This window comes from Podarcis pityusensis, assembly GCF_964106645.2.
Source record: "Podarcis pityusensis genome assembly, chromosome: 6".
NCBI lineage: Eukaryota > Metazoa > Chordata > Lepidosauria > Squamata > Lacertidae > Podarcis > Podarcis pityusensis.
In genome coordinates, this window is record NC_138030.1 from 36,117,423 (window position 1) to 36,261,601 (window position 144,179).

A 144,179-nucleotide genomic window follows, 5' to 3' on the forward strand; every position below is an offset into this window, starting at 1 on the left:
GGTGGGACATACAGCTGTTCTCCCCCCCCCCCAAGTTCTGGCACCTCTCAGGTGAGCACCATTGCCATTCTAAGAGAACAAGGGAGGTGTTCATGGTGAGTTCCGGCACCTCTTTCTCTAGAAAAATAGCACTGGTCAAAAGCCATGCATTTGAGCCATGGGGGACCATCAACAGAGATCCCTCCTAAGATCTCAGTGGTTGGGCAGGGAGATAAAAGATCAGATGGTCTTTAAGGTATCTTGAGTTCACATGGCCTTGTAAATTAATACAAGAGCCTTGTCTGTGACCATTGCCTATGCCAGCATGGGCTAATGGGAGCTGTAGTCCAAAACAACTGGAAGGCACTGTGTTGGCTACCCCTGCTCTAATCACTGCACCAACCTGTCTGCAACTTGTCCAGATGGAACACAAAAGACACTTTCCCAAAAGTGTTAAGACCATGGAGCACTGCTGCCAGTTAGCATGCACAGTGCTAGGCTGGATGGAGTGATGATATAAGCCACTTTATTAGTTGAGGTTACAGGCAAATAAGTTTAGTTGAAGTTAGGGAGAATTGGGCTTGTGGGCACTGCATTCCTTCAAGTCCAAGGATTGATTTTGTCATTATTCCTTATTGGACAGTGCTACTACCAAGCCACAGCCCTTGGGCTGCAGTAGGTTGAGCCAAAGTGCTCATTATAGATTAGCCCCATCATCCTCTTAAACTCAGATCTGTCATCTGAGACAGCCAGTAGTTCACAACTGGGATTGAATCCTTCTACCAATAAACATCCCACACTGTGCCAATTGACTGTAAGACAAATAACTTCCAAACCGCCCATCTGACTCCTGCAGAGAGGGAGCCAAGAACTATGAAGGGAGTTTGGGACATCTTCACTTTATTAATCGGCGTTGTTAAATTCTATTTTTAAAGGAAAACCAATGCAACCCTGCCGGCAGCAGCCAGTCCTTTTATTGAATGCAAAATCAATATGGCGCCAAGTGGTTTGGGATGTCATTAATCAGAAAACTGGCATGTGGGCATTGAGAGGTAATAACAGTGCCATGAGCCCACCGTGCACCTGTGGAGCTGTGAAGCAGGACTCTGGCTAGTCCTAATTACTCCTTGGGACAGTGTTTACTTTTGGGCTGCTTTATAGGCCAAATCCCCAGCTGTTCCTAGCTGTTTCCATGTCACAGGTATTGCAGTCTGTGCTCAAATGGTAAAGTAATTTTGCCCAGTGTCTAAAGAACAGAAAAATTTACTCCTTGGTGCCCACAGCTTCAGTCGGCAGCTCCGAGAGCCCACCTCTGCTTCCCTGTGCTGGAACCTCTCTTGTTTCCCTCTGGGTTGTTCTTGAGTTCATTTCATTATTTCTAGTGAATCCAAAGTAAAAAGAATATGTGGACATATATAGGAATGTAAATAAAAGCCCAATGGCATAAATTGTACATCTTATAAATTGGGGGTTGGGGGAGCTCATTACAAGGGGGGGAGAGCACATTGTATTTTTTATCTGCTGGTTGTTTTGCATGTTTTTTCCTTGTTTATTTAATATACTTACTTAAGTGTTTGTGAATAGGTTTGAATTCTTGGATAACGATCCTTAAGTCCCTATCAACTCTCAAGGTTCTCTGCTGTGTTGCACTGGTCGATCATACCACTTATTTTCAAAATTGACATTCTTTAACATATGTGGGAAATAATAATGGTCCTGTAACCATCACACTTTGCCTAATAGGTTATTATTGTGTTGGTCATCTAGTGCCGCCTGATCATCATCAACCATAAAAATAAACAACTAAAATAATTGTGAAATTTTGTTTTAGCCAAAGTGGAGGAGAAGGAGAATAAATCCAATTTCTGAAATAATTAAATGCAAGGAGCACCTCCTGTGCCCATGTCAATGGAAAAGTCTACTTACAAAAAATAAATAACAAACATAATTCAGGAAGGGGAAGTAGGAGAGTAGAATAAAAATACCATTTCCAGAAAGCTTTGTTGCCAGTGAAGTGATCTGTTTTGCTTCCCACCAGATATCACGAGGAGCAAAATGCTCCTGAAGTTTGCTTTGAAATTATGGTCATGGAGGATTCCAAAACAGCCCACATTTCCCAAAATGCAGTTTCCATAGGTAAACCAGTTTTTTCCCCCTCATTGAAAATCATCTTAGAATAGTTTATTTATTAGGGGAGAATTGGGGTGAAGCTAAAAGCAGTTTGTTAAAGATTTAATGAGGCTTTACAATTGAGAAACATAATTGCTGCAGAAGCTCAGGTTTTCATAGATTAAAAATTAAAGACCAAGCAGCTTGTCATAAATTGCTTGTTCTGCAGTAAATTTTTATTGGAGCAGCTAATTTTATTTGGAATGCCCTCCTCTGGAGCCCTTTGTACCTTTGGATGCATGAATCTTTAAATACAAATATGATTGAATAATTTGCTGAATCAGGTAGAAGGGGCTGGAGCAGAAAACAAACTCTGGCAGCAGGTGGTATTTTAGCTTATGTCCCATCCCAGTCTGTTAACTGAGAGTGATTTCTCATGACAGAAACCTGAGCTAAAAATACATACACAACATGCTACATGAGTTGGGAAATCTGCATGCACATAATTTTTAAGGCCCCTTTCAAAAGGACACAAGCCAAGCCAAGCAGATTTTGTTGTATTTTTAGCAACCAGTCATCATGCATGGATGGTGACATATTTCAGAGGCAACTGGGTGGGAAAGGATCAGGTCCTCTCCCTTCTTGATGCATCGCAAGGCATACAATTACTGTATTGTATGGGGAAACATTTAGTAGGATTCAGACTAAGTTAGTTGCACTCAGTTCCCAATTAGATCAATGGGACCTAGGCTGTCATCATGACTAACTTTTCACACAGATTTCAATGGGATCTAAGTTGGATACACCATTAATTCAATGGGGTTTCATTTTTCATTGGGTTTTTAAGAAAACACATGTTTGTTGCATGCTCTGTTAACTGCAGCTGAGGATCTGAGAAGATTTTCTTTGTGTTTTAGCAATGGCAAATTTCAGTGTGTCTCCAGCCAATTCAAAAGTCTGCCAAGGTAGCTTCATTTTGTTTAACAGTATCTGTTTTTAATTATAGGTGTTCGATTGAAAGACACAATGAATCAGTGTACTGTGAAGAGATAGATCCATTTAAAGTGAGATCACAGCAACCTTCCATCTGCATCAAAGCCTTCATATATAGGGTGATATGTAACAGCCTGCCTGTCTGCAAACCTCTACGGAATAAAAGCAAATGGTTTCCATGAAGCCAATTGTGAAGTCAGAAAGGGGGAATTTGACTTCAGACTGCGAATTACAGCAGATGCAAATGACACTTTTTCCAGGTAAAAAAAGAGGGAGTTTATTTCAAACTAAACATCTTCAGAATATAATTTTAAAATGTTGATATAATGAATGAGAAACTAGGAAGTATCATTTCCGAATGAAGTATCTTTTTCATAAACAGTGGTAGGTTTCAGGGGCTGATCTACTAAACAAATTAGGTGCAGCAAATGTGTGCACAACTGCAGACACCTACAGTCAGTAGAACCACAGCTGTTATTCATACACAGTTTTTATTGCCAGAAAAGATGAACAAACAGGATGAGGTGGGAGATTTGAGTTCATCTTCGGCAAACAGCTCATCACAAAGTCTGTCTCTCACAGTGCTCAATTCAAATCCCCCTTTGCTTCAGTTGTTTGTAGAAGGAGCTACGTAACTGTATGTGTTGGATCTCAATATTTATAGTTAGAAACACACAAAAGTGAAGCTTTGAAAACATGTCTGCCATTTGCAATAGATTAACAAAGCCTAACCTACTTAATGAATAAAGCCATGAATCAGCTTTTGCTGTTATATATTATTGACTCACACACCCTCGTCTCTCATTGCATTACCTGAAAGTACAAGATGAGGATGCTTCATAAACAATGACATTGTAAAAATAAAATAAAATAAATCTTATGTGGTTAAACATGTATCTGCAACTCAACTTGGTTTTAGAGTTGAGTCTTGAAATTGATTCTGACTTCCTAATCTACTCAGAAAGCATATTTGGATTTTCCAAATAAGGGCACAAGAAGAGCCTGCAGAATAAGGCCCATAGCCCTTATAGACTGGCATTCTGTTGGCACAGTGGCCAACTTGAGGTGGTTTGGGCATGCTAAGATATTACAAGCCCATGAATGGAGTTCAGAGCATGATGATTCTAGATCGTAGGGTTACTCATTTAATATTTTGATTCAGTAATGCTTCCCAGCTTATTCAGAAATGTAAAATATACTTTTATGTCACCCTCAAAATAGGTATTATCTGTAAAGCTAAATGATTGTTCTCCTTATAATTTGTCTAAACTAACTATGGTCACTTATCTGCCACATACCACTTGTGAGTCACAGTGTTATTTTATCCATGCTTCAATGACTCCAAGAGGGAATAAAACACTAGGTTATGTTTCCACCCCCACCTCTTTCTCTGGTACATGCGCTCAATCTATAATGAAGAGCAAAGTTATTACCTTCTAATTTACTTTAACTTGGTGTCTGAGGCAGGTGTCCCTCACAGTCAAATCAATAAGACTTATCTAAACTTTAAGGCTTATTCAAACTTCATGGGGTAATGTATTATTATTAATTTTTTGCCTTTACACAGTTATTCATATATTAATATATTGCTGATCATAGGCTTGTTCCTAGATCCCCACCAGAATTACCTGATTATAGGCATATCCACGACCAGGCTAACCTGTGACCCTCCATATGTTGATGGACTCCTATCAGCCCCAGCCATTGCAACAAATGGTCAGGGATTATTGGAGTTGTAGTTCAGCAACATATGGAGGGATTCAGGTTAGCAAGCCCTAGACAGTGAATCTCAGGTCTTCTCTTGGGTCAATCTGTAAGGAAGAACTAGAAAGTATTTCTGTGTGTCGCTGGATACATTAAAACTGCCTTATCTTCCCTTGTTGGCTTTTGAAAGGCTCAGTCCTTGATGTCCATTGTTCTCCAGTGCATAGAAAAACACACTGTGGAATTAGTGTGTGCAGTTGTGCAGCATAAAAGTGATAGTTTTTTGGGGGTTTTTAACATCAACCTACTACCACAATTAAGATGTTGCAGTATATGAGAAAGATGGAAAAGAGGCAAACAAGAGGTTGGTAAACCTAAACATCTGGCAGTTACTTGCTCAATTTGTTTATATAAAACTACTAAAGAGTTCCCTCTAAGATTTCCTTAACATATCTCGGTACTCAGGCATATCCTCTAACCATTTAGGAGATGTAGAGCACATGATTTCCATGCATACATTCCAGTCTTAATCCATCATGGCTTCTCAAGTGTCAGGATACCAGATAGCAGTGATAGAAGAGATCCCTACCCCAAATCCCAGCAAGCCACTCTCCTCCATCAAAAACTTGTTTGTTTTGTCTTTCTTCCTAATGTTCTTTTCAGCTGCAGTCTTCCACTGTTTCTTATTTTACCTTCTATGGCTGTCAGAAATCTTAGCATTATAAAGGGCAGTTTTTTGCAGTCTCAGGCATGCATTCCACTCTCCAGTCAAATTGCAGTTTCTAATGATTAGAAGATAAAGTGGTAGATTTGGGGAAATCTGTGTGAATCCATGAATTATTTCATATGAAGCTGAGTTTCGAGGAATACTGAATTCAGGGAGCAAAGACAAAACTGTGTGCATGACAAAATAAACTTTTATTACATCCGAGGAGATCTTTACTGAATCAATGTAGACTTTTATTAAATAATTAGGGGGACATATGTGCTAAACTACAGTGATTAACCATTGTGTGAGAGGAATAATGGGATCGTGTCCACTGGCTCTGTCTGCCACCAGCCATGCATTTGGGGAGCTTGTTCTAGGCACATAGGCTTGCCCCTGAGTGCACAGAGTTTCACATCACCAGGGGATTCTACAAGCACAAAAGCACACTCTCCTCTACAGATGTGGTTCCTAATTCATGGACAGTGAGGTGGAACATTTGAATAGGACTTACATATCTACTGCATTAGTAAACTAGCCAGATTGCATGTGGTGGACCCAATATTGACTGATGTGTTTAATAATGTTTTGTGCATGCTTTTCTTATCTTATTCTTATATGTTGTATACCATTTATCATCTATCTATCTCTATCTATCTATCTATCTATCTATCTATCTATCTATCTATCATCTATCTTTCATATCTATCTATCAACTATCTATCTATCTATCATCTATCCATCTATCTATATCAGATTATAAATGGATAAATAAAATAAATAAATACATTCAAAAATAAATTGTAAGCTGCTTACCATAGTCACCTAACAGAGTTCATGTAACACCCACTTCGCACTGAAAGAACTCGTGAGGGGATGTGGTCACATGGGCTAGTCCACTCACTCACCAACCATGCATTTGGTCAGCAACTGAAAGGGCTGTACACACATGGAGTTATTTCACTAGAGAAGACTCCCTAACTCAATTAGTCCACGCACAGAGCAACTGCATACCTTAGGTCAGGGGTGGGGAACCCATTTCAGCCCAAGGGTTGAAATCTCAAATGTACAAAATTCTAGGGAGTGCATGCCAGAGCCTTAAGTGTGCCAGAGACTCTCCTCCCTGGAAGAGAGGGGAGTGGTTGTGGGCGGGAGCCCGAGCACCGCCCCTAGCAGGGGGCGGTTGCCCCCTGCCTCCACCTCACCTGGCTGGCGCCCATGCCCCCTCTACAGGCATCCAACCAGGTGCCTCGGAGGGGGCGTGTTCAGCAGCCTTATGCAACAGATGTGACTTACCTTTGCACTGTGGGGGTGCATTTAGTCAGAGGTCTTCTATGCACACCCACCCACAAATACATTTCTCCATCTTCCATTCAGGTGAGGCATTATCACAGTTGAAACACACATTCCAGTCAAGTTAAAGCCCATGGAATGAGACGTGTGGTCTCAGCAGAGAGCCAATGATACAAGTAAGAGAGAAAATCCGGGTGAGTCCCAGGTCTCAGCTTTCCCACCCCTGCCTTAGATGAAGGCACTGATGGGGGGATGTAGTCACAGTGCTGATGACAGGGCTAGTCTGCATGACCCTATGACCTCTATAATGCATGTGTTTCATCTAAGCCCCTATTGGTTCAGGAAGTAACCACCACAAAGCTGCTACAGTGGGTCACTGTTGCTTATCAGAAGTGAGAATAGGAGGGATGATGCAGAGAGGAGGTCAATGCAGTGCTGGATTAGTCCCACTGGTGTATTTAGAGTATACCTACCTCCCCACCACCTGATCTTTCCCAACTCATTCCTGATACGCAACAGTGACTCACCTTTCCTAAGAAGAGCCACAGCTGTTCAGAGCTCCCCTTCAAAAATTCTTTCTGATGTTTTAATTTTTAAATAATACTCTTTAAAAATAGTTTTAAAATCTGTAAAAAAAAACCCACACCAAATGAAATAAATATTATTCATCAGAAATGAATCTAAACAGATTGAGTTACTTCTGCACATTAAGTTAGAGCTAGGATTTGGTACTGGAAGTATGCATATATTGAACAGCACCTGCATGCATGAGGGCATATAAATAAATGTTTTGTGAACCTGAAGTTATTTTACTGAAATGCTGTTTTTACAGTTTTGGTGTCATTTGTATCTTCAACTTCTTGAGAGAGAACAGAGTCACTGACACGGCAGGGAACTTGAATTTGCATTGTATATTCATTATCATGAAAGACCTTGGTGCCAGATTGACAGTTCTGAAAACTGAATGCCACTGTTTATCTCTTGAAGAGAGATCTACAGGCATTTAAAACTCGGGGTTCAAATGGAGCCTTTAACTTTGTTCTTGCTGATGCTGTGCTTATGCATATTATGCTCAGGAGGAAATGTACACTGTCTGTAGTCCTTATTTAGATTCTGCATATACCTCTCTTTTTCTGGTCTTTAACATCAGTTTTAAATCATGATTTTAAGGACTAAGTGACCTTTCGCGAGTCTCTACAACAATACCCTGGCTCCTCTTTTTAACTTTCCCCTCATCCCTACAATATAAGCCTACCTTCATGTTTGAGTTAACAGCTTATTACCTTTCTCATTCAAATGAACCATTGTACAGCTGGCCTGAGCTCAGAAGGGCTCTTGGATTTTTTGTTGGTTTTTTTGACAGCTTATAATGGCAGCTCTGACAAGCTTCAGTGAAACTAGGAATGTATCGCAAAAGGAGGACATGCTGATGGAAAAGTTGCAACCAGCTCTCCAACAAAGTTGTTGCCTTTTTCTTCCCTTTCGTTAGTCTTCTCTTCCCAGCCTTGCAGAATGGAGGCTAGTCATTCATTCCTCCCCCACTTCTTGCACAATAGGAATCTACTTTCTGGAGTGAAAAGGTCCAGTATTTTTAATCAGCAGACCAAGCAGACAAAGTGATACCTTCTAATCCTCTAGTTCTCATTTAAATAATTGCACTTCTAATCAGTAGGTAATTCTATACAATCTTTAAAGTGTGCACTTTTCTTTCTTTTCATCAACAAGAAAGCCTTTTAAATGCTAAAATAAAACAAAAATGAGCCACACTATAGCAAGAAAGAGAGCGGAAATAATTTGGAGGTAGAGAAGGAGGTGGACACAATAAGCCTTTGCAAGCAAGTTACATGACAATATACTCAGTTGCCACTTTCCTACTGGCAATCTTTTATGTTGATGGTGACTCTAAACATTCATGGCTAAACAGCATTCAAGAGTCAGATCTGAAATGTGGGCTGTATGTGAGTGGTGTAGAAAGTTTGGGTTCAAATGAGGTCAAACTGTTCAGCCTCACTGCTCATACCTAATCCCATACCTTGCTGTTCACACGACAACTTGTCATCAAACCATCACTCCTTTGCGTTATCATCAGCATATTCTGTAATCAGTGTACTCAAATATGCTCTGGGCTGCAAGATCAGCCTTAGAAGATAATGGGCTGTTTCCAACAAAGTTGTCCCATTAATGAAAGGACACCCACCTGCATGATGGATCTTCCTTTTCCTCTCCTCTCTGTGCACCCCCCTGTGCCCCCATACATTTCTTCTGGGGGTTCCCCAACCCTCTGGAGCTGATTTGGGAGAGGAGAGGGACAGGAAGTCCCATTGCACAAGCAGAAGGAAATCCTTGTGCTAACATGATGACATTGTTGGCTACAACCTCACAAGTTGGGCAGAGATACCAAAGCAGACAGCCTACACCTCTCAGATCCATGAATTACAATGGGATCATATTTGTTAGTTTCTTGGAAATGGTTCTCAAAGTGAGATGTTAAGTCTGACAGTCAGACTGAGCACCCCACACCCCAAAGTTATCAGGAGAATGGGAACCCAAGGAAATGCATCCATAAGGTTTATTCTGATGCATCAGGCACTAATTCTGTGGCCATCCAGTGAAAGGCTGTTTGTGAAACTGTCCAGGAAGGATGGAGGATCCTGTTTAAAAGCTCTGCAGGCTGGGGCAGCCTGAAGCTGCTTTGGTTCTTTCTTATTACGCCTGCAGCACAAAACAGACTGGAGAGAAGGCCCAGAGACAAGCTCTCAGTTCAAGACATTTTGCTGCTTGAAGTAAAGGACAGCATAGCATTCTCCTGCTCCATGTGCAGAAGCTGACAGTTGACTCTTCCAGATAGTTGACTCTTACTTCCGAGCTGGCAAAGAGACCGCATCTGCCACTGCAATCAAGAGCAGCAGGGCCAGAGTTAAGGGCCCAGGACAGGACACTTGGTGGGCAAAGGCTGTCTATTCCTTCAACATCTGTTGCCTGAAGTGGCTGCCTCTTGCCTGGAGGTCTGATTCAAAACATCAGTTACCTGGCACAATGAATTTGGAAATGGACTTCCCTCTGCTGCCCTGGAAGCATTTTCACCCTATTATGACACTGGTTTGCTCACAGTAAGCAAATTTGAATTGAGACTTAGGGGTGGGGGGACTCATCAACAATGATTTATTTTAATTTTAAAAAATCACATGATCAAGTGGCATAAACAATGCTTCAGATTTGTTTCTATCACTGGAATGTGGCTTCCTCTGTGCTACCACTTTTTATATGCTTTTCATATTGCCTCCAGGAGACATGGGGATGCAATGCCATCAGGATTACTTATAGCTTTATTTACTAACCCATGAAGAAGTACAAAGTTTCTGCTCATTTGGGGTGGGGTGGGTGAGATACGAAAGGTTTAAGATTTCCATCTAGAATGCAAAGCAACTTTTTAGCATAAATGCACAGCTCATCAATGGAGGCAGGCTAAAGACTGCCTCCATTACAGGCAAAGGAAGTCGATAAACCAATATAAAAGATAGGAACATAGGAATTGGTCCATTCAGCTCAGTACTGCTTATACTGACTGGTGTGGCTATTCAGGGTTATAGACAAAGGACATTCTCAACACCACCTGGAGTTTCTGGAGATTAAAGCAGGGACCTTCTGCATGCTCCCCAAATATCATTGCACTCATGTTTTTAAACCTACAGTGGTCAACATGGGTATTTGGCTTGTGTTCAAAGACAATGGTTTGGCTGAACTAAGATGACAATTATGCAACAGTCCAAGAAAGTACAAGATTACGCAAAATACTACAGTGTACTAGAGAAGCACCACTAAAATCAAGACAACCTTAAGAATGACCTCAAGAAGCTTTAAGCAACCTTGAATGTTGAGGCTGTCCACTAATTTAATCCAAAGCATTATAAGGGATTAATCACAAACATGAAGTAGTTTGCAGCCAATATGCATCTTTGGGCTCATAGAAGGTCCTGGAGAATGGCTATATTAGGGCTATGCACAGTGCCCACCCCATTTTCCCACCTTCTTCTTCTTTGGTGATCACTCGTAGCTGAGTTTATGTCTTCCATAAACACAGTTTTAACAATGAGTCCGTAAGTGACTGTGGAGGCCAATTCTGGATCCACACGCCCTTCCACAGTGGGGACATAGGTTTCTGGGCAGGAGTTGATCATGGTGAGGGTTTGCCAAGCATGCCTTCCTCTTAGCACATTTCTCCCTTTCATCCTGAGTTCGAGCATCTTTTAGGCAGTGGCTTCTGTGTTACAGAGTACAGGGGAAGAACTAGTAAATTGGGGGTGCTGTTTTGTTGGTAAACTTGCTTCTAGAACAACCACATGATAGGACTGGGATTTGGATTTCAAGCCACCACTCCCCATTTATGAATTCAGCTGTACTTCTCACAATGCCACCATGTTAGAGTTGTGTCTGCAGCTTATCTTAATTCATCCATTTTTTCTTCCCATTCACATTCATGTAATGCTTAAAAATTCCATTTGTATTCATGTAATTCCTGTTTGCTGCTTACTTCCTATTTATTTAATTCATATATTCTAGTCAATAATCTACAAATTGTATACATATGACTATATAATGCTGAATTCATAAACTATAAATGATGCAATTGAAATGCATTAATGGCAAACACCACCAGCAGTGCAATTCATGAATTGCAAATGCTTGAATTTGGACTCTGAAAGCAACTCAAAGAAATTATCTTGAGCATTTTAACGACTAAATTTGAAAATTATTAACCTAGAAATGTGAACGCATTAGAAAGGACTTTAATTCTATTCATCAGTTTCAAATAGATTTGGAGATTATCTATTCCAAGCTCTTTGTCTAAAATAGAATACTTCATTTGTGAGGCTTTATAATACTACTCATAATGTTTGATATCTATATTGCATAGTTTAAGTTATATATTATATCATATTACTATTGCTGGGACGCAGGTGGCACTGTGGTCTAAATCACTGAGCCTAGGGCTTGCTGATCAGAAGGTTGGCAGTTCGAATCCCCATGACGGGGTGAGCTCCCATTGCTCGGTCCCAGCTCCTGCCCACCTAGTAGTTTGAGGCACGTTAAAGTGCAAGTAGATAAATAGGTACTGCTCTAGCGGGAAGGTAAGTGGCGTTTCCGTGCGTTGCTCTGGTTTGCCAGAAGCAGCTTAGTAATGCTGGCCACATGACCCGGAAGCTGTCTGCAGACAAACGCCAGCTCCCTCGGCCTATAGAGCGAGATGAGCGCCGCAACCCCAGAGTTGTCTGTGACTGGATCTAATGGTCAGGGGTACCTTTACCTTTACCTATACCATTGCTAGGTAACATACTGGAGAGAATATCCTATCATTGAGTACACATTTCATGGAGAAGAAACTGCCCACCTAAGATTGTGGAGTTTTAACTAGCTCCACCCCTGCACTCTATGTGCATATGTATTGGGGGAAGGGGGAGTCTCTACCCCAGTCTGTGCCTGTTCATTAGAACAGTCATCATGAGCAGGGCTGGATTTAGGGTTGATATGGCCCTAAGCTACTGAAGGTATATGTCCAGCTGTCCTTTGTCAACAACAAATTGTCACTGTTTTTTTTTTGAGTGTGTTGAATATATACTATATGGTAATTTATCTAATAGGTATCTAAAGCCATTTGCACATAACAAAATACGTATTTTATCAAAGTAATTGTTGAACTTATCTTATATTTTGGAAATGTACAACCAGTTTTTTTTCTTTTAAATTTTTTTGGGGCCCCCCAAGAGAGTGGGGCCTTAAGCTATAGCTTGTTTAGCTTATATGTAAATCTGGCACTGATCATGAGCCCCCACATTTGTACATGTGGATTCTACTGCAAAGATTCCTAACAAACATATTTAAGCTAGAGATGGAGTTTGCTGCTGTGCTGCCATCTCACCCCACAAGACTGCACACTTGTAAAGGGTTTGTATGTCGGTAACTAGGTCAAGAATGTATATAAACACAATGAACATTAGTGGGAGGGAAACATTACAGTCCCAGGCTCTGTCCATTGTGTTACTTAAAGCATCTTTAACATGTGGCTGCTACTCAAATAGAATCTGTATTTGCCTATCAGAATCTGAAACTTAAAATTCATTGAAGCTGGATTTTGATGTTTAGGGCCCTACATTTTTTTAAAACAAGCAAGCAAACAAATTATTTTAAGCTTTAAAGTATCCAAATATTTGAATGTGTTTTTAAAAAAATGAAAATGCACCAAATGAAAAAAACCAAAAAAACCTTTCACTCCTACAAATGTCCCCTTCATTTTGATTTTCAATCTGACTAATCCAAACCAGTGTTTTTGAACAGACTTTGACATTTTAAAAACTGGAAATTTATCCCAGCCCTGGATGTGAACTGGCAAAATATCAGCCACAGACTGGCACCAGTGCAGTTGGGAAACAGAAGCAGAGAGCAAGAACCTGATTCAATTCTGATGAATCCAAAACTTGGCTCGGTGAGGGGGGGGGAAAAATCTTCCAATTTTGTTTGAAATGTGACAATGTTCCTTCCCACACAGCTTTTATACAGACCTGGCTGTAAGGCGGGAATGTTGGCACCCTGTCATTAGGTGAACTGATGCCTGTTATGAATATTCAGCTGCTCACATTGCTGTGACCATTTTCTGAGTTTGCAAACTATTGAGGCTGCAGCAGGCTGGAACCGGGTTATTTCCCTATGGTCTTTTTGGCACTGAACACATGGAAGCCATCAGTAGGAAAACACTGGCATCTAAAAGGTTTATGGGCAATGCAATTTATTTTATGATCAAATTACACCAGAGTAATGCTGCCACTTGCATTACAAAATTCAGTTCCGGTAATTGCTACCCTGGGGGTCTCCTCTCCATATATACCTCTCATTTATAATGCTAATGGCAGTAATGTGTGAGGAGAAGCAGGAAAATAGACCTTAAATATAGCAACAACATCTTGCTTGGGGGGAAATGGCAATGTGCCTTGATATTTCCAAGTGTTGTTGAGAAGTATGAGATGTGTGCATCACTCTGTGCCAAATGTAAATGTATGCAAACTAAGGACATGACGTGTCCTTGGCACACTGGGTGCCATTCATACCCATTTTCTGTATCATTCCTAAGTAAATGTTGCTTGCTATGCCAAGGCATCAGTCCACTGTATTAACTGACTAACATGCTCACCATAAGTTGGGCATGTGTGTGCAAAGCTATCCAGCTGGTAGGACAAGGGGATATACTATGAAAATACTTTCAATTATCTGTGATTAAAGAATGTTGTGATAGGATGTGGCCTTGAAGCCTGGTTGCCATTGTCTTACATGTCATGCTATTCCATTGACCAAATGGGCATGTTTAACTTGGGTTGCCCCATCACAATTCCATGGGGGTGTCTGCCATCTGACTTCCCATAATGCCACAGTTATGTGCAGAAAGAGAACTTCCCTTTAATCTCTTGTGGGCTCCCTCAGTCCACATAAGCCCCGTGGTCTTTGCTTTTGAGATTTATGTCTGCTCCTCTTAGCATCTGTCAGGAAACTCATTTATACTGCATATAGGAAGCATCTTCTCACTCAATAGGATGGCCTCCTGACACACATTTCCCCCCTGGTGCCATCCTGTAAAACTGTATACTTGTGTTTTTTTCAGAGTGGACTCTGGATGCTGAATCCAGAAGCAAAGAACTTCTTATAACCATGTGAATACAGTCCAGCATGATTCATGGATTTTATCATTGCACTAGATGGAAAAAGTATAGCAAGTTCCCTCTTCTAAAACAGCTAATATTATTCCAAAGTGCCCAGGTACAACCCTGCCCTCCAACTTTCCAACCTTCTTTGCTGCTCTGCCTGCGACCAATTTGTAATAGGATTTCCCCCACTGCCAGCATTTTTGCCCCTTTGAAAAATGAGTTTAAAAGGCAGTAGGGCCACAATTTAAATGAGCCAAAGAAGACCCGCAATCCACTTTCTGGCTATAATAGATTTACGAAAACACACAGTATAAATCAAGCATCTGCGGGCAACAAAACGGCAGAATATAGCTGAGCATTTCTCTTAATTTTGCAGTTTCACAAAGAAGTGGACAGGAGCCATTATTTAGAAGAGGTATGTGAAGACCTATGCCTGAGAAAGAGATAGATCATGCTGGTATTTGGGGCCTGGACCAAAGACCCTGAAGTGATCCTGTGCAAAAGAAAAGACTTTCCGCCACAGTTCTGTTGGCATTTATGGTTTTTTATAGCCAGTCTGCAGCTGTGTGCTCAAGGAATGCTGCATAAGTTACACAGCAGGAGGACCAGCTATCAGCTGGGAACAGTGGCAGCCATGGGCTAAAGCTGTTGATGATATACCTCGAGGAAGCCTTCATGGCTTTAAATTATGCTAGTGCTTGCCTCCCTCTATTTTGCCCTCATGTCAAATTTCTCAGGGATGACAGATAACCCCAAACTGAAGCTGAGTCAAAAGGCAAGGTGAGGGGACATTTTTAATTCATTGCATCATCTGATCTTCAAGTATCTGAAGCGTGGGTGGTTACTGAATTATTAGAAGCCCTTGCAAATATTTCTAAGCAAAACCAGTTAATTTCCAATTAATTGTGGGTGAACTGCCTCAAACCCTTTTTCTTTCTTTTGAAATAATGCATTATTTTCTCTCATGGGGTGGGACATGCAATGAAAGAAGCGGCTTATGAAAAATTCAACATATTTTCTGTCTGGGTGTGACTTTGAACTGGCTTCAGTATGAGGATGCTAGATCAAAAGACAGAGGAAGGAGATCTGGACATCTCATAGGCTCTATCTATCAAGATAAAATTCTCAGAAAGAAATACTACCATGACTGGGTCAAATCTTTCGTCTATCTATGCACCGAAGAACTGATGCTTTTGAATTATGGTGCTGGAAGAGACTCTTGAGAATCCCATGGACTGCAAGAAGATTAAACCTATCCATTCTGAAGGAAATCAGCCCTGAGTGCTCACTGGAAGGACAGATCCTGAAGCTGAGGCTCCAATACTTTGGCCACCTCAAGAGAAGAAAAGACTCCCTGGAAAAGACCCTGATGTTGGGAAAGATTGAGGGCACAAGGAGAAGGGCACGGCAGAGGATGAGATGGTTGGACAGTGTTCTCGAAGCTACCAGCATGAGTTTGACGGAACTGCAGGAGGCAGTGGAAGACAGGAGTGCCTGGCGTGCTCTGGTCCATAAGGTCATGAAGAGTCAGACACGACTGAGCGACTAAATGACAACAAAAATGCACCAGAGGTGTTGGCCTTGGGGGGCACCTCAACTGTCATGTAGAATGAAAGGTAAGAGGGAGGGGGTACCAAACTTTGGCATCATACAGGGTGCAGCTGAAATTTGAGACCCCAGGTCTGCCACTGTATGTACTCATATTGATCACCAACCTACCCTGGTATGAGTTCTTTCTCTGGGGTGGCACCATCCTATCAAGCACTAAGGAGTATTTTGTCACTTATAAAATTCCAAGGTGTACTAAAATGTGTGGTAGAATGGTAATCTGTACTTAAATCTATATTTCGTCTCCATTAGTGGCACTATCAGACACTTCAAATAGAGTGAATGCCTTCTGTAGAAGGGAAGTGAAGGAAAACAGATGATCTGGTCTTTCCCTCATAAGAGTAGGCAACCTAACATTTCAGTGTTAACTGTGGGTAGCATCCAACTAAGTTTTATCCAGACTAGATCCATTGAAATTAGGGAACCTAACAAGGTCTGATTCCGCTAAATAGTTGCACTAGTGGGAGCCAGTGCAGTGAGTCCCACTAGTGCAATGAGGCTTTCCCCCTTCCCTCCCCCAATGTGCCCATCTATTCCACTCCCAAAATCAGCTCTGGGAGGTGACTGGGAGAACCTTGGAACAGTGAGGGTGGGAAGGAAAAGGGAGATCTTGGAGAATGAAGAACCCTCTGGGAAGAGAGGGAACTTTCTTCTCTGAGGCTAAAATGATATGGACAAGAATTGACCAAATCTGGGTAACTAGGGGACTGGCCCCGAAGATTAGTAAAGTGGAGATCTGCCCTAAAACTTGTTCGGATCACAATGCGGTGAAGACGGAAATGAAACTAATGCCAAGTGGCTCCTTCAGATGGAGGATGAATGATACTCTGTTTAGGAATGAAGAGGTGATTAAGAAGGCCCAAAAAACTCTAAGAAATTATTTTGAGATAAATATGAATACTACAATAGAAAAAAGAGTAATTTGGGACGCAAGCAAAGCGGTTATGAGAGGATTCCTAATACAACAGAAAGCAATTAAGAAGAGAATTCAGAATGAAAAAAAGGATAAAATCCTGGGAAAGATAGGAGAAGGAGAGAAGAAATTGAGAGCAAAACCAAAGTCACAGGAGATTTTGAAAGAAATAAAGTTATACCAGGTACAATATGCGAAGTTGATGAACCAGGAAATAGAATGGAAGATTAAACAGATGAGGCAAAAGACATTTGAATCGGCAAATAAATGTGGGAAACTGTTGGCCTGGCAACTGAAAAAAAGACAAAAACTCAATACCATCACGAATTTGGAAGTGGAAGGAAAAAATATACAGAATCCAGTGGAAATTAGGAAGTGTTTCCAGAGGTATTTTAAACAACTCTATACACAGGAGAAGCAGAAAGAAATGGACATTGATCAATTTTTGAAAATAAATGGACTACATAAAATCTCACAGGAAAAACAACTAATGTTGAATCATAAAATAACAAACCAGGAGGTGGAAGGGGCTATTCAGAACATGCAATTAGGTAAATCTGAAGGACCAGATGGTTGAAACTTCCTTTGTTTCCTTTTTCTTAAAGCCACTAAGCCATTAATAGCCGCTAAGCCGCTAAGCCGTTAATAGCCGCTAAGCCGCTAATAGCCGTGCTTCGCAAGACGAAAAAACCGCAAGAGGAAGAGACTCACGGAACGGATTAATTTCGTCTTGCGAGGCACCACTGTACAACCATTGAAGGAAGTCTGTAATGAAATACTGGAAGGAAGAAAGGCACCAGAGTCATGGAAGGAAGCTTATATTACACTTATACCGAAAACAGAGACTGAAAAGACGCAGCTTAAAAACTACCGCCCCATATCGCTGTTAAATGTGGATTATAAAATTTTTGCAGACATTTTGGCTAAAAGACTAAAAAAGGTGTTAGTAGAAGAAATCCATAAAGATCAAGCGGGCTTTCTACCGGGCAGACATATGTCTGACAATATGAGGAATATAATTAATATTTTAGAAAAACTTCAAGTGAATATTAATACTAAGGCGGTTTTGATATTTGTGGACGCAGAGAAAGCCTTTGACGACGTTTCTTGGAGCTTTATGAAGAAGAATCTACAGGGGATGGGGGTAGGCCAAGGTTTTGAAAAAGGTATAGGTGCAATTTACTCAGAACAAAAGGCAAAATTAATTGTGAATAATGTAGTGACAGAAGAGTTCAAGATTGAGAAAGGGACACGACAAGGTTGCCCAATCTCCCCACTGCTTTTTATATCGGTCCTTGAGGTTTTGCTAAATATGATAAGAAAGGATCAAGAGATTAAAGGTATACAAGTGGGAGTTAAACAGTATAAATTGAAAGCATTTGCTGATGATCTAGTATTGACTCTACAGGAACCAGAATCTAGCACAAAGAGGGTATTGGAATTGATTCAAGAATTTGGGCAAGTAGCAGGTTTTAAGCTGAACAAGATAAAAACTAAGGTCTTAGAGAAAAATTTAACTGTAAATGAGAGAGAGAAATTTCAGGAAGAGACAGGATTAACACTGGTTAAGAAAGTGAAATAATATGACTGCTAAAAATGTAAATTTATTTAAGGATAATTATGAAAAATGTTGGATTGAAGTGAAAAAAGATTTAGCAATATGGTCAAATTTGAAGTTATCATTATTAGGCCGAATTGCAGTGATAAAAATGAATGTGCTGCCAAGGATGTTGTTCTTGTTTCAAACATTACAAATTTTGGATAAGATGGATTGTTTTAAGAAGTGGCAGAAAGATATTTCCAGATTTGTCTGGCAGGGCAAGAAACCTCGAATAAAATTTAAGATATTAACTGATGCTAAAGAAAGAGGTGGATTCTATTATTCTATTCTAAACTCTATTCTATTCTATTCTATTATTCTATTCTAAACTCTATTATGAATCAGCTGCTTTTTGCTGGCTGAGAGAATGGCTGCTACTTGAAGACACTGATGTGTTGGACCTAGAAGGTTTTAACAACATATTCGGTTGGCATGCATATCTGTGGTATGATAAGGTGAAAGCACATAAAGCGTTTAAAAACCATATTGTTAGAAAAGCATTGTTTAATGTATGGATAAGATATAAAGATTTGTTAGAAAAGAAAACCCCAAGATGGTTGTCACCAATGGAAGCAAAGGCACAGAAAAAACTCAATATGGAGGCCAAATGGCCGAAATATTGGGAAATTCTGGAACAAGAGAGAGACAGACTAAAATTGCAGAGCTTTGAAAAATTGAAAAATAAAGTGCGAGATTGGCTCCATTATTATCAAATAATGGAGGCATACAATTTGGACAAAAAAGTTGGTTTCCAGGTGGAAAAATCAAAATTGGAAACAGAACTGTTAGATTCTAAAATCAAGAATTTGTCAAAAATGTATAACTTGCTGTTGAAATGGAACACCCAAGATGAAACGGTGAAATCTGCTATGATTAAATGGGCACAAGATGTCGGACATAATATAATGATGGCTGACTGGGAACAGTTATGGACCACAGGTATGAAATTTACGGCATGTAATGCTCTAAGAGAAAACTTAATGAAAATGATTTATAGGTGGTACATGACACCAGTCAAGCTTGCAAAAATCTATCATTTGCCCGAAAATAAATGTTGGAAATGTAATGAGACTGAAGGTACATTCTTTCACCTTTGGTGGACATGCCCAAGGATTAAGACATTCTGGGAGATGATTTATAATGAAATGAAAAAGGTATTCAAATATACCTTTCTGAAGAAACCAGAGGCCTTTCTCCTGGGCATGGTCGGCCAATTGGTGCCAAAGAAGGACAGAACTTTTTTTATGTATGCTACAACAGCAGCAAGAATACTCATTGCGAAGCATTGGAAGACTCAAGATTTACCTACCCGGGAAGAATGGCAGATGAAGTTGATGGACTACATGGAATTGGCGGAAATGACTGGCAGAACCCGAGACCAGGGAGAAGAGTCGGTGGAAGAAGATTGGAAAAAGTTTAAAGACTATTTACAGAAATATTGTAAAATTAATGAATGTTAGAAAAATGTTGGAATGAAGTTATAGGCTTCAGTAGAAATGTTATAAGGAATTAAGCATAAATAGATTAACAGAGAATTAAAGGGAAAAATAAGGTTAAAATGTGTTAAGATAAATATAGGATGGAAAGCAGAGGAAGATGGAAAGGAATTGCTGAAACAACTAAATAGAAGTGGAATACAAAAAGAGAGGTGTGAAGAGGTCACGGAAATAAGTGAATGAAAGATTGAAATTACGTGATGTGTTTTAAATTGTTTTTGTTTTGTTTTCTTAGTTTAAATTGTGTTTGTTTTGTTTTTTTTAATTTAGTTTAGTGTTAGCTATTGTTTTTGTATTGTATTGTATTGTCTATTTTCTTTCTCTATGTATGCTTAAATTGTTGGAAAGTAATAAATATCATTTAAAAAAAAAAGGAAAAGGGGGATCATTCGTTCAGGCAAGCAGAAGTTCTTGAGCTGGCAGAATGATCACCTTAGCCCAATGTTAAGCTCCACCCTCAGTTATGTCCATTACTTGTAATGGTTCTACTTTGAGTAAAGCTTAGTTTTTACCACCCCAAGTCCTGGTAACCTCCTGATTAGACTACTGCAAATGGGGCCTTTCTTTGGAGACAACTCAGAAAGTGCTGTTATTCCAAAATACAGATTCCAAGCTATTGAGAGGAACTGACCAATGAGAATTAATGTCTCACCAGTTTTAGAACAGCTGCACCAGTTGTTGGTCCATTTCTGAGCTCAGTTCAAAGAACATCAGCTTACCTTAAAAGCAGGGATTGGTAACTGTGACATTTCATGTATTGCTGGAGCCCAATTCTCAACAGCCACAGCCGGTGCAGCTAATAGTAAGATTTGGAGGCCACGGGTTCCCCATTCCATCTTTAAAGCTCTAGGGAACTCAGGACCCGGGTATCCAAAGGAACATGTTCTCCTACATGAACATATGTGGCTGTTCCCTAGGTGCCCCTGCTCATACATATGGCAACTGCAGAGTGATCCTTTTATGCCATGCTGTCCTACCTTTGGCATAGGCTCACAGGAAGGCATAGCTGTTGCCAGTTCTCAAGTCTTTGCAGCACCAGGAGAACACATTTTTCATTCCTGGGATTTTATAAACCTTGGTTGACTCAGTTTTTCTGAAGTTTTATAATTTTACTATTTTGCTTCTTCATTTGTTGATATCTGCTCTTGCTGTTTTAATTGCTGTTATGCTCTGTTAATCACCAAAGGGTAGAAAATACATTGACAGAACAAACAAATAATTTGCTTTAGTTGAGATTCCTGCATAGCAGGGGGTTGGACTAGATGACCCTTGTGGTCCCTTCCTGCTCTATGGTTCTTTGTGTGATGCTTCTGAAGCACACCAAGCCTTAAAGGTGATTGTCTCTCACAGAGGCATCCTTGGCTTCTGTGGATCTTGTTAAATCCTTGGCTTTAGCCATAGCTTGCAACAATGAGATTCACAAGAGGAATGACCTCATTGCCTTATAAAAATGGCAATTGACGTCTTAGTTTGATGAAGTCCTTTTCTGCATTAAATGAGGAAAACGGCATTTCTCACTTGCATTTTTAGTTCAACCTGTTAAACTACAATTACTAGGCTGGTATCTGTCCCTAAAGGAACAAAGACAGTTGTAACCTTTCTGGAGAAATGGATGAGTTCATTATTAGACTTGGCAGAAAAACAAGCAAAAATTGAGACTGCTCGTAGATTACAATCAAGATGTGCGGACACAGATAAAAGACCTAGAGACATTTTAATCAAACTCTATGACAATAGATTGTGAATAGATTAATTCAACAGGCTTTACGGCAAAATCCTGAAATTTCTGTTAATCAGGCAATGATTCAAGTGTTTAGAAATCTTTCTTCTGAAGGAAGGTTAGAGCACTACAATATGTACTTCAATTTTATTACAAAACCAAACCAATTATCTATGGAACTTTCAGTTTACTTCATTTCTTTTTTATTTAAATGTAGGCTAGAGGGGAAAAAAAGCCTGATCTCCAGAAGAATGTATATTCATTTTGAAACAAATTAAAATATTTGATAATATTGGGAGTAAAATTTTATGATTGTAACATATGAGCATAAGAGTATATCTTATGAAAGTTTACTGCATAGAGGGCATTTAATATATTGATATACCAATAGATTACTATATGAAAATAAGAAGGGCTAGGCTGAATCAGGCCAAAGATCTATCTAGTCCAGGCTCACTTTCTCACAATGGCCAACCAGAAGTCTACTTAGAGGAAGTCAGAATGGATACAAAAGAGAGTCATCACAGTTAGCAGCCACTGATAGCCACATTCTCCATGAATTTGGAGCTTGAAGTCACTACTGACCTGCTAATCAGTGCTGATTTCAAACCCTGCTTTAGACAGGAGTTCATCTACAGAGCTCCACATAAGAAAGCCTGAAGTGCACTCAATCCCAGCGGGTTCAAAGAGCGGGCATGAGTTGATTGGTGCTGACTTTAAAATGTGATTTTGGCAAAGGTTGGCTATGCTGTGGCGCTCCGCTGCAGAAACTCTTTAGTGCAGCTGATCCCAAAGTCAGTGCCTATCAGCAGATTGGCACTGACTTCAAACGATCCTTTCTGCAGAAGTTGGCTGCACTATGCAGTTCCTGATGGGGAACTTTGTAGCCCAAAGTGGGCTTCTTATCTCTGATGATCAGCTTGTCAACAGTGACTTTAGGCATCACTTGGCAAAGAACAGTTGGGAGTATACTTTAAGGCTGCTGGTAGTTTGTTGGCAGCTGTGTCTCTGTGTCTCACACCTGTCTCACACCTAACATCACATGTGATGTCCAGAATGGGACAAGTCATTCTGTTTTGCAGAAAGCAAGCTCACAGAACAAACTGGGAGCCATGCTGGGCCTAATTAGGTCCATGGGCTGGAGGTTCCCCACCCATGGTTTAAAGCATCTAGAAATTTTGTGCGACTGGACCATGAATTTACTCAGTTTGTGTGAGTTTAATTGAACTCACTCTTTGCCACAACATTTTCTCCTTCGGATTACTTCTTGATTTCATACTCCATCTCAAGACCATCCTGGGTATGTGCATATATATGGGCTGTGTGTATGTGTGTGTGTATACACACACCATCGATCCAGTTTATTGTATTTGAACAGACTGCCTCATTGTCCTCCTCTCTTTCTCAAAGACTTTCTTTCAAAAATAATGCTGCATTAATAAAAGAATGACAAAGTAAGGAAAAATGATATTCAGGGTAGGACTATTTATTCTGCCTTGCACTAGTTTATCAGGGTCATAACAAAGGCCTGCTTGAGATCTGTTAATGGGAAACATCTCAGAACTTATATAATGTCCATGTACTATCACTGGGCTATTGCCCTTCCAACTGGATTTTTTTTTCTTCCTGTTGTATTTTGTGCTAAATCAATAGCTGTGCAAAAGAGATGATCAGAGAATTTCTCTTGCTTCTTAGAAAAGATGTGTGGCAACCTGACAAAGCATTGTAACACACTGCATTGCGTAGGAGAAATGGTAGAAGCAAACTGGCGCTCTGTAATGACTAACATTCTTGACAGCCAATTAAAGGCATATGGGAACTTTAGGCTGCTATTAACTGGAGAAGTTAATGCATTTAACAGTAGTGAAGTGTGTGAGCTCACCCCCATTCACCTTGTATTTTGAGCTCAGTTTTTTCAGAAATTTCTGAGTAAGAATTCTTGGGGAAAGCTCAGGGTCTTTCGAAGCAAGAGACCTCGGAGGAAAAAATACTCCTGAGTATGTCTATGGCAGGGGTCCTCAAACTTTTTCAGAAGGGGGCCGGTCCACTGTCCCTCAAACCTTGTGGGAGGGCCAGACAAGTTTTTGGGGGGTAAATGAACAAGTGACGATGAGTGGCGCATGAACGGGCTCCGGAGAAGGGCTGCTTTAAATGGCGGCTGCTCAAGAGGGGTGCTCAGTGTCTTGCAAGCGGCAGGGGCTGGCTGTGGTGGTGGTGGAGGGACAATGAGCAGAGCGCGAAAGGGCTCCAGAGAGGGGCTGGCACCAATAAAGCCAACCCCTTCCTCCTCTAGGCAGGGCAGGGAGAAGCCGGGAGGAGGGAGGGAGGAGGTGCTACCACCTCCATGTGATAGAGAGGGAGGGAGAGGGAAAGAACGTGAGTGCTGGAGATCCACACGGCGATTCCCAGACCTTCTGCAGGCTGGATTTAGAAGGCAATTGGTCCTGATCTGGCCTGTGGACCTTAGTTTGGTGACCCATGGTCCACGACCATACTACCTTGAACATGCCTGATCTTCTGAAGGAGCTTGCCTCCTTACTAATCCATCCTGTTGCAAGGCAGGAGAGAGAATCCTTGGCATCGGGAAGGATTGGAAATAAAAGAGGGCTTTGTAGGCTTCATCCTTAAGGCCTGAGTGTTCCTAAGCAATCTCAGAAATGTCACTTTATCCCTCTGAGGTGCCTGGGACTTCTGATTGAGTTCATTTAATCTATAGCAGAAACCACCAGCAGAAAATGTCTAGCATGCTCAGAAATCTGCAGTCCTTAAGGGTGAAGCATGCAAGGCCAGCCCCACAAGTGTCCCTATTTTCCAGGGACGTCTCTGAATAAAAGAAGCCATCCCAGTTTCTGATTTGATCTCAGAATCTCCCACTTTTCCTTAGGATGTCCCTATTTTCATTGAAGAAATGTTGGAGGGTATGGAGTTATCCACCCCTGAATTGCCTGCAGGCAATCCTATATAGGGAAGGGTTTTTTTTTTTTAATGTTTAATGTTTTATTATGTTTTTATATATGTTGGAAGATACCCAGAGTGACTGGGGCAACCCAGTAAGATGTGGGTTTATAAATAGTAAAATATCATTATGGAATGGGACGTCCCTATTTTCATTGGAGGCATTTCCTGTTTCCAGATAGACAGCTCCCTCCCTCCCTCCTTTAGGTACCGGTAAGTTCACTGGGGAAATTGGGATGAGAACTAGCAGGCAGGGATGACCAGTGGTGCAGAATTCTATCCTCAATTCATAATGTGACACGGTTTTCTGAATTGAGGGAGTTAATTGCTAAACTCCTCCAATTCCAAAATTTGCTGTCATTATTACTTACCACAGATGTGTCAGTGCCTCACACCTCTCTAAATAAATACTGGCAAAGCCAGGCCTTTGCTCTGGAGTAAACATTTGAAAGTGGATATCATGATGAATAAGCAGAGGTTGGATGGCCATATGTCATGGATGCTTCAGCTGAGATTCCTGCATTGCAACTCAACAGTTATGTGATTCCCTTCCAACTCGACAATTATATGGTTCTGTGATTCTACTTGTTTGTGAGTGCATATCTTTTCATTGCAGTCCCATTCCTGATTACTAGTTCCATAGGTTTAGCCTCTCTTAAGTCAACTGACTAAGAATAGAGCTTACTTTTGAGTAGGCACATGTAGGAGCACACATTTTAAACACATATAATTGAGTGCAAAATTGTAAACCTTCCCTGGCCTACAGGAAGTAGCAAACATGAATATATTAATGAACAAGAAATGTACAGCGAACATTCTCCCAAAACCTCGGTCATGACAGTGCTTTTATGTGCATCACAGCATTTAAGCAATGGCCGCCCGTCTCTCCCCAGTGAGCAGTGCCAGATATGCCTATTAATGTTAATAGATTAGTTAATGCATGTCCATTCCAAGGTCCATAAATTGTTGCCTAATTGGGCTTTTTACCATGTGCCTTGCAGACATCAATGAGCAACTCATAGCAGGCAAGCTGGAAGAACAGATACGATCCCTAGCCCCATGAGATGGCTTGTAATGGAGCCAAATATTGTCACTGGCAGACGGCACTTGCTGTGCCGTTCCTTTGTTTGAAATTCACTTTCTTCCATTGAGTTGGGTCCTAGTTTAGCTGAATTGCGCACAGCGAGTCTATCTGTGTTCCTACAGTCTCCCCTGCCTTTTATCAGCCCGCTTTTCTGCACATGCTTTCTTTCATCTGGGCACCTTTCCAAACATTTCCACTTTGATCAGACCCATTAATGTCAATGATCTATTTTAGGTCGCACCATTTCCAATGCCTTCAGATCGTTTCTCCTGTCTCTTCTGGAGCCCTCTTGAAAGAACAAGACACATCCACACACACAGCAACAAGTGTGCTGTTTTTCAGTGATTATTTGGGTGTGTTTGCACGATAAAGCACAAATAAGGCTGCTGAACACCTGATATTTTAATGGGCCCTCAGAAGAAAAGAAAGATGCAGAATTGAAAGCGTTTGGGCAGGGTTGCCATACAAAACTTTGGGCAGAACTTTAAAAAGCTCTGCAACTTTTCTGTCTGGATTTTCACTGTTTGAAATTTGGCAGCCCTAGATTTGGGTAATGCTCACTATGAATATCTCATCCCTTATCTCATTAACACCAGCCTTTAGTTTGTTTTTAAATCCTCACAAAAATTCATCACTATTTTGTTGCAAATGAGTGCTGCAAGCTCTCCACCACAGGTTCAGCTAGGATGTGGGGGCAAGGGGGTGGTACAGTCAGCAGCATCCCTTCAAAGGGATGGAGAAAGAGCCAGTTGTGAGAAGATGAGTGTGGCGATCACACAGGGTCCCCAGACGTTTCACCGTCTATTGATCCCTATGCCACCACTTTATTTCTCACTGCCACCACCCAGGCCCTACCTGGTAAAATACTGAGTCCAGTCAGGGTTAAGTTTAGAAGATTCCACCTAAACATTAGGAAGAACTTCCTGACAGTAAGAGCTGTTCGACAGTGGAATTTGCTGCCAAGGAGTGTGGTGGAGTCTCCTTCTTTGGAGGTCTTTAAGCAGAGGCTTGACAACCATATGTCAGGAGTGCTCTGATGGTGTTTCCTGCTTGGCAGGGGGTTGGACTCGATGGCCCTTGTGGTCTCTTCCAACTCTATGATTCTATGATTCTATGATTCTAAGTTGGAACATAAACTTCTGTTTATTTATTCCAGTTTAACAAGCGTGTAGTTTCATAAATGGTTTCAGTCAATTACAATCATGGGATGCCTATCCAGACCTATAACTTCCACTACCTGCTCTCACTCACTAAACCACCTCTCAGATATTTACTTGTCTTCCTAGCTCCTAACTGTTCCTGACTCAGCTTGTTTCGCTACACTAACTCAACCTACCCACAGACTCGATCCCAATTTATTCCCACTCCAACCAACCACCCAACTCCCAAGAAACTCCCCCCTTTGCCCCTCCCAGAGCTGGTTTTATAGTCCCTCTGACACCACCCCCTGGATTCTGATTGGGTAACCTGTTTAACTATTTCACCTCCAGCACTCTCATATGTTAACGTCACATAGAGGATCAACAAGGAGCATTGCCCTAAAGAGTAAATTCAGGCTTTAAGTCAGGATGGGGAAGTCAGGGAAGTTCAATCCAACTACAGAGCACAAAGCCTTTGAATCCAAACCACAGGACTTCCCAGGGAGTGATTAATGTCTCACTGCAGGAGGGGGTTGGACCATCGGCTTTAAAGAAGGGTGTAGTATGCCCTTTTCTTAAGAGGGCTTCCCTATATCCTGAAGTGAACTGTCACCTGGTCACTAATATTCCTCTTTGGGATAAGGTAATAGAGATGGGGGACAGCTTCAGGTATGTTTGGATAAAACAGACTTTCTACACCCATTGCAGCCCAGCTTTGGCCATAGTTTTGGGAATGAACCTTCTCTGGTTGCCCTCAGTGACCTATGTTGAGAGAGGGACAGGGGAACACAACTTTGTGGCTTCACCTTGACCTCTAGATGGCTTTTGATGTCACTAGCCATGGTATCCTTCTGAACCACCTCAGGAGGTTGGGGACGCTGCATTGCAGTGGTTCTGCTTCTGTTATACGGGACAGTTCCAGAGAATGGCATTGAGTGACTGTTGGTCAATCCCACAGGGTTTGATCTTGTCACCCATGCTGTTTAACAACTGCATTTAGCAATTGAGATCTCTCACCAAGATATTTGGGGCGAGGTGCCACCAATATATTTATAACACATAGCACTACCATCCGTGTGTGTGTGTGTGTGTGTGTGTGTGTGTGTGTGTGTACAAAGAGAGACAGTGTAGGTCTTGATCTACACCCTGAAGGCAGTAATGGGCTGGATGTGGGGCAATCATTTGACCCTGAATCCAGACAATGCAGAAGTGTTGTGGGTGGGTGGTTTCTATATCTAGCAGTTGGCAGAATTGCCTGTTATGGACTCCCCCCAATGGATCAGGTATGTAGTTTAGGGGTGCTCCTCAAACCCTCATTGTCACTAGAGGTCCAAATGGCTTTGGTAGCTAGAACCACCCATGTCCTGCTTTAGCTGATGCATCAACTACAGACATTTCTTGACAGGAATGGCCTGAGCATAGCCACATACACACCCCCATGCGCTGGTAACCTCTAGGCTATACTACTCTAATACACTCTAAGTTGGGCTGCCTTTGAAAATTCCAGATACTGCAAGTAGTGTGCAATTTCGTGGCCAAGATGCTGATGGGAGCAGCAGATTGAGCCCATATAATCCCCATGTTACAGCAGTTACACTGATGTTTATTCAAAACTATTTCTATCCTATTGTTACATGCCACCTCAATCTCTGAGTGGTGTGAGATTCCAGGGGTTCCAGCCATGTTTATCCAGGTTTCATGTTTCCTTTTGGAAAATGAGGCACAGCAGAGACTGTGGCGTCTTTATGATATAGGGTTTATCTACACATTTATGCAACCCTAGCCTATGATAGAGGGGTTCACAGCATAATCACCCCAAGTGGGTTTTGCTTCTCCCATAGCTGTAGTTCTAGATTCAAACAGACATCAACCATCATGTTCTCTCACTCTCTCTCCAGCTCACCACCTTACTCCTATGTTACATCTCTTCTAACCTCAACTCTTTAAGCTCCATAGCTTTATCTGAAGAAGGAAGTGGTTCAATTCACTTGCCAGCTCAGTCAGAGTCCCTTGATCTTTCATTCATCTAAATGGCCCATTCTTATGCAGGAGGCTAGTTCTAGTTAATTAGCTGTTGACACAGGAAGCACCAGCTTGGCTTAATTAGCTATTGACACTTGCTGATTACAAGATATAGAAATTTCTAACACACAGCTTAATACAAACAGGTCTGGCTTAATACACATGAGTCTTAATACACATGGGTCTGGTTCTTTCGTGGTTTTAGCACTCTAAGCCTTAATTAAATTCTAACACCTACTTGACCCAGGAATTTAGGATGTCTAACACCCACAAACTCATAACACTATATTTTTTGTAAGACCATGAGTTGTGCAGCTGTAACATCTAGTTCGCCCCTCAATCTGCTAGCCTGCTTGCAGAGTCAGGGAGTGCTTTTGCATAAAAAATAAGATTTCTTCTTGGAGCAAAGTAGCTATGTTGTTAATCACTGGGACCCTTAAATACTCAATCTAGCCATCAAAAGGACCCATTAACACAAGCCCATTTGCTAAAACAGACTGCAGTGAAAATAGCTTTTCCATATGTTCATAGGCATAGGCTTATTAATAGTTCAATATTCAGCTGCTAACAAGAGGCAGCCTCAGGCAAGGAGTCATTTTAATGACAAAAGGCTGCCATTGTGTGTCAACAGAGAATCCTTTCAATAGCCGGAGACCAGCCATGAGGATTAAACAATACAAGGCACATCCTTAATATGCCAATTTCCAGTATGTTCATGCAGAAATTGTATTCTCAGAAAACCATCAGCCTAATAAACGAAAGATTGACAGAAGGAGGCAGAAATGAAAGCCCCTGAGAATAACCTGTATTTCTCTCCCAATTGTCTGCTGGCTCAAAGCTGACTGTGGTACAATGGAAGCTACTCAGCACTAAGGAGATATGCTGACAGGAATGAAACATGAGATGATTTGGGACCACAAAGTGGGGACGAGGAGGAATTAAATGACAAAAAAATCCACTTGGCAACTGTTAGCAAAAGCCCCCAAAGTTTGAAGCTTTCCTGCACTTTGAAAAATAAATAAATAACCTGAGGAGTTCATTTGGAAAGCAAAAAAGAAGGCTGGCATGGCTGTCAGCAATGTAGATAGAAACTGTAGGCACTATAAAAATGTAACTGCATGTGAATTCATTATGCGACCGTCTAAATGAATGCAAACATTTCCAATCTCCTCTAGATTTCTGGCAGAGTGTTGTTCAAGCCCGAGAGGCTATTTGGATAAACAAGGTTACACTGAATACATGTATGCCTTTTAGATCCTAAAAGCTGACAATTCACAGCCGGGAGGCCGACCCTACCATTAGGCAGAGTGAGGTGGCCACCTCAGGCAGCCAGTCTGGAGTGTCATGAAAGGGAAGCAAAAGCAAAAATTCAGTGTATTGTCATTGTGGGTCCTTCTACTGCCAGGGAGTGGGGCAAGCGCTTGTGGGGTTTTCTGCTGCAGGTATCAAAATACCGGTAATTTGGCCTTGGGTACTATGCCCCTTTACTCAAGAGGAAGGATATATGTTGCTTTACCTCTGGCAGCAAAATGTCTGGTGCCAACCCTGGATGTAACAATATTGGGGTGAACACAGCTGTGCTGTGAGGCATCATAGCATGTCTGATTGATTTATTGAGACAGACTAATCTGTCAGTTTTTGTTTCTCATTTTTTAAGATTCCAAATTCATTTCTTTGCATTTCCACATCAGTTTGCAATTGTTTTTAAAGTCATAAATATTCATTACCTTTTATTGTTAATTTCTCCTGATTTGCACATTTACCCTATGCTACACATATCTTCAAGGAATTTCCCCTCATATAATGCATTTTCGTATGCCATTTCCCCTAATGTATGCATTTGTATCCATATTTTCCTCTTATACAGACATCTTTGTACAAATGGTTTGGTTGGAAAACTGGATTACAAAATTCAGAGAGGTGTGAATTTAGGATTGCTGTATTTTGGTTTGCATATTGTTTCAGGAAGTGTGAACCATATTTCTTTCCCACTCTTACTGCTTCATACTCTCAATTGCTTACACAAACGCTAAGCCACATATTCCCCCTGAAGCATAGGTCTTGTCTTCATCACAGCTACTCCATTCCTTCTCTGCTGGGAATCTTGGGCTTCTTTGATGGGGGTAAGAGATCACTGACATGTTCAGCAACTTCACATGTATAAAATCAATGGCGCTTTCTTGTGCAGATGGGAGACCAAGACTCTTTACCCTACTGAAATGCCACAGTTACCTCTCATGCCGTCAACTGAATTCCTCAGATGTGTGTTGCTAATCCTCATTCTCATCGTGTTGGATCGGCAGTTGTTGAGGCAGCAATCTTTTCAGGAACATTTAGCACACAGGGGCTTGTTTTCTGCTGGCCACTGTCAATGCAGGCTAGTCTGGCCTTGCTGAAAGTTTTTAAAGAACAAAATTGTTTATCTGCTGGAACAAACAAGCATTTGTTTGCCTGCAGTTTTTGAGCCTCATCCTGTGCAGTCTGTAAGCAAGTGAGGAGATGTGGGGAAAATGCTGTGATAATTTTGTCCTTCATAGGCATCTCACTCTCAATTGCAATTGTTACAGCAACAAGATTTTTACTGGAATTTGCTTGTCTTTGCACCCTGGGGAAATGTGAATTTCGGTTCCAGGTGTATTCAAGCATTCAGACCCCATCAGGGCTTAAATTTATTATTGATTCTCTTTATCTGCTTTCCAGGGCACCTGAAAGACTTTCAGGCTGAAAATTTTTCTCTACAATGTATGTTCTCAGTATGCCGCACAAAGTTTCAGCTTCCGCTTATTTCGCTATGGAAGTTGCCACGTTGAAACTTTTTACCATAAACCCAAAGTCTAGGTTGCAGAGCTCTTCTTGTGTGACAAGGCTCCTCCACTGAAAAGTGGGAAATAAATAATTGCGGTAAATAGATTTCAGGGTCTCAGGAAAAAGAGTTTTCTCCTTGAGCATTCTCCAGGTTTGCTTAAATTTGCAACCCAGATTAGGACCCTGAAGGGTGTTCACCCACTATATCTGAAAACCAGTGGTACCAGTGTGAGAGGAACAGTTTCAAATTCAGCCCTCAATGTGCAAATGAATATGAAACTCTTAGGCTTTTACCAATGAAGATAATTTAAAAATAAAATAAAATAAAAGCTGAGTAAAGAGCTGTTCTGCCTAATTTTGCCCAGTGCACTCATGTTCAGCTGACAGCAGCATGCATATCTCTGACAGTGGACAAAAGACTCCATAAATCACATGAGTTCTTAATCCTCCACAGGCTTGTCAGATTTGTTCTTGTCCCAGAAAATGAGGATTTCTTCAAGCTCTGTTGCCCTTAGTGGCACCTTCATCATCCCCTCCTCCCCTTTAAGGCAGTGATTATTTATCTGATGTGTCTGGTGTTCTGCTCCTTGTGCTAAACATTTTGTCAAGCCCAGATGGCAAGGGTTACTGCAAAAATAACTGCGGAGAGACGCCCTCCAGATGCCAGTGCCAAGACATTGAATTATATAAGGATTTGGATGCTGTGTGCTCTAGGAAGGACACACAGGCCACATACTGCAATAGCTAGCCTTCTAGCATCAGCGGGACTTCACAGCAGCCTGCTGCATCACAGGTTCCAAAGTGCATGGATTAGAGTTGCTAATTAAGGCATGTTAGTCTCCTCCTTTTCTAGCAGTCCTCAAATGTATTTGATGCTCTTACACACCACATGGAAAAGTCTAAGAAACAGAGTCAGGCATCTGCCAAAGGCCCACACCATAGCAGAGGGTGAATTGACGTGAGCCTCTTGGCCCTGCATCTCTTCTTCTCCAAGGGATGACCATCTTCACCATCTGGCTGGCCAGGTCCATAATATAGTGCTGGGAAAGTATTCAGTGGCAGACTTGGGGCTCTCAAATTTCAGCGGTTCCCAACGCAACACTAAAATTTGGCACCCCTCCCTCTCACACTCCGTTCTACAGCATTGTTTGGCACGCCCTGCAGGGCAGTGCCCAATGCGACTTCACCAGTTGCACCACCCTAAAACCACCTCTGAGGTATTGCTTGACTCACTGGAACCTGAAATATGGGTTCCTCTAGGACTTGATTTTATATCCCATGAGGTTTAATATACAGCAGTGGCTAGTAGGGCTAAGCAAGTCAGGCTGCATTACTCTGCTGGCTTCCCAATGCTGTGCATCACTGCCATTTTCTATGAGGTGGGACAAGGCAGCAAAGAGCTCAGTGTTGGGTGTGTTGGGTTGGCTGCACTGATGCATCCACGCCTTGTTGAGCTCCTTACTGCCTTGCCTTTCCTCGTCCCAGTAATAGTGACACACAAGGCTGGGAAGCTTGGATAACAATACAGCTCCACAGGACATGCTGGTTAATCTCTATATGAAACTTCTGAAGGGGGTCACCCAGAGTTTTGTAGTGTATTGCCATCTGTTTGCTGATAACATGCAACTCTATTTCTCCTTTTCATCTTGTGCAGGTGTGGTGGCTGATGTACTGAACTGGTATTTGACTGGGGTAATGGACTGGATTAGGACTATGGAAAGAGGCCCCATGGAGTGTAGCTTGCCATAGCACCCTCCAAAATCTGGAGCCAGTGCTGTTCAGAAGGCCTTAGTCTCTTTCCCAAACATTCTTCCTGCAGATAAAAGCATTGTGTAAGAACATCTCAGTGTTTGGGGAGTTACAACTACAAAGTCCTTTCCTAAAGCTTGAAAGCAGCCACATGACAAACAGGGGTCACAACATTAGCCACAGGGTTACATTTGTTTATCTCCTTTGGAAGTCAATTTACAACATGAACATGGTGGTTTTTTTATTGGTCTGGGTTTTTTGTGATGCTACCTGGCTGAAAGCCCTGTCGGGTCTCTTGGTTTCAGTGTTAGCGTTAATCAATTGATCAATACACTTTTGAAAACACTCTTTGCTGCAGGGCATTGTGTCTATCTGTTTTTTTAAACAAGCCTTATTGCCCTTAGCAGCTTTTTTCTCCACTGGGGGGTAAAATCACCTGAAATAGGCCAGAATTAGAAACAGAGAAATCTGCCATGTACTGAGTCAGACCACTGGTCCATCTAGCTCAGCAGAAACAGCCCTAGGATTAGGCATAGCGAAGCAACTGCTTCAGGCAACAAATACTAGGAAGCAGCAGCTTTTTGGAAGGCAAAGCTGGGTGTACCACAAGGTCTGTCCTGTAGCCCTAAATTGGCCTGCTGCCCTCAGGTGCAGGGAGAGATACTTCAGTGTTGAAGTAAGATTCAGCTGTCAATCCAGTTGGATTTTGTACATAGAATGTAGGTGTGGGTGGTGCCACCTTGTACTTCACCTTAGGCGGCAAAACATATTGGCCTGACCCTGTAGCTCTGTACTGTCAGCTCTCCAGGGTTTCAGATACGAGGCTTCCCTAGCCCAACCTGAATATGCTGTGGATTGGACCAGGGACCTTCTCTGCCACTGAGCTATATAACTACCATGGGAGTAAATCCCACTGAAGTATTTTCTTCTGTGTAGACATGTATAGGGTTACACCATGAAAGAAAAGGAATATGGCAGTTAGATGGGAACCACCTATCAGTAGTAGCAGGTGAGGAGGAGCGCCATTGTAGAGTTACTGCTGCTTACTGAGGGGGGAGAGAGAGCAGCAGGTACATTTCCTCCTTGCCCCCCTCCCTCAGTATGAGGCAGCAATTCCACTGCTGGGAGGTCAAGTGTTGCATTTAAAAAATAATAATTGGTGTTTTTCCTTCCTGCTGTTACTTTAAGTAAGAGTGGAAATAGTTAATTAAAGATGACATTTACACTTAGTAATCATCCTTCTCCTCGCTCTGTACAATTTGGGAGTTTCTCTGCGGCAGATAAAAGGATGGCACGGTATTATCTTTGTAAAATAGCTGTGGACTGAATGCTATTCTACTGTGCTGCTCAACAGTTCATTATGACATGAAATAATCATTGCTTTGCCAGCAGCTGTGCCAAGGGATTATCTTTGAAACAAGGCAGTCTAAAACCACCATAATGTTATGAAGTCTTCTTAAAATGGGTAAAATTGACCTCGCTGTAAATGGCAGCAAAATATCACAATTCCAGCATAATGAATGCGTAATTAGCTTGCATTTTTCAAAGCAGCACTCAGCAGTCAAAAAGTACCTATAACGGTGATGTCATTTTAAAAGTGTTTATTCACCATTCTGTCTACCTATGTACTCTTTATTAGGGATTCTAGCCTCCACCATCCTTAAAGATTGCAGTGGAATGTGTCATGAAAAAAATACACAAAAGTGTCTAAATATTTATTTAGCTCAACTAAATAAAGCCTAATTCTGCTGTGCAATAACTGTACAGTCATTGCTGCATTGTGTGACTAACACTATAGAGGACTGTAGCCTTAGTTCACTATTCAAGGCCATGGGTAAAAGGTAAAGGGACCCCTGGCCATTAGGTCCAGTCGTGACCGACTCTGGGGTTGCGGTGCTCATCTCGCTTTATTGGCTGAGGGAGCCGGTGTACAGCTTCTGGGTCATGTGGCCAGCATGACTAAGCCACTTCTGGCAAACCAGAGCAGTGCATGGAAATGCCATTTACCTTCCCGCCGGAGTGGTACCTATTTATCTACTTGCACTTTGACGTGCTTTCGAACTTCTAGGTGGGCAGGAGCTGGGACTGAGCAACGGGAGCTCACCCCGTCACGGGGATTCGAACTGCCAACCTTCTGATCAGCAAGTCCTAGGCTCTGTGGTTTAACCCTTGATGGCCATGCGTAGCAGAAATCAATTTGCATATGTTTTCCCATCTCTGAGCTCCAAGAGAATATCAGAGGATCCCTGCTGGATCAGGCCAAATGTCCATTTAGACTAGTATCCTGTTCCCACAGTGGCCAACCAGATGCCTACAGGCATCAAGCAGGACCTGAGGGCAACAGCCCTCTCCTCACTTTTGTTTCCCAGCAAATAGTATTCAGAAGTGTGCTGCTGTTGATAGTCTTATCCTCCATGAATTTCTCTAATCCCCTTTCAAAAGCATCCAAGATGATGGGCATCACTGCCTCTTGTGGCAGCAAATTCCACAGCTATGCACTATGTGAAGAAGTATTTCCTTTTGTCTGTCTCAAATCTTCCAGCATTCAGTCCATTGGATGACCTTAGGTTCTAGTATAATGAGAGAGGGAGAATCTGTCTCTATTCATGTGTGCCACACCATACATATACACCTCAGTCATGTCCCCTCCCCCATCACTTACTCAGCTTTTCCCTAAATTAAAATGCCCCAAATGTAACCTTTCATCATATGCGAGTTGATCAGTATAGCTGCCTTTTTTTTTAACCTTTTTAAGCTCCCCTCTTTTTGAGGGGAGGCAACCAGAGCTGTACACAGTATCCCAAGTGTGATTGCACCAAAGCAGTGGCGGACCTTGGGGTCTCAAATTTCAGTGTCCCCCCTCTCCCTCTTGCACAACACTCTAAATCATATTTGTGGCATCCCCCACAGTGCTTCCAAGGCACTGTGCTCAGTGTGACCAAACCAGTCACACTCTCCTAAATCTACCTCTGACTATAGAGTTGTATAAAGGCATTGTATTGACAGTATCATCGTCAGTCCTAATGAGTATTATTTGTGGACACTGGAGATATTTATCAGAGGGAAGGTCTCACTTACTTGACCATTTCACAATGAATTTAAGGCATACAGGGTAGAGAATGGTTTCTACACTTTAATTCTATGCTGTCATTCAACCAATAAAGAGTAATGATGCACAGCTTCAAAAAAAAAAAAAAAAAAAAAAAAACCCACTTCTGGAAAACTACCAGACAGAAATTGAAATACACATAACTAGTGACCTCTCACCCTACATATGTGAAGGAGGACCTGCCACCTATTCCTGTGCCGGGTTCAGCTGCAGCAAAAGGCAGCTAGTAAGTAGGCAGTTTCTTCAGGCTTTATGGAAAATTCCACAACTTTTTTTTCCATGCAAAATTTCACAGTGTTCCCACATGAAGCTAAGGAAATTTAAAGAACGGAATGAGAAACTCAGACTCTACAGGATTTCTAGTTAATCAATAGGACTTAGTCAATACTTTCTTGGATGTCATCCCATTTTTTAAATATATAATTTATTTATTTTCTGTTTTGGAAACCCTCACAGGTTCTTTCCAAGTCTTGAAGCAAGCAGTGTGTTGGGTCCTTCATTCCAGGAGCATCCAGTGCAATAGGCTACTGTGGCTTCTCAGCTGTCCTTCCAGCACCAGTCTCTCTGCAGCTTCCCTGGATGGTGCTGGGATGGGGTAGGGAGTCAGTGAGGTTGGGGTTCTGTGGATGAAGTGGCAGAGCTAATCCAGCACTCCTGTCAGTGCATCTGCACAACACCAATCTCCTTGCCTGCTTGCACCACTCCATTGCTATCCATGTACGCTGTAGCAATACTGGTGTCAGGAGAGTGGTTCCATAGCTCTGCCACACCGCACCAGTCTCCACTGCTTCCTAACATTTGACAACAATGTTATGAGAGAAAAGCACCACCATCCCGATGCCTAATGCAATATGCCCTTTAGGTTTGTGGGATCAGGTGCTACTGGCCACATTAGGGAACAAAGACCATAAAATGTGTACAGAAAATTTATTGAGCAAACAAAATGTTCATTTTGAAACCACAGTGAACTAGTTCAAAGTAATGTTAGATGCATCCAGCTGAACGATTTCTCATGCTAGTTACATTTGCTATATAAGATTTTACCACCAAGGAGGGCTGTGTACCATGATCACAAATATTTAGTTGGGCCAATAAATATTCCGTGCCTCTGTTATAATCTTCCTTGCATCAGTTCAATCACCCACTTTTGCTGCTTTACAGATCATAACTTTCATCTGCAATGTTATTTCTGTCTTTTGCATTAGTTTCTGTAGTGATACTGGACACGATGTGGATACTAAATATTCATGAGAGGGAGATGGAACTAGCTGAAACACTTGAGCTGGTTCTATTGAACCTGCCTGTCTCTCTCTTCATCCTATTCCATGCTACTTGGTCGATACATTGGCTCAGTGTGGGACTTATAATGAGGTGATCTGGGGTGATTCAGAGGTCTTTCTCCCCTCCCAAGTAAAAACAAAATGTCAGTACTCCCACTCAGTGCCACCACAAAGCTTTTTGTCACTCTGTTGTTTCTGTTCCTATTTCCTGGGATGCTCTGTTGCTGGAAAGTTGTTCATAATGACAAGCTGAGGGCCGTATATCTGGGGATGCCAGAAAATTCCATTGGAAATGGAAATGGGGGTGGAAATTGCCACAATTCACATGTCCTCCCAAGGTCTGGGATAGAAATCACATAGGTAAATATGAGCAATGTTTGCAATCATTGGCTTTTGTGTCTTTTTTTACACTGCAAGTGTTATGTAAATAAACATCTTATTTTCTGCCTTGTTTTTGACATTTCCTTTCCATCAAATTTTGCCATCACAGGAAAGTGAGATGAATAATGTGACCCTTAGAAGAAACTGAATTGCAGAAGAAGAGAAACAGAGCACTGGATTGCAATGGATGTAGGGAAGGGCAGAAATTGCTGCCTCCTGACATCCCAGTGTGTATCATAACATCCCAAAAGCCCTTATTTGTAGCCAGAAGGGAACCCAAAACTCTTACTCATATCATCTGCTACTGGTATCAGTCAGAAGCACCTCTCTGGATTAGTATTATGATCACACACACACACACACACACACACACACTCCTGCAGGCAACCACACATGTACATCCACATTCCTGCAGATGACACCATGCATAAATGAAAACTCCTGTTATCTTGATAACATGCTTTTGAAGTCAAGCTTGCTAAAGAGAAGCACATTTTAGATAGAGATAAGCAAGTCTGCTGCAGTAACAACAACAAAAATACAAAATAGGTCAGCTGCAACATCAACAAAAAAGACAAAATAATTTCATGGCCTCTTAAAGACTATCCACATCATGTGACATGAGCTTTCACAGATAAGGCCGCTCACCTTCCATTGCAGCCAAGCATCTGCGCTCACGTAGCAACCTGGCTAGGGGGTGGGAAGTTGACATCCCCTCTACACCAGCCCTGGCTGCATCACCCCCATCCGGTCAATCCATGCTGGTGGGGGGAGTGGCCGTGGATAATATAAACTGTGGTGCTGCCTCTTGAAGACTATACACATCATGTGACATGAGCTTTCACAGATAAGGACCTACTTCATCAAATGCAGAAAGTGAACTATAGACCACTCCATGTTTCTGATGAAGTGCACTCTTGTCACAATAAGGACATGCATTTCTGAGGGATTTCATCCTCAGGAAGAAAAATGAATGGTTAACCTTATTCAGAGCAAAATAGTTAGTTATAGGAATCTGACATCTGAAATGGCCTTGTGCATTGAGTTGGCCTTATGAGATCTCTCCACCCCACTCCCTTACAGGCACTGAACACTTTTGAAATTGTTTCATGGAGTAAATTATTCAGTTTTATTAAGCACATAAAGTCTCAGCCTTCTATTGCAGTTTTGTAGCTATAAACTTATATAGTTCAAATAATTGCATTTTAATGATTTTTTTTTAATCTTTGTATAATTGGTATATTTAATAATAGCACCAGTGGAAGAAATGGGTGAAATTCACTGTGGCTGCTTCTGCTGAGAGATGGGGACCCTATTCATTCATCTGCTGATGAAAGCCTCTTAATTCTCTATTATGAGTCTCTTAATTCTCTGTTATGAGCCGTTAATGGCTTGCATGAGGATAACCTACATATTGTAAAGTTCTGGTTATTTTTCTATTTAAATTCTAATCTGATCCATCTAGTGATAGCTTGATGCCATCCTACAAAGGGCAGATTCAGGGCACTTCTAGATGAACAGAGGAGAACCACTTATCCAGAACTCCATTTCTAGAATGGCATTATCCAACTGAAAGCTATAAGCTCAAAAACTCAGAGGTGATATCTAACAAAGCAGCTTCATTAGTACAAAAATGAATGTTTGAACAACAGCTCCTCTCCTCTCTCTCCTGTGTGTCTCCCATACTCTCCCCAAATCTACTCTGGGGGATTGGAGAACCCCCAGATCAGATTTAGGGAGCACAGGGGGACACAGATAGAAGAGATGGAGGGGGAAATTCAACTGTGCAGTTACAAGTCATTGCACTAATGGAACTACTTCACTGGATACCACCCCAAATTAAGATGAATACCCAATTTATTTACCCATAATTAGTGGTACCTCAGGTTACAGACGCTTCAGATTACAGACTCCACTAACCCAGAAACAGTACCTCGGGTTAAGAACTTTGCTTCAGGATGAGAACAGAAATCGTGCAACGGCAGCGCAGTGGCAGCAGGAGGCCCCATTAGCTAAAGTGGTGCTTCAGGTTAAGAACAGTTTCAAGTTAAGAACAGACCTCCAGAACGAATTAAGTTCTTAACCCAAGGTACCACTGTACATTCCAGAAACACTATAAGAGTTGCAACAAACCAATTTATGTGCACTATCAAAATCAACTAGCAATTGAGATCAAATTGCAGTATCAGTGCACACACCAGCTGGACACATTTTGACTAAAGATGGGGAAATCCCTCTTACCCCATTTCAATTCAGAATTAGGCTTGGGAACCAGATTTTTGGACACAATTCCTCTTCCTAATGCTACATACAATATGTTTGTATTTGCATCTGTCTCTTTTTGGAAGGAACAGGGAATGGGGTCATAGGAACAAGCGAGAATGGGTGGTAAAGGAGCAAGATTATGGGGAACACCTGATTAGCAATTCAGAGAGAAAGATAGCTGCAATAGAAAATTAGAAAATGGGGGTTTCATTCTAATGTCTGAGTGATACTGAGGTGACCCAAGTGAAGATAGCATCTAGACCAGGAATAGGGAACCTGACCATCCAGATGTTGTTGGACGCCAGCTCCCATCAGTCTAAGCCAGCAGGGCCAAAAGTTAGTGATAATGGGAGTTGTAGCTCAGCAACATCTGGTTCATCAGAGGTTCCCCACTCCTAATCTAGACTAAGGGTGCCTTCAGGCTGTCAGTATTTTTTTTGGGGGGGGGGGCGGTTCAACCAGCATGGTGTGAGAGCCAGCATGGTGTAGTGGTTAAGAGCAGTGGATTCGTAATCTGGTGAACCAGGTTCGCTTCCCTGCTCCTCCACATGCAGTTACTGGGTGACCTTGGGCTAGTCACACTTCTCTGAAGTCTCTCAGCCTCACTCACCTCACAGAGTATATGATGTGGGGGAGGAAGGGAAAGGACAATGTTAGGCGCTTTAAGACTCCTTAAGGGGAGTGAAAGGCGGGATATCAAGTCCAAACTCTTAAAGTGGATTAAAGCACTCTGTTACTAGTGGATAACAAAACCACATTTTAAAAAGAGGGCTTGTTGTGGTTTGGAAGGCAACAGGGAAATTGAAAGTGTGGGGTGAATGAATGACTAATAGGAAAACCTACGAAACACCCCACAAGCAAATCAGAACAAATGCTCAATAAATACCAGGTAGTCAAACCATGGTGTGAGCTTTGTGGAAGCAAATCAGGATGAATGTTCCATGAACAGGTCATCTGAAGGAGCAGTGTGCTGGCTAATCCTCCTCTATCACTGTGACAACTTATCCCATTTCTAGTACGCTACACTAGCTAATTATGAAAATGGCGTCAGGGCAGATTTTTGCCTGGGAAAACCTGGGCATATTACAAGTAGGGCAATATTTTTTAAAAGCCTAAAAACTTATTTTTTTTAGGGGGGGAGATGTTCTCCAAAAAAGCTCAACAATTTTGTCCAGATTAACCCTAACCCTAGCTCATCCAGACTTACTTTTGTGCCGCCTTTCTAGGCATAGATCAGTGCTTTGCATGCCAAGGACTCAGTTGCTCCCTATGTAATGAAATAAACAGACAAGACAGAAGGATATAGGTTTTTGGGTTCAAATAGGCCACAACTTTATTGGATATAGATGAAAAAGGTTTGGCATAGTCATTGGGTGAAGCGGTTTCATCAACTCCAGCCGGTCTACTGGGAGTGTATCTAAGGGTAAACCACAATATGGGGGTCTATGACCTACACCAAACAGGGGTACTCCCTGAGGGGTCCCCACTGGAGGAGTTCTATGGCCCTCGTCCCAGTCTGGGTATCAGACAGAAGCAACTGCTCACTGATCCCTTTAATGGGATACCCTTAACCAAGGAGGCGCAAGCGGAAGCCACAACCTCCTCTCCAGCCAAGACTAAGGCTTACCCAATGCCTAATCTTCCTCCATCACTGCAGCATCTTATCCCATCCCCAGCTTGCTACACTAGTTAATTATGACAATGCAAACTTAGGGCTCATCCAGGCTTCCTGTAGTGCCACATTTCTGGACACAGGTCAGTGCTTTAAAGCTCTGTGTCTGAGGTCCCAGCACTCTTCCTGGGAAAGAAAAAACCCATTCTTTAACACTGAATTGTTCCGATTCAGCCTTAAAAAGAATGTTCAAAAAGTGCTTGTGCCTAGAAAGCATGGGGCACAAGGTAAGTGTAGATGAGGCCTTATACATTGCTGAAGCATCATCGTTATGAAAGAATAATAACTTGGATATACACTTGTGGAAGACATTTAATAGCATAGCAATATCTTTTGCTCCTTGTTCAAAGAATTTGCACATGTTTTGGTTCCAGAATTGAAGATCCAGACTCATGACTGAGGGAAATATCCTGTTTTTCTCTGCACAATGCGGCTATCCATTCACGCATGTCACTTGAATGAGGAGAAAAATTATGGGTTGTGCCCTGGTGTTGCTTCTCTACGGTGCATGTTCATGGACAGAACAGCTTTGGTTTAGAAACATTTTATTCTGTGCCGGTAAAAGTAAGTACAACACATCCTGTTTTTGCTGGAGGGTGCCTGGAATGATTCAGAGATTGGACTGGAGAGTTTTTCTCAGTATATTATCATATATATTAAAAGAGAAGCTGTGTTGGAAATGTTCAGAATGGTTAGAAATGCTATAATGCAGTTTCCCAGAGGGTCTGATGCAACTTCTTCACTTCATGTTTACAGAGAGTTTATAGCCAGGTCCAAATGCAAACACTGAAGGTTTTAAAGGTCTTTTGTGCACTTAAAGCTCAAGCAGAGGAAGCTTCTGGTCCCCACATGCTGGCATATGCTGAAGATTCAGTTGCCATTGTGTCAACCAAACTGGCAGCCTATATGAAAGCAGAAATTGTCCATCAGGCTTACTGAAGACGAGTGGAAGACAAAGGTGTTGTAAATGAAAAGCTGCTAACAAAAAGGGGGCCAGGTCTTAAGAAGGGTGGCCTTGTAGATATAAAAAATATAAAGCAAGTTTACATTTATAAAACACAAGTGACCTATAACATCAGTTGCATTTCATCTACTTTAAAAGATGCATACACATTCAAACTGGTTCTTTGGAATCTCCTAACAAATACAAGTCAAAATTCCTAAAGAGACATTCCTATGCTTTGAGACACAAGCTCAAAGCTTCCAACATATATAAAAGCACGGTAAAATGTCAAACATTAAAAAGCTTCCCTATGCAAGGCTGCCTTCAGATGTCTTCTAAAGGTTATATAATTGCTCATCTCCTTGACATCTGATGGGAGGGTGTTCTTCAGGGTGGGTGCCACTACTGAGAAAGCCCTCTGCCTGGAATCTATATACTCAAAACCTAGACTTTATTTAGCAGTGCAGAAAATGCATTCAGCCCATGCTCTGAAACCTTGTTCTATCACCTACTTCAGGACTGAGCTCTTTTTTGTTTTTTACTTAATTTTTTATTGATTTGTCCTAGAGATAGCTTCAAACTAACACAGAGCTGAGCTCTTGATGTGAAAAAATGCATTATAGGATTGAGGTGCCACCCTTTCCCCTTGAAAATTCAGCAACACAGTGATCAGGAGAGATTCAGTAAGTTTCCTAGCATGGAGATGCACTCACCATGTTTACCTCTTCACACCTACAACTAAGCATTTTGCAGCGGAAGCATTGACTAAGCTATGCCTAATGAATTTTTGCCTGGCAATCCTCTGCCAAGAGGGTAGTCAATCTGTGATGGTTACTACTCATCATCTGAAAACAAAAATGTTAATTATTTGCTTCACAAAGTTGTTCTGACAATGGAGGAAAGAGGCATATGTGATGATAAAACCAATAATTTCAGAGGAACATGTTGCATGAAGGTACATGAAATGAAGCAGAAACTTCATGAAGCAGTCCACCTTTTTATTTGCAGCTGAACTGTCTCATTTCCACTGGGGACAATCTTATCCCTAAGGAACAGGAATTGTTTGTTTCTGCTGGCATTAGTGAAGCTTGACTGCACTAAAAGGGAAAATTATTCCTTCCCTATTCAAAGCAACCACCAGATCCCTTCTGGGTTAGTTTGTGGCGTTTACAGCTTTGGGCAGCTATGCTATACAATTCTGCTTTCTTCTGTGCCTTTGTGAATGATTTTGACTTTCTGATCTAGATTAGCTGTGTAATATCCCTGCAAGCAATGGAAATGTATAAGTTTGCTAGGATTCTCACGCCACCACCCACCACAATCAACTTGGCATTGTGCTGGAATGTGGCAGTTAGTATCCCATTGCACAAGCTCATTCTAAAGGAAGGAAGGAATCAAAAGGCATTTACTTGATTTGTCTTTCCAGTTCTTACCCCATTCTAAAAATAGGCATCCAGTCTTAGTGGTTCTCTCATTTTGATGCAACTATATGCAGCAAGATAAGGGTTAAGTAGGTCAGTTACAGATATCGAAAGATAGATTGCTGAATGAATAGGAACTCTCACTTTCTGGCTTGTTTGTCTTGAATCCATTTATTTATCTGGAAAGGGGGGGGGGGAATCCCCTATCCTTCAGTATTACTACTTCCAATGTGGGTAACAAATAATCTAAAACTATTTTTAAAAATAAGATGACATATTAAATAATTAGAGCTGTTAAAAGAAAAAAACAACACAGCAGCAGATTAAAAACCATTTTCTGCTGGATTTTCTAAAAGAGCTGGGATAATGGAATAATGCCCACTTACTGCTGAAAAGACATGAGATTAGATGCCAGGAGACTGCTTCAAAGGCAAGGTGCCACATCTCTAAAGGTCCTCTTGCATCAGAGGATGGTGGCACCTAAAGAAGGACCTCTAAAGACATCATCGTGTACTAGGAGAGTCACCTAGGAATATGCGAGACGTCAGATAAGTGGGGTGATATCCAGTTGTGTCTGCCCACTAATGAAATGGACCTCCCCTTCCTCTCATGTCCATGGTGTGTGCCTCAAATCTGGGAGACCCTCTTAAACAAATATGGGGAGGTGGGGGGCTGCACAATGGAGGAGAGAAATACACTTTTAACGTAACACAAACACAAATTCTAGACATGAAACAGTTAATTAGGCTCAGAATAGAACATTTACGGTACTAATGTATGTTTTTTGGGGAAGACTGCAACTGCTAGTTATTAAACTATGTTAACAATTAGTTTAAGTGGACATTAATCTGGGTTCAATTATAATGGGATTCCTTTTATTGCCCCCATTTTCTTCTCCAGAGACCTCCTCATGTTTAATGACACTGAAATAAAGGCAGATTAATTAGTAATATTTGCAATTTATTTAAAAATTGCCTGAGTTGGAAGGAATTAACTAGCAATTGCGGAAAAGACTAAGGTATAATTAGCCTGCCATAGAGTATCTCACTACACATAAGCCTTTAGCTCCTGCTGATATGAGGAGCTATGAGGATTCATCTGTCTTTCTAATTCTTTGTAAAGATCTCTGCTGCAGTACAGTGGTTACTAATATATAATCTAAACCCATTTGCCTGTAGTTTAAAGAATCTGAGTCTTGTCACCAGCTTTTCTTCTTCTTTTGACAGCCTTTTAAATATTTGATTTATATTTTGCCTTCCTCAATCAGGTGCCCTTCAGTTAATTTGATCATCAGCCCCCAGCCAGTAGGGGCAATAACCAGTGATTATGAGAACTGTAGTCCAAAAAGAAAAAAGGCATAGGTAAGAATGTCCTATAGGGAACCTGCGGCTCTCCAGATGTTGCTGAACTGCAAATCCCATTATCCCAAGCAAGCATGGTCAGTGGTTTTGGGAGACTTCAACATCCATGCCAAGGCAACTGGCTTTGGGGTGGCTCAGAACATAATGGCTGCCATGACAATCACGGGGTTATCCTAACATGTCTTGTGTCCAACACATGTGGCAGGCCACACTCTAGACCTTGTCTTCTCAACTGGGCAGGAAGAGGGTGATATTGACATCAGTCCCTTGTCATGGTCAAGTCACATCTTGTTTAGATTTAGATTTAAGCTTTCACCACCTTTTCTCCTCTGCAGAGGTGGGGGACCTATTAGGATAGTCCACCCTTGGAGGCTGATGGATCCAGTGGGCTTCTGGGGATTTTTCAACTGATATGACTGGCACTTCTGTCAAAGCTCTGGCTGGCCTCTGGAACATCCAAATGGCTTGGGCTGTTGACACCATCACCTGTGAGACCCTTTCCCACATTGTAGAGCCTGCTTGCCTCCCTGGTATACCATACCTCTCAACTTTTTGAGCAGGACATCCTGGAATTACAGAAGCCTTCCTGGCTTCTGATTGGATCCCAGAATACCACATTTTTTGGTCTGGTATACCATACCCCTCAACTTTTTGAGCAGGACATCCCGGAATTACAGAAGCCTTCCTGGCTTCTGATTGGATCCCAGAATACCACATTTTTGGGTCTGGTGCTCTGGCATGAGTCAAGTGTGAATCAGCTGGTTCAGGCCAGAGCGCTGGACCAAAACACATTCAGTTTTTTGGTCTTTTGCTCTCATGCATGTCATCTCGCTCGCACAAGAGAGCTGGACCAAGACACTCATTTTTTGGTGTAGCGTGAGTCAGCTAGCTTCTGCAAGACCCCAGGACCTCAGCTTTCACCTGTGGCTCCTAGAAGCTGTCAGTATGCAACAGCGGCCACACCCCAGGAATGCTTGGCTGGCTAAACCAAGTGAGGGTGGCCAATGGGTCTCAAATTTCAGTGAGTTAGGCTCTGGCAGATTCAGCAGATGAGACCAATTGTGGGTCCAGTGGTCAAGGAGGTGGTTCCTGCATGTGATGTAGAGGGAAGTGAGGAGTAGGTGGGCCTCATCAACCTATCTAGGAGAAGAAAAAAACTCTGATCCTAAACCTCCACTGCCCTGCAGGAGATCTTCAAGAGAAGAAAAGGCTATGGAGTAAACCCTACACAAATATCTAATATGGTTGGATAGTGCTTGTACACCTCCTTCTGGAAATTCCTGCAGCCAAGCTAGTGCCAAATCTATCACTCTGATATCCTTTGGAACACATCAGTGAGGCTGAGAGGGGAGTCTTGTAATCTGAGCAGCCCAGGACCTTCATCTACACTGCCTAGGCTTGTGCCCCAAAAAGGACACTATGCAAATTGACTTCATCCCTGGAGGCACACTCCATTGTTGCCCAAGATGCCAACAATAACAGGCTAATAATAATAATAATAATAATAATATGTATACAAGTTTCCTCCAAACCTTTGCTGTCAGGTTGTAGTTTGGTCAGGTACTTCACCTGCCTTGCAGTTTTGAATCTTAAAATCTCTTTAGTTAAGGCTGCTGCACCCAATTCTCTGATGATCCACTTATCAGCCATTTGGGTAACCTTGAGAAATATACTTCCTTCTCAACTAGGTTCTTATCTGACATAAGGCTCTGACTCTCTGACTATAAAGTGTGTGTGTCATGAGGCTGAGCTAACGAGGGCAAAGTGTTCTAAGAATGTGAGATGAAAGACTCTTTAGAAGTTCAAAGCATTGCCATTGCTACCCTCAATGCTACAAATACTAATAATCCAACTGCACTTTTCTCACCCCCACCTGTACCATCCCAAGTCATAACATGAAGCTGCTAAACAATATAGCATGTTAAGTGGCTCATTAGCTGCCTAAGAAGAGATTCTCCAGTGTTTGTCTTTTTGCTGTGTGTGACTGCATTTGAGAGAAGAAAAGATTGTGAAACTGGAGGTGGCAAGAAAGAAAAAGAGAGAGACTTTAGATTCAAAATTTCCCCTCCTGCCTAAAAATGATGAAACTTTGATAACTTCCAAGTCAGTGAAGTTGGGAAGTGGATGTATAAAACATCAAAAGATACAGAGAAACAGGCCATGTCTGAGAATTCCAGATTTAGCTTGCTGCAATATAATTCATTCCTAACATGTGGAAAAAACAACCAAACAACTACATATAGTACATGCACACACATGGTGGAACTAACAAATAACGCATAGCAAGTTAAATGTGAGTCAGCAATATAATTTCCTGGGGTAAAGTCCAAAGATATTTTATGTTATTTCTAAGACTCAGAAACCAATCATCTACTGAACCCTGCTAACCATGTTTGTTTCAGCAAAAACAAATGCAGAGAGAAAGAGAGAATTATGGCATGTTAAAGACAAGTGCATTATTTATTATTGCACAAGCTTTCATGGACCGTAGTCTACTTCAACAGATGTCTGAAGTGTAAGTCTCAGTTGCCTCCTCTCCCTGCCTCCTTGCCTCTTAGTCATGTCTGTTATTTTCTTTAGGGTTTAGTCAGGACCCATGCAGAAAGCAGTATCGGCCCAGTATACCTGAAGGAGCGTCTCCACCCCCATCGTTCTGCCCGGACGCTGAGGTCCAGCGCCGAGGGCCTTCTGGCGGTTCCCTCATTGCGAGAAGCAAAGCTACAGGGAACCAGGCAGAGGGTCTTCTCGGTAGTGGCGCCCGCCCTGTGGAACGCCCTCCCATCAGATGTCAAAGCGATAAATAACTACCTGACATTTAGAAGACATCTTAAGGCAGCCCTGTTCAGGGAAGTTTTTAATCTGTGATATTTTACTGTATTTTTGGTTTCAATGGAAGCCGCCCAGAGTGGCTGGGGAAACCCAGCCAGATGGGCGGGGTACAAATAATAAATGATGATGATGATGATGATGATGATTATCCCCCTCTGTTGTTGTTGTTGTTGTTGTTGAACTTTACAACAAGGGGTCTAGTGAACTAAGGCTGAGAGGCAAATTTCTTTTGAGCTACCCTCTTCTCACTTGAGCTCACAGGGTCACTGACACTTAAAGAGGAGAGGAGAAGCATTGTGTGGTGCATTGCAGCAGGAGTGTCAGATTGACTCATCCCTTCCAGTAAGCGCCAGTGACCTGCTGTTTTGGGGAAACAGGAGATTAACAATGCTCCACATGAGCTACCTCACCATCCACTACCGGCTGTCAGAAACCCCAAACTCAGCCACTCTATGGCTTTTTTCTGAATCCCACTCTTAACATGTGATCACAGGGACCACCTTCTTCAGAATTCTTCATTTTACCAACAAACCTTCTTGGGATGGCCTTTTAAACCTGAGAAGCTTTCCACATTCTGGTCCAAATATGGGTCCTAAATCCTAAGTCAATCAGTTTCCCAGCATGCAGTTAATCAAAAATCAGGCCACCAGAAATAAGATAAATTTGACAGTTTACTGATAATTTAAAGCATACAGTACTATTCACAAATATCACAATAATGATGAGTTACTTCTTCCAGTAAAAGATAATAAATGGATAAGCTTCAAAATCCTACTGATTTAAGCCAAACGTTCCTGTTACAGTAATGTAAGCAAATCTTCTTAAATGTGACCTACAAGCCAGAGCTTGAAGACTTGGAAAGTCCATTGTCTTTGCCAGTTGTTGCAGAAAATAAAGCTGCTTTGCCTTGTATTTCTCAATGTAACTATAAAGTCTCCTGTTAAAAACAGTTCTATTCTGCAAACTTGTTCTTGTGTTTTCTTCTTCTTTAATATTATGCTATGCCTCTCACATTCATTTTTTCACCCTCTCCATTCTCCCTCCCAATTGAGCTCCTTGAGTTCTCCATTCCTTGGAGAGAAGGACCCAAGCTGTGGATTTGTGATGTCTGGAAGCATGAAGTTTCTAAGCTGCACAAGCAAATACTGACTAGGGCTGGTTTCTCATTATTGCTTAATGAAGATTAGTGGTTTGATATAGCTGATCAGAAGTATTTCCAGAACATTTGATTAATGAGTCTTTTCTCTAAGAAGAAATAATATGCCTGTAGCTGAAATATGACACAGAGAGTGAACACAGTGGCTGCATTATTCTTGCTTTGTACCGAAGTTTTCACAATGCAAATAAGAACCCTGAAGGATATTAAATTATTGTTTTTCCTGAAAACTGTGTCCTGACTAGGAAATCACTGAATATCCATGAACTGGATGGGGGACGATGATAACCGTTTCCCCCTTTGTTTTCCCTCCCCTGCTGCCATCTGAATTTTAAAACATAGGCTTTCCCCCTCTCACTTGCAGTGGAAGCAGCAGCAGCAGCAGATATGGGACCAAGGGTGAAAGACTTTCTCCTCTTCATTCCTCTCACCTCCACCAGTGGCGATGGCAGGCGTATGTGTGGGAAGGCTTGCAAAGGGCACCCTGTACTGATCCTTTCAACCTTTGACATCAGCTTAGACAAGGGGGGTGGGGAGCAATAAGCAATATTTGAAAAATAACTTTTGACTCAAAGGAGCAATAACAGCACTTCTGGGAGGCCAGATCCACTGTGCTGCCCTGCCTCATGTCTGCCTACACTCAACTTGTGTATTTGTAAATAAACTCAAATATGACACAGCACCATAAGCCTCCAGCGACCTTCTTACAAAGGAAATTGAACCTGGCTGAGCACTGCACCTCTGAAACTTCTCAAAGAAGTGTGGAAAGTCAAACCATATTATTCAAGAATGCATAAACTTGCATTGCAATACTGTGCATATTTACTCTGAAGTATGTCTCAGGATGTTCAAAGGAACTTACACCCAGGGAAATGTGCATAGGCTTGCAACCCTAGTAATATTAGCTCTTTTCTTGGAATGATTCTATGGATTCTATGATCCTATGAATTAAAAGTCTCAGAAATATCAGCATGCATGTGCTCAAGAAGTGAATAGAATATTCTTACTGGCTATGACACTTTCAGTTAAGATCAACATAATAGCACAGCATAAATAGCCTTTAAAGATTTAAGCACAGAATTGCTGAAATGTAATTAAATGCTAAGTCCCTTGAAATCAATAAATATCCAGAAATGAATACCTAGTTTGCTGAGTAGAAGGCAAGTAAACTGAGGGCAATTAAGGTATTATTATATTTTAAAACTGAGAACTGGGAAATGATTGCTCCAAAGCAGGATATTCTGTGATTGATAAAATATGCGACATGTTCAGGAAAATATTATCAGTTACAATTTTAGGAGTTAATTATTTATTGCCAGTGCCACTACAGAGCCCCAGATTACAAATCTAGGCCAGTGGCTTGCAGTACAGGTAAATGTAATGAAATGGTAGTTTGTAACTTTGCTGGATTATTTCAATGAGCCAGGGGCTGGGCGGGAGAAATAGGAAACTAATCTCAAACTTTGAGACCTAGAGTTTGACATCTCTGTTAGCTGGAAGCTGAAGAGGCTGAAGTGGAAACTGTACAGTGATGCAAGAGCTGTTCATTTTTACCACTTAGCTAGTAGTGCCTGGGGAACCTGCCAGCAGCTGAAGTGTAGCAAGAGCCTCTGTTCCCATCTCGGCACTGTTCTGCCTCAGTCATGTAGCACACCAGGTACATATATACCTTGCACATATAGTAATGGAGATTAATCCTCTTTGTTATGTGCAGGAAGGAACTGGCAGGGATAACTACAGTAGAAGCTGCAAGGTTCTTTTGCGTGGAGATGTAAATAAGCTCTCCTAGTTCCCTCTTACCCATTTTTAACTACTACAGCCCAGCCAGGCTGTGCATGAGATTCCAGAGTTTGTGTTTTGGAAAATTAAGACACAGCAGAGGCTTCGTGAAATATTATTTATACAACCTAAAGCCTTCAGTAGTGCCTGGTGTGCTCTGGTCCATGGGGTCATGAAGAGTCAGACACAACTAAACAACAACAAAGCCTTCAAAGGAGGGGTGCAGAGCATTACAGCTCAAGAATGTCTATTGTTGCTTCTCCCATAACTTCAGGAAGCAGAAGCCAGCCATGCTCCCTGGTCTCACGACGCAGCCTTTCTCAGCCAGTGCACATGGAGGACTTCACACTTCCTATTTCTCTTTCCCAGAACCTATCGGCAAATGCAACTCCCTCTTCCATTTACATCATTGGCCCCGTCACCTTGGCAACCTCTGTTTCAAAAGCCTCCTGCAAAAGGCACTGTTTCGTGTGGTGGCATCAAACTCCCTGTAAACCCTGGCCACCTCCCCTACAAATTCTGCTCTTGCCTTTTGCTAACTAACACACAGCTGGGGGAGGGACTCCTCCCCCACTTCTTGTCTGAGACTGAACGTCCCATGTTCTCTGTCAGGGTAATGACTCTGCCATCACCTGTTTTTGTTCTTTGCTACTTTCAGTGATGGTAATGAGGAACAGGTGGCTGCACTGGACCCTTTCACTGCCTGCCTGCTCCAAATTGCAACCTCAGTAGCTTTTCTCCCTGTGGGAATTTAAGTGCAGGGTTGCTGTTTTTATTATTTTGCAGAGTTTAAGTGTGCTTAAATGCAAAGACTGCATTGCAGCAATATGTTCAACTTGCTATTCTGCTCAAAACCAATCTATTGAATTGTTTCACATTAGTTCCTACAGAGGTTGTCAGCAATCAGAAAATGAAGCTCGCTACAATTGATCTTGAGGTATGTTATTAGTATTGCTGGCTGTAATTACTGCAGGTAGAGGCAAGGGCGTAATTACTTATAATTGCTGTAATGGAAGAATTCATTTCAAGTTCCCCAGGGACTCAGCTATACAGCTGCAAATAAAACATTTCTGAATGTGCTGTAAAGTGCAATTTACAATTGTGGAACTAGATGGCCACTGTGAGCTATGGCAAATTCAATCCATTTTTCAAAACAATTTTTTTAAAAAAGAAAAGCATTTTCACCCAAGTGATTCCACCCAAGTGAGCTGTTTGATTGTCGATTGGAGGACTCTTGACATTTCCCAATCTGTGGATCTTGTCAAGGTCACAAGGAGAGGGTTGTTCAACACTTGCACTCAAGTGATGACCAGATGAACAAGTCAATATTTCCAGGACTGCTTAGATCCTGACAATGGCAATCTACAAATATGGGGCATGACCATCATTTCAAAGGCAGAGTTGAAGTGGGAGGCAAACATTACTTTTCATAAGTAGTGAGCATGGCTTAAACACACTTTCACTCCAGTCATTATTAATGCACTTTTCCTTGCCCTGAGTTGAACTTACGTTCAGCAGTTTCACTGCAAAAAGCACATGGGAAACAGTTTCAGCTAGGGATGGAAGGATCTGTCAAAACCTGGTTTGCATCACTTTTGCATTGTGTTCAAAATGAGGGCTACTCCATCCTCTTTCTGCATTAAATGAGCAGGCTTCATCCTCTAGCCCCCACCCCACCCCACCCCCACCATCCACATGAAATGATAATTATCTTTAAAACATACTTATGAGATCCTCCGAGGCCTGCCTTTTTATAGAGAGAGAGAGAGAGAGCGGGACACGGGTGGCACTGTGGTCTAAACCACAGAGCCTAGGGCTTGCCGATCAGAAGGTCAGTGGTTCGAATCCCTGCGATGGGGTGAGCTCCTGTTGTTCGGTCCCAGCTCCTGCCCACCTAGCAGTTCGAAAGCATGTCAACTGCAAGTAGATAAATAGGCACAACTCCGGCGGGAAGGTAAAAGGCATTTCTGTGCGCTGCTCTGGTTCGCCAGAAGCGGCTTAGTCATGCTGGCCACATGACCCAGAAGCTGTCTGGGGACAAACACCAGCTCCCTCGGCCAGTAAAGCAAGATGAGCGCCGCAAGCCCAGAGTCGTCCGTGACTGGACCTAATGGTCTGGGGTACCTTTACATCTCTCTCTCTCTCTCTCTCTCTCTCTCTCTCTCTCTCTCTCTCTCTCAGATTGCTACTCCAAGTGGCTGCTCTAACAGCTTTTCCTTGTGTGTCAAATACATCCTTAGAAGTTAACCATAGAATAAAAGAATTGTAGAGTAGGAAGGGATCCTGAGAATAATCTAACCAACCTTCTGCAATGCAGGAATCTCAACTAAAGCATCCAAGATAGATGGCCATCCAACCTCTGCTTACAAACCTCCAATGAAGGAGAGTCCACTACCTCCCTACAGAGTTCCATTGTCAAACAGCTCTTACTGTCAAAAAGTTCTTCCTGATGTTTAGTTGGAATCTCCTTTCTTGTAACTTGAATCCATTGGCTCAGGTCCCACGCTCTAAAGCAGGAGAAAACAAGCTTGCTCCATCCTCCACGTGACAGTCCCTTAGATATTTGAAGATGGCTATCATACCCCATCTAAGTCTCTTCTTTACCAGGCGAAACATGCCCAATTCCTTCAGCTGTTCCTCATAATGCTTGCTTTCTAAACTCTTGGTCATCTTGATTTCCCTCTCCTGTACACGTTCCAGCTTGTCAATAACCATCTTAAAATATGGTTCCCAGAACTGGCCACAGTATACCAGGTGTGTTCTAACCAAGGCAGAATAGAGTGCTGGTATTATTACTCTCCTTGATCAGGCACTCTAATTCTGTAGATGCAGCCTAGCATGCCATTCATTAGCTTTGTTGCTGCTTCATCACATTGTTGACTCAGGTTAAGCTTGTGGTCTACTAAGACACCTAGGTGTATTTCTTTACATTGGTAATTTGACACCTGAGGTGTGTGGTTTCAGGAACCACCCTATTCCTGTGACTGTAATTTGTTTTAACAGTTTTTAATACTGAAGATTAAATTGTTGTAACTTATCTAGAGGAACCCTACTTCTATTTCTATTTCATTGTTTTATGAAAAGGACTGTTTGATTTGATTGTTGGCATTTTTCAATCTCTGTAAATAGCTTTGAGGAAACTTTGTTCCCCTCCCCCACACTTGGAAAAAAAGGGTGGGGAAGAGAAGAAAAGTTGTGATTTTGGAAACATTACCTGCATGCATAGCCAATGGCAGTGATAGGCTTTATGATGCCCTCCAGATGTTGTGGACTATAACTTCCTTGTCAACAGTATCTATGAATGTTTATCTTTTATCCTTGTACACAGTATATCATCCACTCTTGAGGTCCTAATATGGAATAGCAGCTAAGTAAGTACGATTTGACATTCTTGATCCCTGCTGTTTAAACATTTATTTGAAATAGCATTCAAGCATGCATCCAAGTGTGGATACAAACATCTGCACTACATTACTTTTAATGGCTTGCACTTGAATGTGTTTCTGAAAGCGCCTCCCCATTAATGGTTTTGCAAACTGAGCCAGGCCCAAAGAGGAGTGGCAGGGTGTATGTGTATGGCTATAAATGGATCAGGGCAATTAACTCCCCAACATTTGTTTCCATAGAAATACATTTTAAAAATGCATTGTAAGTGTATTAAAAGCAATGTTTTAGTATTAATAATTGAAACTGTTAATTTAAATTGTATGTTGATAGAAATACTACACAATGACAAAAGGACATCACGGAGATAGTGATACCAAATCCAAACTGCAATGTTATTATTAACTTCTTCTCTCTCAACAATATTAAAGATTTCATTTAATTTCATATTATCTGGCTAGAAAGAGAGAGAGAGATTTCAGTAGTTTGTACTGTTGTTCGTGTCATGAAATCCTACTCAATATTGATCCAAAGCAGAACTCCAAAGTACAGTTAGCAGAGTAAAACTTAAACATGTTCCAGGAGTCCCAAAAACAGACCAGAGGCAATTGTATTTCATCCAGCAGAGCTTACTGCTACTGAAGGCAAATGAGCATAATGGTCACAAATCCAGTACATTCAGGATTGGCACTGTCCATAAGAAATCCACTTGCAGCAGACTTAACTTAAACTTACAATAACTTATAATAAGACTAAACCTTAACACTATACACAGAACATCACACCAGAAGGAAGAGAGAGAGGAAGTGAAACACAGGCTCCTTCCGGCCTTACTTTTATAGTCAGCATAACCTTGACAGAAGAGATAAGAGAACCAGTTTAAGCCAGCTGTACTCAGCTTCTCTGAAGGAATAACCCAAACATCTTGAACCTTCTGCTTGTTTCTTTCACACAGAGAAGCTTCCAGAACCCTTTTGAATTAAGATATCTACACATTAGATCAATACTTTCTGCACAAAGAAATGCAAACTGACAGTTTGGGCATTTTCAGTGGTCTCAAGCCTGGCTCAAAACCGTAGCAGCATAAGAACATAGGAGGAGCCCTGCTAGATTGGGCCAAAGGCCCATCTAGTCTGACATCCCATTGTCACAGTGGTCAACCAGATGCCTATGGAGAACCCGCAAGGAGGACCTGAGTGAAGCAGCATTCTCCCTACCTGCGATTCCCAGGAACTGGTATTTAGGGTAGGGTAGCAGGTAGTTAGGGGTAGGGAAGGGTGAAAGCTGACGTGGTGCAAGCTATCTGCAGGATATCACCTGTTCCATTCAAAGATATCACTGGATCCAAAACAGGGCCTGATTGGACTTGCATTTTGGCTCAGAATAAGTCAAACTATTTCCCACATTTTGAGAGAAATCGCTTGTCATTCCAAATCCAATTCTAAGCCTGAGCCCATCGTTTGCAATATCATTTCACTTGCTATTTAGAGCAGCAAGAAGTCTGTCAGGCTTTGTTTGCAGCATCCCATTATGTAGAATTTCTATACATGGTTCAGTGTGGGAAAAGTCCGAAAATGTTATCTCCTGTGACTTCTAACCATGCCTAAAGATAATAGCGTTATTCAAGTGTTCTTGAAATTTGGAAATGCAATAGTGGGAGGGAGGTGTAGGGACGAGTGTGTGTGTTGGAAGGGGCCGCCTGAAGCAGAAAGCCGTCTGTATTTATGGAGGCCCCCCACATTGGGACCTAAGAATTTGCCTTCTATCTCAGTATTGTCTATACTGACTGGTAGTGGCTCTCCAGAGTTTCAGGCAAGCTACTTTCCCAGCCAGGGGTGCCAACTTGAATAAAATAGGGGGGGGGGCAGGTAAGCCCAGCACTGCATAATCAACCACAAGATGCAGGCACACACACACAAGTTGGATGGCAAATGTCCATCAACTTGGGGGGAGTTGGCTCCTATGCTTTCAGTCCCACCTACAGATGTCAGGGGTTGAACCCGGAAAGCTACATTTCCAAGCTCTCGTGATGCCAGGAATGCTATCGTAACCCAGGTGTCAGAAAAACTGAAAACAATCCTTGAAGAGATGCCTGATCCTGCTTAAATTAAAGAGCTATTCACCGAATTTACACCCTGAAAGTTGTGTCAAACACAGCCAATTCTACCTGCCCAACAGACTTCCACTTGTGCAACAGGACATCCCTCCCACATGTTTTCATCATGTAGTGTGATCCATGAAACTGGTGGGGAAGTTACAGCAGGAAACTCACCATTTTTCAGGTTGTCAATAGATTTTTTTTCTGGAAGCAATTAACATGGAAATGAATGCTACTTTCCTGCTAGATTCCATTAGATTTCCGGAAGAGGCTTTTATGATGTGTGAAATATCACATAAAATGCAGAAATTATCAGGTAAGGAAATATCAGGAAAACGGAACAAAGTGCTGTCTGAATGCAGCCTTAGTTGGATTCACCTCCAATGAATACTTCTCACCCCAACATAAAAGATGTTGTTGTCTGGTTTTGGTCATCTCTGGGGGGAAATTGTGTCTCTGTCCCATCACATTCTTAAACTGAGGCCTGTAGTTAAGTGTTGATGATGCCAATGGGAGCTATAAATAGAAGCAGCCAGATCCAAGCATCTTCCAGAAGGGGAAAAATAATTTTTAAGCAAGCATTCTTGGTTGAGATTGCAGTTCTTAACGTTATCGTGTTCTTCATCTTTGTAGGCAGCTGGAGGTCAATGTTCAGTGCACCTTAGTGCACTGAACAATCAGAAGAACTGAAATGCTTCTTGTAAAAACACCTCCCTCTAGGAATGGAATTCTCTTACTCTGCAACATAACCCAAGCACTTTGTCTGCAAAGGTCAGAAGGTCTGTAGCTGACAGTATCCAAATTCATATGTGTACCAAGATTCCCAAAATGTGTTGGAAATAGTAGTCATTTCAAGTATAGGATGCAATTGAAAACTGCTTTTAAGGCATACCTATGAAAGAGTGGAAGAAATTAAGTGCATTTGTATGATTGTATTTATTTTAGTTATCCAGGAGGAGTTGGAAGTTCAGGATATTTGCTATAGTTTTTAAAAATCATGTAATCATTACTGTGAAGCTTTAATTCAGGGGGGTTCAGGTTGTTGATATTATTTTTTACACTAACAATTTATATTCCAAAACTTTTTGGTCCATAGTGCATTTACTCCTTCTTCAAGGAACGATAGGATTTGGATTAGACTCAAAGCATATGAGTGAGAAATTAGTGGCCATTAATTTTGAGACTGGCCTTCTGGGTTTGTGGGGCCTGTTGGCTGGGTAAGGATCACCTTTGGGGATCACCTTTGACTTCCACACAGAGTTGTGGGGCCCCACGAGGGGATGGGTCACAAAGGCCTACCTACCCACTTTTTGGTGTGAGGTTGAAATAAAACCAGTGGAACGAAGGGCTTCTTATGCAGCAGGATTGGCCTCACCTGATTTGCTAACATCTAAGTTCCCACACAGTCACAGCACAGTTAATTTCCATAAATTTAAATAAACATGAGCCAATGTTTATTCCAACACTTCTTGTGTCACTTCTCTTTATTTCATGGCTGCAGTCCAATTAAGAAAACATCTAAAAGCATTAAAAATATGTAGCAATTTCAAGGGAAGTTAAAATAAAGTTTGATGAGATTAATTAAATTTATCCAGGGAATTTAATGGATGTCTAGAAAGAACATTACACCATACAAGATAGATATTCCCAAGGCATGCCAACACAACCTTTATTTAAGGGATGGAATGCACTGGTCCAGTAAATAAAACAATTCAACTTGGATTTGAACCAATTGGCTTAAAGCTCAAATCCAGGCTCAGCAAAGGAGTCACTGGGGATGTCTACAACAAATCACTTATCTGTGAACAAGGAAATGACACAATTCCCCAAAGTGAAAAACCAATTCAATGAATAACATTTCTCTGCAAGTATGTATTATATGGGCAAAATCCAACATTTGTGTGTGTGTGTGGATTTCTACTTGCACAATGGGACTCCACCTTCTTCTCAGCTCTCTTGGCACCTTCTGCACACACACAAAATCTCCTGCAGAGATTCCACAAACACTTTGGAGCAGATTTTGTGGTTGTGCTAGGAACTGCAGCTGGGAGGAGAGGAAGGTAAAATCCCATGTTGGCTCAATTCATTTGATCCATTACACCAGGGGCCACTTCTGCTAGTGCAGTTCCTGAGAGCTCAGCATGGTGAAAGCAATCTAAAGGCAATGTAACTGAGTGAGGAGTCTGGCTCAATCAGTTTATTTCCACCCCAATAAACAGCTCAAGATAAAGTACAACTTGCAGCCCTTTAACTCTGTTTGACAACAAATTAGTTTCAGATCAAGAGCTCTTGCTCTGTCTCAAAATACATTCTTCATTTCACAAATTATTCATCTTGCCACAAGCTCTTAACTAACAGAACAACAATTTTTTTAAAAGGGAAGAGAAACCCTACTTTATACAAGTTGTCCATTTTAAGACACCATTATAGAAAAGTCCCTGTGCGGCTTCTTCATAAGGGGTAATCCATTTTGCCTCGCTAATTAAGGAGATGTCATGATCACCTATGTAGACTAGATATTGAAAAAAGCAAAGGAGTTTGCTTTTAATTAGACAGCTTTTCCCCTTGGTGCAGATCATATCTTTTACCCCCTAGATTCTAAAGGTATGTCTGCACAGCCATTTTGAGTGTGGCTCTTGTGGAATTGATGTCTTGCTGCTTCCCCAAGCTTGATAGAAAGAACGGTCTAATATAGGCCCCACATGCCACTTGAAACATTCATGGTTCCCCCCAAAAGGATCCTGGGATCTACAGTTTGTTAAGCGTACCTCAAGTTGTTGGGAGACCCCTATTTCCCTCACAAAGCTACCATTACGAGAGTGGTTTAACAACCAATCTCTCTTCCCATGGAACTCTGGGAACACACACACACACTGCACAAACCCTGAATGCTCCCCAAATCTTCTCTGGAGAGCTAGAACCCTTAGAACAAATTTGGGGGCGGGATGCAGGGAAAGGGAAGTCCCATTGCACAAGCACTGATGGGATGAGTACTTAGCACCACACTGGAAACAAGCAGCTGTCTGGATCCAATCCAAATAAATTAAATATAACCTGGGTTGGCCTTAATGAAATGAAAGAGGCAGCCAAAAGAACAATGCCCAAACCCCTGAAAACCTAAAGCACATGAAATAAATTGCTTCTGCCTCTGCCATTTTAATTGGCAAATTGGTGTCCGTTCTGTTGGCGCATTTAAAGTCCTCCTCTTCAGTTAAATAATTGATGTGGTATTGAAATGTGTCATACATCATGTCCTGAAAGAGAATTAATTGGCTTTAAGATTCCTGTGCCAGCTAACAAGGCCTCAAGGGAATTTTCTTTTCCCAAGAAAACAAGGCTTGGGGTCAGCAATCAAACCAAAAGAAGGCACAGAAATACTTGGAAGGCTGCCGTTTCATAATGAGTTTTGATTGTAAAATGCACACACAGATTCAAATGTCAGAAACCAGCAATGAAAGAGCTTTTTTTTCTAACACCCCCCCCCCCGAGTTTAAAAGTTAGAAAGTAAATTTTAATCAGCACTATTTACATGTGAATCATCTGTTCTCTTTTAAAAAACAAGAATGTAAGAACACAAGACAAGCCTGCTGGATCAAGCCAATGGGCCATCTGGATGTTGATATTCCTGGATGTTGATATTCCTGCATTGCAGGGGTTTGAACCAGGTGACCCTTGGGGTCCCTTTCAACTCTACAATTCTATGATTCTAGGATCCTGTTCTCACAGAGAATGACCAGGTGCCTGCGAGAAGCCTGTAAGCCCACCTGCCATTCCTAGCAACTGGTATTCAGATGTTCGATGCCTCTTACAATGGAGGTAGATTGTAGCCATTGTGGCTAGTGGAAATTGACAGCCCTCTCCTGCATGAGTTTGTCTAATCTTTTTTTAAAGTCCTCCAGGTTGGTAGCCATCACTGCCTCCTGTGGGAGTGAGTTCCATAGTTTAAGTACAAGCTGTGGGAAGAAGTACTTTCTTTGATCTGTTCTGAATCTTCCAACACTCAGCTTTATTTGATGTCTGTGAATTCTAGTGTTATTCCAGAGGAAGAAAAACTTCACTTTCTTCCTTCCATGGACTTCTGCCATGCCACCATTAACTTGCCTTTTCTCTAAAGTAGAGAGTCTCAAAAGCTGCCATTTTCCTCATACAGTGGTACCTCGGGTTACATACGCTTCCAGTTACATACGCTTCAGGTTACAGACTCCGGGTTAAGAACTTTGCTTCAGGATGAGAACAGAAATCGTGCTCCGGTGGCGCGGCGGCAGCAGGAGGCCCCATTAGCTAAAGTGGTGCTTCAGGTTAAGAACAGTTTCAGGTTAAGAACGGACCTCTGGAACAAATTAAGTACGTAACCAGAGGTACCACTGTATATGGGAAGTTGCTCTGTTCCCTTTATCACTTTAGCTGCCATTTTCTGAACCTTTTCCAACACAACAACATCCTTTTAAAGGTGAAGTGAGCAGAACTGTGCACAATATTCCAAATGTGGTTGCACCAGTGATTTGTATAAAACATTATGTTATCGGCAGTTTTATTTTCAATTCCTTTCCTACTAATCCCTAGCATGGAGTTTTCCTGTTTCACAGCTGCTGCCCACTAGGTTGACGTCTTCATTGAGCTATCTACTATGACTCCAAGGCCTCTTTCCTGACCTATGAGTGTATATGCCACTTGTTTATGCTGAATTGCATTTGCCATTTTACCATCCTTTCACTGTAGGGAGCACCAAAACAATGACTACAAGAGGTGGGGAGGTGCTGAAATTTAGTGTTGCTCAGGGCACTGCTGAAATTTGAGAGCCCAAAGCCCGCAATAACTCTTGCTATTTTCAGTTGTTATTCTGTACAGCACTCAGTTCTACAGGGGATTTCAGTTTGCTACTAGGATATAAGAAAGCCTCTCCTCCAAGAGGGGAGGTGTTGTGGGCGGGACGCGATTTCTGCATCACACAGGGGGCATTACGCCCCCTGCTCCACTCACCTGGCTGGTGCACCACACCCACAGGTAAGCGCCCAACCAGGCGGCTTGGAGGGGGCGTGGTTTGCAGTTTAACTTACTGCTGCACCAGCCATTCTGCCTCATTTTCTGCCTTCTAGGCATTGGAATGTGTTGATGGTGTGTGGAAGGGCTAGGTGTGGCCATCGCCTACCCCTTCAAATTTGGGTATTCCATTAAAGGAATCCGGCGGTCATGGATCCTGTCCGATGCCTGTGTGGCAGGGGGCCATGGCATGACCCTCGGTGACATCAGGGGGGAGAGCTTATAGTTGTATTAGCATCAACAGGCTCCACCTTCTGGTGAATAAACCCCCTTTGAGCTCACCCCTCTCCGAGTGGGTGGAGTCAATCTGTTGTGGTCCAATGCCTAAGCCAATACCTTCTCACTTGCTGTAATCAATAAAGTTGTGGCCTTTTATTGCCCATTAACCTTATACTCTGTGTCTGTGTGTCTTCATTCCACAAAGCAGGGATCGGGTCCTCGAACCACAAACAAGCACTCAGCAACCGGCTTTCAGAAGAACTGGAAAGAGGATGTACAATCTTTTCATTTGCCCCTCAGAAGTGCTAGGAACAGCAGATCAAGATTCTGTACAGGCAAACTGAATGTACATGTGATTTTCTCCCAAAGAATCCTGGGAACTGTAACTTCAGAGTGCTGGAAATTCTAGCTGTACAACAGTTCTCGGGATTCTATGGTGGGAAAGGATGTGCTTTAAATGTATAGTGTGTACACAGCCTTTATCAACGCATGAGACCAATTCTGCTCAGTGATAACAAAAATGTCTGTCTTTTGCATAGCTGTTGCAAAGATGTTTCTCTTTCTCATAAAGCCATGGATGAAGACACAGACACAGTGCTATTGTTGCTTCTAAATGATCATAGCAATTTCTGGGTTTCAACAGTTTTGTAAATCTGCAAAAGCAATAGGGTTTTATGCAACAAAGGGGAAGCAAAATGTTATTATCTTTGGTACAAGAAGAACTCCAGCTGTTGACTCCCAGAATGAAAGTAATTGAATAAAAGTCAATAAAGGAAATTATTTTATTATAAATGTTAAACTGATAGTAGTAGTCAGCTTACCTTGCTGAGATTTTATTAAGCAGAGCACTGAGAAAGTTTGTGTTAGCTTGGAAAACTGCTGGGTCACTCATGAGAGATGAGCCAGATGATCTGTCTGCCATCAGTGCTGGGACAGAAAAAAGATGCAGAGATCATTAGCAGAATGGTCATTTGCGCTGGTCCTCAGAGGGCTTCTCTGCCATTCATTTAAGACTATTGACCACATACATTTATAGAATCATACAATCATAGAGAAATGTAGAGTTGAAAGGAATCCCAGGGTCATCTAGTCCAACTCCCTGCTATGCAGGAATCTTAACTAAAGCATGCATGGCAGATGACCATCTGACCTCTGTTTAAAAACCTCCAATGAAGGAGAGTCCACAACCTTCCAAGGGAGTCCTTTTAAAGCACCATGAAGAGTCATGGCTTTCCCCAATGCCGTAGTTTGTTAAGGGTGCTCAGAAGACCTGAACATTTGGTGCAGAGAAATACCATGACAGATCAGGTAAGAGTAACAGGATCCTCTCAATAAAGGTCATCCATCAGGGCAAACAAGGCTGAATCAGTCCTGAAACCAATCATATCTAAGATGGAAATGGATTCAGATAATCAGTGCCATGCAGGAACACTTGTGGTTTCTCGGCCATAACCCTCTCCACCACCTTCTTCAGAAAGGGGTTTGGTACCTGGGGGGGGGGGTTCCCTTGGGGGGATTGTTATAAAATATTGTGCATAATTCTGAATATAATTAGTTGGGATTTTATATATATATATATGAAAAAAAGAAACTCTGACAATAAACAAATGGCTTGGAGATATGCTGGATTGGGTTGGAAATGCTACTGTTCCTGTATTTAAAGATTCCTCCTCCATTCCTAAATGTAGCTTGAACCTCTTTGTTGAAAATATTTATAAATGCATGCCTTGATTAACTCTAGAAATGTTGCTAGTGATGACAATTACTATGGGGAGGGGGGAGTTTCTTTTGTAAAACATGCACATTTAGTTAATAATAATTAATTGCTCCGAAAGAAAGACTGTTTCAAAGGCACAGTGATTAACATACATTGTTTCCAAATGTTATTTGCTTGTTCAAATCTGTTAACAGAAAACAGATGGTATGGATAATTCATTGTCTAGCATAGTGTGCTCAATCTATTGTCTTTGCCTATCACTGTAATCTTCAGTCAAGATATATTTATTGCAGCCCCATCAGCAGGCGAAAAATTAGTAGGAGAGACTGGGATGACCTTGGGTTAGGAGGTAATGGCACCCAAGCAGCAACAGCTCATTGGTTTTGGCCCTAAGAACTCATTGAACAACTAGTATCTTCATGCCGTCATGCTGGTAGTGTAACCTTTGCTGCCAAAGGAGTACATTATGATACAATCCTGTACCAACAGATGCTCCCTGACCTTACCACAGCACAACTCTGCCAGACAATGGTTGCTGTTCTGTTGTAGTGGGGATCTAGGAAATTTGGTGCAGAGAAATAAAGTTTGGCAGTATTCTCAGCCACCAACAACAAAAAAGTACAGCAATTGCTATTGCTTCTCTGTTGACCTTACCTGCAGCCTACTCTGAAAAGTCATTTCGGACCTAGACCAATGCTTTGGGTTGGAGGGAGGGACCCGTGGCCCTCTAGATGTTGCTGGACTCCATCAGTGCCACCCAGAATGGCCAGTGGTCAGAGGTGATGGGATTTGTAGCCCAATAATATCTGGAGAGCCACAGGTTCCCCATCCCTGTCCTAGACATAGTGTACAGGACCAAAGTAGTTAGAGGAAGAGTAGTGTAAGCCAAGTGTACAATTTGTGGAAATCCATTAAGAAATCTTCCCCAGCCAGGTGCCCTCCAGATGTTTTTGATTACAACTCCCACCATCTCTGATCACTGGTGCTGCTGACTAGGGCTGCTGGGAGTTGCAGTCCAAAAATGTGCAGGAAGGTGATGAACTTTATTCCTCTCTCTTGCTTTTCTTCTATTTATTTTCTTTAGATTAGCTGGGTTTTGATTGTATCTTATGTTGAAAACTCTCAATAACATTAACTAAAACAAAAACGTCTGCAGGACACCAAGTTGGGGAAGACTGCATTAAGGGAAATGGTGGTGTGTTGTTGTTTTTTATCATGTTTGTGTCCTGCCTTTCTTCCATTATAGAACTCAAGGGGGACATTCAAAGGATGCCCAAGCAGTCTCTCATTCAGTCACTCTTAGCTTCAGTGAGGGTGTTGCACCATCTGTCTTCAGATTGAAAGAACCAAAGGCCTGTCTTGCCCAGCATTCTGTTCTCACAGTAGCCAAACAGGAAGACCACATGAAGGACATGAGCACAATGGTACCCTGATATTCAGTTACATCCCTAAAGCAAAAAAGAAGGATCATTGGAAAAAAATGATGACAGATGAATGGGCACCACCTTTTCCTCGTTCTTTTCCATAGGAAAGAATCATTTACAACTGGTGGATTTATCGACATTGAAACCCTTTGTTATCTTAACCACGATTCCCAGTTTGGGGCACAACCCACCCACCATTGCTCTTATGCAAGTACCATAATGGATGTTCATGTTCTAGTGCTTACACAACTTCCATTTGTTATCAAAGAGGCTTGCAGCGGTGAAGGTGTTGGCATGCTGAACACTTGAAACTCTTGACATAGGAGCTGCCTAAAGGAAATTTAAATAGGGAAGATCATGTCAGAGAAGGTCCTCACTAACAACAGTGGTCTCTTCTGATTAAAAGAAAAATGCCAACACCATGTAAACTGAAAATGCAACCGTCTCTTGCTCATGGAGACAAGATATAAATAATCATTCTTGCCTTTATAGTTCTAGCAGGCACTTTCTCTGGGTCTGTCCTCAGCGTTGCATCAATTATGTAAAGCCTCTCTATAGTTTCAAGACAAAGCAGTCCTTGTTAGATATGATTGTACCTCTTATAGGCACTGATAATCAGGAGGGAGAAAAAACAAGCGGCTTAAAATCATGAGCTGTCAAAATGTCAAGGAACATGCTGAAACATGTCAACTCTCCTTTTTCTTTCCCCTCTATAAACTAGGGGGGGGGGGGACCCTAGAAGGGAAGAGCAATCTATAAACAACAGCATCTTCTTAATGCTTCACAACAAGTATCCAAACTAATAAATGCTGCTGATTTTGACTGCAGTGCAAAAGCATGCCAGAATTTCAGTGGGTTGGAAAAAATAATAATCTTAATTCAGACTCTTTGAAATTATCATGGCCTTCTATTCTATCAACTATATGAAGGTCTAGCTGAGCGACTGATTACACAATAGTGAAAATTTCATTGAAGAGGTAGCAATGTAATCCTTAAAATGTGGACTTAACCATGACCCAACCAGAGTCATCCGATAGTGGCATATGCCATGAATGTGAAACTTGTGATCCTCCAGAGGTTGTTAGACTCCCAACACTCATCAGCTCCGGCCCACATGACCAATGGTCAGGGATGGTAAAAGCAATAGTTCAGCAACATCTGAAGGGCCACAGGTTCCCTGTCTCTACAACCTAAACATATCCCTCAGCAAATATTCCATATAAACTATGACTTTTACACAGACAGGAGCAAAAAGTATAAGATAAAGGACATTGAGAGCCAGTGTGGTGTAGTGGTTAAGAGCAGTAGACTCGTAATCTGGTGAACTGGGTTTGTGTCTCCGCTCCTCCACATGCAGCTGCTGGGTGACCTTGGGCTAGTCACACTTCTCTGAAGTCTCTCAGTCTCACTCACCTCACAGAGTGTTTGTTGTGGGGGAGGAAAGGAAAGGAGAATGTTAGCTGCTTTGAGACTCCTTAGGGTAGTGATAAAGCGGGATATCAAATCCATGGTCGATCACAAACTCCTGGACCACCGCCTTGCCGATGTGGGGATCCAGGGCACAGTCCTTCAATGGCTGCGCTCGTTTCTCTCTGGTCGGGGACAGAGGGTGGCGCTTGGGGGGGAATTGTCATCGCGCCACTCCTTGGTGTGTGGAGTGCCCCAGGGTGCGATACTCTCCCTGATGCTTTTTAACATCTTTATGCGCCCCCTCGTCCAGCTTGTCCGGAGTTTTGGGCTGGGCTGCCATCAGTATGCTGATGACACCCAACTCTATCTGTTGATGGATGGCCATCCTGACTCGGCCCCAGACACACTGATCAGATGCTTGGAAGCTGTGGCTGGATGGTTACGTGGGAGCCGGTTGAAGTTAAATTCTTCGAAGACAGAGGTCCTCTGGCTGGGACGGGACGATATGGGATTGAGGGGGCAACTCCCATCTCTTGTGGGGATGCAATTAGTGCCAGCACAGTCCGTTAAGAGTTTGGGTGTAATCTTCGATACCTCCCTCTCCATGGAGGCGCAGATTGCAGCTATAACAAAGGGGGCATTTTTTCATCTCCGCCAAGCTAAGCAGTTGGCTCCTTACCTCTCTCGCCCTGACCTAGCCACTGTGATCCACGCGACGGTCACCTCCAGACTGGATTATTGTAACTCACTCTACGTGGGGCTGCCCTTGAAACTCCAGCGGGTGCAGAATGCCGTGGCGAGACTCCTTACAGGGTCTTCGCTGCGAGATCACATTCATCCGGTGCTATACCAGCTGCACTGGCTCCCGGTGGAGTACAGGATCAGGTTTAAGGTGCTGGTTTTAACCTTCAAAGCCCTATACAGCCTAGGACCCTCGTACCTACGGGACCGCCTCTCCTGGTATGCCCCACAGAGGAACTTACGGTCTTCAAATAAAAACATCTTGAAGGTCCCAGGCCACAGAGAGGTTAGGCTGGCCTCAACTAGAGCCAGGGCTTTTTCGGCTGCGGCTCCAACCTGGTGGAACGCTCTGTCACAAGAGACAAGGGCCCTGCAGGACTTGACATCTTTCCGCAGGACCTGCAAGACAGAGCTGTTCCACCAGGCCTTTGGTCAGGGCACAGCCTGACTCCCTCCTTTGGCAATCTTTACAGAACTTTAGTTTATGGTTGCCATCAATTTTGATTTTAATTAATTTTTATAATGTTTTTTATAATGTTGCACTATTTTAGTGTTGTTAGCCGCCCTGAGCCCGGCTTCGGCTGGGGAGGGCGGGATATAAATAAAATTTATTATTATTATTATTATTATTATTATTATTATTAACTCTTCTTCTCTTCTTCTTCTTTCCAATATTTATTTCAATAGATGTTTATGTAATTGCACAATTGGTTTAATTTTTGATAGCACTCATGAGACCTCTGACCAAGGTTTGGTAAACCAGTGTATGTAGGACCCAGTTCTTCCCTCAGCTAGGCCTTAACTGAGCAGCCTTATGGCAGGCTCTTCAGGCCAACCTTTCCTGGTCTGGCATCAGGGCCCTGATCCAGAGCACAAGCCTCATATGACTTCTTTCTTATGAGTAGAGGGTAGGATGTTGGCTTGCAGCCATGCTCCCACTCATATCCATAGTGTACATATGCCTTGTGTGTAATGAAAATTGTTCTGCTAAGCATTGTGCCTCTTAAGGAATATTTACCATGACTCCCCCACCTCCTGATCCCAAACGATGTCTCAGCTTCGCTACTGTACTGGACAGCATCTCTCATTTTGGCAATCCTTTATCTGGCAAGTCTTCTCCAGACAATGCAGAGGGTGCAGAGACCACTTTTAAAGAAGATAACACACGAGCCCTGACTCCACACACCCCTTTGTTTTTCCGCCAAACTCCGCTTTCTACCACGAACTTCTGCTATAAGTTAATTAGGGCCTTTTGCAAATGAATATTCCTTTTATATTTAGCACACTCTGCAAAGGGGAAGGGTATATAATTAAGACGTTCCACTGGCAAGGCTCTGCAGACTGCACGCAAGGAAAAACAGATGGCGGAGAATGGAGGGAAGTATCCCCGTTGTAGAGAGAGACAGCAAAAGAAAGCCCTGGGCCTTTTTGCAGGATCATTTTGTTGCAGAATAAAATATGGGAATCTATTTTCCGTTTCTTGAGCACAGTCCACACAACTTCCCCAGAGGGAACAATTTTGTTGTGAGGATATGACATATGCTGAGCACTCAACCTGCAATGTTTTGGACCTTGGAAAACAAAGCACACTCCAGATAGCACAACTTTAGGCTATCATGATTCGTTATGGGTGTGATGTGGTTGTGCACACTCATGGGCCCATAACAGTTTGTGACAGGATTAGTGATGAGTAATGGAAATGACTCCCAATTCTACCCAAGCCGTTTTGTGAACATTTCATTATCAAAGCCACCTACATTTCATTATTTAGAAAAAAATCTAGATCACTAAGTACAAGGTATAAATTCATTAAACACATCCTGCAAACAAAAACAGTAAAATACAGAGGCAGGGGGGAAAACAACCTTAGGGGGGCAGGAATTTCAATAGAAAATATTTTCAGGATGTACCTAAAAAAGAAAAAAGAATGATGTCTTGCAAATTGTAGAGAGAAGGTTCTAGACTACAGAAGGAACTGTGGGGAATGATTGGCAAAGTTAGATATATTTTAAGAAGATTTATTATCGAAAGGGTTTTCCCAAAATGAGTGCTAAACATCCACTAGATATCTGGAAGTGGCTTATGTCACATAAAAGCTCAAATATACTTCAGAAATTAATAGGGAAATGGCAGGGAAACAGAATAAACCACCATGTTACAAGAAAGGAGATTATAACTCAATATCAGGAAGAACTTTCTGACAGTAAGAGCTGTTCAACAGTGTAATAGACTCTCAAGTAAGGCAGTGGACTCTACTTCATTGGAGGTCCCTTCTAGCTCTAGAATTCTGAATCTATGTGAATGCAGCCATAGATATTATTAAAATAGAAAATGGAGAAAATGTTATTTTTGTAGTTGCCTTGCTAATTTTGGAACACAATGGGGTAGAGAGCCAGGGAAGAAATAATCTACAGTAGTCAAGAAAAGCACAAACTATTGTTTCTGCTACAAATGCAACAGCAATGGCTAGATCTAAGAAAGGCAGAAAAAGAAGCCGCCACACTTGTGAAAACACGGTTTTAGAAAACCATAAACATAAAGGGAAAGCACAAAGGGGAAGAAAACAACATCAGGAAAGTATTGATTCACCTGTACTGTGCCAGAGGGGTTGTTTGCAAGCAGAAAAAAAGAGAGATGTACAGATTGCACAGTCAAGGCAGTAGCTCCCCAGAGAATATAGTAGATCTCAGCCACCAATCATAATTCAAAGAGTAGATTATTAAAGAAACAATTGCTACACAGGCAGCACATTATTGTGTGAGATATAATTCATGGACAGGCAAATAACTCATTGCTGAGAACTCCTTTATACAGACTTAGCTAATATGACACATAAACAAGAAGGGGGAAATTATGGGTGTTTCAATATCACTCAGTGGCTTAAGCTCCATTCAATCAATACAGCCTGTTTCTCTCTTTTTGGGGGGAGGGGAAGCAATTTCACTCAAGCAAGTCTTCATACCTCAGGCATGTTTTAATGTTCAGTTCAGGAACATTATACACATAGAAAGGGAATGGCACAGAAACAGTGCCTGCAAGTATTTTATTAGCCACAGAGTAGCAGAGTGAAAAAGATTTAGCAAGGCTAAGCACTGCTTACCTTCCAGTTCTACAGATCATATTGTTGACTTTCTAAGGATCCAAAGGACCACTGATGAACCAACTGACTGGGAAAGAGCAAAACCAGACTGGATTTAAAAAGAAATGAGAAGAAAGCCAAATCACTGGGTTTTTTTTACCATTTTCAGCAATACCAAAGAACCCCTCCTATTTGGGTGATTTTTCAGAAATTCCTTGAAAGAATTGTTTGCTTTATATATTGACATCAACACCACCAGTTGTCCACCAGTTGTTTACTATTATTATTCAGTTCTGAACTATGCCTTCAGATTGAGAAAGCGTGGGATGTTCAGTTTGCCATTTTTCTTTTCTTGATATGTAACTTAAAGTACAATTTTTGCAAGTATAAAACTGAAGAGAGAGAGAGAGAGAGAGAGAAAATGTTGCTATTTCATACATGTTGGTCTAACTCTGGCAATCTAAATTACTGGAAAAGTTTGCATGTAGTCTCTTAAAACTGTATTCATGACACCCCATCAAACAACAGATTCTCTGTCAAATTCGCCACACTCCAGCTAGAGGCTGTACAGGAGCACATTTTTGTAGCACCAGCTGATGTGGTGGGACAGAGTCATGAAGCCACCTCCTAACATCAGAATCCCTGCAACTTACCTGGATGGCACTGGTTCAGGCAGGGCAACTACAAAGTCAGAGCTTTCAAGGCTTATGGGATCAGGGGGGTCCAAGCAGAGGTGGTTTTAAGGCAGTGTGGCCATTGCAGTTGCACTGGGCACCACGCTGCAGGTAGCACCACAACAATGCTGTAGAATGGAGTGTGAGAGGAGGGCAAGTGCTGAATTTGAGAACCAAACAGGGCACCATTGAAATCTCAGAGCCCAAAGTCTGCCACTGGTGCATGCCACACCAGTCACTACTGGATTTGGGTATATCCTTAACTGGATGGGAAATAACAACAACAATAATTTATTTATACCCCACCCATCTGGCTGGGTTTCCCCAGCCACTCTGGGCAGTTTCCAGCAAAATATTAAAATACAATAATTCATCAAATATTAAAAGCTTCCCTAAACAGGGCTGCCTTCAGACGTCTTCTAAAAGTCAGATAGTTGTTTATTTCCTTGACATCTGATGAGAGGGCGGGCCACTACTGAGAAGGCCCTCTGCCTAGTTCCCTGTAACCTCACATCTCGCAGTGAGGGAACCGCCAGAAGGCCCTCAGAGCTGGACCTCAGTGTAGATCATTCTACAGCCTGATTTTGCTGCTGCTGCTGCTGCAAATAACCCTCACTAAGTAATCTAACTAGGTGGCCAGGTGGCTGAGAAGTCTAGCAAACTGGGTTGAGTAATCTCAATATCCTTAGACCTATATGCCATAAGAAGCTCCCATTACAGGATTTTAGACAGGATTTCCCCCCAGCCCTATCCAATCCATTACCTCTGCTGAGAAACCAGCTGCCTTTATTCCTCCCTCGGCTGTTACCTGGTAAGCAGGTAACAGTATCAGGCTACCCAAACCATTTTCATCACAGCTGGTCATGATGATAACTATAACTTTTTAAAAAGCTAGTTTCCTTTTCCTGCTGTTCCTTCCTATTTCTTTTTTCTTGTGTGTCATATGTTTTAGATTATAACCCTCACTGCAGAAATTGCTGTAACTACTTAATTGCCTGACTACTTAATTTAGTCAGCGTCTCTAAGAGCCTTCTTGGCTGTTGTTGTTTTTTGGTAAGAATAGAGTAAAAAAAAAATTATTACATACATATATAAATAGTATACATGGATTTGCCAAGAATTGAACTTGTGACATTCAGTATGTGAGCAGTTGGTTGGTATGATTCATTGCATTTTTATGTTTGTTTTGGAAATTTGGAAATTAATGTGACAGGAGCATTAAACAATAAACAAAAACACCTCACAGATACAGGTACAAGGTGAATGTTGTGACCTGTGCAGACCTCTAGTATATGTAGTTCCTGAAAATGTACTTGTTTACTTCTCAGATGAGGATGAGGAAGCTGAAACCATTTCTGGGAAATAACTTCAGGTTTCTCTGTAAAAGATAAACAGAGGTAGATTTGGGACAAGAACCCTGCAGAGTGAAGAGTGAAGGCATTTGTTGTTGTTGATTTTGTATACCCTCAAGTTTTTATATTTAACTTTCCTCAGCAAATTCAAAATGCATTTGTGGTACTTTACAGAGACCAGGACAAGAGCAGCAAAGTTGTCAAATTTCATCTCTGGGACTCCTTTCACTCTGAATCCATGCAATGTCCTCTTTCTGTTAATCAGAACCAAGAAAGAAAATACGAGAGCAAACTACAGCTGTTTCACAAACAATTGGATATTGAATAATAGGTCGTTAGTGGTTACTTTTTTGTTAGGAGAACATTACTGCTGGGCATGCTTTACAACTGCATCTAAATTCAGAGAAGAAAAATCTCTAGCATTCAGCACCGATGCATGCCTTTCATTAATTTTATGTTACTATATAGAAAATATGTCATGGTGCTTTACTTTTGCTTTTATGTGTGTGAGGCACTGTACCACATTGGAGTGAGGCCACAGAACACAGAAGCTGAAAGTGATAAAACTCCAGTAAACAGAAAACATTTCCCCACAACACACACACACTTTTTGCTTCTTTGCAAGCATGCTAACAGATCCAAAAGCATGGTTGAAAAGTTCAGTTTCCAGAATTATTGGCTTCCAAGGGAAGCACTCCAAGGGAACGCGGGTGGCACTGTGGGTTAAACCACAGAGCCTAGGACTTGCCGATCAGAAGGTCAGCGGTTCAAATCCCCGCGATGGGGTGAGCTCACGTTGCTCGGTCCCATCTCCTGCCAACCTAGTAGTTTGAAAGTACGTCAAAGTGCAAGTAGATAAATAGGTACTGCTCCTGCGGGAAGGTATACGGTGTTTCCGTGTGCTGCTCTGGTTCACCAGAAGCGGCTTAGTCATGCTGACCACATGACCCGGAAGCTGTACGCCGGCTCCCTCGGCCAATAAAGCGAGATGAGCGCCACAACCCCAGAGTCGGTCATGACTGGACCTAATGGTCAGGGGTCCCTTTACCTAATGTACACTCCAGATTTTGAAAGTAAAATGCATATTATGATTATTGGTTGCCACAAACATTTGGTCTGAAATTGGAAGGACGAATTCCTTCTCAGGGAAAACATTTGAGGCATTTCAAGGGAAGCCAAAATAATCTGAGTAGGACTGCTGAACTTTCTCATTGGGTCACCACACATTTCTAGGTTGCTACCAGATTTCACCTAAAGCAAAATGTGAAGCAAATATGAAGGTTCCTTCCTTTATAGATACCAATAGATACCAAATCTATTATGGTAAAAACCTCTGCAGAACAGAGACCTCTTCATCAGATGCACAGAGCATCATTTTCAGTTGCAAATATATATGGGTGGTGCTGGTGATATTGGGGGGTTGGGTAAGGCACTTGTAATCTGTGGGAGTCAGAGGAAAATGTAGCACAGATAGTGACAATTCAATTAAAGCTGGAAGGTAGGCAAGATAAGCATGGGTACTCTTTTCAGTGTCATTGATACGTGATGAAACAATAGACTTGGAGTTAATTAACATATGTAGTAGGAAAGGAAACCTTTCTATATATTCAGATGCAAATGTACATAATTGAACTTCTTGGTTAACTGTAATTCAGTAGTTTCATCTCTTTTTGAAATGTCTTTGTTCAAGCACAGCCACCTTAAAATCAATGGCAGAGTGTCCTGGTGTCCTGCTGCTAGGAAAAGTGCCCCAAAAGGCAACCTAACCTGGGGAACAGTGGCTGCCAGAAAAAAACACTGGTGGCAAGCATGGGAGGGGATGTGCTTATTTGCTTAGGAAATGTAGCCAGATTGAAGCTTATACTGAGTCAGACCATTGGCTCATTTCCCTCTGAAATGCCCACACTGAGGGACTCTCTCCCAACCCCAACTGGAGACACCAGGGATTGAATTTGGGACCTTCTGCATGCAAAGCAAGATGCTCAGCCACTGAGCTATGGGCCTTCCTCCTTCTTTGTGAAAGTGGAGTCATTAAGACTGTTTTGTTTGACCCAAAGTACAGGGTAGCTTTATTGCACAGTTGGTGGTGCCGAGATGCTGTTGTTGATGCAGCAGTCAAAAATGAATCAGGATCTGGGAGCCAGGAGTTGGGAGCCAGGAGGCAGAGCTAAGGAACAAGGAGAAATCAGAACCAAGGTGAAGGCAGAAGTCAGAGGCGTGAGAGGAACATGAGTTTCCACCAAGGGAGAAAGCCAGAAATCAAAAGCAAGGGCAAAGCTGAAATCAAGACTGATGTGCAAAGTCAAGAACATGCAAGAGTCAGGAAAATGGCGTAGCTCCCACAAAGTCTAACTCAAACAGAAAACCTTTAAGTGGTCCTTTCTGTTTAACAGAATTCAGTGGCCAGCTTAGGTGGGAGGAGCCAGTCCATGTCTTGAGGTACCTGACTGTCTAGGCCAAGCTTCCTCAAACTCGGTCCTCCAGATGTTTTGAGACTATAATTCCCACCATCCCTGACCACTGGTCCTGCTAGCTAGGGATCATGGGAGTTGTAGGCCAAAAACATCTGGAGGGCCGAGTTTGAGGAAGCCTGCTCTAGGCAGATGTTCCAAGCCACATTATTATAGCTCTTCACATGGGACAGCTGTGTGCACAGCCATTTTAAGAGAAAGTAAAGCTGTTTCAATAAGCCTTGTTTCACGGAGCTCTAAAATTAACATTATAAACAAACAAACAAAAACAAGACACCTTAAAACCAAAAAATTAGGGGACTGGAAATGAAAGTGTACAGTTTGAGCACTGGTAGCTCCTGACATGATGACACAAGGCCCAGAATAAGCCCTCAGGTGCCTTCTAGGACTTAGGAAGGAGACGGAGGAACTGTAGAGGCTGCTGGCAGCTATGGAAACTGAGCATTCTGTGGCCAAGGAGAACAGCTTCAAGACTTTCCAAAAATGTGCAGAGGAAGAGGGCAGAGAGGAGGAGAAAGAAAGTCACTGAGAAGGAACTGGGGAAACAGGCAAGCAGTGTCTTTTTCAAGTGCCACATGGATTCCCTAACAGTCCTTAGAGGGCGCTCCTGCCTCAGACATGCCACCAGGGTGCAACAGTAGAGATGTGCCTTATACTGGTTAACTAGGGAATTTGGAAGTAACATTTACAGGTCCTGTAATGTTTAGGAATGGGGAATACATTAATTTGGTTGACATTTTGGTATGTATCTAATTCAAACTTTGCAAAACAATAAGCATGTCATAATCCCTGACCCAGAGATCATGCACTATATAGTGGAGATGCCAGAGGAGGAGGAAGCTCTGGCTCTTCCCTTGTGGGAAGAATTGCCAGGACCATTTGCAAAATCAACCCAACCAGAAGTCTGAGTCTTCACACACAAACAACCCCCCCCCCCGACTCAGAGCTTAAGTCTCCCATAGTACCCCTGTCTCCAAGTCTACAGAATCTTGCTCCTTCCCCTCTCCTGGCACAGCTGGTGAGAGGAAGAGTGACCTATTAACATGCAATTTGACAGACTTTATGCACTCTTGGGAGTCTATCATTTCTGAAAATTTTATCCACTTCTGTTAACAGGAAAACAGTTCTAAGCAGGGAAATGAATTTTGCAATAGTGAAACAGGGCGGGGGAATGAAGTGGAAATGGATGGGCAAGTTGAATCAAGCCACATGTGAATCTCCTTAGTTCAAGGTGAGCTTTTTCAGAAAGCAAAGTATCTGGATGTGAGCTAAATTTTGTGGTCTGTGCCAGTGGCGGAACTAGCTGCTTGGACACACAGAGCGACACACATGCCATGCACCTGGGGGTGGGGTGAGCCACCTAGGGGGGCAATCGGCACCAATTGGGGGCAATAGGTGCAGCGATCAGTGCCCATTGGGGGCGATCAGTGTGTGATTGGCGCCCAGGGGGGAGCGTGGTGATCCGCTCTGGGGGATTTTGTGACCCACCTCATGGATGACACCTGGGGTGAGCCACCCCCACTGCCCCCCTTCCTACACCTCTGGTCTGTGCACACCCCTACTTTATGGGGTGAATATAGAAATTGCACTTAGCTGGTAATAGCACTGACATGAAATGCAGGATGTGTTTTCTTAAGAAAGCACAAGTAGAAATCCTCCCTCCCCCCTCTCCCTCCCCCGGCCCTTTACTAAAGGCAGATTGCAGAGCTTGAGCCCACTCCATTGCTGATCCTGAAATTGCTCACATGCAACTTGTAGACCACAGGCAGAAGACCAGTGGAGTGTGCTTATTCAATGCCCAACAGACTTTTTATAAGCTCTGTGTAGAACAGATACATATGACCTCAAATAACACTGCCTTCATGTTTGAACTTTAGACAAATCTTTCCATTTTCTCTGTTCTCTAAGCCATTGAAATCCCACTTTTTAAATAGCCTTTTGGTAATGCTCCTGCCAGTAGCCAAGCATGTGAGAGAAATCCTACAATTGTTTAATGGTAATCATTACATAATTTAATTAAGAATGAAGCTTTGCATCTCAGTGAGCCACGATTTGTTCAGACTAATGTGAAAGCCCAGGCGGAGTATTACTGATCCAGGTGGGGATTTTGAAGCTTTTTGTTGCTAGGTTGGATGCTATGGAAAATAGAAAGAGATCAATGTGTAATGTACAGCACACAAATAATTTAATGAATGAAAGGCCCTAGGTATCCTGTGGGATCATAAGAGAGGGAGCTTGTGCTGTGGTTAATTCTAGTATATGGCAGGACATAAGGATTTAATTGGGAAATACAGGCTCTGGCTGTTCGGCAGTTTGTTTTAGGACTAAACACAAACAGAACTCTTCCAGCTTCCTGGTTTGCAAGCAATGACTCCCATCCACACACACACACACACACACACACATAAACACATTTTTAGACCTCCTTATTTTAGTTCACTGCTAGTTAGAGAGAAATGACTCAATGTTAGTTTCTCTCACTTTCTCATTTTTCTAATCTTAAATTCAGCTCACCACATCAGCTTAAAAATATTTTCTTTTTTTAAAAAAGTTCTTACAAAGTGAGCAGCAGTTTAGTGTACATTTCTCCTCATATGCACATTTTTTCGTGCAGTTTTGCCTAGCGTGCACATTTGCTACAAGCAATTTCCCCAAACAGAATGCATTTTGCATGTTATTCACACACACACAACATACACATTTTACTCGCAACTGACACGTTTTTGTATATTTATTTGCGTAGTTGGGAAACTGCATTGCAGACTTCAGAGAAGTATGAATTTCAAGGGATAAAAGCCTTTCAAACTGTTAAAAGTAAAGTAGATAAAACAACTGAAATGCCATTGAACAGAAAACACATCATCATGATCACTAGAAGTAATTGGGTACTTCTTGTGCTCCATTGCTGTATTTTATTCGAGCATGGAGAATAAAAATCCATATTTCTTCTGTTTAGCACTAATAGCACACTGGCTGTTCATACAGGACACTTGAGAGATTGCTTTGGATGGTGGGAATTAAAGTTGTCAAATATGGATGTCCATATAATAAAATAGACCATTTCCCATGTCGATGTGGTGCTTGCCCTGCTTTTGCCTACTGACCTGGAACATCATTTGCAGTTGCAGAGATGACATGCTCCCTGGGTAAACTGCCATGTGCACACTGAAGAATACCAATCTCTCAATCCTGAATTTGCTTTGTTCTTTGTACTGACAAATTCAGCCAACAACTACCTACCAAATGATTGTTACTGTTTCTTGTTTTCAAGCATTCAGTTCCAGAGTGCTTCTGAACATGAACAGAGTGGCTTTCCCTTGAGGCAAAATGATTATTTTTATTTTTATTTTGCATTGGGGAGGGAAAATAGACCAAACCTGAGCACAGGCAAAATAAAAGTTACTAAATAACTGAAACTCTTTAGTGACTTTTCATTTATATTTGAATTTATTTTACTTAACTAAAAGCATTTTGAAACCCCTAAGTATTTTAAATACTTAGCAGCATACAAAAATAGCATAAAAACAATAAAACAGTATCATAAAAAAGTAAAACAACATGATAAAAGCAGGAGCAGCAAGATCTGGCAAACAGAAGAACATTCCACAGTGCAGAAGCAGTAGCAGAAGTCATTGTCTAAGGCTAGCAGTAAATGCACAGACCTCCACAGTTTCTGGTAGCAGGACTGGCTTCTGTATTTGGTGACTGTCCTAAAACAGAAATCTCAGAAACAGATTGGGAGTGCCTGCAGTGATACTGTTCTGTACACCTCATGGAAGCTTTCTCAGTACATCTGAGAAGGTGTTTTGGAATTCACAGATGAGTAAGAATTATACTATTGTTCTGCAGCACCTACAGCCCTTTTCAGAGGATGAGATTAAGATTCATACCAGGTCTTTGTGTGTCTTTGTGCTGGCCTAGACAATGCCTACTCCAGCAATTTGCTACTACCTTCTAATGCTTCTTTAGTGTTCTTGGCATTCCAGATATTAAGGCTGGACCACCACCATACCAGTCTTCTGAAGATAGCCTTCCTCCCTGCAAACATGGGTCCTATTTTCTATTGCTTTCTTGGACGGAGGAGAGAATTTTCTCTGAAATTTTCAGAAGGAGGGTTTCACTTTTCTTTCTGAGTGTTAAAAAGAAGTGTAAAAAACAACAACAAGGGAAAGGTGAAAAAGCAGTGGCTACAATACCTTGTAAGGCTAAAAAAAAGGTAAGTGACAAACCCCTGCAGGGGAAAAAAATAGATAATTTTTTTCCCAACCTCATGAATTTGGGAAGGTTATGAATGCAGGAACTTGCTTTATATTGGTCAGACCATTGATCTATGGAGCTCAGTATTGTCTACAGTGGACATCCTTCCAGGGTTTCAGATGGGAGTGATTCCTAGCTCTACCTGGAGATACTGAGACTTTAAGCACGCCAGGTTCTATCTGTTGGATCAATCCATCATCCTCTGTTGGACGATTTAGAACAGGGATGGCCAACTCCTAAGAGACTGCGATCTATTCACAGAATAAAAAACTGGCGGTGATCTACCCCTTTTTGGGGGGGGTTCAGGTCAAGGTTGTTGAGCTTTCTTTAGGGAGGAAAGTCCCATTTTTTTAGGGATTTAGGTCAAAGCTTTATTTTATCACCGTTGAGGAAAGGGAACCAGCGATCAATCGCGATCTGCCAAAACCTCTAGGGGATCTACCAGTAGGTCACGATCGACCTGTTGGACATCCCTGATTTAGAAGGATTGGGTCTGGCATCTCTTTTTCTGAATGTGTGTGCTAGTATCCACACTCAGGAGAGTTACATCTCAATGCAGCTTCTTTATTGGAAGCGTCTTCCAATGGGCAATAAACACTCATGATTCAGTCAAATGTAGAAGTTTACTTGACAGCCATACAAGCATTTTGGTGGCAAATATATACAGACATTGACCACTGCCGTGGTCAAGGCATGCTTAGAGTCCAGCAAGAGTCCAAGACTCACTCTCTGCTTGTCTCACCACAAGGTTCAAGCAAGACACTCACAACCAGTTACAACAAGTTACACAGAACCATTGTTATCAGTACTTCCTGTCATACTGCACATGTCCAAAGAACAGTTCCCACAGAAAACATCCTTGCATAGACGCAACAATCTTAGCCTTCTGCTACTTCTTGAAACTTCTTCTCTGTTCTCTGTTTCTTGAACAAATGATTCTCACACACATAGAGAGAATGTACAACACTATCACTGAGCTTCAACCCCCTCCCTCAAAGTGCCCCACCAACCCATAAAATGTTTGACATTTTCAGCCTACTTCTAGCAAATAACCAAAGCATTTAAATGAGTAGTGACCAGTAATACAAGATAAACTGTGATGTGTTGGGGAGACACAAGCTCAGTGGCTGACAGAAGCTTTGAGTCAGGGTACAGATTGGAACCCAAATCGTTCAACCTGTTCAAAAACCTAAATTGTATTGGAGGACATTAGAAACAGAGGCATCTTCTAATGAAACATAGTTTCTCATCTATTCCGCAGTCCAGGTAAATTAAGGGACTACAAATTAGCAAAGAAATCAGGCAAACATACCCTCATCTGTGCACTTTAAGACTTCATTTATACTAATAGCAATGATGGAGGTGGAGGAGGGGTGAGAAGGCAAGTTATATCACATTAAGATAATCAGAAGTGTGGCTAAACAGGGACGCTAATTATAAAGGCTTGCACTGGAATAGTCAAGGAGGGCATAAATGCAGAAAGCAAGGAGTTTGGGCAATCTCAGTTTGGATTCTGGAGGTTCGACTTTATATCCTCTTAGAAGTGCCTTATGTAAGTAAGAACAAACTTGGAGATTTATATCTTCCTATTTATTCATATTTTTTTGTTCCTTTGTCAGCTCTCCGCTACAGCTGAAGGCAAGTGCTGCCTAATTAGATACAAGGGATTTGGTCACCTCAGTTCTTGATGCCACCTGTCAAGCTTGAGAAGGCAGCTTGCTATATTAGCTGTGCTTGCTAAGACAGTGCCTGCTGGCAAACCTCAAATGGGTTGCAAGTTCTACAATCCTGGCTTATTAACTTATTGGCAGTGAATCAGCCAGCGAGCTGCACCCATTGGATGCCTCTACGCTCTTTATTCAACGGCCTAATAGCACCCAGGACACATGTGGAAGTGATGAAATGATTGCCATGCACCACCAAACAGTCTGCTTACAGCAGCAGCTCCATTCATCAGGGATGTTTGTAGTACATGTAGCAAAAGCTTGGGTCACCAGAAAGGGCATTAACATAGTTAATAGTGCTCCAACAAAAGGGGCGGTAGATATGTCCTCTTTTCTCCCTGAGCATGGAGAATGGCAGTGATATTCTTCTTCCTCTCCCTGCACTGAGAGGCATGCAGCTCATCAGAAAGCTAGAAAGAAACATTGTGTTATCTCTGTCCAACACCACTTGCCAATAGCAGAAAATTTACTTTCTATAATAGTGAATTTCTAAAGTAGTTGACCATGTTAACTTTCCAGGGGTTTGTGGACTGGGATCTTCTGATGATCGGCATTCTGAGGGTGAACTGCCTACTGCAGATTTGTTGTTCCATCCACTTTTAACTCTGGCCTCATGCACCATTGTCAGGTGGACCCTGGGAGGTTGCCCAGAATAGAAAGGGCCCCTTGAGCTGCCCACCCCTGCACAGGAGACAGTGATGTGGCTATCCAGCCCTGACACACCCTCTGGCACAATCCTGAACCTGATAACTAAATGGAAACCCCATACCTAGGTATCTGTAGAGCATGTCTCCCCAGTAGCTGACTACTCTGCCAAGTTTGCCATATACTGCAGCACTGCAATATCCATGTGTGCCAAGCTAAATTGAGGGTCTAGCCCTAATCCCTCAGAGCTTTCTTTCTTCAAGGTCCTTACCTGCTCCTCTTCACAGTGGTTGTGAGAGCACTGCAATAACAAGAAAGTCACAAAATGGATTATAGTAAAAACCCACCCCAGAAAGGATCATAGAATAGTAGAATTGGAAGGGACACCAAGGGTCATCTAGTCCCACACCTGCAATGCAGGAATGATGGTTAAAGAATCCCTGACAGAGGTTTAAAAACTTCCAATAAATGAGAGTCCACCACCTTCCAAGGTGGATTCTCTAGGATCAGCCTACGGAAGATGAAAAGCATGTCACCTTTCAGACCAAGCAGGAGGAACATGAACAATTATTTCCTGACCTCCCTTTTTCATCTCCCAGTTCCCTACAGGCTGGGTCTAACTGTCCCTTAGACTAATCTATTCCACAGGGTTGTTGTGAGGATAAAATGGGGGAGAGTTGAATCATGTATGTCACCTTTCCTTAGTGGAAAGGTGGGTTATCAATGACTCTTTATTAAAAGAGGAAGAAGAAGAAGAAGAAGAAGTCTTTGTCTTTAGTTTTAATGCCACATAGCGCTGATTAAGAGTTTGATTTTCTTCATAATTTGCATCAGGCTGGATGTTCAGCACACGTAAGACATGGGCTTATTGGGGCAGCTCAAAATGTGTAATCTGTATTAGACCCACAGGGACTGTCATGAGTATTAAGCAAACTTAATTGAGATTGTTCTCAAGCCAAAATAAACCAGAGTTCTACTGGAGCAAGGGTTAATTTGGTAAAGTAATAGCCCCAAACATCAGCAACCAAATATTTTCAGTTTCATGACTCATACAAAATTGGATTTTAGGGGATTTTCCCCCACAAGAAACACTAAGTAATATACCCAAATCTACCAGGTTTGTGAGTACTGCACTGTAAGGGGAGAGCTGCTGATCCAATGGCCTGGGGCAGAAATGGAAAGGACACTGCAATGTAAGTCTCTCTTATTCATATTCCTTATAATCAATAAGAAATGCACAAATGAATCAGCACTGAATATTTGCCCTTTTCTTCACATTCAGGTCCCAGGAAAGGTGGATTGTCTAATCTTTTGGGGGTGAAACATGACAAGATTTAGAAAGAAAGGGAACTGTACAACTTCCATAAAAGTATGTTGTCCTCAAATCTCGGGTGGGAATAGGAGAGGAGTATAGAAATGGAATCAAATTCTAGCTTGGCTTCATTTCTTATTTTCTCCAGCATCTGACAGAATTGTAAATGTGCTTTCTTTTTCTTTTTGCCCAGTTCCCATTGCAACTGACCTGTTCGTTTCAGTGCTCCTTCTTTGCAAACCCGCATGCCAGGTAGCTTTGAAATCCTTTCACCCCAGGAGGGCAAAGGAAGTTAGCTTGGGCTGCACCAGTGTGTATTCTCCACCTGGATCAGGAGGACCTTTGAAGCACTAGAGAAACTCACCAGGCAGGGATTTGGATGGCTGCCACGGGCAGATATCAACACCAAAGAGATTTGATTAATTTGTAAATAAGCTCCTCAAATATCAGAAGAGTCTCTACATGGAACCTTCCAAACATTGTTGAGCTCATTCTTCTAAGGTATCGACCATCATGGAAGAACCAGGAACACCTCTGCACTTTTACCTCTAGTCATAGCTTCCTGGGAGCCATAGTTTGTTAAGGTCTGGAAGGCAATATTTGGCCCTGAACTCCTGACTGGTATATAGGATAGTGACTGAATTACTGTCATAGCAAAATCATAGGATCGCCAACTAACAGCACCTTTCAACATACCTTTGGTAATGTCAGTTGGTAAAAACCATTCATTTTCTTGCAGGTAGGTGTGTGCAGAGGGGAGAGGCAGCTGTGTACACTTGTTCCAGGCTTTGGAGGGCTAAGCCAGCCATGTGCGGGAGGCGCCATGGAGCAGCTGTTGGTGTTTTTTTTTGTTCAAGTTTATAACTTTATCCTAACAAGACTCCCATCCCGGGCCTCAGACAAGCACTGCACGAGCCTGCTTAGAGGTATTATAATCTGAAAACACCTGCACAGTCATCAGTCTAAGCCTACCTCGTTTATACAAACATATACACACTTTAATTGCTGGGTTAACAATGCCTCATTACACTGGTTAATTTCCTTTATTTTTTGCTTTTATGAGGAAGGTGAGTATAGCTGCTGTGTACATTTTACACTAGGAGAGAAATAGTTTATGTATCTGCACAATTAGAGCTCAGAAGACAGCCAGAAATGGTCTCTGAATAGCCATTCAGATCCAAGAGCAAATTTCAATTAAATCTGACTTTTATTATCACTTTCTAAAAAAAAAAATCATGTTTGCTTTCTCCAAGCCAACTAGAGCATGCATGCCCTATAAGTTCCTTGTAACAGAGAGCAGGGCGGAATTCAGCATAAAAAGCTTCTAGATTTTCAGCCTAGATTTAATGTGAATTTTATGTTGATATTTCATCCCCCTGCATATGTGTTTCTTGTTGCTGAACAAGAATGAAATGAGCTGCTTTGAATAATGGATATTTTTGCTGTATAACTGGAAGAAAAACCCTGAACTGACTCAGAAAACATCATTGCACAAAAGACTAACACTGGGATGTGTGTGTATTTTTTAAAGAAAATCATTTTAACTTGCATTTTGCATTTTGCCTACATTTTTTTTTCAAACACCTCCACAATAATTTCAAAAGGTGGGCATGTTATATATATTTTTCAATAAATTAAATAACAGCCCCCATGAAATGGAGCACCATTCAGCACCAGTACTTGTCTGCAGCAATCCCCATCCTCTAGACTGAACTGTCAGTATCTTCAGCCCACAGGCAGAGGTACCTGGCCTCCCCCGAGGCAATTGAGCGAGATACTGGATGACCTCTCCGCTGCTTCTCCCGGCAGGCTAGGTCATAAACCGGCGATTTCCCTCATCAGATGTGAGGAAAACACACCCTCTGCTTCTCTCTGCTTCTCTCCCTCCCTGCATTCTCCCCAGGGAGGGGAAATGAGACAGACAGGAGTCCTTTCTACATGTTTTATTCCTGTCACTCAACAGTACATAGAAATGTGACTGTTCCCTTCAGACTCCATTAGAAGAGTCACACACTCCTCCCCTGTACTTCCAGCACAGGTCAGATGACACACTGAGCTAACATCCGGTGCTCAGTACAGAGAATAGGCTCCACCTTTTCTCCAACAGTACATCTGCACTGTTTTGCATTCCAGCAATCTGGAGCTGGCTTTTGCCTTGGTGCTTTTTCCCAACATGAACGTGCCAGGATACACAACAGCACCACATCTTTGACAAGATTGTCCTGCTGTTTAGACAGCCAGAAACAAGCCAAGCCAAGCTGCTACAACTCCAATTAAATCATGTACAAGTTCCATAAGGATGACAGCATGAAACGTCTTGTCAAATTCTGGAGAAGACGCACGTTGGTGACCTGGATTGCAACTCAATAAGTAACAGGGAGCCAAGCTTTTCAGCACGTGTGCCATAAGTCATGTTTGAAAGATGGCATGCCGCCACTCTCTTCCCCCCACCTTATGCTGATGTTTCCTTTCCCCATTCCCACCCCTTGTTGTGAGGTTGTCTGTAGTCTACAGAGGAGGAGAACAGACAGCTGCACAACATGTAGGGCTGGAAATGTCTCCAGTCTGAAACCCTGGAGGGCTTCTGCCAGTCAGTGCAAACAGCACTGAGCTTGATGGACCCATGGTCTGACTTGGTGCAAGGCAGCATTTTATGTGAGCTACTCTGAGGACTATATGTCCAAATCTATGGTATACCCAGGCCCACAAGCCCTCCTGATTCCTGCCAGGTATACCACAGTATGATGGAACTTATTGCACTTACGCTGCAAGTTGGCCACTCATGCTGTATGTGGACAGTTATCAGTGATCATGTTTGTGATCAGTTATATTAAATAAGAGCTTTAGTACAGCCAGATCACATGTTTTGGGACCTTTAACTGATCTCATCAGTTTGAGGTTTTATACAATCTAGCTGTGTGTACATTTTACGAAATAAATAAAATAAATGGGCAATCGGCATTCCTTGGAAACTGAACTGAATAGCTGTATAGAGCGAAAGTAACACTGGAAGTCCATTGATGCAGCATCTCATTTCCTATTGAGAAAGTAACTGTAGCTTTGTGGTACAGTAGATGCTTTGCATACAGGAAGCCTCATTTTCAATCTCTGACATCTTAAAAGATTCAGTTAGCAATTTGCAATGAAAGACCTCTGCTCAAGAGCCCAGAGGAATGCAGTCACTGAGAGTAGACAGTTCTGGGTTCCATGAACATATAATGCCACCTGGTAAAATACAACTTGGCAGCGAGAGATTTTGCTTTCTTGGGCTCCGTGATCACTGTAGATGGTGACAGCTGTCACAAAATTAAAAGATGCCTGCTTCTTGGAAGAAAAGTGATGACAAACCTAGACAGCATCTTAAATAGTAGACATCACCTTGCCGACAAAGGCCTGTATAGTTAAAGCTATGGCTTTCCCAGTAATGATGCATGGAAGTGAGAGCTGGACCATAAAGAAGGCTGATCGCCGAAGAATTGATGCTTTTGAATTATGGTGCTGGAGGAGACTCTTGAGAGTCCTGCGGACTGCAAGAAGATCAAACCTCTCCATTCTTAAGGAAATCAGCCCTGAGTGCTCACTGGAAGGACAGATCGTGAAGCTGAGGCTGATATACTTGTTAGGATATTTCCGTTCCACCTTAAAAGGGAGCAGGCTTTGTGAGTCACAGAGTCTGCTCATTTCCTGTTCACAGGAAGTTTATGTTTTCTATTGCTTTCGTTTCTCTCTGTGTGTCGTAGACACTGAAGCAGGCAGTCATGTTTTCTTTGTTCTGATCAACGCTGAATAAAACTTGTAAATAATGCTCTCCTGAGTGCGACTTTGTCTGTGCATTATCTGCTAATAGAGCGTGCATGAGCTCTGGACTGTGGCAAGCTATTTCTGGAGCTCATGTTGCTAATTGCTGATACTGCGTGTCTACGGGAGATCGATGGACGTCCGGACACGGCTTGGGGGCCATGATGGACTTTATCTCCCTGGCAGTATCCCAACAACAGGTTTCGGGCCCAGATTCACGGCACTTACAGGAGAGTAAGACTGCGACGGACTGCTGAGAGGTATGTGGAGGAAAAGCGAAAGTCAAGGCTTTTCGTTGCCGCGGCAGAGTCTCTTTGATGTCCAGCTGGCCTAATTGGTCTGGAAGCTGCGCCAAGCAAGCTTCGTGATTTATGGCTGCCGAGATAAGGAGCCTATGAAGTGAATAGGGCTCAAGGCTCAAGTGAAGAGCTGGAATGGAGTTTTTCCAAGCTTCTGAGTGCCCAAAGTTAAATCGGCACAATTATGAGACCTGGGCTGTGTGGTGTGAAAGTTTGCTGCGTCAGTTTGGAGTGTGGCATACTGTGTCTGAAGCCCCTCCAGTTCCTCTGACAGATAGATGGAAGGCCGAAAATTCGAAAGCCATAGAGGTAATAGTCTTGTCCGTCTCTCTGGAGGACATTAAAATGCTTGCTGGCAACACCACTGCACGTAAGATGTGGAATGCTTTGAAGATAGCCCATCTGCCAGTCATCCCAGCCCAGAGTTTGACTGCATCGGAGGTCCTGGCTGTTTCCCAGAATGCGAGTGAATGCAGGGATGCCGAGGGCACCGTTTGCAAGCTGCAGGGGGAGCTGACTGTGATGTCATCCCAGGCAGCATTGCAGCCTCCAGGGGGAGCCAAGGAGTCGGCAGCTGAGAACTCTGTTCCTCGTGAGAACCAAGGTCATCGCCTTTGCAGAGGCCAGAAGGGCAGAGGTAAACAGAGCAAGATGCCTGCAGATGGCCCAAAGCAGAAGGGGGGTGAAGAGCCCACGCCAGTGGAAAACAAGGCTTTGTTTGCTGGCACAGCTTCACCAAAGGCTAAAGGCAAGTTTGATGGCCAGGAGCAGGGGGGCAAGCAGCAAAAGCCCACGCCGGTGGAAAACAAGGTTTTGCTTGCTGGAAAAGCTGCTCCAAAGGCCAAGGCCAGGTTTGTTATTGATTCTGGATGCACCCGCCATGTGACGAAAGACTGGCATCTCTTTATCTCCTTCAAACCTCAAGAAGGTGAGATCCACCTGGCTGACGGAAAGACATTGCGAATCGCAGGAGAAGGGACTGTGAGACTGGCAAGTCTGCACACTACCATCAAAGATGTACTTTATGTTCCAGGTGCTGCAGACAACTTGCTCAGTGTCCCACAGCTTACTGGGCGTGGTTTTGAGATTTCCTTCAAGAGGAGCGTCTGTGCCATCAGGAAAGGCAAATAGGACATTTTGCATGCAAAGTTTATAGATGGTTTGTTCTGTATAGATGGTGCTGTTGCTGTGTCTAATGCTGATTCTTGTTGTGTTACACAAACTAACGAAGTTCTTCATGCAGGATGTATTCACGATGCACACAGAAGGTTTTGTCACCTGTCTTGGCAGGCGCTGGCCAAGATGCCAGAGATGGTTGAGGGTTTGAACATCAAACCCTGTAAGTTTCACATGAAATGTGTATCTTGTGCAGAGAACAAGGTGAAGGTTGCTCCAAAAGGCAAGGAGTCTAGCAGGCAGGCTTCCAAACCCTACCAGCTAGTGCACGCAGACCTGGTTGGTCCACTTGCGCCCTCTTTGGGTGGAGCAAGGTACTTCATGGTTCTAATTGATTCTTTTTTCACGTACATTCATGTGTTTATGCTCGAGCAGAAATCGCAAGCGTTTCCTAAGTTCAAGGCATTCTGTGCTTGGTTGGAGAATGTTCACAGTAAGCGTATTGGCTGTCTGTTTACTGATCGAGGCGGGGAATTCACTTCTCAGCAGTTTGAAGCTTTTCTGACTGAGAAGGGAATCCAGCATGACTTGTCAACGCCTAGATCGCCATGGATGAATGGACTTGCGGAGCGAGCAAATCAAACGTTGCTGCAAGGAATGAAAACATTGTTGCATGATGCCAATCTCCCTGATAAGTATTGGGGGGAGGCTCTGTCGACTTTTGTTTACACTTTTAATCGCAGATTGTCATCACCTATTGGTTGTACCCCCTATGAGAAGATGTTTGGTAAGAAACCTTGCGTCAAGCACATGAGAATCTTTGGTTCTGACATGTGGGTACACACCCCACAAAGCAACAAGCTTGGGAAGCGTGGGGCATATGGTTTGTTCATGGGGTATGAAAAAGGAGCATACAGGGTATGGATGACTGACTCTAAGTCCATTAAGTTCACAAAGAGTGTTGAGGAAGCTGAGGAAGCTGAGGATGATGATGATGATGATCAGAGTTCGGATTCCAGTTCAGTGGGCGGCGCTGCTGCTGGTGTCAGTGACAGTGATGACACAGCAGACTACAAGAGCACAAAGGCCTCAGTCAGACCATCTGATGCATCTGACAATGAACTGGAAGAACCACTGTTCACCATTGGTCACTTTTCTCCTAAGAAGGAGATGAGTCCAGAAGACTTGCGTCTAGTACGCAGGTCTGAAAGGGCGACGAAGGGCAAACCTCCAAAGAGATTTGCTGATGAGTTTGCTAAGACGGCAACTGCTGTTCTTAGTAGCTCAGAGAAGGTATGGGAACCTTCAAGCTTCAAAGAGGTTCAGGAGTTAACCTCTAAAGATGCTGAGCCTTGGCTTAGTGCCATGAAGGCTGAAGTTGATTCCTTGAACAGGAACCAAACTTGGGAACTGGTACCGGTAGTCCCAGGAATGAGACTGGTTGGCAGCAAATGGGTCTTCAAGGCCAAGACAGACCAGAATGGCAAAGTTGTCAGACACAAAGCCAGATTGGTTGCCAGAGGTTTTTCACAGGTACCAGGACAGGATTACCACGAGACCTACTCACCCACAGTCAAATATGAGAGCATTCGGCTGATGCTCAAGATAGCTGCAGAGGAGAAACTGCATGTTTCCCATCATGACATTAATACAGCTTTTTTGTACAGGATTTTGGACGAGGAGCTGTTTATGCTTCCACCTGATGGGATGCAGATACAGAAGGGAATGGTCTGTAAACTGCGGAAATCCTTATATGGTCTCAAGCAGAGTGCCAGGTGTTGGAACACAAAGCTCACTGAGACATTGCTTTCTCTAGGTTTTCACCAGGGCAAAGCTGATCCATGTGTGTTTGTCAAGGAGGAGGGGCAAAACAAACTGTATTGTTTATGTTTTGTTGATGATCTTCTGATGTTTTGGAAGAATCAGGCTTTGTACCAAAGCACCCTAGCTCAGCTGAAGGAGCACTTTGACATGAAGGATCTTGGTGAGGTATCCAACTACCTTTCTCTGCAGGTGGAGAGGGACCAAGCAGGTAATTTTCTGGTACACCAAACACAGAAAATTGCTGATGTATTAACCAGGTTGAATTTGGTTGATGCAAACCCAGCAGACACACCGATGGTGACAGGTTACCAGGTAGACAGTACTGCTGAAGCGTTTTCTGACACTACGCTGTACAGATGCATTCTAGGCAAGTTGAATTTCATTGCTAGATGCTCAAGACCTGACATAGCTGTAAGCACTAACCTGCTTAGCAGACATGCGAATAATCCTACTGTTCAGGATTGGAAAGCTCTGAAGCGCATAGCCCACTATTTGAAAGGGACTTTGCACTACAGGCTGAGGTTCACCAGTCAGAAGACTGGAGGTCTTGAAATCTTTGCAGATGCAAGTTTTGGAAGTGACACCACGGATGGTACAAGCACTTCTGGAGTATGCTACATGTACAATCACTGTCTGTTTGACTGGCTGTGCAAGAAGCAGACGACAGTGAGCCTAAGTTCCTGTGAAATGTCCTATACAAGTGTATCAAGACAATAGATCCTGTTTGGTTTTGCTGAACTCAGAGAGTTGCAAGCAAAGAACCAAGTACTTGCAGATTAAGCTACATCGTGCAAGAGAGTGTATTAAGAAAGGACTCATTCAGGTGTCCTACATGGCAGGAAATGAAATTCCTGCTGATCTGTTGTCTAAGGTTGTTAACAGAGAACAACTTAAGGTTTATGTACAGAAGTTGCAATTGGGTTGAACCACAGGTACTACAGGTTACACGGAAAGGGGGAGGATGTTAGGATATGTCCGTTCCTCCTTAAAAGGGAGCAGGCTTTGTGAGTCACAGAGTCTGCTCATTTCCTGTTCACAGGAAGTTTATGTTTTCTATTGCTTTCGTTTCTCTCTCTGTGTCGTAGACACTGAAGCAGGCAGTCATGTTTTCTTTGTTCTGATCAACGCTGAATAAAACTTGTAAATAATGCTCTCCTGAGTGCGACTTTGTCTGTGCATTATCTGCTGATAGAGCGTGCATGAGCTCTGGACTGTGGCAAGCTATTTCTGGAGCTCATGTCGCTAATTGCTGATACTGCGTGTCTACGGGAGATCGATGGACGTCCGGACACGGCTTAGGGGCCATTATGGACTTTATCTCCCTGGCAGTATCCCAACAATACTTTGGTCACCTCATGAGAAGAAAAGATTCCCTTTAAAAGACCCTGATGTTGGGAAAGATTGAGGGCACAAGGAGAAGGAGACAACAGAGGACGAGATGGTTGGACAGTGTTCTCGAAGCTACTAACATGAGTTTGACCAAGCTGCGGGAGGCAGTGGAAGACAGGAGTGCCTAGCGTGCTCTGGTCCATGGGGTCACAAAGAGTCAAAGATGACTAAATGACTAAACAACAACAACAAGTTGCCACTATGGTCTAAATTTACTCAATTAAGGCTGGACTTTGCTGAGCATCATCACCAGAAAAATAAGCTCTGTGAACATTTGAGTATATAGAGGCAGATTAAGATGATTTTTTTCTGCACTTATCTCCCCACTCCCCACCATGGGACATTGCCCTGAGACATTGAAATCATTGTTGTCATTACTTTGTTTCTATTTATTAATTTATTAATTTGGTTTTATTTATCAATTTATGAATTGCTTTTTTACATATGTCTAAAGGAGATTTACAGACCTACCATAAAAATATTGACCTTGGTCTGTGATTAACAAATCCTTAACTACACAGAAGACCAGGCCCTATTGCCACACATAGAATTTGCCCCATTAGAAATGGTCTCATGTCAATTCAGTCAGATGGATGGGGTTCCATCAGATTCAATAGAACAGAACCAAAGAAATATGCATGTAGGTTATATATATAAGGTGATGAGAAGGATGGGTATCAGTTAAAATTCTCTGAGGTGGGGGAATGCCCTTGGCTATAGGCTAGAATATGGTTGAGATCTAAAGTGAGGTCACCCAAAAATGTCAATTGCAGAAGAAAAGGGTTCCTCTCTCACCCTGTCACAGAAGAGAAAAAAAAATTCAATCTGAATTATAGCACTATAATAGAATGAAAATCGGTTTCACTTTTAAGATGTCATGTTATTTCTTGTGTTGTTTCAAATGTCGTCTTATTGGTATTTTGAATGTCAAAGCAAGAACTTGCACATCAATCTCAAGTCAGTCTCTTTTGTTTGGCATTTCCACCTTGAAACCATTTCAGAATATTTCGTTCCAAGGACATTTTTGGCATTCAGAGTTTTATATAAAGGCAATTGCTTTCAATATGTTCTCATGTTCTGAAGACCAAAATGACAACCACCAGACCTGTAGAGTGGAGGACTTAAGAACAAATGATTCTGATATGAGCATCCTATATTCCTAATTTTCTTTGTGTTGTAGAAGTAGATTCAAGACCCATTGGTGGTACAGCGGGATGTAGATTCACATACTTTGTTCTGTGTTTCCTCTTTGGATTCTTTTGAGCAGGGGTGTTGAACCTTGGCCCAGAAGCCAAATGCAGTCCTCCAGATTGGCCTATGTATTGATGCTTGGGAGTCTCCCCAGGCCATATACCATTCCTAGCCACACCCTCACTTCCCACCCCTCTCTGACCCTGGTGCACAGCCTCTTTGTCTTTTAGCCTTGTTGGAATGAGTCACTGAACACTCGTAATGATGACTCTTGCTTACCAGGAAGCAGGAGAGTGGTGTGTGTGTGTGTGCGCGCGCGCGCGCAGAAACTAGCCTATTGTACAAAGGTCAACTTAGCATTCATTACTACCCCTTTTTATCTGGCCCCTCCGACCATTAGCATGAGGGCCCCCACAAAGTTGCTCAAAAGGGAATGTGGGCCTCAGGCTAAAAAAGGTTCCCTGCCAGCCTTTGAATGAGGTCTTCCCTTTGGTAACATCTTATTTCAGAGGGGGGAAAGTGTAGCCTCAGGCTGTACTGAATATTATTATTTTTGTAATGTTCAAAGCAGCATTGATCCAAACCAAAAGACCCCAAATACACAACTAATCTCAATGAGGAGTTGCGGTGTTTGGATGCTGTTTGGCAGTCTTTTGTCCCCATGGCTACTGCTTCATGCTGCCATATTCCTTTTCTTTGAGCTCACTGTCTTTGAGCTCAGTTTGCCCACATGGGTCTGTGAATCAGGTGGGCTGTCACAACCCAAGCGACCATGCTTAAGAGCTTCCATGATCAAATGTAGCCCCTTGGCATCATCGTTAAAATGCACATGAGTTGCCACCGCTAATAAAATTAGGTGTTAGGTAGGTACCGTAAATGTATTGTGAACATATGCCCATTGTCAATGCCTCATTTGTGAAGGTTAAGGAGGAGGAGGAGAAAGGAGCTCAGAAGGAACAGCCTTGCGAAACAATAGAAATATGTTGGCTTTAAATGCAGAAAATCTCCCAGAAATGAAGGGGTGAGGCTTTGTGGCACTCACAAAATATGAAATGAGTAGTTACAAATCAGCTTTCTGTGTAGCATTCAGTATCCCACTTGATTTGTCCACAATACACTGACCTTCATCCTTCTCTAATGGGTCTCCACCCTTGCTCAAAAACAAGCTTATTTATGTTGCATCTCATACTATAGAAGCTTCCTCTCCCCATCCTTCCTGTCAATACATCTTGGCTTTCCATGTCAGAAAACATTCCCTATCATTTTTCAAACTGAGATACCAGTTTCAAGACATCTCAGGAAGCCTGGATTTCCCACAGGTTTGTTTGCTTTCCTTGGTCTCAAAATATTGCCTCGATTCTTTCTTGGCATTTGGTTTATTTAGTTATTTATTTTCCTATTGATTTAATTCATAAAAAGACCTATTGCCCCATATACTTTCACAGACAAAGACAACAAAATCTTTTATTTATTTACTAAAGCCACATTTGAGTGTCTTTTTGGCTTCTGGGCACCTGTATAAATATTATATGTACAAGTAATAAAGCAGTGTGCTCTCTCTCTCTCTCTCTCTCACACACACACACACACACACAAAGTATCCAAGAGGTCTATGCATTTTTTTGTCCTAAACACTTATTCCAGATAACAGTCTTCATCCTTTAATATTATGACCCAGGGCTAGGGATGGACTAAGCAGCCTGATTCCATCCCATTACAGTGGTGCCCCGCAAGACGAATGCCTCGCAAGACGGAAAACCCGCTAGACGAAAGGGTTTTCCGTTTTGGAGGTGCTTCGCAAAACGAATTTCCTATGTGCTTGCTTCGCAAGACGAAAATGTCTTGCGAGTTCCTGCAGGGTTTTTTTCCTTTTTCCCTTTTTCCCAAGCCGCTAAACCGCTTATCAGCTGATGGCTAAGCCGCTTAACAGCTGATGGTAAGCCACTTATCAGCTGATCGTTAAGCCGCTTATCAGCTTATCGTTAAGCCGCTTATCAGCTGATCCACTAAGCCTGCTAAGCCGCTAATACTGTAGCACTAATCCGCTAAACTGCTAATGGGCTTGCTTCGCAAGACGAAAAAACCCGCAAGACGAAGAGACTCGCGGAACGGATTCTTTTCGTCTTGCGAGGCACCACTGTACACTTTCAATGGTACTCAATCATGTCCATTCCAACCTACTTCATGCAGATTTTCTTTGAAAGAATACAAAAAAGTGCATGTTGCGCTCTGCAGTGCAGCAAGTCAAGGCCTATCCAGGGTGTAAAACAAGACACGGTGGGGCAAGGCAGCGATGGACATTTTTCTAATGTACAATTTTTTGCAAGCAATTTCTCCTAACATAATGCATTTGTGTGTGTTAGTGTCACTAGTGAATAAATTGTGATGCACATTTTGCCGTGTGTGTGTGTGAGAGAGAGAGAGAGTGAGTGTTTGAGTAAACATTGTTTGGTTGGAGCAGGATGGCTGTGGTTTGGTTCTCACAATGTTTCATAAAGTGTGAATTTGAAAATTCAGCTTGAAATGCAAACTGAATTTAATTTCTCCCCCACTGCTATTTATTTATTTATTTATTTATTTGTTTCGCCTTCATATTCTACTTTTCCTTCACTTCCTTTCAAGTGGAAGTCTCATTATTACCTCATTCATTTGTGAGAACAAGTAGACTCCACTGGTTCCTCTGGTGCTCTGGAAAATGGTGTCATCATCAAAATACTCCCCTCTACTACTGTTAATTGAGCAGAGGAGAGTGAGGCTGAAAGACTCAGATGACAGAAGTGATACCCTGTCTAAAAGGCCTATAGAAGTTTCCTTTAAAACAAGTTTTAATAGTGCTTACAGACTTGCCTGTAGCAATTTGTTTTTCTATTCATCTCACTCTTTCCTCTTGACTGCTAGATCTATTTTCAGTCATCATGTTCCAAATCTTTGACTGCTATTAAGCAGACAGAAATTTCAGTCACACATACACAGCAAGCTGGGGGAGGGGAAACCTCCACTTAAAAGTTGCCTTTAGAACATGCATGCTGCATCCGTACATTATTTATTGAGAGGGGCACTCAACGCGGCATAAGTGAGTGCAAATGTAGGCCATCCTGTTTCCAGCCATGAATGATTGCCCTGCGCTACTATCCTGAACCCATAACAGAGAATCTGCTTTTTTAAAAAATAAGGTAGACTCATTTTACAGTAGACCCTTTTCTCAACAGCATTCAAAGGGGAGTATATTTAAAATCTCCTTAATGTCTATCTTCCAATGGAGTGAAAGGACAACATGAGCATACCAGCATGGAAATCTAATCTAAACTTTATAAATATAAACAAGTGCTTTGCACAATTCTTTCCTGCACACTTTTCAGTAAGAGAGAGCCATCAGTATGCAGTAGCCTTGGGAACCCAGGTTCAAATTCCCTCTAGTAATACCTACCAAGTTTACCGGGGGTTTTTGAGCAACCCACTGTTTCTGACACTAACTACTTCAGGAGATAAAATGTCACTTGAAGCTCCTTGAGGGAAATAGTGGTTCAGAAGTAACATATTATCTCCATCCCATGGCAACAGGAAAGAGCTTTAAGATCTCTATGAAGGAAAGGAGGTGTCATCCAAATTTGAATGCTGCAAGATGGTTGTAGTGATATCAATCAATGCAGTTTCTGATTGTTGTAGGTTCTCTCAGCTGATTTTCATTGCATACCCTCCAAAATCCTGAAGAGGAAAATCAAGATGTCTGTCTTTCAGGGCTGTGTTCTTACAGGACCCAGGTGACTCGCGAGAGAACATGGCCTCCCAAAATAGGCATCTTCTAGGGCTACACTCTCACAGGAACCAAAACAGGACATCCTGGGATCCAATCAGAAGCTGGGGTGGCTTCTGTAATTCTGGGATGTCCCGCTCACATTGGGACTGTTGACAGGTATGTAATTATTGGCACAGCTCAGTTTCTGCACTGGAAACACTGTGAGTTGCCTTTTACCAAGGCAGACTGTTGGCCCATCCAGCTCAGTATTGCTTTCAATGACTGGCAACAGCTCACTGGGGTTTTAGATACTCCCAGCCCTACTTTGAGATGCCTGGGATTGAAACAGCAGATTGAACATTCTGCACACATAACAGATGCTGCAGTGACACCTTTCCCATTTGTTGTAGTCTTCTATGTGTCTGTGACAAACAACCTGTTTCTTCAGTTTTATAGCATCCAGTAGGTAGGCAATAAAAGGAGTTTATCAGCTTTGAATGGATAGTCCGGTGCGCTGGTAGGCTGCACTGAGTCTTGAGGTTACCAGTGAATGGACCATGGTGGTCAAGCTATACCAGTCCAGGATGCATCAATTTTATCCATGTAAATAAGTTTACAATGCTTTCTTATGCTTCTACAATTTTTTTTCTACAACTCTCTAAACCAAAGACAAGCTGCACATAAAGCCTGATAGCTCTGGGCATAATAACAAAGCAGTCTTATTCTGTAATGTGGAGAGAAACACAGTTGTTTTCTTCCTCCATAGCTCCAAAGTAATGCCCCCCCCCAAAAAAAAATTCTCTGCCAACCATCCCCTGGGCCTCCTGGATTACCTGAGGTAATTAGCAGAAAGCTATACAAATGGAATAGCTGACCAATCTTATCAGCTCTTTCAGGTACCCAAAACTGATGAAATGCCCTGAAGATCTCTTTCTATGCATGGTAGTGATTGAAAATATTTCTAATGCACATTTTTTCCTCTGCAGAAGCAAGTCAAGATAATCATATACAAGATAATCACCATATACTTCCCCAGATTTAGCAATATGCCAAAGGGTGGCCTGATCACCATTGCCCTAAGATCTCTCATCATGGTCTCATTCACAAACCAAATTCTTTTTATTGAATAAAATATCACTTTCCATCTATCTAGTGATTAGCAAATGCAGTAAGAAAAGCTGTCTAAAAAAATAGCTTAAGTATGCTCAGAACTTTTTAGAATTTGTCTAAGCCACTGGATTTTTAATTATCTAGTGAAGAGGCTGTGACAAGAGCTGAGGCAAATTTGGCCATTAATTTCCATCAAAATCCTCCTCTAATTTTAATGTTGAATATTTTCCTAATATTTGACATTCTGCATTTGACAGTATTGGCCTTCGCTGCTAAGTTGCTGAATATCTGGTCATCTAGCTTTCTAAGTATTTCTAACATCATATTTATTATTAGATATTTTTGCATGCATAAACAAGAAGGTGATGATATAAAAAACAGAACAAGTTCATAGAATTGCAGAGTTCTATGGAAGGGACCCTAAGGGTCATTTTGTCCAACCTCCTGCATTGCAGGAAACTACATGACAGATGGCCATTCAACCTCAGCTCAAAAACTTCCTTGGAAGGAGAGTCCACCACCACTTGTGGGAGTCTGTTCCACTGTTTCAGTTTTAGAAAGGGATGGCAATACAAAATACATGTGTGTATAATGGTTAGTATTTTCTGACAATCAGGTCACATGCCCATGGCTTCCCTTTACAGTAAGGTGGTATTTGCCTCCCATCATGCCAACCTGGGCGATGGAGTTGATCTGGGATCATTTGGCCCTTAGCAACAGACAGGAGATTTCCTACATGCATCTGCAGGTCATACCTGTCCACAGATTCTTACATGAGATTCCTGTCTTGTTGAGTCTTCATTCTGCTAATGGGACAACAGTTGCGGGCCTTGGGCTATCAAATTTCAGTGGTACCCTGTGTGATGTCAAAATTTGGCACCCCTTCTTGCCTTCCGTTCTACCTCATAGTTGTGGCACATCCTGCAGTGCTCTTGAGGCTGCATGCCCAGTGTAACTGAACTGATTGCACTCCCCTGAATTCAACTATGGGAGCAAAGAGTGGACAGAAGATGACTATGGTCAATGTCCAACGTAGTAAAAATTTTAAATGTGTGGGATTTGGTAGCCAAGAGATTTCTTTCTCTGGTATTTTTTCTTAGAATTTTTTATACTGAACATAAATAAGTTCTCTTTTTGGATTGACTTTTGTAGGTGCAGCATTATACAAATTTCAGCTACACATATTATTCATCCAAATTAGTACAATAGATATAGCTAGAAGATAAGTGATTTGTGGTCCCCTCCCCACTTTTGGACAAAATGAAGTATAGAATGCAAAAATATATAATTATACAGAAAAAGGGGAAAGTGTCAAACTATCGAATGTGCAGCATTAATGAGAACTTGTATGATATTTCCCTGTAATTTCAAACTTTTGACACATAATGCTTCAAAGCAATATTAAATTTATAAATCATATGTCTTCCTATTTTATCCCCTACATTTCTAGGCATTTTTATTTATGCATCTGAAAGTTTCTAGTGTACTTTGCCTGCTGAATTTTTTGCAATACATTGACAATATCTACCAAGTAGTAATAACTAGTCAAAAGTCTGTCAGTTCTGCTTGTGTGTCTTTCCAAAAATTCCCCACCCACCTTTTATTCTAATAGTAATAATAGTTCAGTAAGATAGTTTCACCTTGGATTAAAATGCCACCATTTGTTGTTTTTTTTTTTTTTAAATAATATTTATTAAGATTTTCCAAAATACAGAAAGTAAGAATTAAAATACAGTCAGAACCTTATTTTCATATATCCACTTTCTGGGACTCCCCCCTTCCCCCACCCCTACCATATTCCTTGTTCATGTTGTTGGCTCCACAAGCTCTCGGTTCTGATTAAAAACTTAATTTGTTTAAACCATTATTCGAATTTAAAATTTCTACATTCCTCGTCAATACCCTTAACAAAGAACAAAAAATTTCTTTCCCAGGGCCCACCCCATTTTTATTCCACAATTTCCCTTTTTTTTTAATAATAAAGACACCCCACATAATAGAAATATCAGAAATAAGAAATGAAAGATATAGTAGATAAAACAAAGCCAATTCAAAAAAAGAAGTTGACAAGCCTTTGGATTTTAGTTCTCCCCCCCTGTCCCCGGTTTAATTTCCCCCTGGCCACCAAACCATGTTATCCGCCTGGAATTCTTACAATCCATAAATCACCTATTTCCCCCAACTCCTTGCTGGCTGTTTTTTGTTTTTTTTTTCCTTTCATAATTATTTTTAAAACACTTAACTTCAGATCTTTAATAAAGCTCCCCCCATTGTTCTTTCCAAATTGTAGTCCAGTTTCCTCTTGTTCCGCTGCTAAAACGTTCTAATTCAGAAGCTTAGTAAGTCTGCAGGGATTATTGTTATTCAGGAACAAAAACTTGCGTTCAGTCCCTTCCTTTCTTCAATAGAAAATTCCATTGTCTCCTTTAGCTGAACACCCTGTAGACAAAATATTATTTCCGTTTTGCAGCTTTCCCAGAAGATAACCAGTCCTGTAAAATTCCAATGGTGTTTTTCCACTTACGACCATCTTTGTAATGTCCCGAAGCTCCTCTAGGGGGATGTTGTAACTTTGTTTTCTCTAGTCCAAAAGTCCAATTGTTATCCATGTTTTCGCCATTTTATATCCGAGTTTTAAAAGTTGTAGCAAATTGTAACAAATTTAGCCCGCAAAGTTCTCATAATAAAATCCTCTCCGCTTTCCGACTTTGACAGCTACTTTGACAGCTGTCAAAATCTCCGACTCTTTTCACCAGGCTCTCTCTTCAATCACCCCGGTTCCCAGGGGGGGGGTTACGATTCTTCTCCCTCAATTCGTCCTCCAGCACAGTTCTTATAATTCCCCATCGTGGAATTCTTAGTTTTTATCAGCAATACAAATCTTTTTGGACCTTGGTTTCCCCGTCCTTGTCTTGGAAGGTTTACAATAGGGGGGGGGACTGACTTCCTTTTTGGATCCCCCCCCGCTCGTGTCCAATTCAGAAAGAAATTCTTTTTTTCCTCCTTTTAAACCCAGTTTCCAAATTACTCACGGGTTGTTGTTAAAAAGTCCGAATTTTCAATGGAAGAAGTCAGCGCTCTCCGCCGGATGGCATGCGGCTGCGCTCGGCAGGGATAGCAGAGGACTCAAAGCACCACGCTTCTCCCCGGCACCCGATCCGTAGCCTTTAAAAAGGCTCCTTCACGAGTCGGGAGGGCGCTGGCGGTGCCAGCCGAGTCTCCATGTCCACGGCCCTCGTGGCCGTGGTTTTTAAGGGTCCCCGCATCGCCGGTGCGGTAGGACCCAGCCCCTGCTGAGCAGGCTCCCTCCGGAGCTCGGAGGGAGTCCGCCATTCGGCGATGGCGCCAACCCGGAAGTCCTAAAATGCCACCATTTGATCAGGTTTCTGAAATTTATGTTTAGTGTCAGCTTGTAGAGATACACACGGATAATTCATCATTTCAGCTTCATTTTTTACAGGGGGTTCACAAACCTTCACTGAAAAGTTGCAATTCAGAATATCTGCTCTGAGATGCTGTTAGAGGTGATAGAACCAAGAGATGTCATCAAAGAACATGTGAACTTAATAAATGAGAAACTGCACTTCCAGGACATATGTATACCCTCCGCAAAGTTTCCTCAGTGTCACATCTGCTCATGAAATTGCCAGTACATGAATGTATGAAACCTGCCAAAGCAAGTTACAATGTTGGGAAATTCTCTAGGCTTGTGCAGACAGGTTATATAGCCTTACTCACAGGGCTTGATCAAAGGTTACCACTGGCACACTGACATCCAGCCTTTCCACTTCGGAACATCCAAACTCGATAGATGTCATGTTCAAATCAGTCGTTAGCAGGAAGGACTTGGTGGATCCTCCAGGATGTTGACAATGATGTATTACTTGTGTTCCCCTGATAATCCTGGACAAGGTTGTCTTAATTTACAGAGATTGCTCAGGCTATTCTGAATTGGCTCATCAAGCAATCTGTTCAATGTGATTGTATTTGTGCTGGGGGCACTTGGAGATTGGAAGAAATGAAGTTACTCTCATGCTATTGCAGAAATATCCGGTGCTGGAAGATAAGTGTTGTATTCCTGCCTCTTTTAAGAAAAACGAATCTTGCTTTGATGTTTCTGCAGTGCTCATCAATGCTGATCCTGTGGAAAGTGGTATGGTCACCTATTGGTGAAAGCACTGGTGGAGAAATTGAGGTATTGATGTTTCCTGCTGGAACTTGCACCTTGTAACATGACCCTTGTGTGAGAATGACTTCCACAAACATCTACAAAACAGCTGGAAATGACTTCTCTAAGGGACAATTTCTAAAGAAAGAGGGTGGAAATTCATGGAGCAAGGAAACAATTGAATTTTTATTTTGATTAGTTTTGCAGCTGCTTCAATTAAATGCTTCTTTTCCTGCACCAGGTTGCCTAATATCTTTGTGACTAATATAATACCTGCAAGTATCCCCTCTCCCCAAAAAATAAATTACAATTTGCACCCTTTTCAGTTTGTTCCCAGAATATTGTTTCCACCTCTGATCTGTTGTGAATGATGAGCACTGTAAGAAACCAGGCATCTATTCTTCCAGTTCATTGACAAACACTGGTCCATTGCCATCTCATCCTCAAGCCATTAACCTTAACAAAGACAAAATAGTTTTACTTCAACTAGTGCAGGGGTAGCCAACATAGTACCCTCTAGATGTTGCTGGACAACAACTCTCAGCATCCCTGACCATTGGTTATGCTGGATGGGCTGGCCATCCATGGACTAGAGGAAGACGGGCACCCGCTACTTCCTCCTCAGCTTTCATCACACTGTTCTCTCTCCAGCCCATTGCTTAGCAACTCTGTTGCTTAACTCCTAACTGCCATTCTTAACTCTAACTTCCCCTAAAACTAAAACCTTGGTTGAGGGTTTGCAAATGAGATTTGCCCTTTCACCATTTGTGCTGCCTAAATAGCTCATCCCCAGTCTAACACCACAAAAGGAAATTACTTGATATAATGAGCTTTTATGTTGTTGTTGTTTAGTTGTTTAGTCGTGTCCGACTCTTCGTGACCCCATGGACCAGAGCATGCCAGGCACTCCTGTCTTCCACTGCCTCCCGCAGTTTGGTTAAACTCATGCTGGTAGCTTTGAGAACACTGTCCAACCATCTCGTCCTCTGTTGTCCCCTTCTCCTTGTGCCCTCCATCTTTCCCAACATCAGGGCCTTTTCCAGGGAGTCTGGAAAGTATATGAGCTTTATACTTTGCTCAATTAAAGGATTAACAAGGTCTAGCACAAGGCTTAAATGTATACCGGGTCTGACCTAATACACATATGAATCTAGCTACCATCTCCAAGGAAATTAGGTTTGACATCCCAAACCATAATTAAATTCTAGCACCTATAAATCTATTAACAGTATTGACAAATGGAAACCATCTTCACTGTTCAGGTTTAGTCTAGTAAGGGTGCATATGCACTAAACCTAAACTTAGGAGGTTGCCTTATGGCAGACCATTGGTCTATCTAGCTCAGTATTGTCTACACTGACTAGCAGCAACCCTCCAAGATTTCAGTCAAAGTTCCCCCCAGCCCTTTCTGCAGATGCCTTGGATTGAATTTCAGACCTTCTGCATGCAAAGTAGATGCTCCACCACTGAACTATGGCCATTTATAACATCCACCTTATGTCATGAATAATTGTTTGTGGCTCAAAAGTGTGACTGTTGATTGTTCAGCCCAGAGGACTCTGGAAATTGTAGCTCTTTGATGGAAATAAGAGTCTCCTAACAATTCTCAATACCGCTAACAAACTATAGTTCTCAATATTTGAGGGAAACCATGGCTGTCTAAAGTGGTATGATACTACTTTAAATGTATGGTACAGATGTGGTTTTAGTTACAGGCAGAGAAATAATATGATTCAGTGAAGGTGGGAGAGGCATATAAGTATAGGAACATGAATGGAGGTCATTTGGTCTTTGCAAATTTCTGACCTGACATGCACCTCCCTGATCAGAGATCATATTCGTCGGAAACTTAGTTATCCATCCATTTTTCCACTTCCTGAACATTCCAACATTGTTCTCAGCATGTACCAAATCTGTTTTAAAGTGCACATTTTGAGAGATAATACATGTTAAAGTACTATTTAAATGAATATTTCAGTGTTAAAAATACCACCCCCAGAGTAATGTGGAAATCATGATTTATGTGTGAAGTACAATTGACACCAACTAGAAACAGACCAATTCATCCATCCTTAACTTGAGGTCATGTTAGGTTCAGGGAACTATGAGTGACTCAGAAAATAATTCCTGACCTCTCAGCTCCAGCTGCTTGGTGTCACTGCCAACATGTTTTCAAATGCGTTTTCATAGCCATAAGGTGTAGAATTGCTTGAAGAAAATGAAAGTGAAGATCACAGAGGATGAGAGTTTATGGCTAAAATCAGTTTCTGTGAGGAGTCCCCATCATGTTGTCAGGACTGGAAGATGAACTACAGTACTCAGTATTAAAATATAGTTGAGAAAAATTAACCCCACCAAAGTAGACAAGTGCAGCAGTTGGAAACAAAGAAATAACAAAACTGTCAAAGGAAGCAATTTATTTTAACAAATATTTTTTGTTTTCCTTTGAATACAGCAAAGCAAGCTGTTGTCTTTGTGTTTAAGGAATTCTTTTGCCTCAAATGACATACTGCTCTATATTCTGTAAAAAAAAAAGACTGCAATTTCTGGGAAATGATTATTTCATCATCTCACCAGTCTCAAATGAAAGGATATTATTAAGTTACTAGATGTTCCTAATATTCACCATTCAAAAGTGTCAAACCCATGAAGAAATATATTTGCACCTATTATTTTTTATTTTAACGTTCTATATGAGTAGGCTACCTGTTGGGCATTTTCTAGGGATTAATGACCATCTGGGGTTAATGACCCTTAGTTGCTCTTCCAGCTATCAACTCCTCCCGGACAGTCATTAATCCTCAGGAAATGTCCTATTCCTCCACTATTAATGCTTCATTACAATCTGTCTTGGTCACCCTTGCAGAGACCTTCACAGCTTCATCTTCAGATATACCCTTTCCTCTGACACATATAGGAGGGGAAGCCAATTTGTCTTGAAAACCTTTATTTGGCTGAGACTGAATTGAGGAATCTGGCTGCTGTCTAGGTTCATGGATAAAGGCAAGACAGCTCAACAGCTCACCTTTCAGAATACATCATGGACTGATGAGACAGCAAGACTAAACCATTGTCTATTAATTTCTACTGCTACAGAATAGCATTAGGAAGGTCATGTTTAACAAAGAGGCATTTGTACTAGCAAAGCCACAACTAGACAATAAAGAATTATTATTTTTCAATTGCCCATATCCATTTCTGATGTTGGTTTGCCCTAAATTAAACTTCAGACTTGACAAACCACTGAACCAGTTCTAGTATAAATTTTGGTACTACTTGCATATGCCAGGTGCTGTTCAGTCATTTCAGCAATGTGGATTTTATGTTATTGGCCAATTTATCCTGCTCTCCTATTATCCTTACCTTTCAATGTCACGTCACAAACTCTTTCTCCAGAAAACACAATAATTGTGTTGCTCAATCTGACCAAAAGTACATCAAATCCAACACTATATTCTTACCAGCTGTACAGCCAGATGAATTTGAGGAACTCATAATCAGAGCAAGACAGAGATAGCTGTCTCTTGCGGTGTGTTTCAAAATGCTTGATAGTTTGGTAGTCTACCTCTAAACATGGAAGTTATTGTTCCTTTTTAAGCTTCATAATGTCTAATAGTCACTCATAAATATACTTCCCAGGAATTCACTACAACTCTTTTTAAAAGATCTCTGTTTTTGTGACCGTTACAGCAATATGTTGCAATAAATAAAGTCCCTATTTTCATTGGAGAAATGTTGGAGGGTATGAGGTAGAGTCCTGACCACTCACATTTTGAGTGATGAGTCCAGAATAAAGTTAGGCGAGTCATTAACTCCAGTATAAGGAAGTTCAAAGCAAGCTCCTTTAGGAAACATTTGGCAAGTGTTAGTTGCTGAGAAAACAACTAAGACTCTTCTGGAGTCTTCTGAAGCCTGGGCAGCCTGATAGCTCCTGAGAAGGGGTGGAGTCAACATGAAGTATCTTTTGTTTAAAGCTGTTTGCTCTTACAACACAGAGGTGATAGTGGCTGTCTGTGAGGGGTGCTCTCCTGCCGGAGAATGAATCAGTCCTGGAGGATCTGGGAGTGGGGAGGTGTTAGCTCCACAGGTACTGATGACTCTGAGCTGGATTGTGGATTGAGACTTGAGACTAAGATGGAACCCTAACTCCAGCAAAAGGGGTTCTCTGACAATCTGACATTCCATTAGTCTTTCACGAAGGATCAATGAGTTCAAATGATGTGTCCCCTAAAGAAACTATCACAGTTCAGTCTGTGTGGTTCCATTAAACCATATACAAACTGATGTCAACTGATATAGCTGAACATTTCAGGAAGCACATGGTCACCTCTTTAGGAGCTGTACCAGCCTTGCTGTTCATTGGCAGAATGTAAATGGAAGAACCCCAATATATGGTAATATGTAGACCTGCGTTAGAAAGAAACTCCTGATTTATGCAGTTAACTATTCAAAAACCAAATAGTTTTTGTACGTATTACAGAACAACATTCATATATGTAACTCTGATTTTTTAATGATACAGTTTTTCCATGGCTGTCATGCATGAATAAGCTCTATTCCTCTATTCTAGGCTACTTAGATTGACAGAAGTATCAAAAAGAGCCTAGCCTACAAATCACTTAGCATGAAATATTTGGCTTGATGATTATTTATATAATCTCATTCAAGTAGATTGGATTTTCTGTTTAAAGTAACCCAAGTGCTTTGGGACTAACAGGTTTGTGGACTGCAAGCAAGTTGCCATAATTTCAAAATGAATAAATTTTATGTCATTGTTTCTCTATTAATGTACCATACATCTGATCCTATCCTATGGAAGAATACCCGAAGCTATCTATAATCTCAAGAGCTTTTTACTAGGTGATTTGTTTGGCATAGTTTATTGCATATCACATTGTGTTGTGACTCAGCCTGTAACCTTTGAGTGGAGGGTGAGATATAAATACTATGACTAAATAAATAACTTGGTCTTGGTTTCTTTCTTATCAGAACAGCTAGCTGTGCCATGTCAGTACTTCTGGATCTTTGTAGTCTAGAAGATCTGCCTCTGTGGTGTAGCTGGTACAAGGGCTAACAAATATCCAGGACAGACTGTGGTAACCACATAGCTTGTTTCTTAATGTGAATCTCCTGAAGGACAGGCACCCACCTTTTAATAGGAAACTTCTCAAAGTCCCCATTAAGTTAGTCCCCATTAAGCTATTCAGTCACAAGCATGAGCACAAGATGATGGGTACCACTGGGATAAGTCTGCATTGTAAGTGCTTTATTTTTCTTCTATGTGTGTTTCTTCTTCTTCCCCTAGCTGCAGTTACTTTGCTATTTCTTGGCAGTACAGTGAAAACATCTACCCAATGCAGAATCGAAAATGATTCTATTATTTCTGATATATTCTTCATTCCCTTGTTCTGGGAATATCTCACAGACTACCTTTTGCTCCTGATATCTCAACATCTCTGCTTGCCAGAAATTCAAAAAAGTAATGTTGGCAGAACATTTTAAAACTTTTCTGTAGTGCATACCTGAGTTCAAATAAGGATGAAGGTGTCAATCTTATTCCAAATAGATCTAAAACCTTAAAAGCAAAAGGTTGCATAAAGGGATGAGTGAATCCACATGCATATTGACATATCTCTTGAGAAAGTATAATAGCCATGTGAATGAATAGACTGTGATCTTAATGGTAATGCCAACTACAATGTGACAATAACAATGTTGTATGGAATAGTTGTGACAGATTAGCGATAACTGAAAGAGGTTTCTTATTATGTGTAGACAGTGCTGAAACCAGTCCTAATATCACTTGGCAAATACTAGTGGTTCAATCTGGCCCTATGAAAAGATTCAGCCTTCCCTTCTCCATAACTTCCATACCAAAGGAAGTTTAAACTAGTGTATTAAAACAATTCCTATATTTTTACATTCGGCAAAGGTAAGGCCGTTTTGTGGGTGGGCTGTGGGGAGAGTTCCAGACAAAGGAATTTGCATCACTGGAATGAGTCTCCATGTTTCCTTCTCATTCCACCTTGATACACTGAAAGTGATATAAAGAGAATAATCTTCACATTTGTGGTGGGATGTAGTGAAGGCTGAAGTTTCTTTTTCTAGGAGGACCTGCAGATATGTCGGTACAGACAACAAGCAAGACACAGTATACAGACAAGGGCTGGTCAGTGGAATTTTACTCAAACATAACTTTGCATGTTCATTCATTTCAGTTGGTCAGTTTTGAGTAACATGTAGTTAAATATTAAATGAAGAAATAAATACCACCCAAGGAGGTGTAATGGGTTCATTATCAAGCTGTTACTCCAATCTTCCAGACAGTCCATAGAGAAATTCTGACTACAGTATTATTAATATTAGTTTTGTTTCCAATTGCTAACCATAGTGAATATATATTCTCATCTGAATATATATTCCCAGTGCTGCTGCTTGCAGTTTATCACCTCTATGGCAGGGTCTCTCCTGTGACTCCAATGAATATGTTACTTTTTCTTATGTCACTTACTCCCCCCCACCCCGTGCCTGTATTATTTCTTCAACCATGTTCATACCTTCATGCTGCTGCCCCCCAATGTCTATCTAGTCTGGCTGCATATGCCTAGTCTCTCTGGCCTAATTTTTTAAAAACCTAATGTTTCCAAAATATTGGTGGAAGGAAAAGGGCAAACACGGGAGCATGAGAATTAGCATGACTGAGCACTCACAGTCCTTAAAAAACGATCCTTTTAAAAAAAGCAAATTGTAAAGCTGGTTAACATGAAAACCTCTGAAGCCACCCATCTTAAATTCGGCAAGGTTAGTTCACTCTGTAGGGGCTAGCATGTCTTCAGTTTTCATCCCCCTATACATTTTTTTTTTTTTAAAAGGTGTCCATTTTTGTCTTACAATAGAAGTCAATGGGATTTCCAGATACCTTTATTTTCTTCTATTTGGATTTGGATAAGGGAAGAGTGAGATTGGTCCAGACCTAAGGTTGTTTTGCTGGAGCTGGACTAGATTATCCTCATGGTCCCTTCCAACTTTACCATTTTATGATTCTGTTAATCAGGTCTGATCCAGATTTACAAATCAAGGCCACAGATTGAATTGAGTGGTCTGTGCAGAGCTTTGCATGCTAGAAACTGGACAAAGAGTAAGGCTTGCAATTTCCTGACATTGTAGAAATATGCCTTAGGAGGGATGCTCAAGAATTATTTGGGTAATATTCTGCATTTCCACAGTTCTTTTCTTGTGAAGACTATTGCATGTTTTATAAGCACTAAGCAAACAACATCCCAACATCCTTCTGAATTATTTAAGAACAATTACAGAATAGTATTTAATACAATTACAGAATAGTATTTAAACAATGAGAAAAATGAGATTTTATTTAGTTATATGTTTGCTTGAGGTCATGGAGAACTTTGGTAGCACAGCTGAAAGTAAACCCTTGAGTATCATATATGCAAAAGAAAGAATTGTCCAGGGATTGCATTCATAGTCTACAACACTGGAAACAAGGGCATAAAATCATGTGTGATGGCACTTAGGCCTCTTACTGCTCAATCCTATGTATGTCTATCTATCTCAGAAGCCCCTTAGCTGGCATGCTAAGATTGCAGCTGTATGACTGCAAACACACTTACGTGGGTCCTACTTCAAAACACAGTAAGACTTACTTCTGAGTAGACATGTGCAGGACTGCACTGTTAGTTTCCCTGTGCTCCAGTTCCATGTGTGTAAACTGGAAAGCAACCATCTCATAAGTCAAAACCATTATGAGACGATTTGAAAAAAATGATGCATATTATGCCAACAAAGGAAAAGTCCCACAAGCACCGACTAATTGACACGAGTGCAAGAGATGTGGTGTCTAATTCAAATTTTGACACGTGTGCATAACTGCCCAGTTCTGTGCATGGCCAGACCCATAACCAGAAATGTTAGGTGGGGGGCTAAGGGCAATATGGGGGTGCCATCCCACCAACATGAACTTGAAGCCTCTGCATGCTCAAATATAATGGGACTGCCTTTAGCCCAGTGATCCAGTGCATTGATCTCATGCCCTATTATTTGAATTTCATTCAGGTAAGTGGCTGAAGAAACCCAACCAGATGGGTGGGGTATAAATAATAAAAGTTGTTGTTGTTGTAAGTATGCTTGAAGTCTTAGCTGCATTTAATTTCCCTCTCATGGAACTTCTGTACAACGCAGCCGTTTGCATAGCTACTTCTGGAAGTGAGTAATTATCAATTATAAGCTTGATCGCAGGAGTTCATTCTGCAGAGAGCTCAACAGAGTATGCTTCTCTCTCAGCAAGAACCACTGTCAATAGTTTTAACATACAGAGGCCTTATTGAAACTTTCTTCACAGAATACACCCTTGACCATTCACCATGGGAGTGAGATACACCAGAGGTTGCTTTTCTTTCATGTTTAAAATTTAATTGTACAGCTTGTACTCAGAAGGCTTGGAGTGGAATTTTTTTTAAAAAAAGTTAGTTCCTTGTTTTCTTTGTCTTTTAAAATGGTTATTCCCTAATTGTCAAGTGGGTGAATATCTGATTTACAGATAATTGCCTTAGTAAATTTTAGACATCATATCCCCGACGTCACTAAAGTTTGGAGATCAACTGATTAATCTAACATCGCCCTCCATTGGCAGCAGAGGACTTGCTCAAGTGCTTGCAGTGACCTGTGCAAGACTGTCAGTTCAAGTCTGTTTCTGATCTCTGGATCTATTGCCAAGATTGCAATCTATTGCCAAGACATTGTTAACAAACCAAAGCAGGGAGAGGGAAGAAGCTGTCAAGGCCCAGATCTGTATGGGGAACATGGGGAAGACTGAGCATTAAAAGTTCAGCTCCTATAAATGGTAATGTGATGTACTTGGAAGATGAATGCTGTCTTCATCAGGGCGTCGTGTACGTTAGCCTACATGTTCCAACCACACCCCTTTTCAAAGTCTGTCATGGCAGAAGAAGGACGGGTTAGATACTTCTCAGAGAGTGCTTTCAGATGTGACATGTTCACTGATCAGTTATTGCCCTTCTGCATCTCTCCTACTGGGAAATGACAAAAGTTGCATTTCAGTTGTGACAGTCTTGTGAAAGAACAGGAGGCATAATGTATACAGCTGGCAGAAAGGGAAATATATGGAGTACTAACCAGCAACAACTGACATGAGTTTCAGTTTCTCACTGTTAACAAGGGGATGTGTGAGGAATATGCCTCATTTCATTGACTTGTCATCACCGAGATCTTCTCCTTGGCCATGCTCTTAGGTCAGGGATAGGTAAACTGTAGCCTCCAAGATGTTGTTGGACTCCCAGCTCCCATCAGTCACAGCCACCATGGCCAATAGTCAGGGATGATGGAGCTGACACTTTACACACACACACTGAATTCCATGTCAAAACCTGCAATACAAAATCGTCCTTAGAGGTCTGTTAAAATGTTACATAGGCTTAGGTCAAATGGGAAATCCAATTCCCCCCCCCCCCTAATCAGGAAGCATTTACAATAATAGAATCATAGAACTGTAGAGTTGGAAGGGACCATAAGGATCATCTAGTCCAACCTCCTGCAATGCAGGAATTCTTCACCCAACGCGGGGCTCAAACCCACAACCCTGAGTCTCATGCGCAACAGACTGAGCTGGGAGAAGACCAGTTTCCCAAGTCAGGAGGTACTCTGAAGAAGAGGATAAAATGCAGGTAGAAAAACATTCATTTTGTGTGTTCTTTTTGCCTTTAGATTGAGACAGGGGCCTTTTGGTGGTCATAGCTGTCGGCCATAGAGACTATGTTGCTGGTGCAAGAGTGCCGTCTTGTCAACATCCAGTGTGGGTGCCTCCTCTGACATCCAAGGCAGGCTGGTGTAAGCCTCACAGTTTTACCATATACTGTATCATCTAAAGTTCCAACATATAACCAAAACATTTGCCAGTACGGTATTGTTACATGTTCCTCTTGGTTGTGGCAACTCAGCCAGCCCTGCCCATTTCCAGTATTCCATGCACATTATGTGTATATCGGGCACATGGGGGGGGGGTGTGACACACTGATGTAGAATAGAATGTCCTTATTTTCATCTGAGGAATGTTGGAGGGTTCTGTTGTACAAGCACAAATCCCTGTGGATTGGATTGGATGCCGCCCATTTTTAATTTTTTTTTTAACCATTTGTCGGGTAGATGGAAGCAAAATGAAACCCTAACAAAAGAACATGGTGGGTGGAGAGAGATTTTTTTTCTGAGGTTTACTTAAAGCTCCATGCTGCCCACAATGCTGCAAGTCTGCCTCCACCAGCCACACTGCCTGGAATGCCTTGGGAGCAGCACACTTCCTGGCCTGTACAGCAAATGGTTATCCCCTTCCAGATGTTTTAGACAAATGTCATCCCACCCCACAGACACACTGAAAGCAGCAATCAACTCTACTTTTTGCAAGGGGGCAGTATTTTTTGGAACCTGTAGGAAGAGTTTTAGTCCAGTCTTACCACCTACCAAATGATGCTTGGAGGTAGATTTTGTGAGGTGAGAGCCTCTAAAGTAGCATATGTGGAGTAATGGAAGATCTGTTCCTGTTTTACATACCTTTTGTAGTCCCAAGCACCTCATAGGATATTCAACAGCATCCTATAGGGAATGATGAGCCCAGCACATTTCAGCTCAAGGCTTTTCCAGCCTATTTCATTCAGAGGATGAATTGTTCCGTTTCTCACTGAAGCGATGTCATTAATTCAGGTGTCCACATTATAAATGTGTCTTCTGCTGATACATTCAGTGTGTCATTCATGTCATCCCCTCTCCATTTTCTGTTATTGCTGCATAAACTATCACAGTCTGCAGCTACTTCAGCATTCAGAAAAAATAATTATCTGAAGTGTAATTAAATTAATTGACCAGGAAAGTGATTTTGTGGAGATAATTAAAAATAACACATGTTTTGATGCATTTATATTGTGATAAACATTGGAAAAGAATATTGATTCAGACTCTGCACAGCCAGCCAGCCAAATAACCAAACTGAACTAGAAAAAATAAATATTTATTATGCACTTCCTCTTCTTAATTGTTGGGCTAGCTGGCTGGTGTCCATGATCTCTGAGTTCTCTTTTCTCTTTTTTACATTAAAAAAATCAACGGGCAGGATTGTGAAATGATGCCAGGGGTCTGTTTGATGTAGAAAACAGGCGGCATTGTGAAAGCAACTATGTAAGATTTTGTCAGCATGGTTAAGGATGCAAAAATATCATCCCAAATGTGTGGCTTGCGTCTAAAGTTTTCCATTCTGCCTATGAGAGTTTCAGCTAATGTTCTTAGTGACTGTATAGTCAGGTTGTTCACTTTCAGATAGGGAAAAATTGAGCACAGATAGGATGAGAAGGCATAATATTCACTCTTAATCACATCCACGGGAGCATAAGAAGTTGCCTGATACCAAGTGAGACCATTGGCCCAGACAACTCAGTGTTTTCTCTACAGAGTGGCAATAATCTTTCCCAGCCCTATCTGAAACTCTTGGGGATGGAACCTGGGCCCTTCTGCATACAAAGCACGTCCTCTAGCACTGAGCCACAGTCTTTCCCCAGAACAGCAGTATGTGTGTTTAAAAAGTATAAATCCTACAATCATTTGACCATGGTATAAGCATTTCAAAAAATTAGTTGAAGGTGGGAGAAAGTCCGGCATAGTTTATGCTCTCTGAACACTGTGTTCTCTTGGTAATGAGCCAGCTGCCTAGCAGCATCGAATCATTCAGTAGCAAAAAAAAAAAAGTTCTGTGGCACCAGTGCCATGTAACTGGTGCTTTGTTTTGTTTAGATAATTACATTAAATGCATGATAAACTAGGAACTAAAAAGTGAGAAAGATGTGAAGGGCTGATTTCTATGCAAGAAATTAGTGTTTGGCCGGAAACCATTTTTTTAAAAAGAGCAAACCAGGACATTCTTGAAAGAAAAAAATATGGATGTTGACTAGAGAAGATGCCCTTGCCATTCAAGGACACCATTCATGTCAACAAAGTTCAGAAACTAACTCCAGTGGGAGTGTTCCATTCCAGTCATGCTCCTGATGCCTGTGTCTGTGAAAAGACTGGACTCAGAAAACTTGATTTAAGGGAAAAGATGAAAAGGATTTCCAGAGACTATATGATCTTATGGTGACTAGATAGTCTACCACTACTGTCATAGGCAGCATGTTTCTAAATGCCTGTTGCTGGGACTCACAAGTGGGGAAAGACTCAGGTCCTTCTTGTGGGCTTTACATAGGCACTATGAGAAAAGGATACTACATTAGATGGGACATTGGCTTGTTTTTGCATTTTTGATGGAGCTAAGAACGTAAGGAGAGCCCTACTCAATTAAAAGACGAAAGGTCAATCTAGTTCAGTATCTGGTTCCCAGCAGTTACCGACTAGACGTGTTCTGTGAATCAATAAGCAGGGATGGAAAGCAACAATACTTCTCCACTGAATATCCCCAGTAGCTGATATTCAGAGATATATCACTTGAAGGTAGAACAGAACAAGAGTCTGCTGGATCAGGCCAATGGCCCATCTAGTCCAGCATCCTGTTTTCAACCAGATACCTGTGGGAAACCCACAAGCAGGACCTGAGCAGAAGACCACTTTCCCCTCCAGCAGTTTCCACCAACTGGTGTTCAGAAGCATTCTTGCCTCCAACTGTGGAGGTGGAATATAACCATCCTTGCTAGTAGCCATCATCAGCCTCTCCTCCATGAATTTCCCCAATCCTTTTTTAAAGCCATCTAAGTTGTTGGCCATCACTGCCTCCTGTGGGGGTGAAGATGCACTATTTTGCCAGTTACTAAAACAACCAAGATATAAGCTGCTGGAGTGATATGCCAGACTTTCGGATACCAATACCTGAGAGATACCCTTTCTATATTTTTCCTGTATCTACTACCAGTGTTGCCACTACCAGAAGATGTCTAGAAAGGGAAATCAGTATGGATATATTTTCTTAAGAACAAAATCGCCAAGCACACCAATCTCAGACACTTGGTAGCCAGGCTGCCAAGGCTCCCACACTTCCATTAAAACCCAGGAGGAGATGTCACAAGGGAATTCTACCCATGGGGCCTTTTCTGATCCAGAAGCACCTGTGAACCTGTGATTTGAAGTCATTTGCAGATGAACTGACTTTGAGGAGAAGAGATTAAAAGGTAGTTTGAAAGATATAAATGGGAGATTGTTTTGCGGGCACTGAGTGGCTCACAATAAACTATTCTAGGAAACTATACAGTTAAGGGGCTGGAGAGCTGTTTAGAGGAGCAGCATTTTCTGTGGCATCCCCCTGGCAATTGTGATGTGTTTTCCTGCTCTGAGAAGTAGAATAAGAGGGCGTCAGAAGAAGAAGAAAACCCATAGAAATAAAATGATTGGGAGTTTTATGGGATAAAATCAAATTCTTGAAGCAACCCATTGCAAGCATAAGGGGGTTTTAAAGGACCAAAGAGAGTGATGATTTTCAGGGCAAGGTAATTGAGAAAATGTCAGATGCATGCAACACATTGGGGAAGAACCTTCCTCCTTTCCACCAGTCACTTTTGTTAATATCCTACTTACAGATTAGTAAAGGAAAGGGTGAGGAAAGTGGTTTGGGAGCAAGAGGCTGGGGGAGAGGCTGGAGTTTGGGGGTGGGAGGGACGGGAACACTTCCTCTGCTTCCATATTGATCCTCACCACAAAAGAGATCACTATTGGGAAATAGGAGGAAATAAATGTTAAAGGCTCTCCTTTGAGTACTGATCAGGAAGAAATTCAATTCAGTCCATAATTAAAGTTGGAGTTCTCAAATTCACAATTTCCAAAATAATACACAAGCCAAAACACAACCACCGATCAAAATTCGCACTTCTGAATTTTTCAGAGCCATTCCCCAGCCAAGCAACACGTGCAAAAGATGCTGTAAATTCTCTTATTCTACAAACCATCTTTCTAATGCTCAGCACTGTGCAGTCGGCTTGGGTGCTCACATTTCCTGAAAACCCAAAGAGGTCCTCAGCTGGGCTCTCTAATAAGAACAGGAAGATAGGAAGTCTGCCTACTCCGTGCCTGACAGCTGTTTGCCATTGTTAAAAACTGGAGGGTGGTAGCCAATGTAGTGCTATGGGAAAGTTCTGCCAGCACAATGATTTCCAGTTGTGAAATGAATTTTTCTTCTCCTCTCCTCCCCTCCCCTAGCTATCAGTCCTGGGGAAGTCTATGGAAGTAGAGATCTGGGTGTATATATTCTCCTCCTGCAGGTGTCCTTGCCAAACTTCTGAACAGTAGACAGAAAAGATCTTTTGACCTGTGCTTTTCTGCCCCTTAGCCATGTGATCATTCACTTGACTAATGTGTGCAGAGGAGTTTTCCTTACTTTACATTTATACAAAAGATGAAGAAAAACATCTCCTCGATTGCAAATTAAAGTGATGGCAAGAGAATCTTAATTAGTTGTTTCTTATAGTATATTCCTCATTTGATCACAACAGTGCCCCCCCGCCCAATTATAAACTTCATTACATTTTCAACTTCATGGCATCAGCTTCATTCCTGTCAGAGATAAAAAGCTTTGTGGCTAGCTTGTGTGTGTGTGTGTGTTTTAATCAAATGAAACTCATCTTGGTTAGCAGCAAAATAGCAGGGTAAAGAACAAAATGCACATGTGCTTTGGTTCAATTTTAGTAGCATTGATTTAGATGTCTCATTCCCAGGGCTGTCTTAAGCATACGCAACACTGGGGAGCAAAGATCTGTCCAGTGCCCCCCCCCCCAGGTTGCCCAGTCCCAGCTGTGCAGGAGGGCAGAGCTGGCCGGCTGCCTCAGCATCTCGCTGTCTCGGTCATCCCCAAACGCTCGGTGCAGAGCCGCCTGCAGTAGAAGAGCCTGCCACGGTGCTCCAACCGATGGGCAGGCTCTTCCCCAGACTCTCGGCCTGGCACCCCTGAGAGCCCAGCGCCTGGTTGCCCCTCACCCCTAGCGCCTATGGGTAAGACGGCCCTGCTCATTCCCCCCTGCCACCCACCTTACAAGAAGTGGCATTTGTAGTCCAGCCCAGCATTAGGGGAGCACATGGCCAGCTCTCAGCCTCAATGCACCATGGGGGTGGTTTCCTCTCAGCTACACAGGAGGCCAGGAGGCTCCATGAGAACTGAGGAGCCAATCAGCATTAGGCGGGGCTCCCCGTGGGCAGGGCTCTCAGAGCAGACCTGAATGAAGACTTCACATGGCTGAGTCTGCTCTGGGAGTATTTAAGGGCTCGTTGTGGAGGATCACAGCACGACAGTTTGCTTCTGGCTTCCCCTCCCACCCACCCCTTTTATTGCACTGGGGTTTGGGGCTGTCCAGTCAGAGATGCTTTGATCTTGCTATGGATAATCTTCTCAGTTGCTGTTTTCAGGGCCAGGGAGGAATTTGCCCTGCAGATAGACTGGCTGGGTCAGCAGGTTTTGCTTACATCACAGCAATTGACAGAACTTTATGGTGGAAGAGGCATTAGTCTGGATCTCTACTGGGGACAGATGCGTGGAGGGCCCCTCCTGACCTGTCCCATGAGGGGATCCCCTGAAGGGATGTCAGGGGGGAATGCTTCCTTTCCAGCTGCCCCTTAATGGTGATCAGCTGGGGTTCCCTCAATGCAATACTGGCCAAAGTGGGCCCCCTAAATGTTTGTTGACCCCAAGGGTTTATCTACTAGCAGATGAGCTGGTTGATCCTTGCAATGCATGTCCAATGACTAACCAAACCTGCTGCATCTGTGATCAGTAAAGTTGTGGTCTCATTGGTATCCAACACCTGCCTCCTGTTTTCCTTCATTGTCTGTGCCTGGGCCTCACTGGGCTTGGGCCTGCAAATCTATTTTAAAAAAGCCTCATTGTTTAATAACCTGTGCAAACTACTCTCCAAAAGGTGAGAACCATGTATCCTGGCTTCACACATTGCTTTAAATGCAAGGAAGAGAGAGATTTAGAAGTATGAGTGATTCATGCTTTTGAACATGCTTATCTAAAATAATGCATGAATTGCAACTAGAAATTCTAGCTCCATTTTTCATTCTGAATGGAAATGAGAATTCCTATTGTAGCTGTTCAGTTTTGAGAGTTACACATCTCTTCATTCAATCAAACAATACATAATTTTTGCATTTTTAATTACTAAGAATCTGGTCCTTGTTTTGCATATAAACTACTTGTGTACTTAGGTGGCAGCTGTTATCTTTGCCAACATATTGGAGCTCATCAAACTCAAGGAACCAGCACCCGATTCTACTAAAATGTTGGTAGAACATTTTGTTGAGGATCTGCTGTGCTTCACTGGACATTCTTTGTCATAAGCAAATCAACTCACCTTAGTTAAAGTACTGCAGTCCAGCCCTATGATTTTGTTGATTTAGTATAATTACAGAACATATTTAATGTGGATGTTGGTATAATCAGTTTACATAACTCATATTTTGAGAAATGCTTGGCAGTTAGAAATTAAGCAGGCAGGTTAATGTAGAAGTGCTGTAGGGCATAGCCTTTTAAAATCATCAATAAAAAAGATATTTCCCAATAAATGTATCCTTTTTTAATGAGTTGTGATATATGCTAATTAACACTCCCCCCCCAACTGAGTTTTCAAAAATTGCTCCATTTCTAATGGCACAATAAAGACTAATTTACTCCAGAACAGATTGATCACCATTTACATTAGACTACATGAACTTTTAAAATTTTTTTGCCCTCTAGAACAAATTTAAATAGGAAAATATAGGAAAAAAATCTTAAATAGAAACTATAAATATCTGAAGAATATTTAATTAATTTAATAATTAATTTAATGAGACAACACTTTATGAATAAATTAGATATCAAAGCTTATTACATGTTAATTTTGAACGGTAGCAACTGACACCTTGGTAATTTACTACAACACTGCTAATTAATTTCATATCCCCAATGAGTTTAATGTATGAGCACAAATGAATCTGCATTTGTATTAGTTTATTAAATGAAAGTAGGCAATGGATTCAGTTCAAACAGCCTTTTCTCCCCCTTAAGACTTTGACAGTGTATACAGTCCCATTTACTCCACTTTCTGTGCACTCCATTCCAAAGCTAGCCACAATTTGTATCTATCCTGTAGTTTCTGATGAAAAATTGTGTTTTGAAGCATTCCTCTCTCTCTCACTCACACACACACCAGATCACAAATGAGAAAAAGAATGACCTTGTGTTTTAAGCTGGTAATGTGTGCACAGCCTTGCTAACCCCTTTCAGTGTCTTACTTTAGCCACCTACCCCTAAACCTGAGCTTCCCAGGGGAGCTCATGGGTGCACACCTTGGGAACATGGCTTCATTTTGTGCTCCTGTTCAATGGCATGGAGTCAATTTCCTGATGCCTTTTCCTTGATAAGCAGCTGGGTCTCCTCCCTTTACTGGTCTCCTCCCCTGTTGACTCCCAGCACATCTACATGCAGCACAACTACATCACTAATAGGCAGAGTGGTAAGAAGATCTCTGCTTCATCAAACTGAGGGTCAGTCTGCCCCAGTAGTCAAGTTTCTCAAGGACACAAGAACAATCACTTTCTCCCATTGTTTGTCACCAGTACCTGCTTTTCAGAGATATACTGCCCCTGAAATTAGAGCTCCCATTTATAGCCAGCAGTGGACAGTGACAGACATATTTTTTGATGGATTTGACTTTTTTTTAAAAAAAAAAAATTCAGCTTAGTTTTTGTGGAGCCCTGCAGCTACACCCCCTCTTATTGTTAAGGGGTGTGTTTGTGTGTTTAGTGCGATTTTGAGCAGATATCGTATAAATGTCTCTGATTTTTTTTATGGGGAAGGAATGATAGACAGAAACATAGATGGTGTTTCACTCAGTCTATTCATGCCAATACTACTATTACTATAATAATATTTCAATATAAATGTGTTATTTTGTGGAAGCAAGCTTAATGGAAGCAAGTTTATGAAATCAATGTGTGCCTCTTAAAGCTGAAGGAGAATTTCATAAGAAAGAGACCCTTTGATCCTTTACAACCAAGGGAAATTATTTAGGACATTACCCTTATATCTCCAGGCTAGAAAAAAGTTCCTCCGGGACGTTTTTTGATTTATTTTCTGCAAGAGAAAGACAGATTGTCTTGGAATTACCTTTGTTCATGCCCACTCTTGATCTCCTGAGATCGGAGTCGCCATCAGGTCACCATCAAAGTGATCTTGAAATTGGTTATCCCAAACTTCGTTTAGCGAGTGACTTTTGTGTTTCTCTTCAAAGCTTTGCGATGAAGAAATTGTCATGTTGACTATATGCTCCTGCAAATCATTCCTACGTCCACAAAAGCATCATGCCAGGGGGACAGATACTGGTAAGAGATAGGTAGATCTATAGAAACTGGAGCTCTCCTTACCTGGACAGGGCTGGGTCAGAGTCTCTCTGCCTCAATGTCTGAGCCCCTCCCCACAAAAAGGGTGCCTCGCTGGCTGTGGATAGGAGGAGGAAGAGGAGTCGCCACTGCCAGCTGCAACACGGACATGCGATGTCACATGCCTGCATGTAATTCGTGTCACTTTGCACATCTGTGTTGTGGTGGCAGCACCGACAATCCTGAGGGTGAGGTGGTGCCCCTGCAGGTAGGCCCCAATGATACTGGAGACAGCAAAGCAGCTAAGTTCCAACACATGCCCTGTCCAGCATAGCTCAAGCACATCACCAGAGAAGATAAGATTAATGAATTCTTAGTTTGATGTGTCGTCAGAAGTTTCATGCTAAGCATGAAAAGAGAAAGACCTAAAGAATCCAGTTGTTTTGTTCTCCTGCTTCTCTTTCATATCCCAAGTTGCTCTCAATCAAGCACCTTTTGTTATCCTGAGCATCTTTCACTTTGGGGGCTGTCCCTTCCCATATATATATTTCTTTTTTCTATTGAGTATATGAGCACAGTATGATTCACATATAATGACATATATAATTCACTCCTATTGAGCAAAGACTCTTTCAGTGAATGCTGCCAGTCTCTTTTGTTCATGATTTAAGATAATTGCTGCAGCCATATGTCTAAAGGTGGAAATACTTTCTTCAAGCCATTGATAGAAGTCTGGTTGTGGGTTTTTAAAGAGCCCTGAAGCTCAAATGAAGTCACAGCACAGATCTAACTATTTAAAAGTATACTGAAGTCTTTGAACAGGGGATGAAATATTGCTGCAACAGAGTATGGACTCAAAGTCTCAAACATACAAAGGGAGATTTTTAAAGAGGATGTTCAACTATAGGAAACCAAGAAACTGTCAGATGTTCAGTTGATGAATGGCAGTATAGTTTATGAGCATAGCAAGGTGTTGGAAATTTGAGATACCCACACAGCAAATGTTACCCCCAGTCTCAGTTACCTTAAGGCAGCTTAAGGTCCAAAATAGTTTACTGCTGCAGAAGATTAGGCTTCAGTAATACAATTCTGGATGTTGATATATACATATAGTTTGTAGGCTTTGCAAATACAGATATGTTGTTCTTTAGTCGTTTAGTCGTGTCCGACTCTTCGTGACCCCATGGACCAGAGCACGCCAGGCACTTCTGTCTTGGTCAGACTCATGTTTGTAGCTTTGAGAACACTGTCCAACCATCTCATCCTCTGTTGTCCCCTTCTCCTTGTGCCCTCAATCTTTCCCAGCATCAGGGTCTTTTCCAGGGAGTCTTCTCTTCTCATGAGGTGGTCAAAGTATTGGAGCCTCAGCTTCACGATCTGTCCTTCAAGTGAGCACTCAGGGCTAATTTCCTTAAGAATGGATGCATTTGATCTTCTTGCAGTCCATGGGACTCTCAAGAGTCTCCTCCAGCACCATAATTCAAAAGCATCAATTCTTCGGCGATCAGCCTTCTTTATGGTCCAGCTCTCACTTCCATACATCACTACCGGGAAAACCATGGCTTTCACTATATGGCCCTTTGTTGGCAAGGTGATGTCTCTAAATACAGATATAGATATATACAAGTTTGGAGATGGGGACAAATTGTGCCCCTTTATTACTGGCACCATGGCACACTATCAAAGCTGGGGCTTCTTATTGTCCCAGAACCACATGTGATACTACCTTATAGTGAGTTAGACTATCCACCTTGAATTGTCTGCTCTGGCTGACAGAGCCTCTCCAGAGTCTCAGGCATACATCTTTTCCCTAATCTGCAACCTGACCCTTTTAACTAGAGATTTCAAGAACCCTGGGATCCTCTGCAAAGCATGTAAGCTGTCATTCCTTGAGACAAAGGAAATAACTGAAGGAATAATAGCATTGAACCTGGAATACTGAACTGCTGTTTGAATCCTAGAAAGACACCAGTGGAGGTACCATTTGGAAGGAAGGGCAATATTTGCAATAGTGCTGTACCCCCCCAATATATATATATATATATATATATATATATATATCCTGTATTTCTTTTTTACCATGCTCCATCAATTTAATGAGAACAGAAACGACTTCTGAAAATTTAAAAGGGGGAAAGAAATAGATATTCTCATAAATTGGGTTTTGGGTGTTTTTGTTCTGCTTACTTTGCTTTTGAGATGGCCAGGGGGTGTTTGTGAATGTCTTCCTTTTATTCTACAATTCATCTCACCAGTGACTTGCACTTTGCAGTCTTCAATTCAAGCCCAGGGGAAGACATCAAGACGTTTGACTCAGGAAGTGTGGGCAGCCAAGTAGGCTGCAGAGTACTAGAATTTTTTTAAACACACCACCCCTGGACACCAAGCACTGATAATCCCACATTCCCCCAAATCCTAAAGAAATTTGCAAGTGCCTTGACAATAAGGAAGTAAAATGGAAGCCTTTTTTTGTACAGAGGAATAAAACTTTCAAGAAATTGGAATATACATTTCACCATGGCTTACATTGCCTGGAACTAAAAGGCTACGGAGGAGCTCCTTCAATTTTTTAAAAATAGGTACATTACCTTTGTTGTTGTTGTTCACAGTCTATGATGTGTAGAGCCTTTGTTTACCAGGAGGTGCCTCATCAGTTTGTGGATCCAGTGAGGCATCTGTAGCTTAACTTTTAGATTTGCATTTTCCATCAAGATGTATGGGTTGTTGTTTCTTCATGTCTCATTTACCCCAATGCTTCTATCATTAAAAAATACTTTTGTGTCCATTTAGTCAACTGTCTTGTGGCGCATTTGCAAGAAGAGTTTCATGACAGGCACTCAGCTAGGAAGAAATCTCTCTGCAAGTGTCAAAGGTGTTTTGTGGTTTCTTTCTTTCCTCTCTCCCTGTTGCAATGTTTTGAACTTTTGCTGCTGGATTCTATTTTTAGGCACCATTAATGGCTTTGAGTCTCCCTCTTTCACTTTTGCCAATGAGAAAGGATTGTGATGACATATAATATGGAGCATTATCTCAAGCCTGTCATAACTGTGCCAGCGATACCACATTGAAAAGTGTCAAAATGTTAATTTCAGTAACAAGGAAGTTATCCATGAAACGCACCCCCTTTTCTTATGTGTGCATGCGTTGGTTGTTATATATTCAGATTCCAGGTCCCCCCCATTTGTGAAAGGAACCCACATTAGAGCCTTTCAAGAACTGCTTTATTATATTCTGCATAAAGACAGATGTTAGTCTCTCAATTGTATACTTTTTGTCATATGCTCCTCCATTAATATGACCAATTAACTCTGAGTGCCTGCCTGCCTTTGAAAACCCTGCTGAAAAGCAGGGGACGTTTTGTATGAGATTGATTGTGGCAAATTGTTAAAACTTGGGTAACAAAAGATATCTTCAGCCCCAATTAAATTAAAGCAAATCTTAAAAGCTGCTTACCTAAGAAACAAGAACTTGGGATTTCATTCCTTCCTCTTTTGTGAAATATGCATTAAAGAAAAAGAAACCATGTGAAATGGATGACAATATCCTCATAGAGGGTTTTTTGTTTGTTTGTTTTGGTGTGGCTCAGGGCTCATTGACAATTCTGTTTGTCCTGCCGCTTTCCCCTGGGAAAACTTGCAGTTTAGCACTGAATCAGAATAAATGATAATCAGATTTGCCACAGGTTGCTGTTTGCTCTGATTTAGCACTAAAGACCGGGGTTTTTGGTGGAATGAGGCAAAGCAAAGGCAAAGCTGCCTGTACCCATGCCTAAAAAGCATGTGACATGTAGAAAACTGCTCAGACCCTACGGCTGCAATCCTATACACACTCACTTGGGAGTTGGGATGGGCATATCTGTCAATTTCAGTTACTCCCAGTCATTTTTCCAATCCTAAATTTCAATACAAATTTGCAACTTTTTCCAAAGGAGAAGCCCTTATGCAGGTTCATCAGCATTTTAGTGCAAATTTCTCCTAACACACACACTTTTGTATCCAGTTTTATCTAACATACACATCTTTTGCAAAGCAATTTCCTCAAATAGAATGCATATTTGTTTCTTTTCCCCACTAATAAGTGAAGTTTTATGCACAGTTTACCATAGTATATGCAATTTTGTACACATTGCTTGGCTGGAGAACTACATTGCACAATTCAAAGGAGCGTGGTTTTTTGAAGGATGGCTATATTTTGGTTCATATATTATTTCAAAAAATTTGAATTGGGTAGGTTCACTGAATCTAGTGTATCACCTATCCCCACTTGGAAATATGCTGCATTGCACTCAGTGGGACTTACTTCTGAGGAGACATATATGGGATTGCACTATATGCTATTTCCTTACCTCATACTCATTGCAATATGAATGAGCATGGCAGCCTTTTCTTGCATACCCTTGAGGTTTGCACAGAAGTGGCAAAGAATATCACTTGCATTTCATGACTTTTCGGTTCCACAATTTACCATCCTCTCTCTCCCTACTCTTGTGAGTGCTTCATTTATTTTATTTCTTAACTGCATTTTTATACTGCCCTTCCTTGCAGGAGGAAACCTGTGACCTAAAGTAAATTGCAAAATATTTCCACTGCTAACTATTTAAGGACTTGCTTAGGGCTTTCACCCCCCTCCTCTTCGTTTTTTGCTAAGGTCTTCAGAGCTGGAGAAAATGGTTATAAACAGCTCAGGGCCCCCAAAACCAGAACAAACAAGCAACATTAAGAAACCTGACAAAAAGTAATTAAGGATTAAGATAAGCAAATGCAGGGGATTAAGTGGGACTGAAATTGACAGACAACTGGTTTCTTTAGCTACTGCAAAATTAAGCACCTGTTCCTTTCTTGCGGCTTCGATTCTCTCTCTGGAGATTTCCCCTCACCCCTCCAACGAAATGCTATAATCCTCCTGGCTCACAACATTGCGAGGAAACAGCCTTATCAAGAATATAAATCAGACAGCTCAGCATTTCATGAATAGGCAAGACAGGCTGGGTGTCTTGGGTCTGAAATAAAAATAGAATAATACAAATGAGACACCTCAACACTTAGCAGCTATTTCACTTTTGCAAACGAACTCTCTCTGCCCCTACTTCCCAGAGGTTGAAGGTGAATGGTTCAAGCAGATGCAGGTGGCAAGAGGGAAGTATGATAGCTTGTGTCTTGCATACAGAAAGTCTCAAGTTCAGTCCCCAACAATTTGTTTCTTTTCCCCACTAATAAGTGAAGTTTTATGCACAGTTTACCATAGTATATGCAATTTTGTACACATTGCTTGGCTCAGGTAGCATCGATGGACATAAGACTCCGCAGACAAGGCTGGATTGTAACAGTCCAACTGGAGCAATTGCTCCAAGCCATAATAATAATAATAATAATAATAATAATAATAATAATAATATATTTATTATTTATACCCCACCCATCTGGCTGGGTTTCCCCAGCCACTCTGGACGGCTTCCAACAAAAGCTTAAAAATACATTAAAACGTCAGACATTAAAAACTACCCTAAACAGGGCTGCCTTCAGATGTCTTCTAAACATCAGTTGTTAATTTCCATGACATCTGATGGGAGGGCATTCCACAGGGCAGGCGCCACTACTGAGAAGTCCCTCTGCCTAGTTCCCTGTAGCTTTGCTTCTCACAGTGAGGGGACCGCTAGAAGGCTCTCGGCGCTGGACCTCAGTGTCTGGGCAGAACGATGGGGGTGGAGAAGCTCCTTCAGGTATACTTAGTCTGTGTTGGGGCTTATTCCATGTTAAGGATCATGAGGAAAGGGAGTGAAAATAAAAATTCATTTCGTCAATGCCATTCTAAAATAAAATGTCAATATTGTCAAGCCATTATACAAATATGTGGTGGAACCATGCTTGGAATACTGTGTTTGGTTCTGGCTGCAGCACCACAGCAAGGATATTGTAGAGCTTGCAGAGGTTCAGAGAAGGGCAGCCAAAAGGATCGTGAGGCTAGAGCCCTATAAAGAAATGCCACAGTATTGGGTGCTTGTTTAGTTTATGGGCAAAGACAAGTAAGGGAGGAGCATGATAGAGATGTACAAGACTAGACATGGTGTGGAGAAAGTGGAGAGGGATGTTTTTCTCCTGCTGTCCTAAGACTAGAACCAATGGCTATCCAAGGGAACTGAATGCTGGAAGATTCAGGACAGGAAAAATAATGTCCTGCTTCACTGTTAGACTTTGAACAAGATATAGTGATGGCCACTATCTTGGATGCCTTTAATAGGGACTTTAAACAAAGGCGAAGCAGCTGAAGTTGTTTGCTTGTTGGCATGTGAAGCCCTGGGTAGGGGGAGTAACAGTGTGTTTGTCACTAAGAAGAACCAAAGGAGTAGAGGAGAAAAGGCAAGGGGAGAAGAGGAGACAGACAAGACAGCAAAGAAGGCAATGGTGGCAGCTTGTTCAACTTGAACTGTGTCTGTGCAGTTAGGAAGATTAGGAAGAGGTAATAGGGGAAGGGGAAGTTACTAGCCTGGGAGTAGAGTGGCTTTTGTAGTGGTCACCCACATAGAGGACAGATGCAGGCAGCATCAATGCACGTGGGAGACTAGCTCTTTTATCCACCCCACACTGCAGGCCCGAGACCTCCAAAAAGCCTTTGGGGGGAGAGGCAGCAAAGTCCCAGCCAGAGCCAGTGTGGCTCTGTGCTTTGGGGGGACTTGCCCAGCAATTCTCTGTTTTTCATCAGGTGGGGTTGAGAGAAGAGATATGATATCCCATGATTTTCAGGAGAATCATAGACTCATAGAATTATAGCACTGGAAGGGACACCAAGGGTCCTCTAGTCCAACTCGCTGCAATGCAGGAATCTCAGTTAAAGAGACTGAAGCCAGAAAGTGGTGGAGATTCAGAGCTTCAGATATGGCATTGTTATGTTTTTACATATGGGGCTCCATCAGTCCAGTGGCCTAACCAATTTGCACTTGCTGAGCACAACTTTTCTCTCCTTCCTTTTTTTTGGGGGGGGGGGGCTCTGTCTTAAAAGACCTTTACAGTGTTCACTGAAAACTTGAAGGGGTATCAGTCCTGGTAATTAATAATCCAAATTAGCCTTATTGCCATAATTCTTTTTGGTTTGGTGTGGATGAATCATTGCAGAACAAAACTTGCTTCTTCCCAATTTCTGTTTATTCTCTCTTCATGGACTCCCTCTAAAATGCAGCAGCTCTACATTTCAATTAACACTGCAGCTTTCACTATCACAGGCACCAGCAGGCTACAGAAGATAAGTGATTCCCAAGCAGACGCAAGAGAGCTGAGATTGTGAAAACAGCCTTTACCTTCTTTCTCTGTGAACAACTTTTTAAAAAGCTGTGTATTGTAGCATTTCATATATATGTGTATATCAGAACGCACAAGTAGATGAAATATAACAGGCAAAGCACAATGGGCCCTCTAGGCTGCAAATGTTTGATTGTTTTGGTCAATTTCTCGGTTAGCAGAACAATATTCATAAACCATGCTATTGGTAATATAATCCATGAGCATGATGGACATCAGAGCTCTGCCAGATGACATACTGCACTTATGTGATGCTATTTGTTGAATGAATGACATGACTTTAGAATGGGCCATTTTCTTGCAGATACGACTGGAGATGCTCATATGTTATGGTTGTTAATTTTCAGCTATGAAATTGTTTCATTACAGATGTGTGTTCTATCAAGGAAAAAGGTATCCAGCAGTATGTAGCTGACAATTTATATGGTGATAGCACACCCCTATGCCCCGGGTCTCAGCAGTACTCTAAAATTGTCACAATTGCCATCCGTTTGCTTTTTCTCTGGATGTTAGAAATTCCAGTTCCAGATGCAAATAGGTTCACCCTTCCTACATCAGTGTCCTATGAGGAAGAGATAATATAATAACTAGAACCCTCAACAATCTGCCAGGTCTACCATCCATCCATCCATTTCATTTTATTATTATTATTCAAAATGGCTATAAATTCATATTTTTGTTGATACTTTTATGCTCCTGGTCTTTTAATGTGCTTTTTTGCTGTCTGCCTTTACACTTGCATTGTTTTTAGTCTGTTTATGCCACTGTGTCGATTTTTAGAAGTGTCACTGTGGTTTAAATTATGGTTTTATTTTTACAATTCACAGTATTAGGGATTGTATTTAACACATTGGGAGCCACCTTGCCACCGAGCCACCCTGAAAAAGAGACTTATAGCAAATAAAATAAGAATGTAGGGATGACAGCCGACATTATAGAGCAGACCCATTAAAATAAATGGACTTAAGTAGCCCAGTTACATTTATTTCAGTGGGTCTGCTTTGGGTATGACTAATGTTGATTATCGCCCTAAGACTCACATTCTTACCATACATTTAAAGCACAATTCCCAGAGTTCCCTGGAAAGAGGGTTTATCGGTCAAACCACTATGAGAATTGTAGCTCTGTGACCTTAGGCACCAGCTATAGGGCTGAAGTGTCTTTAGCCCTCCAACAGTCTGTTGGGACAGGACTGAGCCCCCCCGCTCCCCAAAAATCTTGAGGGGCTGAGCCTCATGGCGGTGGGCCTCACTGGGTCTGCCTGGTACAGTGTGATGCGCCTGGTATCACATGTGCACATCGTGTGTGCCTGATCCAGCTGGTTCTTCTTTTTGGAGTGGGGGAAGAAAGAGAAAGGAAGGAAACATTTTGCTTTTGTCACTAACACAAAAACAATAACCATAATTGGGAAAAGGCATGTAGCACAACAAGATGAGCTGAATTGTCCAGCCTCCAGATAATGCTCTTGAAGACATTCACTATGTCCATACAACAGCTGGGCTCCGTGTTAAGTTGCTTCATAGAGGAGTGCATAATCCTATAATCTGTGTCTTTGAGACATTGTAACTTGTTGGCAATCACATATGATATGAATTCCCTCCTGCTCTGCTTGTCTGCACGTTATTACATTACCAATTCAAAACCCCAGCAATATCCTTAATATTTTAGTGAATTAGCTTGTTCCCACCAAGCAGTAGTGGCATTACCCATCTGCTCACTGTTAACAGATATTTGATTGTTCTCCTCCTCTTCCTTCTAAAGTTTGTGAAGTCATTTGTGGAACTTCTCAATCAAATCACAGGAGATAAAACTTACAGAAGAATGAGGAAATCCCCTTGCAGCCATTAAGCATTTCAATTGGTTTAAATGTTCACTAAATCTGTTAATGGTATATTAATGATCCTCCCAAGTAGAAAACTCCAGTATGAGCAACGTGCTAAATATCAAATGTTATCTCTCTCTTTATTCTGAGATTATTACAAATTTCTATTTATCATTTATGTGGTGCATTTTATGCTTAATACTGATTATCTCATTCATCTCTTCTCAGGGAAGTGATTAGTATTCCTTCCTATCACATAGCTGAGTCTGAGATACAATGAGTTGCCCAAGGTCATCCAACAATTTCATATCTAAGCATGAATTGAAACCAGAATCAATCTGATCAAGATTCTCTATGATGGATGTACTAGTTCACAGTGACTCTAGTAACAAGTAAAGAGGAGCGACTTGCTTGCATGAATGCTCTTTCCTTGTGCAAAGACTTGCCTTGTCATCTTCTTTGGACCAAAGATAATTCTCCACACCTGCTTCTAAGCAGATAATTTGCTGGTGCTTTTGCTGTTGTTGATGTGATTCTTGAGGTCATTATTTTGTTAGTGCAATAATGATAGTTACATTTTTAATATTTTGTAAGTTGATCCAGTGCAATAAAATACAAGAGTAACATAGCATTATGACTGAGAAAGGAGCCCCAACGTTCCTGCACTGAGCCAACTCAGTGAGGGAAGGTCAGAGACATATGAGCTGGGAAAGAGAAGTTAGAGCAGTGGAAAAAAAGTTAGAGCAGGGAAAGGTTGTCCCTGGGAAGAAAGCTGCACAGTCAAAACCAAGAAGAGGCTGGAGGGACAGATCAACATGTGAACATAACACCACTTTCCTCAGGGCAAAGCTACACATGGTGAATTTTAGAATCAACATGTGTCAAATGAAGCAGTTGCACAGGTACAAGATAACATGTGTGCACCCCCATATTGGGGTTTTCTCTTCAGGCATAACACCTGCACAGGGTTGTGGTGGGCAGTTGTATGTGTGTAGACTTCCCTCCCTTGTAGATATTGCCGTGAATGCATGGACTTTTGTTGTAGTATCAGTAGAGAACAAGGCCAGCAGTGTGCTCCTTGCTTCTCCTCCAGACATGAACAGAGGGGTCTTTGAAGCACCCCTATCTTTTTGCAACCTTATATCTACTTGCTAGAGGCCAAGGTCACTTAAACTCTGAAGGATGTCTAAGTAAACATGCTTAGGATCACACTCCACACCTTCAATATTTTGCCCACTTACTTGGGATTTATAGCTATTGAACATCAGAGTAGAGATGCATAGACTTGAGATGTGTGGCTTTCATCCTGGTTTTTGAATACAGTCAGGAAAGCAAAATCTCTTGGGCAATTTGCCTCATTGCCTAACCATCTTTAGAAATCCGGAGATAATATATACGAATAGTGATCCCTGAATACTTATTATTATGCAACCAAAACAGCAGCACCAAGGGGAAGTATCAGTAGACTCAGGGGAAATCTGAAATTTGCAGAAGTAGAAAAGATTTTTTGGGAGGGTGGGTGTGGGAGGAGGCTCAGGGATGGGATTCAAAACAGTCCAATGAGAACTGAGCATGCTCAGTGAGCATGGAGTGCTGACTCAATGTTGTGGGATAGAAAACATGGGGAATGGATTTGAGTGGCCATGTTCTTTATTGCAACATTTTGCTTGTTCTCAAAACCAACTAAACTGTTATGATGAGACTTTCTCTCTCCTTTACTTCCTACAGTGCCCTTAATAAGCTGTTTTCTCCTTTTTTCGTGCAACTATGTTGCCCAATTCCATCTATTTCTTCCTTTTATAAGAAACAGGTCACCAGTCCCACAAAGGCATAGAAACATCACTCCACCAGTTGATATCCTTGAGAATGAGCAGACTGAAAACCATTAGTACTTATTTCAAGCCTTGGCTATATGATCTGCCATGCTGCTGGGGCAGTTTTCCTAACAGCACTGACTAATGTGAGCCAGTGATGCTCATTTGTTGCTAAGGTGCTGTTCAATTATTCCCACTCCAAACATGCATGGAAAAGCTATAAAACTATGGAGTGTTCTGCTACATTAACAATAGAAGATGTGCTCACAGAATCAAGTAACAACAGGAGGGAATGGAGTTCTGCAAGTGTGCAAAGCAGCTTAAATTTGCAGCTAGATTTTTGTTACAAATCCTTTGCACAGGATTCAAAATCTAACAAATGAATTTACAGAACTTTAATGTAGCAAAATACCATGATTAATTTACAAGATTTAAAGAGCACGAAAAGTCTTATTTGCTTTCAGTGCAATTGTATACCAGTAATTAAAAATTAATACTGATGACTTCAATATGTTCTCAGGTCATTAGAAGAGAGCTTTATTCATATCCCAAAGTTCAGATGCCTAAATGTAGTAGAGCTGCCTGAATGAATGATGGGGGGGGGGTATATTTATTTCTGTCAATAACCAGTAGAGACAGGGCTGTGTATAATGTTACAAAGGTTGGATGATACCACCACCCACTCTCTGCAGAGTGGAAGCAAGATTCCAGAGGAGTTCCAGGTGCTCACTCAGGGTCTGTGTTCCTTTGAGAATCTAGACATGGCAGAGATTGTCATAGCTTTAAGAAATATGATTTATTCACATATTTACACCTGAGGTTTTGATGGAGGGAGTCCAGATCTTACAGCATGGTCATCTCAAGCAGGGCTTGTTCTTCACAACAGTGTAGCACTTGAGTCCAAGACATCTCTCCCCACCTTCCTTCAACCAGCCTGCCAAACATCGTTCCTCCCTCCCTATTCTTCTTCCCACGACACCTTGACAAAGACACTCTTTCCCTGTCACCTCAAACTTGCACCCTGTCACCTTGGCAACCTCTATCTGCTCAGGCCCAAGATTCCTCTTAGACAGGCCATCAAGACATTTTGTCATGTTAACAGATTGGCTGTGAAGCTGCCCGGGCTTGTGATCCTAAACTGAATGCAACAGCGCTTGGCTTAGTTTTAATTAACTAAATTTTGCTTACTTCATGAATTTATGAGTTTGCCCAAATTTTAGCTCTTTACTGACTCTAGTGCAGACTTTCCCCAAATCTGTGTTGTGACAAATTAGTGTGTCAGCTGCAGTATGTAGGTGTGCCATGTGAAAGCTCCCCATGCTCCTCTCGGGGCTAGAAAGGGTTTAGTTTAACCTCCAGTTTGCTAGGAAAACTGAATTACTGTGCTGTGAAATGATGCGTGCCTAAAAAGTGTGTAACCAACATGAAAAGTTTGGAAAGCTCTGCTCTAGAGATTATGGTGCGTCTGCCCGTGCTCCAAACTCATAACTATGGAAGCTAGCCTACTGTACAAAGGTAAAATTTTGCATATATTACTCTTTCTCTGGCCTCACCCACCGCTGGCATATGGTCCCCAGGAAATTGCCCAGAAGTGAATGTGACCCTTGGGTTGAAGAAGGGTAGGGATCCAGGCTCAGTTGAATGAAAGAAACCAGGCCTTTGCAGATTCTGTGAGATGGCATTTGAAGGCTGAATGAGGAATTCAGCATAGTGCTGTACCAATCACTCTGCCAGCATTGCTCTGTCACGATCACTCCGGTGGTCCCAGTCCACCCAGGGACAGCTGTGGGCAGGCTTCCAGTATTGCAGGGGGTTGGGCTAGATGACCCTTGGGTCCCTCCCAACTCTACAATTCTATGCTTCTACTATTCTTTCACTGATGGGGGCCTGAATGTCAGATTATATGCTGAAAGGAGTCTCTGCAGTATGTCTATCTGTCCCACACCTTTTTAGATACTTTAAATAAAAGAGTTCACATAGTTGCTAGAGGTAGTATTACTTCCTGTTATGGGGTGTGGAAAGGCAAAGTAAATTCTGCTGAAACCAATGGCTCTTCTGAATTAATAAATATAGCAGAGGTTCTGCAATTTATGGCTCACCATATGGATAGCAGTGCACAAGTCATATATGGCAGGCAGCCACCAAAGATTCAGTGTCAATATTATAAACAATCACTGCTTCTCTGAAAAACAAATCTGTGTAGTCCACCACAATACTGGCTGGTATGGACTGTGTTAAACATAGTGGACCAGATGTTGGGTAAATCTGATTTAGAAGATGAAGGTTGTCTGAAATCCCATGTTGTTGTTTAGTCGTTTAGTTGTGTCTGACTCTCCGTGATCCCATGGACCAGAGCACGCCAGGCACTCCTGTCTTCCACTGCCTCCCGCAGCTTGGTCAGACTCATGCTGGTAGCTTCGAGAACACTGTCCAACCATCTTGTCCTCTGTCGTCCCCTTCTCCTTGTGCCCTCAATCTTTCCCAACATCAGGGACTTTTCCAGGGAGTCTTCTCTTCTCATGAGGTGGCCAAAGTATTGGAGCCTCAGCTTCAGGATCTGTCCTTCCAGTGAGCACTCAGGGCTGATTTTCCTAAGAATGGATAGGTTTGATCTTCTTGCACTCCATGGGACTCTCAAGAGTCTCCTCCAGCACCATAATTCAAAAGCATCAATTCTTCGGTGATCAGCCTTCTTTATGGTCCAGCTCTCACTTCCATACATCACTACTGGGAAAACCATAGCTTTAACTATACAGACCTTTGTCAGCAAGGTGACATCTCTGTTTTTTAAGATGCTGTCTAGGTTTGTCATCGCTTTTCTCCCGAGAAGTAGGGGTCTTTTAATTTCATGACTGCTGTCACCATCTGCAGTGATCATGGAACCCAAGAAAGTAAAATCTCTCACTGCCTCCATTTCTTCCCCTTCTATTTTCCAGGAGGTGATGGGCCAGTGGCTATGATCTTAGTTTTTTTGATGTTGAGCTTCAGACCATATTTTGTGCTCTCCTCTTTCACCCTCATTAAGAGATACTTTAATTCCTCCTCACTTTCTGCCATCAAGATTGTGTCGTCTGCATAGCTGAGGTTGCTGATATTTCTTCCAGCAATCTTAATTCTGGCTTGGGATTCATAGGGAAATCTCACAGGGAGAGAGTTTGTGAGAGAGTAAGCTTTCCTCAGAAGAATGGCTGGACTCCAAATCCCATCAGCCCCAGCCAGTATGGTGAAGAAGAGTTGTGGTTCAACAACATCTGGAGGGCCATGGTTTCCCCAACCTGCTATGAAGCCTCCCAAGTGGCTGTCTTATTCTTTGTGCTTCAAGTCAATCATCTTTCTTGTAAGCTATCACCTCAGCTAGCCTTTTCATAAGAACTTGCAAAATTTGAATTAATGATAACTTGTCCTACTTAGAAATAAGCGACGGATACACTGCAGTTTGCCCATCTCTCTTTAAATCCCATCCTCAAATAATTAGCTTCAATATTGCTCCTTGCTGAGAAGACTGAGAGGATTGAGCAGGTAATGCAAATGACTACCATAATGTGGAAAAAGGGAAGCAAAAACAAGTGGGTAAAATGAAAGAAATATGCAGTCTGCAAATCTTAGGCTTGCATTGTTATTTCGCTCCTTTGTGCTGAACATTCAAGACTTTGTCACTGAGCAGATACATGTGATTTCTGAATGGTGCAGGAGCTCTGCCTAATGGCAGACAGGCCTCCACTTTGAAAGGTCAGCTCTAAAAAGGCATTGTGAAATTTAGAAGCAAGATGGCATCAATTTGGAGATTATATCATTCCAACAAATGCATATTTTTATATGGAGGGTTTTTTGTGGGGGGAAGAGTGCAGATGGAAACTTTCCTAGGGTGCTTGGATTCTTGAAAGGGAGCTAAGCAAACCATCTGCATAGCAGTACATAGCTATAATACTGAATAACTTCCATTATCTTCATTCAGATACATATGCAGTGCCTCATTACAATCTTGAATTTGCATAAAGGCAGGGCACAGGAGCAAAAGAGAAGGCATAAGATGGACACAGAGGAAAATGACAGTTTTCAACAGCAGCTGAGGTTTCAAGAAAAGAGGGATGAAGGAAAACTGAGAGGGGGAAAGTGGTGATTTGAAACTATTACAGAGGTTTTAGTAGAGTGAGCAGGAGGTGACAAGGAAGAGGTTATTGGCAGTTTAAAATGAACTTTGAGTACAGTGAAAAGGGAGTTGGGAAAGGCTCTTTTGGTAGCCTTTGGGGGTTAAATTCTGTGTTGTATCCATCCCTGTTATTTTTTTCTTGCTAAAACTTCTTTCCTTCCTTCCTTTCTTTCTTTCTAGCCACTCAGTATCATCCCATCCCTGCTTTAATCAAATCTCTGCCATTGTTTTAAACCACATTTTTTGTCTCAGTGTCTCTCCACCATGACTTTCCTCAACTTCTACCACTGTTTGACTACAGCAAGAAAGGAGGCACATCAAAAGGAAAAAAGAATGGCTGTTTTCAACTTCTCCCTCCTCTATTCCTCAGCTTCCTCATGTGAAGGGGAGAAAGGATGCAGAGCTGCAGAGCCTTCAAATATTCCACAACACCTTTCCATAGTGTACTTCATTCCTGGCACCATGTTTTGTCTTCAACATCAGGTTGCAGATTCAATGTAGAAATTTAGAAGAGATGCTTTATTAACAAGCAACCACTCTTTCTTTATTGCTTATTTATGGTTGTTGATACTCTGGATTATAGCACTGATCTTTCTTATTTGAAGTTTGATTATCATATGATACATTTTTGTAAACTGTGCATTTATTGTTTCCTTATTTGCTTGTTTCATTTCAGTACTTGTAATTTCAACGTACTGGCATATACATACGACTATAAATAAAGATGGGGAAAGTTAAAAATAAAAAGTGCATTTGAGCCCTTCTTACATTCTGGGCCTCATCTGGATTCTTTCTTCTACTACCTCATTGGCATGAACAGCAGACAGATATTTTGCTACATGTTTGAAGCATTTGTTGCACCCAGATGATAAAACCCTATGCTGGATTAGGTCAGAGGCCCGTCTGGTCCAACATTCCATTTTCATAGTGATTAACCAGATGCCTATGGAAAGACCTCAAGCAGGGCTTAAATGCAGTAATCTTCTCCTGTTCAGCTTTTCCATAGTACAGCTGAAAGAATGTCAAAGGTTTGTATCCATGTCTCCCATATCTCCGAAATATTTACCCTCTCAGGATTCTGTTATGAACAAAATCTAAACTGCCATTACCATAAATATATTGCAACCACATAGCTTAGAACCTAAGAGTGGTTTTCAGCTAATTTTTGCACTAGTATGAGGATTAGTGGTAGTTCAATGGGATTTCCTTCTTTTCCTTCCCCTGCTTGTAGCCTGCACCATTTCCAACTCAGCTTTAGAGGGTTGGTGGGAGGAGAGAGGGGAGACATTGCACTGCACAAAGAGAAGTCATTTTAGCGCTATGCTTAGTGACATCCTATATTTTCAAGTGAGGCAGTGTGCCCCTGAAAATGAGCTTCTGGGGTGCAGGGGAAATAGGATGAAAGATCAGTGCCTTCAAGCCTAATTTGGGGCTTTCTGTGGTCTGGATCCTGGATTTGAGCTCTTCTTATCTGAATCTGAACCAGTTGGATGACTTTTATTTCAATGATTTCATATTGATGACCAGCCTGGATTGAAGGGATGGCCATCTAAGCAACTTATTCTGGTTCAGTCCTTGGCTTAGCATGTTCTTGCAACCCATTTAAAATATGCTTGAAAGCAACACACAAAGAGCAGATTTGCATATCTGAGATGAAACAGCAAGAGGTGGCTGTGTGAGCGATTTGCACATCTGCTTTTTGCACTTCCAGTGTCAGGTGTGAAGAGGAAATCAATTTACACATTATCTCCATGGAGAACTGCAGGAGCTCCAAGTGCAATTGCTGTTCATGCCTCTCACCACAGAACAAAGGTAAGAGTGTTCCTCCCTTGTACATTATGCCTGAAAGGAGAAAAGTGGATGTGGTGACTCATTAATACATCTGCTTCCTGAAATGTGTGATGCCATTCTAAATTAAGGGCTAGGAATGAGGTGCTCTTCACCACCTCAATGTTCAGATTGAGTCTGACTTGAGGCAGAAAGGTCAACATGTATGGGGGAAGTAAACCTTCTCCAAGAAGTTATGTGAATTGGCCCTTGATAATAATAATAAAAAAGACTAAGTGAGTGGTAGCCCATACTTCACCACTGCTTCTGCAGGATCTCATTCATGCAATGTCTGAGGAAAGAATGGCAGAGGGCCTTCTTGGTAGTGGCACCCGCCCTGTGGAACGCCCTCCCATCAGATGTCAAGGAAATAAACAACTATCTGACTTTTAGAAGACAGCTGAAGGCAGCCCTGTATAGGGAAGTTTTAAGTGTCTGATGTTTTATCGCTTTATTATTATTAATACACCCAGCCAGATGGGTGGGGTATAAATAATAAATTATTATTATTATTGCCTGCCGTTCTGAAGCCCTACGCACCACTGGAAAGTCTCTCCAGAAGATCAAGGAAGGAATTCACTACAGCTTGAAGCTGTAGCAACTCATTCCGCTCTGCAGTTTACTTCTTTTTTCAGAAGCATGTGATCAAATGTGCTCTGCTCATCTGTCCCTGCTCTTCCTTTTTATTCTTAAGATTGTGCATCTTTACCTTTTACCCGGCAGGAATATTAACTAACAATACTGAAGCCAGCCTGCCTTTATCACTAAAGAAACACAGCTCTTATCATAGAATCCAGATGTCTGCTTCTTCTTATTCCACTACATATCCATATTTTTTTGAAGAAGAAAAATCTGGGAGAAGTAGCTTTGCTCCAGCATTCATTTACTTTGTCATACCTCTGCTCTGTTGCCATGAAAAATCAAATACTCCCCAACCAGGCTAAGCCACAGAACTTAATGCCAAATGCTTCAAAGGAATGGAATGCCATTTTATTTTAAATAATGACTGAAAGTCTCCCTAAGTTGCTGTTTAATACATTCAGAGAGAGAAATGGTACCAAAAGGTAGTATCAGGGAGCTGAACTTGAAGAAGTTAGGAGACTAGCTTACTACCTAAATGTTTTGGGATGAGGTTATTTGAAGGGTTGCCTTTTCCCAGAAGATCCTTTCAAGCCTATTGTCTTCAACAGTGGAGGGTCTGCTGTGCAGCTCACCACTTTCAGAAACATAACTGGTTAGGATGCAAGACTTGTCATTTTCTATTGAGGCTCCCAGTTTGTGGACCTCCCTCCACAGAGAGGTTTGGTCAGCTAAACATTGTAAACTTCAGGCAAGCAGCTAAGGATTTTGTTGGGCAGTAATTGCAGGTTAAAGTTCTGTTTCTCTGTTTTTATATCACATTGATTTGTCCTGTTCATGGTTTTAATATATGGAAGTGAATTATAGAACTGAAGGAATGGGTTTCTGTGCAGTCAGTTTAAAACTGACTCAACCCCCCCCCTTTTCTTCTTAGCATTTCTAAAATGCTTTAACTTGAGCTGTTGAGCAAATGCATAACAAGAACACAGCTGCATAAACAAGGCTCTCTCCTTTATCAGTCTGTGACGATAAGGATGGCCTTGTCCACTCCAAAGTGGAACAGGGATGACACTCTAGGTTTTATCTTACCACAACCCAGACGCAGAGACCTAAGTCCGGAAACAGCACCAGAGTGTGTTCTCGGAGATGGTGACCTCTTCCTCCAAGATAAGAGTAGGAAGAGGAAGATCCTTTTATGGTCAGAAGTACAGGAAGGAATACCCTTTTATGGTCAAGAATACCAGAGCAGGAACATAGGTAATGTCAACCTGCCATAGGCTGACATGGTTGGATTCCTGGGGAAGGAGGGAGAGGGTGCCAGGAGGATATATATACTGCATGAAACTTCTCATTTCTTTGGACTTGCTGTGGACTCACCACGCAAGTGCCTTCTGCTATCCGGAGAGCAGAATAAACTCTTTCTTTGAACCAACCTCGATGTCATTTGACTTCCTTCCTCCTGTCCCGGAGCAACGCAGACCAAATTGGTGAACTCCAGTGAGGCTACAGAACAATATTGCATATGTCTACTTAGAAGGAAGAACAATTGAGTTAATGGGACTTATTCTAAGGAAGCAAAGCACAGAACTGATGGTTTAAGTACAGTGGTACCTCGGGTTAGATACACTTCAGGTTACATACGCTTCAGGTTACAGACTCCGCTAACCCAGAAATATTACCTCAGGTTAAGAACTTTGCTTCAGGATGAGAACAGAAATTGTGCAGTGTCGGCGCAGCGGCAGCAGGAGGCCGCATTAGCTAAAGTGGTGCTTCAGGTTAAGAACAGTTTCAGGTTAAGTACAGACCTCCGGAGCAAATTAAGTACTTAACCTGAGGTACCACTGTAATCTTAATTTCTTATTTTCATTGTTAACTTGAACTGCTTAATTGTGTTTTATGTATTTTGTGATATTTTTGTAAGCCAATTTGTTTTATAAAGAAAGGTGGAGTATAACTTTTAAAATTAAAATAAATAAATATTTAATTAGAGAAATTAGGGGTCCACTTCCATCTGTGAAGTATTACTCAGTTCGGCTTATATTTATCTACATTCATCTCCTTTTGTGACAGTGCCTGCTTATATGCCCTTTTTAAAAGCCTCAAAAGTTTGTTGTTCTCTAGCTTTTCCCTTTCAATCTTTATCTCCTAAAGACAGGTGTCAATGCTTTATCTGTAGATATAATGCTGGAAGGGATTTTATTAATACGTAGTAATTTATTTGTGATGTCTCTATACCACTCATCAGACAAGTCCTCTGGATGGTTTACAATCTTATAAATCAATCAAAGACAGAAGACAACAACCTTGCCCTACTCTTCACTCTGTACCACCAACACTATGTTTTGTTTGTCTCTTTCCCTGTCTTTATTTTTAAAAATGTTCTCTCATTTGGTGGAGGGGGGGGAATCCATTTAAAATGTTAATTACCAGAATAGCCAAATTAGCATATGCATGATAATGATGTATTGTTTAACACATAATCAGATACAGAACATCACATCAATGACCTGAAAGGAACAGGAACCATGAGAAATGCAGGCTTAATGTCACATTTCCTCTATCACTAATTATATCACAGGGAGCAGGGAGGGTTTAAAGTGGGGGGTGGGATGGGTTACAGCTTCACTGTATCCACACTGGGCATTCACATGCACCGCTAAGCCAAACTATGGTTTTGCAAGAACAAGCAAACAAGCCTTCACAATGCTGCTGCTGCTGCGCTATCCAGAGCTAAGCTGTGGTTTGGCTAAACATTACATACAAATCTGGGCTTGTAGTTTGTCTCACTCTCACCTAGGGGTGGGAAAATCTGCCAATTTCAGTACTCTCAGTTTGTCCATTTCTGCAGCAATTTGCTTTTCAAAAATCATCATGGAAATTCACTAGGATTTTAGCGCAAATATCAGTAAATAAACATATTTTTGTATGCACTTTTGACTAATGTACACATTTTTGCAAGCAATTTCCTCTAATATTTATTTTCAGAAATATATTCATCTTTATGCACACCTTGTCCCCACTATATTTTTGCAAACTTTGTTTGGTGGGAGATGTGTATCCAAAAATTCAGATAAATGCAAATTTTGTGGAATGGCTGTGTTTCAATTCTCATTTTTTAAAAAACAAAACAAAAATACCCTCTTGTCTAAAACTAACGAGAGCCATTGCACATCAATGTAGACAGTTGCTAGATAGGCCACCTTGACTGACAACATAGGAAATCACCTTATCACTGCTAAGGTGGTTTCTTGGGTTCCTGCTAGTCTCCTGGTAGGCTGTTTCACAATTTATCATAGCAGCAGAGGCATTTATCATGTCTCTGTTGCCCATACCACCCCTTCCCCTCAAGGAATGTTCCAACAACTGAACAGAGAACACTCATTCACAAATACTCAGAGGATACAGAGTAGAAAGTTGCAGGCAATTGCAGCTTCCTGAAGTCATCTATTTGCATCCACATCTCTCCTTCAAATATTACAAGGCATACAGCCACACTGAGACAAATGCATAGCAAATATGTCTGCTGCACAAAGTGTGAAGTATCCCACAAGGAAAAGAAATGTCTCAGAAAGGACACTCTACTGATGTAGAACAGAATGTCCCTGTTTTCTGAGGAATGCTAGAGGGTATGTCATCTCGCATATGATATCTGTAATGTAAGTATGCATGTCAAGTGCTTATAGTTGCTTTTTGACTTGATAATTCCCAAAGAAGATCACAATAACAAATATAAACACACAATTCAAAATGGCATACTTAAAAGACAAAGCAAAGTAGCAGGATATTGTATAGTTAGGGAACTGATAGGGGAAAAGAATAAACTGCTGTCTGAATGCAGCCTAGATGGGCTTCTGGTCTGATTCAGCAAAACTGTTCTTACATCCTTCTGAGCAGCCTATCTATGTTGCCTATATAACTGTGTAAGGCACCCTGTATATAGACAGATGGCTCTCTCCCTTTTTTTCTTTTTTATTATAAAATTTGCACAAAAAGGGGTTGGGGGACAAAATGTACAGCATATACCCAATACACAAAAACAATACCTGTAAGGTAGAAATATATTAATGTAATAATAGAGCACTTTTTGCTATATATCAATCATAATCATATAAGAAAGGAAAATAAATAGACTCTGTTCATTACATATGAGAACATTTCAAAGCCATACTGTATTTGAGAGAAAATGTTTTTTAAAAAATAACACTCAAGAACAATCCAGAACAGTCTTTATTAACTAAATTTATCTTGCTGCCCCATAACGTAAGTTCTCTAAGTAGCTCAAGAAATGAATACAACAGTTAAAATACAATGGGTGGTATTCAACTAAGTTTTACTCAGAGCAGACCTGTTGAAATTAATGAACCTCAGTCATGTTCACTGGGTCTACTCTGATAAAAACTTAATTGAATTCCATCCAATATAAAGCAAAAAACACACAAATCACGAGGGGCCGTGTGATGTTGATGCTCAACATCATATCATGCATGGGGTTGACAGCAGTGATGCCTTACAGGTAGCATACAATATCATTGTAATCTATAGGACTCACTCAAGCCAGATTTATAAATGCAAACAGCTTTGCTTGTGTTCAGCTAGCACATCTGTGCGTAGCCTGGTTTCACAACAGTCTTCAAGCCACAAAAGGAAATATCAGACTCGACAGGCGTCTAGATTATTTATAAAGAGAGGATCTCAGTGGTTTCTTCAGGATGTACAACAAATACTTGTGATTATATATGACCTGGCCTCCCATCCAGGGCAAAGTCATTCATAACAGATGCACGAATAAAATTTGCTGCCTTTTGAAAAATGCAGGATGCATCTGACTTAGTGGATTTGTGTCCTCAGATAAGTAATAGCTCTTGCCTTCCCCACAACATCCACCCACCTTTAAAAATAGCATGTGGCAATCATAATAATTAAAGGCAACTATTGTTAAGATATACAACATACAAGTTGTAATAAAACCCATTCCGTCCATCAGCATTTCACACACACACACACACACACACACTATGAATTTGAATAAAAGTACTCCTTAGGCTTCTGAATACTGGGTGTGTAGCTCAAAAATGGTTGGTTTTTAAACAATCATGAAGGATGGAAGGCTGCTGCCAGAACTAAACAAAAAATTGCTTGCAGAAACCCAGCGTTTGCAGACACAGGGTCTTTAACTCTGTTTATTTGAGTCACTGGCTCATAGGCAGTGCTTAACAATGCTCCAGTTCTGAGAAGGTCTAGAGACTCACAGGTCAAGTGGGTCTTCAGGTCTAGAGACTCACAGGTCAAGTGGGTGTGTTGACTTTTGCCCTGGTCCTGGTAGTTTTGGAGCTGCTGGCCTTGCAACCAGAGATAAAGGGTACTGACAGTAGCCATGATCTCATGGGCTGCAAAAGGCAGAGAGCCTTGCACAGCCTTAAAGAAGGTGGATTGGCCAGCAGTGGGATGTCAGCAAAACTGAGGCAAGGGAGCTGCTGGAGGTAGACTCTACCCAATCTGATACCATTTGCAGTCATTTGAATAGGGGTGTTAGTTATGTTCCGTCATCTCTGCTTTGACTGCTTGCCCCACATTTAGGCAGAACTCAACATTGCAAGGAAATTACTGGAGTCCAAAACTCATGTTTTCCTTGTAAGGCCATTGCAGCAGTGATGTCAGACACTGGAAGGGGAAATGGATGGGCAGTTGTAGGAGCCTAACCATGTCCCTGTCAATATTTTCTAAGCTGCTTTTATTTACCACCAAGGCACCCCAAAACTGAAAGAAGCCAGTTTGGGAGTGAAAACACACAGGGTGATAATATTTTCAATAGAGTAATAATAGGTTCAAGCATCCCTCCCGCCCACCTGTCTGCTACATTTCCCATGCAACTGACCCCAGCCTTGTATCTCTTGTATCTCATTAAATGTAGGGAGTCAACTCAAATTTCTCAGCAGAACCCCCATAGCTATTGTCTACGCAGTTTGTTTGACAACAATAATGACCAGTGCTTTTTTTTCTGAGAGGACGCAGGGGTACGCATACCCCTAAACATTTTGTGAATCTAAGTTTGGTCTCATTGAGGGGCAGTATTTCAATATGAGTAGGAAAATGAGAGTACCCCTAAACATTTTTTTTAGAAAAAAAGCATTGATAATGATGATTAAGAATGGTTTAACAAGAACACCAACCTATTGGGAGTTCCTCTGACCTCAGAGGCTTGGTTCAGACAAGAAAAGGTATTCTCTGTGGCGGTCCCTAAGTTGGGAAGTCCCTCCCCACAGAGGTGCGTCTTGCAGCTTCATTATACAACTTCCAGAGAATGCTGAATATGTAGTTCTGGCTTTTGACACTGACCTTTTATAATTGGAGGTTGTTTGGGGCCAGTTTTGATGTTGTGTTTTGAGAGCCAGTATGGTGTAGTG